The following is a 144,179-nucleotide window of genomic DNA, read 5'->3' as shown; positions in this document are numbered from 1 at the left end:
AAAATTAAAATTCATCAAAAAATATGAATTCATTACATAAATATAAATAAGGATCGATATTTGCTGTAAGTGCTGACATGAACAATAGTTAAAATGTGTACTATGCAATATGATATATATTGATATTGTACATAAAATATATAATAGAAATATCAAACATTTTATTTTATTTTTTAAATTTTAACAGAAAGACATGGTTTGAAGAATCCACAGAAAGTTGAGCAGCTGCAAATGAAAATTATCAACTCCTTACGAGACCATGTAACATATAATAGTGAAGCTCAAAAGAAACAACATTACTTCTCCCACATTCTTGCCAAGCTCCCTGAGTTGCGAACCTTAAGTGCACAGGGTCTACAAAGGATTTTCTACTTGAAGCTGGAAGATTTAATACCTGCACCACCCCTCATTGAGAACTTAATTGTTGCCAGTTTACCATTTTAGCTTCTTTTAAAGTTGCAGTAGAAGAGAGGGGTAAGCATGATGACTGAGTTCATTCCTCTATGTAATTTACAGGAAGTCAAGTGTACAAACTGTTTCTTCATCAAACAAATCATTATCTTTCCATTTTTCTCTTTCTTTATTGTTATCTGATTTAATAAATATAAGTTGATATTTTCTTTTGTGTGGGTTGGGGAGGGGAGGGAAAATATTTGCCAAATGTGCTCTTAATGCTTCCTTCAGCCATAGAGCTGCTCCCTAAACAGCATAAAGTCTTCTGTAGTGTGTAGAGAAAATATATAAAAAAAGAAGACTGTAGTAGTCGAAAATCATTGAAGAATGCATTGGAATATTATTTTCCATACTCCATTTGTGAAAGACTGCAGAAGACTTCTGAAGATATTTCTTTCAAAAAAAAAAAAAAAAAAAAGACAAGAACTGCTAAACATTTTGTTGTTTTTGATATTCAAATGACTTAAATGTGTCTTGTTCTTAACTAATAGTAAATGCCAAAACCTGTATAGAGTATATTACTCTTGGTGTTTTGATATCCAGTTTTCCAAATAATATCCAGATCTAGTCTTTTCTTCTCAGCAACTAGTGTGTCTTGTGTAATGTATAGATGTCTCTCTATATCTTTTTTTAATTGTATAATTGGCAAAAATTTATTGAATATGTGTGAGAAATATAGTAAGTTTATTTTAAATAAATAATTAATATGAGAATATATTGCATTCATGTAGAAGATTCATCAGTTCTAACACAGAAGTTCAACTGCCGTATGGTATTACTTAAATATATTTTTGTGTGTGTGCACGTGCACACGCACAGAGGGGAGAAGAGGGGGGGTGATATATATACATACACTGTTCATATTCTGTTTGAATATTCATTTGCATTAATTACATCAGCACTTTTTTCTCAGTAATGTACATTTCTGAAGAAAGTGTTTTTCTCTACATATTTAACTTTTTTTGTGTATATGTTTAGTCAGTTATGATGCCATTTTTCCTGTTTCAGTTTTATTGTACTTAATATTTAAGTAATATTTATACTGTACTATATATTTAGTTATTTTATTTCCTTGTAAATATTTTTGAGGCAAAACAATTTATTACTTCTAAGTAGTGGAAAATGTCGATGAATCTCAAGACTAAATCCTGTTCCACTTTTATCTATATTTATCTATAATCTTGCTGTTTGTTGAATAAATCCTGCCATTCTTCTTCTTCATAGATAACACTGGTAATTAAAAGTGCAAAATATAAAAAAATATATAGATTTGGTAAATGGAAATTTTCATTACTGATCATTTTCTAAAATAAAATTTGGTTTCTGATATTCAGATAACTTAAGTGTATTCCGATAATAAAGACCAGATCTGTATAGAGTGTATACCTGTTGATGTTAAACCAGAAAGGATACAAAACAGCAATCCAAATATGTGAATTCATTGATAAAAACTACAATCCTTTGTTGAATAAAAATATAAATAAATAAAAGCAAAGAAACTTCCATTAAATAATAAAGTAAACACTCAGCTTCAGTATCATGACTAATTTGTTAAAAAAATTCATTTTTTGATTAACTTCTAGTGATTATGATTTCCATTTCATATAATCTTAGTGTTTGTAAAAGTTTTTACATTTACAGTAACATGAAATTGTCATGAATAGGAAGTTTTGCAACTGAGATTTTTTTTTTTTCCAGTACTGCTAATCCTCTGTCATGTTCTGCTTTAGAATATTTTTCAGAGGACATAAAAATCCCTTGAGGGTGTATGTCAGTAATTTGATGGTGATTTTTCAATACTCCATGCCCACTCAAACTTTGATTCAATATAATTTCTGTTGCTAAATAACAAGATAAAACATGATGAAGAACAAAAAAATGCTTAAGAGATAGAGGAGAATTAAATATCGTACGTTTTAAGAGCAACAGTCTTCACTCTCCAACGAACAGGCTTAAATACCACTATAGGTATGGATATTTTTGTGAATGTCTTTAGGTGGCAGATGAATTTCATTAGTTGTTGGGCATGAAACCTCAGCCTGGTTATTGGACTGAAGTGGCTTGAAAAATTTGTTGGTATTTAGAACAGGGTTTTGAGATTATTTAACCATTAGCTCTTCATTAATGTACATTAATGTACAAGTTTTACAACCTTTTGGTGCAATTCACATTTAAAAAAAATTATGCCAGGGATGGCTTTGGACATCTTATCATCATCATGTTTCATGATATGTATTCCCAACAGGTGTTCTGGTTACTATGACAGCATTACATGATTAAGTTTACATTATTATTAATCTCCTAATTTAATCTAATTTTCAAAAAAAGACTTAGAAAAAGTTCCTCTAGTCATCGACTAGCATTAAACTCTTGACGCTCTTTCTTTGGGTGGTTTAGCGCTGAGGATTGTAAATACCACTTCCACAAATTTTTTTTAATCTCCTACCAACAATTCTCCTCCAAATTAATCTATTACTTCTGAGCACTCCAATAATGTCATATCTAACATTTCATGCTTTTAAGGCACTTCTGATCAGGTCAATCAACCTAGACCTTGGTCTTCCTCTGGGTCTCTTTCCTGCCATCTTTGCATCAAACACTTATTTTGCTAACCTTTCTTCACCCATTCTATTTAAGTGGTCATACTACCTTAGATCAGCTCTGCTAACACATTCTTGAATGCTAATAATGTTAAGTTCCTTTCTAATATATTCATTTTTAATATGATTCTGTCATTGATGCCATCAGTTTACTCCCTTAATTTTCCTCAGGACCCTCATATCTGTGGTCTCTAGTCTTTGATCAAGTGCTCTATTTCTAACCCAACTCTCAGATCCATAACTTAACACCATCTTGTATACTACTAGTTTGGTGTTTTGGCTTATTTCTCTTATTCCATATAAATTTATTCAGTTTGGCTACCCACCATATACCAGCTTTACTTATTCTCTTGTCTATTTCCAGATTTAACCTGCTATCTTCACTAAAAACTGTGTCCAAATAGCTGAAATATTTTCCTTTTTTTCTATAGGATCTCCATTCAGAATGAAGCTGAAGTTTTCTATGCTCCTTCCTATTTTCATAGTTTTGGTAATTTTATTGCTGATTTTCATGCCAAATTTGGTACAGCTCTTCTTCAGTTGAGTTAAAGAATCCTGGAAACCTGCACTAGATGTGTTTAGGAGTACATCATCATCTGCATAAAGCTAAGTTTCGCATCTCTAATTCTAATATCAGGCCAAATGCACTTACATTACCTTCACTCTTAATGGGATCCATATAGATCCAATTAAAATTGATTTTAATTCTGATTTCAGCTAATATTATTTTGCCTATTACAATTGCATGTGTCAGCTTCAAGGTTGAAAGTTTGATCACTTATTTTCTGTAATGTTGTTTCATGTTTGAAAGATTGCTGTTTCTTCAGAAATCATTTTCTTTACAAGTAGCATATATATAAACTTTTACATAAATTTTCTTTTTCTAGATATTATTTTGAACTACATCAGAGAAATATTATATTGGAAATGATCCTTAACTTATTTCTGGTCTATATAGTCTTTAGGTGGGAAAGATTTTCATTGCCTGGTGCAAGACGACCACATCCTGCTTATTGGAGACCTGAAGTGGTTTGAAAATTTTCCACATTTGGTCTCTAGATTTTTGGATTATCTAACCCTTAAACTATGTTATTAACATGCTTATAATCTTTTTGTGCTTGGGATTAACATAACTCTTTCTTTTTTTGCCAGTCATAGCAAATGTTTAAAATTATCTAAATCTGGGATTGTCAAGCTCAAGAGAACAGAGACTGAAATTTGATTTAAAAAAAAGAAATTATCCTTCAAGACATACAAATAACTAATCTGGAGATTGCTTTGCCAAAAACAATTTGGAAATAATGTAAGTAATTACATTAATGTAAGAAAGTAATGGAAGAACAGTGGCAGGATTTATTCAGTAAACATTTAAATTAGATTTTATTAAAAATACACAACAGTAATATGTTTCATTTTAGTTCATCTGTAAAGTGCAATATTTGTTGGCTCAGTCAAGCCATTGTTAATCATTGCTCAGCTCATTGCGTCTCCAATGAAATTGTTTAGAGAAATTTCTAGAGAAAAACACCAAGTGCTTTTTTTTTTCCCCTTCCCAGAAAATGCATTCAATAGATTTATGGCAATAAATAGCTTGTAAGCATATATATATATATATATATATATATATATATATATGATTATAAATATTATAAACTTGTTATCTGTTGTATTTAGTATATGCAGCTTTGCTGAATTTTCAGAAAAGTGAAAATTATTGGTATAAAATTTCCATTTGGAAATATTGCAATTCTAAATGGTAAATAAGAGTAAATTCTAGTTTGTTGCATGATATCATCAGAATATTTACGAAATTGTGTTATGGGGGAAAAAAAAATAATAAAAAAGTATGTTCTGTTCACGGCATAAGATGCTGTGGTTTTATGTAGATATTGCAAATGTATATAATTTCTTTACACTCAGAAGGTGCTACATTTGTTGGTATGTCCCACTTTACTAGTTGAGGACAATAAATTGGTTGTGTTTGGTTGTACTTTTAATGCTGTAGTAATTTGTATATGTGTGATTGCTATGAATGTCTTATGTTTTTACTCTAGTTTTCAATATAACTTAACTGTTCTGTTCTCTAAGAAAATATTTTGTGCAAACTGTTATGGTCACAGTATCAAAGATAATGAGAAATATCAGATATTTGTGTGTGAAATAAATTTTCATAAGTGGTGAAGTGGATAAAGAATTTTGATTTAACTTTGCTCCTGTTCTGAAATGTTGCATTTTTTGTTTCTTTAATAAAGCATTTCAGAGGCACTGTTAATGTACAATGTTCACTTTCCAAACTGTGTAGCAATTCAGTTGTGCGAACTTCATATTCAAAATCAAGTTTCTGCTATTGTTTACTTCCTGTAATTTTAAAGTGGTTTATCCATAATACTACCATAATTTGATGTACTATTAAATTCAACCACTTTAATAATGGGGAAAGGAAAGACCAGATTAATCTCTTGCATTATATGTTTAAAATAATTTATGAAGGATAAATTTCTCATTAAATTAGCTACTAGTCAGACAAGATCTGTACAGTTCAATCTTATATGTATTTTGTAACACCACATGTAATGCAGGAATTCCCAAATTTTCTTTGGTAAATCCTAGAAAACTTTAAGATAATGCTCAAGAAAATGAATGAATGAAGAAAAGTTTTTAATGTACCATGTTATTAAAAGTAGACCGCAAGAAAAAAAAAAGCAAATTATAGGGTCGGGGATATAATTTATATAAAAGCAGTTGTTTTCAAATTACTGGAATTTAAATTTTAGTATCACTTTCGAGATTGAAGTAAAAAAATTGTTCTGTTTATATGAAGCATGTGCAACTTTATTTCACCTTTTTTGTATATTTTCCTGTGAATAATTCCTCAGTAACTAAGTTCTTGATGTAAGGTTGCAATTCTTTAAGGGAAGTTCAGGTTTAATTGCAAGATCATTGCAAACTCTTGTTTTATGCATAATTAAATTAAATATGTCTGTAGCCATTTGTTTTTAATGCAACTTTCTTTCCAGTGGCATTATAAAAATTCTTTTAAAATTGCACAATGAGAATTAAATATGGTTTTGTATGATATTTCATAATCTGTAAATATTTGATTATTTTTCTCATTCAAGCAGCTACAGATAATGTTTTTACATGTTCATTTGCTAGTCTGATTAAATAGTTTACTTAGATAATTTTTTTTTGGGGGGTGGGGAGGATATGCACAGGTCTAGTGTAATGATAAAGTTTTTGATAATTAAAATGAATTATTATAAGAATAAACCATTATAATCACTTATCGTTGTCCAGCTTTAAACCTTATAGATAATATAGACTAGTCATATCCCTAGCCATATTTAATTTTGTGTTTATAGCAGTACAGAATAGGTAATATTCATGTTCCTTCAAATACTATAATTACATTAAAAATGAAATTTGTTGCTTCGAGTTGTGAATCCACACCACAAATCCAGAACTGCTGCATTTATTCATATGTTTGGGAAAAAGAAGAAGAAATAACCAAATGTAAAATTTGTTTCATCATGTAAACTGAAGTATCCTATTTGAGTTCTGATTTGTAGAATTATTTAGTCTAAGAAAAGTGGCTACTTGAATTCTGTTATAGTATATTGGTTAAATTATAGTTGAAGGAAGTATACTAGTCAAATGGTGTAACTTATTTCAAATATAATGGAAACATTATACAGAGGTCTATTTTTTTCTTAAAGAAAATTCATATTATATATTAAAAAAAAAGTTCTTATGTATAAAGTCGGCTTAGACTTGTTAGGGTATTACTGAGACTGAGGCAATCTAGTCCATGTATTATTTTAATGAAATTTTCATATCATTAGCAATAATTTAATATCAGTAGCCATATTTAAATTGTCTCATTTAAATATAACATTCATTCAAAAAAAAATTAATAGTTGGTTACATATGCTCAAGAACTATATTGTATATTAATAATGTTAAGAAGTTTGTTTGGTGTTAGTTTCCTATCATTGCCTGTGGAATTGCAGATATTTAATTAGCAGTTTACATTTTCACTGTTGAGAAATAAAAGGTTTTAATAACAAATGACCAAAACTGCTAAGTTGCATATTATTTTTCATTACTCACATTGTGCAAGTCCTATTGTGGAAGTACTAGAAAACCTCAATCCATGTCATTGTTTGTGAAAGTGTTTTCTTTCTGCATCCCATTTTCAATTTTTGTTTTATCACTGATAGGACTTTCTAGTATATGCATAGTATCTGGATTGGAATTCTTCCAAGAATGTTTGGAACATGTTTAGGGCTTTTTAACTGAAGGCTGGTTAGCTGGTTTCCTATGAGATAGCAAGGGATTTTTTTCTGGAAACATTGATTTTTACTTCTAAAAACATACACCAGCTAGAGAACATGTGCAGTTGATAGTGTAAACTTGTTTATGGCAAATTTCAAATTCATTAAACTCAACAGTACTGCACCTCATTAAAATTAGCTTGATTTTTAATAGCGAAGATAAATGCATGTAAACAGAGCCCACATCTCAAACATTCCTATCAGTAATCTTAAAAATTTCATTGGTTTACTTTTTGAATATAAGTCATGATTAAGAAATCAGTTGTCCTGTTTCTAAATCAGACAGTATACATCAACTAGCCAGTTATTAGACTCCATATCCACTTTAGATCAAAAGTTTTCCATGGTTCATTATATCATTGAGAAATATTATAAATCAGTCCTAATATCACAGCTAGTTTGCTAAAAATTGGAATAGTTTTTTCAGTATTCCAAAGATGCGAGTCATTACAGGCAATTGGTATTAGAACTTTTCAAAAACAACAGAATTACTTAAAGTGTACTACGAGCATTTGGATGATGGAATAAGAATGTTGTGGCCACAGGGCTTCTTCAGCCTACTTTCCACACTAGGAAAGGTAGCTGAATTAGTTTCTGACATCAAGTTAGAAACTAGTGTAGACTGTAAAAAGATGTAATCAGATCAGTGATGATTTTGGGCACAGATAGTTATTAAAATTGAGTAATCCATACAGAATTAATGATTTGGGACTTGTGTTACGGTTTTTCTTGATCAGACTATAAAACAAGCAGGTGTCAGTTCTGTTTGAGTAATTATGCTTAAGAGATCTCTGACCTGATAGCGATCATTATCTCTAAGGACTTTGTCCTCCACTATACCAAAATTGAGTTTGTATTTCAAACACAACCAAGGGCCTTTGGTGTTTTCCTTGGCTTACCCAGTCATCAAATCTTAATTCATGAACATTTATGGTACAAACTAGAAAGATATTGGCATCAATCTCAACACTTCTCTACCAACATTGCTTCGATGTTTGGGATTTTTATTGATAATTATTAAATGGTAAAGTAAACAAATTTTAGCATTGAATCATGCCACATAGTATCAGAGCTACAATTTGGGCTAAATGTTAGCAAACATATTAATTAGCTCACCCTCCTTCATTGATGCTAATTACAGTATGAATATTATTAATGTTAGCATACTGAAGAAACTCTCAAGGTATTGTGGCCTCTGGGATTTTTTCACCCTGATACTTAAGTCTATGTAAAATAACATTACCAGTTATAAAAAAATTACTAATATTGGTAGCATTACTTTCCAGAAGGAAAGAAGAAAGGAAATAACTTTCTAGCATAATATGTTGTGGATGGAGGTTTGGGCATTCCAAGAATAACACTGAATTGTGTGAAATAGTATTTGGAATTTACACAGGTTTAAATTTTAGAATAATTTTTAGTTTTAATAAAAAATTAACTGCATTTAATCTCTTTCATTTATATTAATATATAATAGTTTGTATTACATGTTAGTTTTTATGTAAAACATAAAATTTATTATATAAAAGAACTATTAATTTGAAGTTGGATATGGTATGTGCGAAGATAGCCAAATGTAAATAAATACCAACAGAGATCTTGGGTGTAGTTATATGTCCGAAATGATTAATTATAACCTGTAAGTTAGAGTTCTTTATTTCAGCTAAGGAAGCATTATATCACTTTAAGACAATGTGGTCTGACACTAAGGCAGCTTTTGTTCTTCATATTTTATGGTAGTTGACTGAAAACAGCCAAATTCAATATATCAAGTGTCATGCTGTAGAAGAGAAAGCACACTTTTGTTATTCTTAGCTCAGTTTTAAAAACATGCAAAATATCAGCATCAAGTTGCCACTGTACACATCAATGAGGTAAATCTATGCAGATATCACAGTTGTAATAACACTATATATCTCATCTTGTTTTCAGCCAGTTACCGTTTTTAATACTCATATATACATGTTATGTTTATTCATATGCATATGTTATGGATGTGTTCATACTTTTATTAGAAAATTTAGTAATGTTTTACAATACTCTCTCTCTCTGTTTATTTTTAATATATATTTGCATATTTTATTGCAATTTTTCAAGTCATATCATCCACCTCTGTATGTATTGTATCTATGGATGTTAACATTGTCAGTGCAAACAGTCAAATGTACCTGGACCAATGTATGTACAGTATTCGTTTGTAAATATACCATCTGTTACATAAAATGCTGTTCAGTTTGGCTTTCTTTTGTATTCATCACATGCATTTGCTGCTTTCAGTTTACACACACACGTATGGACAGTAGAATAGTTTTTTAATTCTTAGCATACATTAAGCAAATTGAACATATGCCACAACTGCTACCCATCTTTTTTTTATGACATACCTTGACAACATCCTGGAATTTATTTTGCTGTTTTATCTCCATTGATTTTTATTTTATTAGCTTTATCTCCATCAAGAAACATGCTTCAAGTTTTTATGACTCAATTATCATCGCACATCTGGTCATAGATTCACTCAGATATAATATTTAAATAAATTTTATTATTATTATTATTCATGACACCTCCAAGGAGTCCGAAGACTGGTCATAGGAGGACACTGTACAACTCTCCGTCTCTACCACTACACCGAACCCCCTACTACCAATCATCTAGACCAGGGGTGTCCAACCTTTTAGCTTCCCTGGGCCACATTGGAAGAAGACAAGTTATTTTGGGCCACACATAAAATACACTAACACTGACGATAGCTGATGAGCAAAAAAACGTAGAATATATAGTTAACATATTTAAGTAATTTAAACTTCATTAATTCATGAATTTTTTATTATAAAAGTAAAAGACAACACAGCAACATGAAATTAGTGAGATGTTTGACATTGTTTTTAAGACACTAATGCTTCAATGGAAGTAGTTGCAATTCTCAGTGAGTTCTCATAGTGCTCATCAGATATTTTGGTCCTAGTTTTATTCTTCGTGTGCTTCATCCTTGAAAATACCTGCTCACAAATGTAGGTGTTTCCAAATAGCGATGACATGAATAAGGCATGATTGTGAAGCGAGGGTTATTTTTCTCTGGGAATATATATCTTATAAAAATCCAGTAAAGACACATGATCAAATTTTTCTTTAAGTTGAATGTCAGATTGTAGCTCTATGCATTCCATTTGAAAATTGGCAGGTAATATGTTTATGTCGACTGAAAACGGATACGCAAATATACCAAAAGATTGATGATTTTTCTGGAAATCTTGAAACCTGTTCTCAAATTCCTGTATCAAATCGAAAAGCAAGGTTGCATATTTTTCGTTGTTCACAGGACCGTGTTTAGCCAACATGTCGAAATGCATAAAATTGTTTGCCTTAATTTGAGATTTCCATAGTTTCAATTTCATTTCGAATGCTGTTATAGCTTGAAACATTGTATTGATCAGTTGGTTTTCACCTTGAAGATGCATGTTTAACTACTTTAAATGAACAGTCAAGTCTACTAAAAATGCCAAATCTGTGAGCCAGTTTTCATCGTCAAGTTCTGGCACAAATTTTGTTTTTGATTCCATAAACGACTTGGTTTCATTTCACAAATCATAAAATCTTTTCAACATTTTACCTCGACTTAACCATCTTAGTTCCGAAAAGTAAATGATGTCCCCATAGTCAGCATCCATAAATTTAAGGAATTCATGGAATTGGCGATGATTCAATCCCTTGGCCCTTATGAAATTTACAGCCTTGATGACAATCTGCATGACGTTATCCATCTTTAAAGCTTTTGTGCATAAATTTTCTTGGTGTACTATGCAGTGATATTTCATCATATGTAAATTTTGGGAGGCAATTGCATCGTCTTCTATTAATTTTACAAGTCCATCTCTTTTACCAATCATCGCTGGGCACATCAGTAGCTATATCAGATATGTTCACAATGGACAAAGAAAATCGCTTTAATGTATTTTTCACTGCTTCGTATAAATCTCTTGATTTAGTTGTGTCGTTTAATGGCACTGAAGAAGCCATTTCTTCAGTGATATTATATTCGTCATCAATACCTCTAATAAAAATTGCCAATTGAGCTATATTAGTAGCATCAGTACTATCGCCAAAGCATAAAATTTAAGATTAGCAGCTCTACTCTCCAAACCTTTTTCGATAGATTTTCCTATTTCATCAATTCGCCTGGCTATAGTCTGGTGAGACAAACTGATTTTAGAAAAATCCCCTTTTTTATCAGGGCAAATTATATCTGCCACGCTTTCCATACATTGCTTAATAAACTCACCATCGGCATATGGTTTTGATTTTTTTTCCTATCAGGTTTGCAGCCACATAACTAGCTTTTACAATAGAATCCGTTTCAGTTGCTATTTTTTTAAAAAAAAGCTTCGTTGAGATGATAGACTTTTTTCAGTTCCGCTATTTTGTCTTTATGACACATTCCTTGATACGCACTAAATTTCGCAGCATGTGTTTGCGTGTAATGCCTTTTCAAATTGTACTCTTTGAAAACTGGCACAAATTCCCTACAAAATAAGCAGATTGCCTTAGTATTTACCTCGACAAAAAAGTAGTCATCTGTCCACTTTTCGTTGAACGATCTTCCTCCTCCTATAATTTTTCTTTTTTTTTTTTTTTTTTTTGGTTCGGTTTTATTTGGAGACGCTGTGGAAGCCATGCTGGAATTTAAAAAAAAAAAAGATTGAAGATTAGAAAGCAAGGTTTAATAATCACCAAATCGCCAAATTTTTACTACTAAAATAATTACTCGCCAACTCTCCATAAACACATGTAACGTCTGCACCTTTCTTCAGTGTCAACTCGACTATTTACAATTATACATTGAAAGCCGTACCAATGTACCCATGGTGCACATAGAGAGACATCTATTGTGTGGTAAAATAGGAAGCAAGAGTGCTAGCGTGAGTAGTTACTTCTCGACATAATAAATGGTGCTAGCGCACCATTTATTATGTCGAGAAGTAACTACTCGCATGGGCTGCAATTTTGAATAAATACACTTATTTGAGAATGATTTTATGAATCTCTCATTGCTAAAGAACGTGTTGAATTCAAAAATGCATCGCTTATAAATTAATAGCATGTTAAAATTGTATTTGTAGTATTATTAATGGTATTTAAAGTCGCAATCTCATAAAGTTTGTAAGTTTACGATTTTTTTGTTGGGCCGCATGCGGCTCGTGGGTTGGACAAGCCGGATCTAGACCAAAGATTCCTCTCGTTTGATCCCTCGATGGGCGCAATCATTTTTCCAATTGCACTACAGACGTACTTAATCGAATTCAGTTTCGCCATTAAAATATATATATATATACCAGTATTCATAAAAATATCCATTTCTTCTCATTTAATGAGTAAATTCCTTTCTTTTCCCAAAAATTCTGCTTTGTATACACAAATAGGAGTTAAAATTTTTATTATTCTTAATAATACTGGATCAAATAATTATAAAAGGAAGTCGTCACTTAATTCTTATTTAAATTGACCAATAAAATCAGAATCTGCCTATCTAGAGCAAATTATTATAAATGTTCATAATGATTATATGGACAAAGGGACTAAGGATGCAAAGATAATGCAAAGGCAGATTATTTCAGCTCTAAAGAAGAATCAATCAATCACTCACTTGGTGATGACATTCAATAGTATCTTCAATTGCAGAAAATTATATAGTGTAATTATGGATTGCTGTACATTATGATCTAATAGCAGAAAATTCATGACAAATTATCAGTATTCTGTTTGTGGAGAAAAGGAAAAGAATATGGATATGCAGCCAGTGCACTGTTTTGTCAAATTTTTTTAGACATCTGTGGCTGTTAACAGAGCACATGCATATTCATAAAATTATCTGCAACTTCAAAGTCACTCAAAACTAGGCTCACTACTTTTCGGTAGCATATATTTGATTCCATATTGGAGCAGTGGCCAGTTCTGCAGTTGAATGGGATTCTTTGTGGGCCAAGGTATGGCATAACCTGCTTTCTGGTATGTATGTCGGTATATAATGATTTTGAAAAAAGTCGTCTTGAACACAACTCCACGTCAGTCTTCATTGAAAGAGACCAAATAAAGGTCCCCACGTTGTGGATGGGAATTGAACAGTCTTTCCGACCAAAGGGCTTTGTCTATACTGACTGAGCTACAGAGGCTCTAGGATTTTTTGATAACTTGTTATAAGTGATTGCTATTGTGACTGTATGTACTTGTTTTTGCTGCACTTAATAACATTATGTAATTTGTTACAGTGGAGCTGTAACATATAGACAATATAGACAAATTTTAATATTTGTGGTGATGAGTGTGGATTTCCAGATATTAGGAACTGATGAGCTTTATGCTTTCTTTTCATTATGTCTGAGTACTGATGCAAGAACCAAGATAATGAAAATGTTTTACTTAAGACAGCTTAAGATTGTTTTAAGATTTTAGTTTAGGACTTTAGTTTTACTACTGTTGACTGCCAACCCAATCAATGCTGCATTTTTACATGAATTATATTGGTGGGTTTGAGCAGTTTCAATGTTCATCAATTAGCAGATCATCTATAAAGCAGAATTTATTATTATTATTATGTGACACCTCCAAGGAATCCAAAGACTCATTGAGGGAGGGCATCTACTCTACAATACTCCATCTCCACCACTTATTCTACCAACTACACTGAACCGCCACTACCATCATCATATACACTAGTGCCATTTACTGCCCACCACCACCACTAGTATTTTTGTCTATATATAAATTGCATGTGTTCTCAAGGCCTATTTGTCATTTGTCTGCATGTGGGATGAAAAACCAAGTTTCCAGGAGCCTGTTGAATCTTCTTTGTAATGGTTTGTATGCCAATTCCAAAAAAAAAAATAAAATAAAATAAAATCCCAGAGATTGTGAGAATTACAGAACCATTGCTTTAATTTTGTCTGCAAGTAAAGTTTTTTTGATCACTAAAGTGATCAAAAAAAAAAAGGCTGGAACCATGTGTGAATAGAGATTTTCAGTAAGAACAGGATTTAGGAGATTCTCGTAGAAAGGCTTAGATGTTGGTTAAACATGCTTATTAAATAATTTGTGTTCTCAAGGCCTATTTGTCATTTGTCTGCATGTGGGATGAAAAACCAAGTTTCCAGGAGCCTGTTGAATCTTCTTTGTAATGGTTTGTATGCCAATTCCAAAAAAAAATAAATAAATAAAATCCCAGAGATTGTGAGAATTACAGAACCATTGCTTTAATTTTGTCTGCAAGTAAAGTTTTTTTGATCACTAAAGTGATCAAAAAAAAAAGGCTGGAACCATGTGTGAATAGAGATTTTCAGTAAGAACAGACAGGATTTAGGAGATTCTCATAGAAAGGCTTAGATGTTGGTTAAACATACTTATTAAATAATTTAAGGAATTTACAACGTATACACAGGATATAAATTAAATTAAACTTTAATCTTTATTTCCAATATTTCGGCAACGTCACATTGCCATCTTCACAGGAACTTAAAATAAAGACACATCCACGCAGGCACTACACACAGCAAATGAGGACGAAGCTATTGTTTCTCCTAAAAGTCCTGATGGTGCCCCCTAGTGGGCTATGTAGGTATTCTTGGCCGTTGGGCTGAAGATCTGATGTAAGTCTCCCAAATTTGGAGCAGTCTCATGCAACCAAATTTGTTGAGGTTTGGACTGTTTCTTGGGGCTGAGGCTGATTCCATGAATAGCCTTTCAAATTTGAATTTACTACGGTGTATTACCATGGCTTTCTTCCACTGTATACAGTGGAATGTGGATTCAAATTTGAAAGGCTATTCATGGAATCAGCCTCAGCCCTAAGAAACAGTCCAAACCTCAACAAATTTGGTTGCATGAGATTGCCCCAAATTTGGGAGACTTACATCTGAAGACCTTCAGCCCAACAGCCAAGAATACCTACATAGCCTGCTAGGGGATACCATCAGGACTTTTAAGAGAAACAATAGCTTCCTGCTTCATCCTCATTTACTGTGTGTAATGCTTGCGTGCACGTGCCTTTATTTTATGTTCCTGTGACGATGGCAATGTGATGCCGAAATATAGGAAATATAGATTAAAGTTCAATTTAATTTATATCCTGTGTACGTTGTAAATTCCTTAAGTTATTTAATAAGCAGATTTAGAAGAGTAGAGGAACTAGAGACCAGACAGCAAACATTAGATGGATTACTTAAAGAACAAAACAATTTCAAAAGTAGGTTGTCATCTGTTTTGATTATAAGAAGGCTTTTGATTGTGTGGATCACAATACACTGGAATGCTGAGAGCAATGGAATATTTTTAATTCTCTTGAATAGAGAATTGTATAACAACCAAGAAGCTTCAGCAAAAACAGTCAACAGAGTGTGTTTGGCTAAATGGGATGCAGCAGTGTTATGTATTGTCACATTATCTTTTTAATATTTATAAATTATGAGAATGACTGAGACAAAGACCCAGCAAGAATTAAGATTGGTGGCAAAAAAATAAATTATGATATGCAGATGATAGAACCCTCATAGCAGAAACTAAGGAAGATCTGGAGCAGCAGATTCTGTTGTTTAAGAGGGAAAGCAAAAAAGCGAGCTTACTTTAAACATCAATAAAACAAAAATGATGGCTTCTGGCAGTTTGGATGAATATGATTGAGGGAGGTAAAATAGAGGTGGTTGAAAGTTATGATTTGCTGGGGTCCAGAATAAGAAATGATGGTCAATATGAAGATGAAATTAAAAGGATAGCCATGGGAGGAAGAAAGCAATGTTAAACCTGACAAATATTATGAAAGATGTTAGGAAGACTGCAAAAGTTAGAATTGGTAAAACAATAGTATTTCCAGCAACGATGTATGGACATGAAAGCTGGATCATTAAGAGGAAAAAAGCAAACTGATTCGCTTGAATTATGGATATGGCAGAGACTCTTGTGGTCTATGGGATTCTTAATGACTAATAAGGTTTTAGAGAATATAAAAGAATAAAGACAATATACAACTCCTTGGATGCAATGATCACTAAACAGAAGTCAATGAACTTTGGGCATGTTATGTGAACAGAAAGCATTGGAAAAGACAGTTATGATGGGGAAGATTGAAGACATAAGAAGGAAAGAGGTAGACTATAAAGGAGTTAGAGGGACAACATAAAGGACCTTATCAATTTGAACTTACAACTGCTGAAAGAAATGATAAGCGATAAAACTTTTGTTCACAAAATCATTAAGAGTCAGAAATGACCGGACAACACGAGTGGTTTGTATGCTAGAATCATGTCTTTCCAATGATATTTGTGATTCTTGTTTTAGGTCGAAAAGCACTGACATGAAGTTTTATTTGTGCACTTACTGTTCTATAGTCAGTTATACATTGTTGTAACTGATCTCACATTTCCATTGATTAAAATATGATCTATTTGGTTGTTGCCAAGTCCATTTTCTTTCAGATTGGTGTGGAAATATGCTCTGTAAATTGACTATTGGTTATGAATTGTATATGTCAGTTTAGATTATGCCCATTTTCGTTTGTAGTCCTGTGGTATGTATCGTTTTGTAACTCCTGAAACATCTAATCCAGTGGTTCCCAAACTGTGCTGCGGTGCCCTGATGCACCACGAAATATTCCAATATTTTCACTGAAATAACTACACACTGCAACTGTTAGGTAAGCCTACGTTCTGCTTTGTGCCATAGAATACACTAAGGGCACCGTGAATCGAAAAAGTTTGGGAACCACTGATCAAAATCTATTTTTGCATTAAAATCTCCTATGATTGTGTGTTGGGATGGTGCAGAGGTAATCTGAGAGTAGAGAAAGAGAAGTATTCTTGGAGTTTGAACTCCAAGCCTGTTTTCTCATTTTTATTAACATATATTAAACAGCAATGTTTGTTCCCAAAACAGAGCCTTGGAGCACACCACTGATAACATTCCTCTTCCTAATATTGCTTCCCCATACACAACTTGCTGATACCTACTAGATAGTGATCACCAACCCAGCACACTAATTTAATATCCAGTCCAATTTAATTATTGCATGATAATCTCTCAAACACCTTTGCAAAACATATGTATACCACCATATTCATTTCCCTTGTCCAATGCTTTATCACTAGCATAAGTAAACGGCTTGCTAAAACCAGGGGCGGCTCATGCATAGGCACTGCCGAACTGCAGCACCCCCAATTTTTCTCGATACATAAATATATTTATTTATTTATATTTGCTTGTAATATTTAAGTTTATCGTCAACAGTCCTATACAATTCTCTTATTTTGTATAAAAAATAATAAATATCCATCTTGTAACACTTAGGAGGGCGAAGGATGCTAGCAGCACTGTGTTTACCACAGTGCCATATTGCTACGTGCTCAAGCATATGCACGACATAGTGAGATGCGAGCTATTAGCGTTCGCGCAGTTCCACTGTTGTTTATATGTAGTTTGTGCCATTAGTAGAGTTTTCGTCATGCTTATCATGTTTACCCCATCTCTTTAAATATTTGGACATTACAATTAAAGACACGACATTTGTTATAGTTTTTATTTTAGAACATTATTGGGGTTATGATAATGGATTTTATTTTTAAGTAATTTTGAATTAAATTATACTAAACTGTATAATTTTATCGATAATAAATAATATTTTTTCATGAAACAAAACAAGAAGAATATATTTTATTTTTAAGTAATTTTGAATTATACCAAACTGTATAATTTTATTGATAATAAACAATATTTTTTCATGTTTAATTTTTTTTTTAATTTTTACCATAATTTTGATATTTTATCCAAACACGTATACACTGTACTTACAGTGTATATGTATATTTCGAAAGTTGCAGCACCCCCACGATTTCAAGCCACGAGCTGCCACTGGCTAAATCATAATCTTCCTTTATCAAACCCATGCTGTTTGTCAACCAAATTCTGAATCTTTGTCTTCCCTAACCTCTTCAATACTTTAATTGCAACTTCAGACACATAGATTGGCCTATAAGTCAAAGCATGTCTTATCACTTCCCTTATGAAGTGGAACAATTTTGTCCTCTTTCCACTTCTTAGAACTTGACTCAACATAAATATTAAAACTATTGTTACTCTCTGGCACATTCCCTGAAACAAGCAGTGATATATCCAAGCTCTAGAGCCTTGTTAATATTGGGTTTACTTGATTCTCAACATACCTCTTGCTCACTCACCAAGTCTCTCCACCCTTCCCCAGCACATTCAATTTCTGCATGTCACATTCACATGGATGAAATCCCTTTATAAAATGCCCATTTAATATCTCATCATCCTCTATAATACTTATCATTCTGCTATTTTCACCATCCTTCCATAATTATTTTCTTTTATTTGCCATGCACATCCATGATAGCTGCAAGCTCTCCTGAGGTTTATATCATTGCCAGCATTTATAATTCCACATATATCCCTTTCTCACAGAAGCCATCACATGTATATAATCGCTAAATATATTTGAGAATTTCCACCAGAATTGCTCACATATTATTTATTATTATTGTACAGGTGCTTCAAAGGAGTCTGAAAACTCATCATGGGAGACTCAAACTATCCACACAATCTCTCATACCTTGAACCCATTAACAGACAGCATTCACAACTCACTGGCAACCTATTCACAACTCTCCAATCAAAAAATTTAGTCTTCACACCCCTACTACTATACCTTTATTCAACTTCCAGGGATGATCCCTTGTTCTGGTCCCCTCTAGCCAAGTGTTGAAACATTTCCCCTGCATCAATCCTATAAAATCCTTTAAGCAACTTAAATCTTTCTACGATTACCCCTCTTTTTCTCCTATCATCCAACTCTTCTGCAATCCACACACTCTCAATCTATCCTCATTGGGGAACATTCCACAGACCACTCATCGTTTTGGTCAATTGCCACTGAATCTTCTCTACTGTTTCCTCATCCCCAAGTAACCCAGGAGACCAGATCTGAGCAGAGTAATCCAGGCATGGACATATCAAGGTTGTAAATGTTTACAGTGGTTACACTGCATAATTCAGAAGGCATGGTCAGGTCAGATGATCAGAGTAGAGCTATCACAGTTCCCATTAAAAAAGGGGAAAATAATGTGAGAATTACAAGAAGAGTTTACTTATTGAGTGTTCCAAGTAAGATTTATGTAAGCATATTTAACAGGCTAAGAAAAATTGTCAGGTGGGTTGTAATAATCAAATCTAATTCTGCAGCCTTCATCAAGCTTTCCAATAATTCTTTCCCGCATGAAATCATCTAGCGATATCTTTGAGACATTACAAGACATCCAAGTTTGCAATTTTATTCCTTCACAAAAATCCTTGAAACACAATTCGCTTACTGCAGACTTTATCCTTTTATCCTATTGAGTGCTACCACATGACCCCTTTGCATATGATTCGAAAATTTTGAACATGTACCCACTTTCTACTCGAAATCATCAGTTATACAAATTGCTACAAGCTGATTTGTCTGAATTTGCAGTTGTAATCTTCAGAAATAGCGTTCGTCCTTAGTTTTGGATACCAGCATATATAATTATGCACTAAGAGCCAGGTTTGGTACATTTCATGATTCCTAACACTGTTTTGACACAATTAGTTGAAGTTTGTATGTTAATCAATTTGATCAAGGATTTCCAGACATTGAGAATAAGTCCTTGGTTGAGAATTACATGAATAAATGAATGCTGGATTCTTTAATCTGATAAGCAAGAAAGTTTGTTAATGCATGGTAAGCCAGCACTGAGTTTGCCTTTGGTATAAACCACATTACTAAGATGCCTCTTTCTTATTTTGAAGCTTCTGCAAGCCTGATTAATGGAGGAAAGACCAAAGGCATTCCATATACACTATCTACCAATAACTCTCTGGACACTTTAGCAATTGTAAATTGCTAAAGTGTCCAGCCGGCAATTGATACCAATAGGCAAATCCTAATATTGGATATATCCACCTTTGGCTTTGATCACCTCCTGCACCCTTTGAGGGAAGCTTTTCACCAATGTGTGGCAATCAGGTGGAATTTGACTCCATTCCTCCATCAAAGCAGCACTGAGTTCAGCGACAAATCGAGAACGTGCTGCTGTGGATCTCAATTGGTGCTCCAGTTCATCCCACAGGTGTTTGATGGGGTTGAGGTCAGGACTCGGTGCAGGCCAGGGCAGTCATTTAACACCCATCTCTTCATACAATTCATAACAGCTGCAGCTTTGTAGCATGGGGCATTGTCATATTGATAGTAACATGGGTCCGTTCCATAAAAATTGCAGTGTAGGTGTAACCTGATTATCCAGAATATCAAGGTACTGAGCTGGCTTCATGGAACCACAGACAATGACCAAAGGTCCTACTCTAAACCAGCTGAATGCACCCTACACCACTACTCCTCTACCACCAAACTTTACTGTGGGTACAACACACTGTGGTAACAAGCATTCACCAAGCTGCCTCCACACCCACACCTTGCCATCAGACTGGAAACAGGTGAACCTTGATTCATCACTCCAGAGTATCCTTTTCCACTTGTCAATTGCTCTTTGCACTAGGCCAGCCGAGCCACCTTGTTCATTATTGTGATGTTCAGCTTGTGTGCCGCTGCTCTTCTGTGGAAACCAAGAAAATGGAGTTCTTTACGTACAGTATTAGTACTCACCATGGTGTTACTGGCACTCTGGAACTCATCATGGATGGTCTGTGCTAATTGTAGCTGGTTTTTGTGTGCCACCCATTTTAAAACCCTCCTGTCCCTGTCGAACATTTCAGCAGCCACCCTGAGTGTTTTCCTGCACTAGTGATGCCAGAATGTCTCCATTTGTTGATCACATTGCCAACTGTTGAATTTTTGGATGCCCAATTGAGTGGCAATGGCACATATAAACATGCCACCAATATGACAGCCCACAATGATACCTCTCTCGAAATCACTGAGTTCATGTTGCCATACCACCTGTATTCAATTGCTATGATGAAATACTGCTTCCTACTATCTGTACACTTATGTTATGGAATGTTCCATAACTTCAAATAACAAGGGTGTCCAGACAGTTATTGGTGGATAGTATATAAATATATAGATAGATGAATGAATTATATTCATTCAAGTGACAGTGGTTTAGAAGCAATATAGTGTGGAGTACAGGTTGATAGAATGCGATATTACGAGTAACTCCAAGGAGTCCTTAGACTCATCGAGGGAGTCCCTAAACATGTCAAAAATTATCCAACATTTGTGTAGTATCTATCCTACTTTGCTTTGAACTCATTCACAGTCATGGCACCCACAACAGGCTGTGGGAACCTATTCCACTCATTCACTACTCTCCAAGCAACTAACCTAGTTCTAACACCCCTGATAACTATAATCTCAGTTTCCATGGATGTACCCTAGTTCTCCCACCACACCTCTTCTGAAAAATTTCCTCGGATGAATCTTGTAAAAACCCCTCAGTAACTTGTATGTCTTAATTATATCACCCCTTTTTCCAACTATCAACCAGTTACTGTAACAACTTATCTTCAACCTGTTCTTATAACGTTCATTCCATAGACCTGCTACCATCTTGGTCACTCACCTCTGGATTCATTCCACCTCATCACCAAGAAATTCTGGTGCTTGGATCTGCATGCAGTAGTTAAGATGGGATATCAAAGCTTGATAAAGAACAATAACCTTCTTGTCTCTGCTTGTCAAAGTATTCCTCAGTAACCAAGTGATCTGATGAGCTACTTTGGTTATGTGCCCCCTAAACTTTAACACCCTGTCCACTAACACTCCCAAGTCTCTGGTTTGTCAATTTCCTGGAGTACAGCTCTGCCAATATGGTATGTAGCTTTTAATCTTTACACCCCAAAATGCATAACTTTACACTATGCAACATAAAATAAAACTGATATCCATTCTCCTTTGCCCAGTCTGCCAGTCTATCCAAATTATCCTGCAAAATCATGACATCTGTATTAACTATTGCTCTACTTAACTTTGCATCACCAACAAATAACTGAACAGTTCCTCTCAGATCCTTTCCTGTATCATTAATGAACAAATTAAACAGTAGCAATCCAAGAACAGAACCCTGCGGCACATCATTAGTCACAGGCCTTCTTTTGGACTCTACTCTGGAATAAACTACTCTCTGATATCTCTCCATCAACCATTCTCCTATCCATCTCATCAACCCTATATCTATCCACACGTGCTGCCATTTACTGATTAGAATTCCATGTAATATCCTATCCTGTCAAAAGCCTTTGGAAAATCCAGCAGTATCCACTGTAAACCCAAATATTATCTTTATCCAACTTAGTTGTCATTGTATCATAATGTGAGCAAGTTACTGAGGCATGACCTACACTTCACTAAACCATGCTGCCCCCATACAGTATCCCATTTCCATCTATCCATTCCCGTACTTCGCTGTTGACCAATTTTTTCAATACTTTAACTCCTGAGATATACTGATCAGTCGAAAATTTAGTACTTCAGTCTTGGAGCCTCCTTTATGCAATGGAACAATTTTCCCCTCTTTCTAACCCCTCTGAACTAATCTAGAGCTGAGACTGATTAAACGATATGGTCAAGTGCAGTGACAATTCCCTCGCCGCTTCACGTAAAACTCAAGCTGGTATGCATTCAATCCCATAGCTGTATTCACATTAAGGTTCTATGATATGCTGTGTACTTGTATTTCATTTACCTCAGTTCCTATATAAGTCTTTGGCTCTCTCATTCCTGCAATATCATGTATAAGTTTCTGACATTTGGTAGGCAGCGATGGGATGCAAAGTATACACTTGGTGAGGAAATTTTGCAAGGGATTGATTACACAGATGTGGAAGTGGTGGACAAGTATCTTAAGTTCAATAGTCACAATGCACAAATTGTAAATTATTGCATCAGATTATGACAATGATGTGGAGGAACTTAATGTGTGGAAATAAAGACATTATGATTCCATTGTATAAAGCACATATGGACAACCCCTGACCCTAATCTATTTCAGCGAAGTTTGTCTGATTCATGGTGTGTTCTACTAACTCACATTAAGCTGATGTCATATGACTTGCGCAAAACACATTATGTTTTCTCCAACCAAGGTCTCTTTCTCACTTTGACTAGCGGTGTGTGTGAACATGTTACGTGTCAGTTCAGTACTTGCGTTGATGTTGTGCTTTGTTCAGTGCCTGCATTGATGTTATGTTCTGTTCAGTGCCTGCGATGTAGAAGACAGTTTTGTTTGAGTTCTGAATATCGCTTATAAATTTGGGACAATGTCAGGGGTTATTGCAAAAAAAAGAAAAGTAGATGCAGAGAATCGTCAATTTCAAGACAACTGGATGGAGGATTATTATTTTATTCTGAATAAGGGTTTGCCTGTATGTTTGCTGTGCAATGAATCCATATCCGTCAACAAAGAATACAACTTGAAGAGACACTTTACTTCGAGACATGTGGATCACCCAAAAATTGATGGACAACCACGAAAAGATGAAATATAGAAGTTAAAGGACTTGGATACCCAGCAGCAAATGTTCAACAAGCAAAGAATGCAGTACCACAGCATTGTCAATGCCAGCTTTTTGGTAAGCGAAAAAATCGCTAAGCATTCTAAGTCATTTGGTGAAGGAGAATTTATCAAAGAATGTCTGCTGGTTGTTGCAAGTATAATATGTCCTGAAAAGAAAAAAGACTTCGAGAATATTCGTTTGTCGAGACGTATTGTTGTTCGACAGATAGAAATTATGGCTGATGATATCAAAAAAAGTTTAAAAGAGAAGATTTCTAGATTGGAAGCATTTTCAACTGCTTTGGATGACAGCACCGATGCCTCCGATACAGCACAACTAGCAATATTTATTCGAGGAGTTGATGCGGATTTCAACATCACATTCTTCTGTGATAAGAATTATTGGTGCTTTGCCCATTAAAAGGAACAACTACCGGTGAAGATATACTTGAAACAGTCAACATAGTCTTTGAGAGATTTGGGCTTAAATGGAGTTCACTATCTGGCATATGCACTGATGGAGCCCCTGCAATGATTGGTGCACAGAAGGGATTTATTGGAATAGTTCATGAAAGAGCAATAGAACTACAGATCCATCCGGAAAATTTAACAAATTTTCACTGCATTATCCACCAACAAAATTTGTGTGCAAAATCGATTAAATTCACAAATGTTATGGAAGTTGTAGTAGCCAGTATTAACTTTATTAAGTCACGTGCACTTAATCACTGCCAATTTAAGGAGTATTTGGCAGACCTATTTTCGGATTATGAAGATGTGTCTTATTATTGTGAAGTCAGATGGTTGAGTAATGATAAAATGTTAAAACAATTTTATGATCTGAGACAAGACATTGCAGATTTTATGGACATAAAAGGAAAGAAACACAATTAACCAAGTAAAAGATGAGTGGGTGTGTAATTTAGCATTCCTTGTAGATGTCACCAGATACCTAAACGAACTGAATCTTAAATTGCAAAAACAAGGACAATTGGTTCATGAACTGCATGGACATGGCAAAGCTTTTTGTAATAAACTAAGATTGTGGGAAAGTCAGATAAGAGCTAAAAATTGTTATCATTTTCCTACTTTAGCAACTCATAAAAATATTCCTTATAATTGTTATAGAGATGAACTGAAGGCATTAATAGAGTAATTTCATACAAGGTTTGCCGACTTCAAAAACAAAGACTCCACATTCGCTATATTTGCTCATCCGATGGATGCTGATGTAAATAATGTGCCAGAAAACTTACAGATGGAACTTATTGAGCTTCAGGCAGATTTAGTGCTAAAATCACAATTTAACAACATTGCTTTGATGGATTTTTATAAATTTTATTTGGTGGAAGAAAAATATACAAATTTACACACCTTTTCAAGAAAAATCATTTGTCTTTTTGTGTGAACAGTTTTTTTTAGAGGATGAAATACAATAAATCAAAAATTCGGACACAAATAACAGACGAAAACCTCGAAAATTCTATCCGATTATCTTTAAGTAATATTAATATCAATATTTATAGTCTCGTAGTTGAAGTACAAGGCCAATCTTCACATTAAATTATGTCATTCATTATATTATAAAATTTATGTAGAGCTTTATACCAAAGCATTATAAATGAAATATGAAGTAGCAACTTGTTTTAATTCATTTAATATTAATTTATTTTATTTAATAATTTGGTCTGGCCCTTGACTCGGAGACAGAATGATAATTTGGCCCCCGAACTAGGAAAGGTTGCCCATGCCTGGTATAAATAAAGCCTTGGTCAGGCTCGATTTGTGCACAGAGTTGGTCCTGTGGTTTCATTGCCGTAATCCGACTTGTCCACCACTTCCTTATCTGTCTAATCAAGCTCTTGCAAAATTTCCTCAGAAAGGGTCCAGAAAAGACTCAGGTGGTAATTGGTCTTTGGAATAATATGAAGACAGACTGAGGGAATGCAATTTGCAAAGCCTTGCAAATAGTAGGAGGAAAGGAGATATGGTTGAAACATTTAAGTGTTAGTAAAGGGCTGTTAACAGGTTAATGTGGAAGAAATTTTTCTTAGAATAGATGTAGAACAAGGGGGCCCATCCCTGGAAACTCTATAAAGAGGATGTGAGCAAGGGCCAGAGGAGCAGGTTCTTTGTATAGTGGTTGGCAAGTAGAATTCATTACCAGACTGTGGTGAATGCAGATATATTGAATGAGTTTAAAACATGGTTTGATGGTGTGTGTGTTCATGATGAGTCTTAACTCCATGGAGGTCTGATGTTAATAGTAATAACTACAGATCTCTATCATATCCACTAAGCTCTGAAATTTTGCATGTTATTTATAGGAAGATGTTGAGGAAATGTAGAGTCCTGATATTGCCATAGTCATGTCTTTGGACTGAGTTTCCACATCATAAATGAAATTAGGGATCCATATCTGTGCACAGCAGTCCAGTGGTTTGACCAATGCCTTGCACAGATTTACATCAATTGCTACATTTCAGTGTTATCACAGCAACGACACTCCACGTAGTCTTTGACAGTTGAGAAATATCCTCTAACCAGAAGGCCTGTGTCAACCACCATTTCCAGATTCTAAATCTCATTTTCTGAAACAGTACAAAAGTGTAAGGATGTGTACCCTATTTGTGAAAATGTTCCATCAATACACGAGACCAAAATGCAACATCTTGCAATTAACACTGACCAATCCACTCATTCCTTCAAGCTAAATATCTATTTCAATTTTTTTTAAAAGGACTTAGATCACTCATAACTTATAGGAGGTTGCATAGTCTTGGTAAGAATATACTTCTAAAGGTCACTCTGATGTTATGAACTTTTAAGGTTTGCAATTTTAATAGATTACCAATATAAGGGATTGGAGTCTAATGTCAAGATTTAGTCATGGGACATTCAAAAATACTATTTTTGAATGCCTTGAACATCAGTTAAGCAGGAAATGACCAAGTAGAAACTGTAGTTCGTTTTTCTATCTATCTGAAGAGAGAAAGGGCATCACATTTAGATTGCATATTTTTTGTCATGGATGGTGAAGAGATGAGGAACAAACGCTGTCCAGCATGAGTGAGCTTTTGGTAAACATCTTATGAGAATCTCTTCTATTTGTGATGGAAGGTGAAGAGATGTCTAGCATATATATAACACACAGATAAAGATGTTAAGTTATTTGCCTTCACTCTCCAGTTCCAAAGTGAATAGAATTTTTGGGTGGTATCAAGCAAGTAAATTAAATCTGAGATGTTGTGTATCCAGAAAATGTCAACATATCTCCACCAGATAGGCCTCAATAAACGTTTTCATGCTTCTATATAGATATAGATAATGTGAATTTTCATGCTTCATGCTTCTATATAGATAATGTGAAATTCTCTATCTCCTACCTCTGCAGATACTTATGAAGAATTCTGATGATTATGATTCTTATGAAGTTTCTTCTGTTAGTTAACCAAATGCCTGCCAAGTATGTTGGCATTATCTGGAAATATGACATTTCTGATTAAAATTTAATTTTGCTCACACATTCCACCCAAATATTTTAAGTGACCTTGGAAATGAAAAAAAAAAGGCAAGTTACCATTTTTTTGTCCTGATTTCAAAAACACCTGACAGCAGATCCTCATTAGACATTTATACTAGACATTATCTTCTTTCCTCATCTAGTCACCATCCATCACAAAAATAGGAACCATTTACACTTTAAAAAATATGCACTCTCAATTTTTAAGATGGAGATAGAGAACTTCTACTTTCTACTCTGCCATTCTGTACTTAATGGGTATTGAAGGAGAACCATTCAACAATGCTATTTTCTAATACTCAGTCATAACCAAATCTTGACATTCATTATCAACTCCAATTCAATCCCTGATATCAGAAATCTATCTATTAAACTCACTGGCCTTCTTAAAATTCAGTAAGTGGCTTTGAAGCATATTCTTACTGCAAAACCTTCTTTATTGTCCAAAAGATAGTACCCCCCCCCCTTCTACAAACAAGGATATGCATATATAATTCCTTGTTCTTCTAATCTTCCCTGTACAGGTCAAACTTGCAGGCAGAAGTTTCAAAAACAAGATTTAACAGAGGGGGGGGGGGGGGTCAAGTCTGGCTTACCCCTAACACACACGACATACAATGGGTCAAAACCAATACCACATGATACATTTGGCAATACTATAAGCTGTTTTTTTTTTTTTTTTTTTTTAATAATTTCTTTGATCTTTATATTTTTCACCCAGAAGAAGCCATTTGTTCTTTGCAGAGAAACTTAGTTTCTCTGCAAGAAACAAATTATTTGACACCTCCAGGGAGTCCAAAGACTCATCGAGAGAGGGCACCTGCTCTACAACTGTCTCAACTATTCAATCCACCAACTGACTGCAACTACACCATCTACCACCACTGGTATTTCCACAGACAATACAAACATCCATGCCCATGGTGGGTTTCGAGCCCACAGCCTTTTGGCTTGAGAGCCGATACGCTGACCACTCGGCCAGCCAGGCTGGCAAATAACCAACATGTATTGGTTAATATATGTTGGTTATACCAATAAAAAATTTTGTACTTGTGATCTTCCATACCTATGTAAGGAAGATCACAATGCTCAGTCATAACCAAATCATGACATTCATTATAAACTCCAGGGCTGTCACAAGATTAGATTGCATCCTGAGGCAAATAATTAAATATCGTCACTGGATTAAAAGACAAAAATATAAGAAAATCTCCAATTGCTATTTTGTTTTTATTACAAGAGAAACATTATTAATGCAAAACAATTACATAATATTAAGTGTTTGCTATACAGGGATATCTCACAATAAAACTGTTTATAAGCTCTTCTAAATTTAAATTATGTCCGGCTCTATCGATATAGTTGCTAGATCAAACAACCTTTCTTGGGTCATTGCTATTCGTAAATAATTTTTAATCAGTTTAAGCTTGGAAAAAACTTCTTTCCACACTAACAGGAATTGCTAGCGTAGCGAAGGCACCTACCGCAATATGGCTGAACGAGCACCCTTATTAATCGGTGCTGTGAGGCAGGCTGCCTCTATGCTACACCCTGTCGACAGTACAGATAAACTCCATTTCCATCAATGCCACGAGTTGATTATGACTAAGCATTACTAGAAGTCAAAGTTTACTTTATCAAACAATGCTACTGAATTCAAGGTATACACCCAATCATTCCTAAAGCAAATTTCCCAATCTAAGGAATGATTTTCCACAAGGATGTGTGGTAACTTAACTGCTTTTTTCTCTCTCCTTTCTTTCCCCTATCTGCATATGACATTCTCACCCATTTCACACAGAAATTTATGTATGGGAGAGGATCTTTAACTACTTTCAAGTTGCAGAGAATGTGCTAATAGAGGACTCAGTAAAATCTAACCACTCTACACAATACTGCTTACAACCCAATGCTAATAAAAATAATAAAATTCTATTTAAATAGCAGCCAATCAGACTATTCCTGGAAGCTTTGAGAAACAAAAATACAGAACATCAAAGTATCTTGAAGTGAATAGACAGATCTCGACTTTCATAGAACACTTGACAAAGATTGCTGCCAACTCGCTTTTAATATTATGCAGAAACTAGCATGCTTCATGAGGTGCAAATGCCAGCTTTGGCATTTGTGTATTTTGCTATAGTAATGTTGCAGTAGGCTTAACATTGCTCACGATACAATGGTGGATGTTTACTTCACCAAAGCCACAAGGTCAGGAGCAACTGAGGCTATACAATGTTGCTTATGAAGACAGAGAGAGCATACAGAGTGCAGTTTGGTAGATAGAAGACAAAGGGGGGGGGGTAAATCAACACATTTAAGCCATTGAAGTGTTATCTAGCAGGATCATTTGTCCAATTATATTATTCTATACTAATCACTTTCTGGACTTGAGTATACTTCATGCAACTACTTAACCTGTTTTTTTTTTCATCTGCAGTTCCTCTTTGATTTCATTACTCATCCACTTCACACCAAATTGTGTTATCTTTTCACTTGAGGAAATGCAATCTTCCATTGCTTGGGAAAGTAAAGAAATATTAACAACACTGCTGATCTCTCCCTTGCATGGAACTGCCCTTAGGTAATTTCTAGGATTATAGTCACTGCTTTATAAATTCCTTTCTCCTTGATACTTCTGCATGTCTATTTAGATCCAAGTCAAGACTGCATGATCACTTGCTAAGTGGGGAGGGGGGGGGGGATGACTGACATCTCAGTCAGATTGTTCAATGCAAGGATCTGGATCAAAATATTTATGATGTTCCTTCTACTGCATATTGCTTGAAACATTTGTCCAAAAAAATACCATTCCCTTATTACTGTATGCTGTTTTCTCTGCCAAATTTACACTGCTATAGTTGAAATCTCCCATCATGATCACTCATCTAAACATTTCCTGACTATCCTTAAATATGTTGTCCTCTCCACCTCAAACTTTCAAAACTATTAGTGCCACTTCCTTCCAAATTTAACTCAGGACTCAACTCATCACTAAACACTCCCACCCACCTCCCATTTGCCCTTCTTGTTCTGCCAGAATATATTAGTGCCACTTCCTTCCAAATTTAACTCAGGACTCAACTCATCACTAAACACTCCCACCCACCTCCCATTTGCCCTTCTTGTTCTGCCAGAATATATTAGTGCCACTTCCTTCCAAATTTAACTCAGGACTCAACTCATCACTAAACACTCCCACCCACCTCCCATTTGCCCTTCTTGTTCTGCCAGAATATATTATATTATATATCCTTCTATTCTTGTCAGGCCTTAACCGTGTTTCACTGACTGCAATAATCTTTGCACAGGCTGAGGCTATCAATGCCACCAATTCACTTTATGCCCAATATTCCTGGTATTTATATAAATTGCCACCATTTCTATATTATTCCTTCTAGACTGACTGCAATCTGTTTAGAAAGTTTAAGGGTTATTTAGTGCTATAACTTTTATATTACAGAGTCCCAAAAGTGGAAATAAAGCAGAATGGTACTATTAAATTATTAAATGAGTGGTAGGACAAAACAGAACTTACAAATTTAGGCTTATCTGATAGGTCTAAGATCTATTAAGTTGATCAGTAGAAGTATAAGATCTTTTAGCAATTTACTGACATGTCACAATAAGACAACAAATAGATGAAGAGAAAGGATAAAGAATGCACAGTCATGTATGACATAGACTTGGATATATATTTATTTATTGCAATGTGCTAACTTGAGGAAAATTTAAGAGACATGCTGTCTAATAATTACATTTATGTGAGGAACAGTGTCCCAAAAGTAGGTTAAGGTATGTTTAAGGGTTCATTTTAAGGCTTATTTTCCACTTTAACTCTCTAGCCAGCACTGGAAGAAATAACCATCTTATACCTTGTATCAATGTTATTTGTATGGTCCACTTTGCATTCACAATTTACATGAGAGGGTGGTTATAGGATAATGTGAATGGAATGATAGAGACATTCAAAGTGGTTCTAATAGTGCAGAGGTTTTTTCTGTGGAGGGGGGGGGGTAAGAGGAACTGTTTCTATGAGACAAATATGTCAAACTTTGGCTCTGGCCAGTCTGCATTACATTTGGGAAAAAGCCTCTCAGATTTTATCCTAAACAGCTCTCCTTCTTTAGCTAAAATGATTATATTATATTCCAAAGAATGGCATCCAAGGTCTGACTAAAGGTCATCAACTACTGACTATATGACAATTGCAGATGCTGCTGTAGTCCTCCAGGAGGATTACAGCATGCTGCTAATATGAACAGATAAGGATTACCAATTCTGTGCTAACAGTTTCAATTAGGAAAGCTAGAACAGAATACTGAAGGCTAAGGATATGAAGTTTTAGGGACACTGCAATTGCAGTGACAATAGCAAGCTTTAGTACTAATAATATGGATGACTGGCAAATAGAAATGACTTCTATGCAAAGAATTGATCAGAACTCTGAAATGATTATGATAGCATTAAAAGAATGACATCCATGAAACTAATTAGATAAGGAAAGTTAATAGAAGCATAAGTTTTTTTTTTTTTTTTAATAGATTAACATGGCAATTTATAGTGAAAGAAGAGAAGTTTTTTGCTCCAACAGTGGAGCAAAGAATATATATGATGTATTAATGATATGCAGGCAAAAATAAGATGCATTACCTAGAACATAGCACATGCAAAGACCATGATTGAAGGATTTTTGCACAGTGGCAAGTGATCGGAATGCATTGCCTGAGCAGTGAGTGAGGAATAAATGCATTCAAGGCATCATGGTGTGATAAGTTGTATAACAGTGGAACAACCCACAAAGTCTTGACCCCCATGGAGATCTGATAATTGGAGGCTTGATACTACAGTTCAGGATTTTAATATTCTTCCTTATATTTGAAGCAACAAAACAATTTTAGCCTGATAGCCAAATTATCAGTGACATTGTTTTACACAAAAATGTTTCTGAGGGAGGGGAGGGAATTTAATGGTTTAAGTTTTGCTCCAGTAAGCTGAGAAAACCTTTCTGCAGTCATGACCTAAAGTATCTTCTAATGAAGTCAATACAATTGTCACTTGATCCTTGGTTAATGTTTCTAGTTTATTAACTCACTTAACAGATTTAGATATCAAAACATTATTACATCACACCTCCAGGGAGTCCAAAGACTCATCGAGGGAGGGCATCTACTCTACAACTCTTCGTCTCACTACTCCACCAATCTTCATCATCTAACACCAACGGCATCTACTGCCAACTACCACCACTAGTACCTCCACAGACAATGACAACATCCATGTCCTTGGTGGGATTCGAACCCACAGCCTTTTGGCTGGAGAGCAGATACGCTAACCACTCAGCCAACCAGAATGTAAAAAAAAAAATTAAGAAAATTTGGGCGAAAATGATTAAAACAAATCATGTTGGTATGAAAGAGTAAACGAAAGACAAGCGAGTGGCATTATATGGACTCCATTAATAAATGCAAGTAAATGGCGAGAGGATGCACAAGGTAAGGTTTTCAGGCGGTAAGATGAGTAGAGTGATTAAGGCATTGGATATGAGGAGACAACGAGCAAAGGTGTTGGTTTTTAATAGGTATGAATGACTTGACAAAGAATACGTCAGAATGGATATCAGGAGGCTGCTTAGGATAAAAAGAAGTGTGACAGAAAGGGTAGTAAATGTGTTGCTTAGATATGACTGTGGTGAGATGAGGCAGAGAGCAAGAATTATGATATGTTAGCTGAAATCTGCGAGGAGAAAGGAGTACAGTTTATTAATGTGTGGAATGAGTTTGAAGGACGAAGTGAACTATATAAGAGAGATAGACTGCATTTGAGTGGTTATGGTGCGAGTCACTTGGAGAGACTGCTGCTGGAAGGTAGAGAATTGAATGAATCAGATCAAGTGGGAAGTGATGTGGACGAGCAGGAGAGTAACATAGGAGAGATTGAAGAGGTGTTTATGAATGACGAAGTGACTGGCATGAGTATGGAAAATGAGTGCACAAGAGGAACAGGGAAGCTTAGGGGTACACAGCGTGAGAAAGGTGGATGCTCCAAGAGGATGCGAGAGCATGTGTAGACAGGAATGGAATAACCTGGGATCAAGAGGAAATGGTTGGAATTGAAGGGAGTTCTAAAATGAATATAAGCAGAAAAGGAAATGGCTCCAGTTGAGCATGGAGAGATCACATAAAATCAGTGGAACTAACTGTATACAAACACTAGAAGTATAAGAAACAAGGCAGATGAAATGGTTGCATTAATTGAGTCTGTTCACCCAAAAATGTTGGAATAAGTGAGACATGGTTAGTTGAGGACAACATCCTGACAGGAATAGAAATGGAAGAGTATTGTGTATTTTATGAGGATAGAAAAGGAAGAGGGGTGCTATTGATGATGGAAAAAGTATGTCCATATATAAAGGTATCGAGGCTAGCTGGTGAAAGGACGTACTGTCGGAGAGCTCCTGAAAGATTTGCGATTTTTGTTGATTTATTAATATTTTGTTAGATTTGTGTGATTTTAGTATATTATGGTAATTTTATTAGTGTACTAAAGTGTTTTATAACATAATCCATGTCAAGAAGTCGCCTCTAGAGGGATTCGTAGTGTGTAGTGTTCGTGAAAGCTCCTGATAAGATAAGCATTATTTTCAGTTATCGTTGATAAATTTACTTTAATATTGCGTAGTTTTGTTTGACTTGCTTTGTTAGTGCGTCTGTTTGTGTGTTTTTGGTGTTTATAATTTGATAAAATACGTTACTAGTATGGCTCCAGTACGAAGGAAAATAGCGGCCAGTAATGATGGTTCGGCATCTTCTTTCAAGAACGGTAATGTAAAGGAGATGATTCAGTGTACTATCTGCGAAATGTACGTTTTGCAGAGTGCAGTCAGAGTGTGGTTATATGATGTGGATAGATGATAATAAAGGAGTGAATGTGTGTAGAAAATGTAGGGAGAATGAGGAATTTAAGTGTATTTCGGATCGTGAGTGTGATATTTTTGTCAAACTTCAGAATGAAGAAAATAGGGATATGACAAGAAATGGCGAGGTTGTACCAGAGAATTGTGAGAGTGGGAATGATAGTATTTATGGTTTTACAGAGAATAAAAAAGATGAGATAGATGCAATTAGTGAGATCGCGTTGTTGAATGGTGCGATACAAAGGGCAAAACAGCAGCTAGAGCGTATGAGCAAAAGTCAACTGAATGAACCAGCCAATAATAAAAAGTATGACAGGAAAAATAGGCGTATGAGTGTGAACATGAACAAAATGAAGGATAGAGTGCTGTATGGAGACTCTTTAGTACGAGGTGTGTTAGTAGAGGATTTGACAAAATCGTACCAACCTGGCGCGACCATAAAGGATGTAACTGAGTCTATTAGAGAGCAAAAGGAAATGATGAAAGAAATGATTGTTGTGGCAGGTACGAATGATTTGAAAGGAGATAAAATGGAAATGATAGAAGACCTGAATGAATTGTTTGAGGTAGCAACAGAAAAGAGTGAGAGAGTTAGAATGATTAGTCTTTCGCCACAGTATGACAGTGAAATGTTTAAAAGGAGGACCATAATTGCGAATGACTTTATGCGTGGGTTATGTATGACGAGTGGTGTGGAATTTGTGGATGTGTGGAGTGAGTTCGATGGGCAAAAGTATCTATATAAGATGGATGGCTTGCATTTGAATGGTTACGGTGTAAGGAGACTTGAGAAAGTGTTGCTGAATGTAGTGGATGTGCAAATTCAGGGAAACTAGATTTATTAAGGGGGGGGGTAGATATACAGTCCTTAGGGAGGCAGTTGAATGTATGAATGAATATAATATGCCCGAGCAAATAAGGACAACAAATCGGAGTGGGATAGTTAATATAAGGCATCAAGGTAGGGTTGGAGCTAATGGGGATCTTAAATTCATGTACAATAATGCTAGGAGTATTAAGAACAAGAAGGAAGAGTTTTTGGCCATGGTTGGCACTTCCAGACCACAGGTTATTGGTATTAGTGAATCATGGCTGACTGTAGATGATATAGCTAGTGGGATTGAATGTGATGGGTATAGTGTGTTCAGGAATGACCAGGAGAATAAAATGGGGAGAGGAGTATTGTTGATGATAGCTGATGAGCTACAGCCAAGGAGAATAGAAGTTGAATTGCAGGACAGAGAAAAGAGAACATTTGAGGCCATTTGGTGTGAGATTGTGGCTAGCAGAACTAAATATACAATTGGGTGCTGCTATAGACCAGGTGATGGAAAAGATGGTGATGACAGTATGCACAAGCAAATAGAAGAAATGAGTGGAAGGAGGGTAATTATTATGGGAGATTTCAACTATGGTCGCATTGATTGGAGTGAGGAGAGGACACACGGGAGGAAGGAATTGGATTTTATGCGGTTATTAAAGGATAACTATCTGCGACAGCATGTAATGGAAAATACTAGGGGTCAGAGAGTGCTTGACCTAGTAATTACATCTGAGGATTTGGCTGTAACAAATGACCACATTGCCACCAATTGGCGAGAGTGATCATAGGGTCTTGACTTGGGAGGTGGCCAAAGGTGTGGAATTTTTGATTAAGACAGGGTACATGTGGAATTATCAGGCTGGAAAGTATGACAAGCTTAGGAGTTTGATTGGTTCAGTGCCATGGCATGTACAACTGCAAGGACTAGAAGTTGATAGTGCATGGGAGGCGGTTAAGTGTTTGCATGAAGCAATGGCTGACTGTATACCTAGAGTCTGAATAATAAATCAAGTAGGAGTTAAATGGATGCATAACACCATTAAGCTTGAGCTGCAAAAACAGAAACAACTATGGAGGGAATTTAAAGAGAAAGGTGACCTACAGGCACACAAACGGTATAAAGCGCAGGCCAGAAGGGTAACGAGTGTGGTAAGAAAAGCAAAAAAGGATTACGAAAGAACATTGGCCATGCAGGCTAAAGAGAATCCTAAACAGTTTTTTAGATATGTAGCAAGTAAAAGGAAAAATGTACATGGCGGAATGATTTTAAAAAATGCCGATGGTAGGGAGGTAACTGAATCATTTAATATAGTCGAGTTACTGAGTGAGCACTTTGCAAGTATATATCATCCAGGTAGTGACATTGCAGAAACGAATAAACCAGTAGATTATACGGGAATTGTGGTGAATGAAGTGGAGGTGAGTAGTCTATTGCATAACCTCAATGTCAATACATCCGTTGGATTGGATGGTATACCAACTTGTGTCGTATGAGAAACAGCTAAAGAATTGTCAGTACCCTTGACCATTTTGTTTAATTTGAGTCCCGAGTCTGGGTTAGTCCCGAGGGGGTGGAAAGAGGGGAAAATAGTTCCACTGCATAAAGGTGGTTCCAAGACTGCTGTTGTAAATTACCGACCGATTAGCATATCAGGAATCATTGTCAAGGTCTTAGAGAAATTAGTCAAGAAAAGAATACAGGATTGGATAGATGAAAATGGGATATTGTATGGGGAGCAACACTGTTTTGTGAAGGGTAGATCATGCCTCAGTAACTTGCTCACGTTCTATAACACAGTGACGGCTGAACTGGATAGAGGTAATGGGTTTACAGTGATACTACTGGACCTTGCCAAGGCCTTTGACAGGATACCACATGGAACCCTAATCAGTAAACTGGAGCAGATGAGGATAGATATAGGGTTGGTGAGATGGATAGGAGGGTGGTTGAAGGAGAGATACCAGAGAGTGGTTTATACAGGAGTGGAGTCTAAAAGACTGCTTGTGACTAGTGGTGTGCTGCAGGGCTCTGTTCTTAGACCACTGCTTTTCAATTTGTTCAATGATATAGGAAAGGATTTGATTTTGACATCCTGTGCACTCACAATTGCTCTACCCAACTTTGCATCATCAGCAAACAAGTGTTCACTTGTTTGCTGATGATGCAAAGTTGGGTAGAGCAATTGTGACTGCACAGGATGTCAAAATGTTACAGGATGATTTGGAGGACTGGGATAGGAAAAATGGATGTCAATTTAATGTGCCAAAGTGTAAGGTGGGGTGAAAAGTATGGAGTGAAAAGTATACCAGCAGTATATCGCATTGGTGGAACCGTACTCCAGGAGATTGATGAGGCCAGGGATTTGGGAGTGTTGGTGGATAGGGAATTGAAGTTTAGGGGGCACATCGCAAAAGTGACTAAATCAGCTCATCAAATCACTTGGCTTCTGAAAAATACTTTAACATGCAGAGACAAACAAGTTGTTGTTCCTCTGTATCAAGCCTTGATAAGACCTCATCTGGACTACTGTGCCCAGTTATGGGCACCAGGGTTTCTTTGTGATGGGGAGGAAGTGGAGAGGATCCAGAGACGAGTGACCAAGATGACAGAAGGTCTGTGGAATGAACCTTATGAGAATAGGTTGAAGATTTGTGGGTTGCAGAGATTGGATGATAGGCAAAGGAGGGGTGATATGATTGAGACATTCAAATTACTGAAGAGTTTCTACAAGATTGATCCAGAAGATATTTTTGAAAATATGACTGGTGGGGGGAGGAGTAGGGGCCATGCATGGAAGCTGGGAAAGAGCGTGGTTGACAAGGGTGTTAGAGCTAGGTTTTTTACTTGGAGAGTGGTAAATGAGTGGAATAAGCTTCCAGAGTCTGTTGTGGGTGCTACGACCGTGAATGAGTTCAAGGCAAAGTATGATAGATACTGTGTCAATGTCGAATAGCTGTTCTTGACATGATGTTAGAGCCTCCCTCGATGAGTTTGTCGACTCCTTGGATTTACCCGGAACAATAATAATAATAAAAGTAGAGTTGCAAGAGGGAAAGAGTGCCAGTGGCTTAGAGGCAGTATGGTGTGATAGAGGTGAAGAGAATGAAATACTTGGATGTTGTTATAGACCAGGTAAAATGGATGGTAGTGATAATGAAATGTATGATCAAATTAGCCAAGCAAATAAGAAAAGAGTGATCATTATGGGCAATTTTAATTATGGCAATATAGACAGGAATGATGAGATAGCAACTAGAAGTAAAGAAAATTAGTGTTTTTGAGGGATAACTACCTCAGACAGTATGTAATAGACTGCATGCGAGGATTGAGCATCTTGGATTTGGTCATCTTATCAGAGGATGTAATTATAAGGTATCAAATCACCCACCAATTGGCAAGAGTGACCACGAGGTGATTACCTGGGTGGTTGCCAGCAGTGTGAGAATCTGTGAGAAAGGGGTATATGTGGAACTACAAGGGGGGGGGGGGGTAGTGATTATGAAAAGCTCAGGAGACAGCTTGCAGGTGTAGCATGAAATGAGGAGTTAACTGGAAAACAGATCAATGCAGCTTGGGGGGATTTTCAAAAACTATCTGGTAGATGCAATGTCTAGATGTATTCCAAGGGTGAGAAGGTTAAATAAGGTAGGTATGAAATGGATGCATAAAGAGATTAAGCATGCAATAGAGGAAAAGGACATTATGGAGGCAGAATAAGAGAAGTTGAAATAACCAATTCCATGAGGATTATAAAGACAAGGCAAGATGGGCGACTTGGTTGGTGAGGGTAGCTAAAGTGAGATATGACCAGTAGTTAACTAATGAAGCCAAAAAAAAAAAAAAAAGAATCCTAAGGAGTTCTTTCAATACGTAGCCAGCAAAAGAAACAATGATGACATTAACTGGAGAAAATGGTATAAAGACAGCTGTTGCAGAAAGTGTGATGGAGATACTTAATGAGCAGTTCTTTCAATCTTTTGAATGCAACTTCATGGAGAGATTGCGAGCAGTTGATGATAGGGAAGAGATACTGACTAAGTGAGCAAGAGGTGTATGGAGATTAGATGCCGGCCTTGACATTTTTTTTAATATGAGTCTTGCACTGGGTCAAGTTCCTAAGGAGTGGAAGGAGGGCAAGATTGTGCCACTTTATAAAGGAGGTGATAGAACTCAAGCATCAAACTATAGGCCTGTCTGTGTGTCAGGTGTTGTGGTTCAGTTGTTGGAGAAGCTTGTGAGAACTACGATCCAGAATTTGGTTGACAATAATGGTATTATCTTTGATGGATAGCATAGATTTGCTAAAGAAAGGTCATGTTTTAGTAATCTACTTACTATAAGGTGACTGCTTCCTTGGACAGAGGGGGATACACAGTAATATACTTAGATTTCACAAAGGCTTTTGATAGATTACCACATACTAAGTTGATAGTCAAACTAGAGTGGATGAGGTTTATTAGATTAGTGCATTGGATTGGAGACTGGCTATCTGATAGGTATCAACAAGTTATGTATGGGTGAGCGATATCCAAAAAAAGGAAAGTCAGTAGTGTGCCTCAGGGGTCTGTTTTAGGGCCATTACTGTTTAACATGTATATTAATGAAGATTTGGATGGAGATATTCAGTTGTTTGCAGATGATGCAAAGTTGGGACGAACCATGAAGAGTAGAGAAGATGTTGTGGCCTTACAAGATTTGAATAAATTGAGTGATTGGGAATGAGAATGTAAGTTCAGTGCTGCAAAATGTAAGGTTTTAAAATTTGGAAAACAAAGATAGGATGCAGAATTTATGCTTTGTGAGGATATATTGTCAGAGATGGAGGAAATAAGAGATCGGGGGGGGGGGAGGTGATAGTGGATAGGATCTGAAATTTAGGGGACACAGCTAAAATTGTGAAGACAACACAAGGCTTCTAGGAATGATGCAGAGGACAGGCTTGTAGAAAGATTTTTGTTCCATTATACAGGGTGTTCGGGATAAATTTGACATATTTATAATTAATTATATTTTTCCGTAAGTTACATGTATTAACACACACTTCTCTTCATTTAAAAGTTTGGACCCTTCTTCATTCATATACAAGATGTCAGAAAGGATGGATAGCTGGAACCCACCTGAATCATGGAAGAGAATAACTTGTATCATGATGATTTGTGCCCGCCATCAAAATAAGGATATTACGACTGCTGCCCAATGCTCCCTGAATACAGTAAAAACAATCGGGCATGAACTAGAGACTTGCAATGGTGACTACGAGGATGTAGCAAGAAGAAAGATCCCTAGCAGACGATCTGATTGCGTTCGTACAGCAGAATTCCTCGCAAATCTGCAGGAACAGGTGTTGAAGAACCCTGGCATTGGAATTCGGGCTTTGTTCGTGGAGTTGCTAACTGTAATCAAGCCCTGGATAACAAGGGTAGCCAATGGTAGGCCGTATGTATGGCAGCAGGATTCGGCCCCTTGCCACACCTCTGGGAAAAGTCAAAAATGGTTGTCTGAAAATTTCTACGACTTCACCAGTCCAAATGTTTGGCCTCCAAACTCCCCAGACCTTAACCCCATGGATTATTTTGTATGGGGCACAGTTGAAAAAGACACCAATCGCACTTCCAGTAATACAAAAGCCCAGTTAATGGATAAAATTAAAACAGTTTTTGCGGCCCTTCCCAGGGAGACTGTAGCATCAGCTTGTTCGAGGTTCCGAAGCAGAATTGAAGCTGTGATCGATGCTAATGGTGGTTATTTTGAGTAAATCTTGTTGATAGTATTGTAATTAACTCTGTCTGTAATGTTTTTTTGTCAATTCATTAAATTTAATAGATACAAAGAAGATTTTCTTTTTCCTTACGAAACTGTCAAATTTATCCCGAACACCCTGTATATGGCTTTGATAGGCCATACATGGAGTACGCACAGATTTGGTCACCTGATTTTCAGAAGGACAAAAAGATGTTGGAAAGCATCCAGAGGTGATTGATAAAGTAGTTTCTGCTCTCTGGAATGTCAAGTATGAGGAAAGATTGAGAAGATGCAATTTGCCGAATCTGGTGGACAGGAGAGATATGATAGAGACCTACAAGGTAGTAAGGGGTTGTTAAAGGATCAATGCTAGAGAATTTCTACAGAAAATAGTGGGAGATCAGGGGAGAACCAGAGGTCATCCCTGGAAACTGTATAAAGAGGATGTGAGAAACAGGTTTTTTCATGCAGAGTTGTGAATGCCTTGCCTGAGAGTGTGGTGTCTGCAGAGAATTTGAGTGTGTTTAAAGCATGGTATGATGAGCTGTGTGTATGTTAAAAGGACCTCCCAGATGAGTGACTTCATGGGATCTTGGATAATAACAATAATAGTGTCCATTATTCTATTAAATGTTCATTTTAAAGAAATCCACAATTTTTTTAAAACTTTAATGTAATACCAAAGAAAAGATTACATTTCAAGATCTAGAAAAAATGACAAATATCCATACAAGTTTATTTGTAGCATAAATTAAGGAGTCACACAATTACATCCTATACCCCCCCCCCACCATGGAATGCAGAAATGCTTTCTATATAACTGCCAAGCTTTTATACAAAAGCCAAGTACAAACTTTAGTTAAAACGTGGTCTAATCTAAAATTTAGGTTTCTTTATTATTCATAGCCATTTCATGCTGCCAGATATTCTAACGATCTCTTTAATAGAAATATTAAAGATATGAATGACTTTAGCTATGATATGATGCACATATCACAGTACAATAGTAAAAAAATTGAATGTTTTAATTTATTAATAAAGCATCTCTCTGAAGTTTATTCAACATCAGCTGATTTAGACAGTTAAATATATTGAGGAAACTAATCCTCCCATCTCACAAATAAAGATCAAATCCTTACTGAAGGTTCTGCAGAAATAAGTAATAGCAAGAAATTAATAGTCTGTTCACAAGTTAAATATTTAATGAAGACAAGTAGACATATTTATCAATAAGCAAAATCTTCTCTTTAGCACTGATAACAGCACAAAAGTTCTTCACCACATTACTTGTTTTTAAGTGACTTGTTGTATGTAGGCTACAATGGATTTTTGGAATTTCTACATAATTATCACTCCAGCCAAAATTACTCCAGCACAGCAATCACCATATGAGTCACGTTTGGAGATGATGAAAAATTCCAAAAATGTCCTGCTTAAACACGGATTCATAAGATGAATATGAAAGTAGAGTCTATGCATGGTTATACAACTTCTGTTAAAAAAATAAATCCAGACTATTAAAAGCACTTTACTACTACAAGTAAAAACCACAATGGTTCATGTTGTGGAATATTTTGATTATACAAGTCTTTATGGCAGGATATCCAGTGCAAGTTCAAATAACCAAAGTGTGTGTGTGTGCACGTGTGTATGTATATATACACACACACACACACAGATAAAAATGCATCTCATTCTTACTGAAGTGTGAAGCACAATGCCCAATATCTGCACATTATCTTACAATTTATAAATGAAGACTTGTCAATTAAGAGGTATCCAGAAGTCATTTTATATTGATCTATGTGAAATGGTTCATTTTCAGCATTTAGATCTTTCAAACCAATTAAAACAAAATTTAGATTCAATTACATTTGAAAATCCAAAAGACTCAAGTTTCTTTATGCATATGTACAGTATTACGAACAAAGGCCATTGCAGAAGCCTATACATAAAGCACAGATTTATGAATGTGAAGTATATTTATACAGTGTGCATATTTATGAAATAAGATGCAACTTACTATAAATCTATTATTACAAATAATTATACATTAATGTCTACATTTATTTTGTTAACAACACAATAAAACTGTTCAGATACAACAACTAAAGTTTTGAAACTTAAGGATATAAATTTGTTTTCATTTTTAAAAAGAGTTCAAATCTTTAACAAAGCAAGCTATGAACAATTAACACTAACAAGTGAACCATTTTGTACACAGCAGGAAGTCTGCTATTAAGTTTTTCATGCAAATCCTTCTCTTTTTATAGCTTGAGCTAAACAGCAGGCAAATATGATTCCCATGAGCTGTAAGAAAAAGAAAACTTCAGTCAGATTAAGTCTCATTTAGTATTCTAGGCATACAAAGAATAATTCATCACCTGACTTTTTTTTTTTTTTTTTTTTTTAAGTTACAGACCACATTATATCCTTATGGGCTCACTTTAGTGAGTATGGGCATGGCAAACCCGAGGTACCTGATGCTGGACCATACCTTACTTCATGTTATATACGTCTGTTGTATTATCTGTAGACTGGTCCTCTCCCCTCTTTCTTTCTTCTCGCTCCTTACCCCCCAATGCTATTAGAGTATTCGAGGGCTAGGGATGGATCTTTCCTATCTTGCAGCCACCGAAGGAGGAAAGCTAGCCCCAATAGGTGCCGGTCCCAAGCCCGGATAAATGGCGAGGGTTGACGCCAAGAAGGGCGTCCAGTCAAAACTTCACTGCCAGCTCTAGCTATGATCAAATGAGTTGAAAAAGAAAGTGATGAACAGCCACATTGCCCTACAGCTGCGAGAAGTGGACGAGAGCTACTGCAACAAAGGTGGGTGCGGTTAGAGAAGTGAGCCCAGCAAGTGAAGAGAATGTTGTGAGTGGCAACTTTGAATTTTGGAAGCATGACTGGAAGGGGAAGAGAGGTGGCAAACATGATGAAGAGAAAGTTACACATTTTATGCATACAGGAGACTAGGTGGAAGGAGGAAAAGGCAAAAAGTAACTAGGAGACTGGTATAAATTGTTCTACTCTGGAGTGAATAAAGAGGGAAGAAATGGTATTGGAATTGTGGTGTGTGGCAGAATGAAGGGCGAAGTACTGGAAGTGGGTAGAAGGAACGACAGGATCATGCAAATGAAACTGGGTCTTGGAGAAGAGCAACTGATCATTTTATATGTATATGCCCCACAAGTTGGCTGTACAGCAGAAGAGAAAGATGAATTCTGGAACTTGCTAGAGGAAGAAATGAGAGAACTGAAAGAAAATGAGATGGTGATTATCAGAGGAGACTTGAATGGACACATAGGGAGACAGAATAGGGACTGTGAAGGGGTGCATGGTGGCCATGATGAACCAGGAAGGAGAGAGAGAGGATTTTGGACTTTGCAGTAGCATTTGATCTGGCAATTGTGAACTCCTTTTTCTGTAAGACGGAAGAGCATTTGATAACATTTAGAAGTGGCAACAATAGCTCACAGATTAACTACATTTTGACTAGAAGAAAACATCTTAAGGCAGTAACAAATTGTAAGATAATCCTAACAGATCAAGTGGCACAGCAACACCTGCTGCTGTGCACAGACTTTAAAATAAAGTCGAAGAAGATAAGAACCTTTGGAAGCCATGGGAAGAAGAAAATTAAGTGGTTTTGCTTAAAAGAAGAGTGTGAGGAACCATTTTAGGGAGAAGATGTTAGAGGATTTCTGAGACTAGAAAGTGTACAAGATTGGTGGAGACATAATTCAAAAGCAATTCTAAGCTGTGCAATTGAGGTGCTTGGTGAAACATCCAGAAAGATTAAAGAGCAGAAGGAGGATTGGTGGTGGAATAATAATGTACAAGAAGCAGTGACGGCTAAGAGGAAGGCAAAGCAGAAGTGGGATGAGTCAAGAGTGGAAGAGGACACAGAGAAAAAAGCAAGAAGCCAAGAGAGTTGTTGCACAGGCAAAGGCCATGGCATATCAAGACCTTTATGATCAATTAGAAACAAAGGAAGGACAGAGAAAGATTTATCGATTGGTCAAATGTAGAAATAAGGCATCAAAGGACATCAATACATGTGAGGGATCAAAGACTCTGGAGGAAGGGTATTAAGGAAGGATGTAGATATAAGAAACAGATGGAGAATATACTTTGAAAGGCTTTTGAATGAAGAAAATGCAAGGACTCACAGAGAAGATGGGGAGCCTTATGAGAGGTTGGTGCAGGATATTAGTAAAATGGAAGTGAAGAAAGCCATAAAGAGGATGAAGAACAAAAATTGGTAGGCCCTAACAGGATTCCAGTGGAGGCATGGAAGATGCTGGGGGGGGGGGAATTGACCTGCTGTGGAACCTGTTAATTTTTTCAACAGGAAATTATGCCCGAGGAATGGAGGGAAAGTACTCTTATCCCCATCTACAAGATGTAAAAGGGATGCACAAGACTAACAATTACAGAAGAATAAAGTTGATGTCCCACACAATGAAAATCCTAGAAAGGATTCTTGATGGATGATGACTGAGGAAGGAGGTGGAGATTGCAAAGGAGCAATTTGGCTTCATGCCTGGTTGATCGACGACAAATGATATCTTTGGGTTACGACAGATGATGGAAAAGTTTCAAGAGAAGCAACGGGAGCTACATCTGGTATTTATTGATCTGGAGAAAGTATATGATAGAGTGCCAAGGCAAGAAGTCTGGAGGTGTCTGAGGGAGAAGAAAGTACCAGAGAAATATGTCAGGTTGGTGCAGGAAATGTACAGAAATGTGAAGACAAGATTTCAAACCTGCCTAGGAGAGACAAAGTTTTCCAGTGACAGGTGGCTTGCATCAAGGGTCAGCATTAAGTCTGTTCCTGTTTAATATTGTGATGGAGGTGGTGACAGAGGACGTGCCTTGGACTATGTTGTATGCAGATGACATTGTATTGTGTGCAGAATCAAGAGAAGTAGCAGCTAAACTGGAAAGTTGGAGGAAAGTACTGGAAGAGAGAGAGAGAGAGAGAGAGAGGTATGAGACTGAGCAGAAGTAAGACAGAGTATGTGTGTTGCACCAGGCATGGCAGCTAGGAGACAGATCTGGAGCTGGAAGGAAATGTCATCAGGAAGGTCAGTGACTTTAGATACTTAGGTTCAACAATGAAAGAGGATGGTGAGGCTGAGAAGGAAGTGGGATGCAGGATACAAGCAGGATGGAGGAACTAGAGAGAGAGAGATGGCTGGAGTGCTATGCGACAAGAGGGTGCTGATCAATCTAAAAGGCAAAATCTACAGGATAGTAGTGAGACTAGCTATGGAAACTGTGGCCCCGAGGAAAAATAACATCGGCAGGATGGAGGTAGCAGAGATGAGTATGCTTAGGTGGATGTGCAGTGTGACCAGAAAGGATCATCTGAGAAATGATTATGTAAAGGGAATGGTGAAAGTTATGAACTTAGGAGCAAAGATACAGGAGGCAAGGTTGAGATGGTTTGGTCATGTGATGAGGAGGGAGGAAGCACAGCCAGCCAAAGAAGAGATGGTGGAGGAGGACTTGAGGATGAAGAGCTTGGATGTGGCTACAGCCCAAGACAGGAGGTTGTGGAGGAGACTCACCACAAACAGCAACCCTACTTAAGTGGGAATAGCTGCAGAAGTTACAGACCACATTATGAGATCATGCTTTAATGCATTGCATATGCACTCGCTCATTGAGTTCACATCATATTAGAATCTTGCTCTTTACTTTTATTACATAATACTTTTAAGACTCATTGCAGGAGGGCACTATACTCCATACAAGCCATCTAAACACAATCTATTGCCCACAAGTAGTTTGCTCTATAAATTGTGCATGTTCTCTTGAATTTGGATGTGTTCAGGATGTAAACCACTGCTATGTATCAGACTGGCTAACACCTTCAACTGAAAAGTCCATAAAAATTCCTCAATGATGAGAAATCTCCAAGGTCTTTTCCAATGAAAGGATGCAATGTCCTTCAAAATACATCATCTTCCAATTGTGTTGCAGATGTCACTTATTCACAAGAGCCTGTGATATATTCCCTATATTTATTGAATAGGGAATATATCACTTAGTTTTGATTGTCCCCTCTTCAATGGTTTGTCTTTTTCTTAACATATACAGAAATAACCTTGCTGGGCATGCTCAATGCACCAGCACTAGTGGGCCAAACCTCTAGTTGAGGGTATAGCAATAAAGCAACTTGTGCAGGCAGCCACTAGATAATACACATGAACAAACATAATAGTAATGCATCAGGGAACTTCCCAACCAGCTGAAGTAATCCAGCTGCTTGCTCTGCTAGGTCATATATGGAGTTGTATGGCAGAACACAAGGAACAGTCACAGGCTATGCTGGGACACTAGGCAGTCCTTGTACAGTCAAGTATGTCCACAGGTCCTTCACCCCTGCTCTAAGTTTTCCAACATTGATCATGAAATGATTATATTATAAATAAGTATTGCAGTTAAAATTTTTCTCACAAAAAAACCTCAGAAAATAAAAACACATCTGCTTATCCCCCCCCTCTCAAAAAAAAACAGTTCACCTCAACTATCCTAACTGCATCTTTCATCCTTTCTGTAAAAAGATGAAAGGTGTTTTTGTCAGTTGATACTCAATAATATGAAATGTACTACTTAATAGGGACCCAACCAGACCACATGGACTGTTGTGTACAAATGTCCAAAGACAAGAAATTAAGGCAATAACAGAAAGATGGGAAGAGGACAAGAAAGTGTAAATTGAAATGTTTGGTGGATGATAACCTTAAGGTAGTGAGAGGAATTAATTATGGATGAAATTATATAATGACAGAAGAACAGGAAAACATTGCTGAAATGTTATACAAGAGTGACAAAGGTTTTTAACACTGAGTTGTTGATGAATAGCAAATACACTGCTAAGTATGGTCTGAATGAACAGAAGTATAACATGAGTTATATTACTGAGATCACCTATTGGATTCATTCTATAGAAGTCAGCTCTTTGCCTAATAATTCAAGAAAACTACCAAACACACCTAACCAAATGCTATGTCTTCCTAGACAGGGAAACATGGCATAGGAAGAGTGGATGTGATGCCAAATAAACTGAAAATGGACTTAAATGGTGGGTGGAAGTTGAGACTGAGCAGATATGTAGAAATTATTATTATGGAACACCTCCAGGGAGTCTAAGGACTCATCGTGGGAGGGCACACTACTTTGCTAAATATATTTCATCCTCTCCACTGCTAATTGATTATCCAACTATGATACTACTACCATTATCACCAACAACATTTTTTTGTCTAAATTGTGTGTGTTCTGAAGGCTGATTTGTCTGCACATGGGATGAAAAACCCGAGTTTCTCGGAGGAAAAAAACCTTGCTACCACCATACGAGATTGGCTAACAAAATATGATAGCAATAGAATTATATCCACATAAGAGGGAAATAGTGGCAATGTAGCATGAAGAGAAGGTTGACAGGAAGACATTAACTTGATGTCAGTAAGATAAGATTTGATGACATATCACCACACTTTTTAAGGGAATGTTCCAGGGAAATAGCACAGGTTCTAAAGGGAGTGAAAAGAATGCAAAATTGTTCTAGTGCATAAAGGTGGCCATAGCTAGAAATTATAGGCCAATCTGTATATCTGGGGTTGTCAAGGTACTAGAGATATTGGTGAGAAGTTGGATACAGAGATGGGTTGATAACAGCAGGATTCTTTGCAATTATCAGCATGGGTTTGTAAAGGGAGATCATGTTTTACTAACTTATGTACTATAAGAAGGTGATAAATGTCTTGGACAAAGATGCATATACAGTGGTATACTTAGATTTTTCTGAAGCTTTTGAAAGACTAGCACATGACAAGCTGTTAAATAAACTGAAATGAATGGGATTGGATAGCAAACCAAGTTGGATCAAGTGACTGGCTGTCACATAGGTATCAAAAAGTTGTATATGGGAGTTCTGTATCCTGAAAGAGGAAGGTCACCAGTGGTATGCCATATGGATTCAGTTTTTGGAACCATTGTTGTTCAATTTGTATATTAATAATACTGGGATGGGTTTAAATGGTGGTATGCAACTGTTTGCAGATGATGCAAAATTGGGGAGAGAGCAGTGCAGAGTGAAGCAGATGTCATGGCCTTACATGAGGGCTTGAATAGATTATATGAATGGGCAGGTAAGTGGAACTCTCAGTTTGACATTGAGAAGTGCAAGGTTTTGAAATCAAGGACCTGAAATTCAGGGGCCACAATGCAACAGTTTTGAAGCATCACATCAGATAATGGCAATGATGCAGAGAACCCTGATATGCAGAAATAAAGAGGTTATGATGCCATTGTATAAAGCCTTGATCAGGCCTCACATGGATTATGTATAGATTTGGTCACCAGGTTTTCATGGTGAAAAAGATATGTTAGAAAGAGTCCAGAGAAGATCTACAAAAGTGGTCAGTGGTGTTTTGAATGTGAAGAATGAGGACATAGAGATTGTAAATTGCAAAGCCTAGTCTAGTGAATAAGAGGAGAAGGATATTATCATTATTATATTATTACATGGCACCTCCAGGGAGTCCAAAGACTCATCAAGCGAGGGCACCTACTCTACAACTGTCTCCACCACTCAATCCACCAACTACAATGAACCGCAACTTATCCATGCCCACGGCGGGATTCGAACCCGCAGCTTCTTGGTTGGAGATCGGATGTGCTATCCACTTGGCCAACCAGGCCAGCATATGATTGAAACATAAGCTAGTAGTGAGGAGAAGGTTCTTTCCATGAAGAGTGGAATGAATTGCCGAGTATATTGTGAATGTAGACAGATTGAATCAGTTTAAGGCACAACTGAATGAGCTTTGTGTGCAATAGTGTGTACCTCCCACAATGAGTGACTCTATGGATGTCAGATGATAAGTGTTATTCATTAATAAATTCAGTCAGTCTTGCAATTCATTCAAGGAAAATGTACCTGCTAGACTCCATGTGTAGAGGCTTAAGTGCTGTGAGGACATCATGTTGGAGGCTTAACGGATTGTATACAGCACTCAAAGGATTAAAATAGAATTTAATACTTCCTATATTTCGTCTCAGTCACCGAGACATCTTCAGGGATTACACAAAAAAAAACTAATGTAACATACGCACAAATACCACACAATACTAAGCCCAACCACATGGGTGACACTAAAGTCCTATCTAGGTGGAGCACCCTTTAAGGGCATATGTAGGTGGCCTGGAATGTAAGGTGGAATCTCTGATGAAATCTTAGGAAGCTTAATGCAACCATATTTATTAAGATTTGGTTGATTTCTGAGAGCTGCTGCTGATTCCAAAAAGACTCCAAAAAACCACCATGCTCCACCATAGCAAATTCAAAAAAGAGGGACTCTTTTTGGAATCAGCAGCAGCTCTCAGAAATCAACCAAATCTTAATACATTTGCATCAAGCTTCCTAAGATTTGGGAAACACTTATCAGAGATCCCACCTTATATTCCAGGCCACCTACAACCACCCTCAGAGGGTGCTCCACCTAGATAGGACTTTAGTGTCACCCACCTGGTTGGGCTCAGTATTGTGTGGCATTTGTGTTTATGTTACATTTTAATCCTTTGAGTGCTGTATACAATCTATTAAGCCTCCAACATGATGGTACTAGCTAGACCTATAGCAATTTATCCTATCTGCCTACGTGTGTGACAAGTTGTTCTTTTTGGATATATGAAAAGTTCTTTCCCCAAAACAATCCTATGAAAACGTTGGTTATCTACTTAATGCTTTATATTTCTCCATAACTAAAATCAAAAGATTTTCACAAGTACCATTCTGTAGCTTGATAATTATTATTACGGGCAACTCCGGGGAGTCCTTAGACTCATCGAGGGAGGCCCTAAACATCATGTCCACACAACTATACGACATTCTCACAGTATCTATCATACCTTGCCATGAACTCACTCACCGTCATAGCACCCACAACAGACTCTGGCAGCTTATTCCACTCATTTACCACTCTAAAAGTAAATAACCCAGCTCTAACACCCCTGCTAACCACACTCTTGCCCAGCTTCCATAGGTGTCCCCTAGTTCCTATAGTAACCTATATCCTTAATCCTATAGAAACCCTTTAGCAATTTGAATGTCTCAATCATATCTCCCTTTTCTGCCTATCAACTAATTTCTGCAACCCACAAATCTTCAACCTGTTCTCATGTGGTTCATTCCATAAACTTGCTATCATCTTAGTCACTCTATGAAGATGCCTCTGGATCCTCTCCACCTCCTCCCCATCAAGAAGGAACCTAGGTGACCAAATCTGGGCACAGTAGTCGAGATTAGGTCTTATCAAGGCTCGGTACAGAGGTAACTTGCTTGTCTCTGCTCGTCAAGGTATTTTTCAACAACCAAGTGAGTCGATGAGCTGATTTAGCTACTTTTGCAATGTGCCCCCTAAACTTCATCTCCCTATACACCAACACTCCCAAGTCCCTGGCCTCTATCTCCTGGAGTACAGTGTTCCACCAATGTGGTGTACTGCTGCTAATCTTTTCACTCCAATATGCATAACCTTACATTTTGGCACATTAAATTGACATCCATTCTCTTTAGCCCAGAACTCCAATCTATCCAAGTCGTCCTGCAAGATTCTGACATCTTCTGCATTCACTATCGCCCTACCCAACTTTGCATCATTAGTGAACAAATGAACCATTCCTCTTAGATCCTTCCCTATATCGTTAATGAACAAATTAAACAGCAGTGGTCCAAGAACAGAACCCTGCGGCACACCACTAGTCATAGGCAGTCTTTTGGACTCTACTCCTGAATAACTACTCTTTTGATATCTCTCCATCAACTACCCACCTATCCATCTCACCAACCCCATATCCATTCCCATATGTTGTAGTTTATGGATTAGAATTCCATGTGGTATCCTGTCAAATGCCTTTGCCAGGTCCAGCAGTATCACTGTAAACCCCATTACCCTTATCTAGTTCAGCCGTCACCTTGTTATAAAACTTGAGCAAATTACTGAGGCATGATCTACCCTTCACAAAGCCATGCTGTCCCCTGTACAGTATCTCATTTTCAATCCATTCCTGTATTTTTCCCTTGACTACTTTCTCCAAGACCTTGACAACGATTCCTGATATGCTGATCAGTCAGTAATTTGCAACCATAGTCTTGGATCCTCCTTCATGCAGTGGAATTATTTTTTCCCAATTCTTTAGCCACTTCATGCAAGACCCATGCCAGCATACCATCCAATCCCACAGATATATTCACATTGAGGTTCTGTAATAGACTACTCACCTCCACTTCATTCATCACCATTCCCATATAAACTAATGGTTCCTTCATTTTTTCAATGTCACCACCTGGATGATATACTTTTGCAAAGTGCTCCCTCAGTAACTCCACTATATTGACTGATTCAGTGACCTTATCATTGTCATTCCTTAAAATCATTTTGCCGTGTACAATTTTTTCTTGCTTGCAGCATATTGAAAGAACTGTTTGGGATTCTCTTTAGCTTGCATAGCTAGTTTCCTTTCATAATCCGCTTTTGCTTTTTTTTTTTTTTTTTTTTTTTTACCACACTCGTTATCCTTCTGGCCTGTGCTTTATACCGTTCATGTGCTTGCAGGTCACCTTTCTCTTTAAATTCCCTCCACAGTTGTTTCTTTTTTTGCAGCTCAAGCTTAATGGTGTTAAGCATCCATTTAACCCCTACTTGTTTTACTATTCGGACCCTAGGTATACAATCAGCCATAACCTCCTGTAAATGCTCTTTGAACACTTCCCATGCTCTATCAACATCCAGCCCTTACAGTTTTACATGTCATGGCACTGAACTAAGCAATCTCCTAAGCTTGTCATACTTGCCAGTACGGTAATTCCACATATACCCTGTCTTAATCTTAAATTCCACACCTTTAGCCACCTCCCAGGTGATCCTTATGATCACTCTCACCAATAGGTGAGAACATGGTCATATTCATTAAAGTCAAAATTTCAGATGCTATTACCAGGTCAAGCACTGTCAAACCCCTAGTATTATAATTACAGTTATTATAGCCTGTTTTTGTTTAGGAGTGTCCCTTGTTTAAATACATTGGCTATCAATACTCAAGAGGGATATACAGGGTGTTCGGGATAAATTTGACATATTTATAATTAATTATATTTTTCCGTAAGTTACATGTATTAACACACACTTCTCTTCATTTAAAAGTTTGGACCCTTCTTCATTCATATACAAGATGTCAGAAAAGATGGATAGCTGGAACCCACCTGAATCATGGAAGAGAATAACTTGTATCATGATGATTCGTGCCCGCCATCAAAATAAGGATATTACGACTGCCGCCCAATGCTCCCTGAATACAGTAAAAACAATCAGGCATGAACTAGAGACTTGCAATGGTGACTACGAGGATGTAGCAAGAAGAAAGATCCCTAGCAGACGATCTGATTGCGTTCGTACAGCAGAATTCCTCGCAAATCTGCAGGAACAGGTGTTGAAGAACCCTGGCATTGGAATTCGGGCTTTGTTCGTGGAGTTGCTAACTGTAGTCAAGCCCTGGATAACAAGGGTAGCCAATGGTAGGCCGTATGTATGGCAGCAGGATTCGGCCCCTTGCCACACCTCTGGGAAAAGTCAAAAATGGTTGTCTGAAAATTTCTACGACTTCACCAGTCCAAATGTTTGGCCTCCAAACTCCCCAGACCTTAACCCCATGGATTATTTTGTGTGGGGCGCAGTTGAAAAAGACACCAATCGCACTTCCAGTAATACAAAAGCCCAGTTAATGGATAAAATTAAAACAGTTTTTGCAGCCCTTCCCAGGGAGACTGTAGCATCAGCTTGTTCGAGGTTCCGAAGCAGAATTGAAGCTGTGATCGATGCTAATGGTGGTTATTTTGAGTAAATCTTGTTGATAGTATTGTAATTAACTCTGCCTGTAATGTTTTTTTGTCAATTCATTAAATTTAATAGATACAAAGAAGATTTTCTTTTTCCTTACGAAACTGTCAAATTTATCCCGAACACCCTGTATTTAGGGCATTATTGGCGAGTATAGAAGGTAACTAAGGTAGAATAAAAGAGGTGGAAAAATTTGGTACATACTTTTTTGATTCTACGATGTCTTCCACTTCCATGATCTCGCTGAAGGTTGTTTACAAGAGGGGAGGGGAGAAGAGGGAGGGAGCATGTGTTTAGACAACCCGGGTTAATATTAATAATATATATATACACACACACACACACACACACTATTTTGAATTAGGGTGCATTTTTGTGGGAGGGAGGGGGAGGAAGGGTGAAACTATTGTGGCAACTGGGGCAGGGTCAATGGGGTGTGGAACCGTTTCGGTCGTGTGACCATCCTCGGAACTTTGTCAGAAATGAGCGTAGGGCTATGTCAGGGAAAGTTGCAACTGCTCTGACAAAAACAGGCTATAATAGCCTGTAATTATAATAATAGTGTTTAAGAGGAGTAACATGGAATTTTTCCCAGAGACTATACTTAAACCCCTAGTATTTTCAATTACATGCCGTCTCAAATAGTTATCCCTTAATAATTGAATAAAATCTGTTTCCTTCCTCACATGTGTCCTCTTCTCCTTCTAATCAATGTTACCATAGTTGAAATCCTCCATAATAATTACCCTCCTTCCACTCATTTCTTCTATTTGTTTATACATACTATCTCCACCATCTATTCCATCACCTGGTCTATAGCAGCACCCAACTGTATATTTTATTCTGCCAGTCTCAATCTCACACCAAATAGCCTCAAATGAGCTCTTTTCACTATCCTGCGATACAACTTCAATTCTCCTTGGCTGCAGTTCATCAGCTATCATCAATAACACTCCTCCTCCCTATTTTATTCTCTGTCCCTCCTAAACACACTATAATCTACACATTCTATCCCACTAAATATATCATCTTCCGTCAGCCATGTTTCACTAATGCCAATAACCTGTGGCCAAGAAGAGCCAATCAAGGCCAAAAATTCTTCCTTCTTTTTCCTAATACTCCTGGCATTAGTATACATGAAATGCAGTGATCCCTTTGTCTCACCCCTATCTTGATGCATTATTCTAAATATCCCATTCCCATTTTTTGTCTTTAGCACTGGCTCGGGTATATTATATATATTCTTACACTCAACTGTCTCATTGATGTCTGCATATCCACTCCCTACCCTCCTTGGTAGTTCTAGTTTCCCTGGTTCTGCACATCCATTTTCACTTCATTCAGCAACACTTTTTCCAGTCTCCGCACACCAAATCCATTCAAATGCAGGTCATCCATCTTGTATAAATCCTTTCGCCCATCAAACTCATTCCACACGTCCACGAATTCCACACTGCCTGCATAACCTGCGCATAATGTCATTTGCGATTATGGCCCTCCTAAACTCCTCTCTGTCATACTGCGTAATTAATTAAACTATTGGTAGCATAAATGTATTTTGAAGTACAGTTTACTCTTGAACACAGATTTGAACTGTGCAAGTCCACTTGTACGGTTTTCTGTGTAGTTACTTGCCTCCACACTGAAATTTCAAGGTAACCAAATCTAAATTAGGTCAAACACCCTCCCTCCTAGCTTTATATGCAGTCAGGCTGTAAGAAACAGCAGGCAATTCTTGCTTGCTCTTTCTTACAGCAGAAAAAGAAGTTTACGATTGGTACAAAAGTAGACAAGTCATTTTCATTACTAAATGGAAAAAAAATTAAGTGATAAATCAATAAAGTTAAATACCTCAATAAATGCAATCCCAATGCCAACTCCACCGACAATGCCAATATTTGATTCCACAACACTCCTCAATTTTTTATAACAGCCCTAGTAAGAAGAAAATAAATATTAATTTGTTTATTAACATGTTTTTTGTTCAACTTGTATGGTCTAAAATAGCAATATTAGAAGGCATCTTATATAAAAGATATCAGAAAAGTCTTCACATTGAGCAAAATATGCAATTTCAGTTTTAAGAGAATTAGGATCCTTGATAACTTAATATTAAAATCAAGGTAACCAAATCAAGTTAATTACACTATTGGTAGCATAAATGTATTTTAATGTACAGTTTACTCTTGAACGCAGGTTTGAACTGTGCAGGTCCACTTGTATGGTTTTCTATGAATAAATATATTGGAAAATTTGAGATTTGCAACAATTTCAAAAAATCCGCAGGTTAACACCTTAGAAATATCGAAAAAAAAAATTAAGAAAAAGTTAGCCATGTCATGAATGTATGTATTCATGACATGGCTAAAATATATGCAGATACTAGTTTATTTTATCATTCACTACCATAAAGTATATAGAAATCTATTATAAAAACTTACATATAGAAACACTTACAGACCATACATGGCCATTTGCAGTCAAAAGAAATGTAAAAAAACATAAGGATGCAGTGTTAAATCATAACTGCATAAAATAAAAAATTTTTATAACCATTCATTAGTGTATAGAACCATATTGCTGCTTCTTAGTTATCAATGCATGAATCGTTATGCCTGTAAATAAATATGAATAATTTCTTTTACACATTTTTTTTTTTTTTTTTTTTTTTTTGTCTAGCGTTAGTAATACATAACATCTACAGTGTTTTGTATCATAAGACAATATTGATGTAGGTACTGACAGAAATACGATTCATCTTGTAAACAGATTATGTAAACTTGTTACGATTTTCTTTAATAACATTCTTTTCTCTAGCTTACTTTATTGTAAGAATATAGCATATATATGTACATACCATACAAAATGTGTTAATCAACTATGTTATCAGTAACACTTCCAGTCAGTAGGCTATTAGTAGTTAAGTTGGGGAGTCAAAAGTTATACGTGGATTTCTGAAGAACATGGGGGGGGGGGGTGTCTGACCACTACATTAAAGTGTCGGCTGTATTTTCTTCAGCATCAGGAAAAGTAAGAGTATTCCTTATTGGCTCACAGTACTAGTTCCCCAGATTTTTAACTTTAACTTACTGAACACCTTCTCCAGACTTAACTCCAAATCTACTCAAATGCATTCCCAATCATACTGGTCCTATCCATCAAATTCAGTTTACATATATCTGCAGATTTACTATTTGTCCTGTGTAACCTATGCAACCCTCCTCTGCTCAACAATCATACCATTATACTCATTCTTTCTGTTCAATAACTCATTGGATATCATAATTTTCAACTTTCAAATCATTCATGCCACCAAAATAATCAACTCCCTTCACTTCGCTGCATCCCAACAGCCTCACTAATATCATTAATCTTCACCCTTAGGAAACACTAGCTAGCCTTGCTCTTGTTAAGCACACCTTTTATAGAATCACCACACAAAATTTGTGTTCTTGCTTTGTCATATGTTATTTCCTTACAGTCTCAGTTTATGAGAATGTAAGGAAATAACATAACCATTATATTATATCAATTATTCAAGCTCACTATCCTAAGCCTGCACATGTGCTATTCTCTTATATCTTCATTCTCTTGCCTGTTTTGTCAGCATTTTCTAACATGCTTTTATTTCCACATATCGAAGCACTCATACACTTGAGATATTTACTCAGTCTCCTTCCTTTTATCTTACCTTTCATCAAGAATATGAATTTCATACACTGCATCAAACAATCTCATTAAAATCTAACAGACCTTTCGGCTGCCATTATTTTATGCATTGCTGTGATATCAGCAACAAAGTTTACAACTTTTCTAAACAGATTACCACTCACAAAACAAGCTAATCTTTTTCCTTTGTTTTCCACTCCATATCATAACCTTTTCCATGCTACCTTTTAAACCAAAAAATTTGATATTCCCAATTTTTTCATTAGATGTACATGATTCACCAACATTCAATGAACAGCTTATGAACTAGAATAAGGCTTGCAATGTTCTAATTTAAGTCCTCTTCCCAGTCTTTGCAATTCATTGAAGACTAATAGGATTGATTAACCATGATATTCATTTACAAAAATATTTGTGCCACCAGCTATCAAATGCTAAATAGTTATGAAGGTATGCTGAAAAGTTCTTACCATGAAGGCATTGAGGTAAAACCATGCAACTTGTAACGTTATTCTACATATCCCCCATAAGTGTTATACACTTCATTTGCAGTCTTCTGAGAAAAGTCTTTCCCTTGTTGCACAAACCAGTCCTCAGCTGCAGATATGACTTCATCTGTGATAAGCATTTCATTAAATTTGGGAATAGAAAATAGTCAGATGGGTTCTGGTCTGGTGAATAAGGTGGGTGAGGCAGACAATTGAAAACTGAAGTTGTGTATTGTCTGTTGGGGTTTCACGAACAGTGTCAGCAGGTGTGTTGTCCTGCAAAAGCAACATAACTCTGCCCAGTTTTCCTGCAGTGTTTTTCCTTAAGTACCTCCAATTCTTTGAGAGCTGTTGAATAAACTGCTGCTATAACAGTTTCACTTTTTTGAGGTACTTCGTAAGGATTATACTACCCATATCCCAAAAGACAATGGCAAGAATCTTCCCTGTTGACTTTTGGGTTTAGAACTTCTCTCGTCATGGAGAAGTTTGTATCTCCACTCCATTGATTGTTGCTTGGTCTTGGGTCATAGTGATGAAGCCATGTTTCATCAACAGTCACAATATGAACCAAAAAATTTGCACCCGATTTCTCGAAATGATCCAAAATCCCTTGAGATAGCAGTACGTATTCTCTCTCGGTCAGCATTCAAATATTTGGGTACCCATTTTGATGAGAGCTGATGCATGTCCAGATGTTACATAATGACCACAATGCATTCCCTGGATATCACCAGTCTTTGCAATGCTTTTCACTGGTATTTGTCTATCATCAAGGATCAAAGAATGCAATACATCAATGTTTTCAGGTGTGATTGCTGTGGAAGGTCTTCCTGGCGTGAGAGTATCAGTTGTCTCAGGATGCTTAGTTTTATACTTGGCCACCCATATGGCAACTGTTGAATATGTCAGGGCACAGTCCCCAAAAGAGTCTCACAAAGTATAGAGATTCTCAGTTGTACACTTTACTTGCAGCACAAAAAACTTCATGATGGCCTACACGTCTGTTCTTGAATTTCTTCAAAACCTCCGACATTTCTTTTTCTTTCAGGGTATATAAGACATTACAAATTGATGAAACATGGGGTTAAGAGATTTTAAGATGTTCCTTTTTGTGGTTATATCATTTTAATATAATAATTTTTGTTCTAGGTATTTATCAGAACTTTTCAGCCTCACCCCTCAAAAGTTAAATTATTAACTCTGAAATGAGTTACTATTTAACTTAATAAAGTTAATAGTTAAGACTCATTTGAGAACACAGATTGCGAGTACTTCATTTTTGGTTAGAAATAATACTATTTTAATAAACTAAACTTTCAAATCAAAACATCTACAAACTCGAGATGTATATTTACTTTTCATACCTGAATGACACTCCATATTCATAGCAAATACCATCATTTCAAAGTTATAGCCAAAATACAGTAACATCAAAAAGGAATAAAATTTTATTTCTCCTTTGGTTCATCAGTTTGCAATGATGGTTGACTATCAAACCAATCCATGGAATCTCTTAACTAGTTACTGAAATCAATTTCCCTGATATGTAACCTCACAGGTACTGTGAGGTTACATATCAGGGAAATTCTGTAATCTCATAGGATACTGTGACAGTACTATATGATTAAGTTTACATTAATCACTATCAATTGTTCTCCCAATTAATCTCACTTGTTGGCATACCACCATTCTCATTTTATATTTCTCATCTTAGCTCTGTTTACACATTCTTGAATGCAAACAAAGTTGAGTTCCTTCCCAACATCTTCATTTTAAATTCTGCCATTCATGCCATCTGTTTAAATTTTTCTTATAACTTGTGGTCTAGTCTGTTTACTTTATTTCTAACCCAATTCTCAGATTCATAGGTTAAAATTAGTTTTGAACAGTATGCAGAGAATTCATTGCAAATAATTGATCAAAAAAGCAACTGGTTGAAAGTCAGTTCCTCAAACAATTCAATTGGCAATTTATCAAAAAACCACAATTCATCAAATGGACACTTCACTGAATAATGAATTAGGGCATGAGGAGCCTATCAAAAATAACTCTAGTTTTTACTGGATTAACTGATGCTTACCTACAGATTTAAGTATAAGAAACAGTGAAATCACTTGTCTATACACAAATGTAAGGAGCATTTGAAACAAAGTAGCTTTGAATTGGTGAATACATTGTAGCCTAAAATTGTTGATAAAACCTGGCTCTCAGAACTATTATTATTACTACATGACACCTCCAGGGAGTCTAAGGACTCATTGTGAGAGGGCACACTACTCTACTTCACTAGATACATCTCATCCTCTCCACTACTACTTAATTCTCCAACTATGACACTACTACCATCAACGCCATCTATCACCCATCATCACCACCAACAATAGTATATTTTTTTGTCTAAATTGCATGTGTTCTGAAGGCAGATTTGTCTGTACGCAAGATGAAAAACCAGAGTTTCCAGGAGAAAAAACCCTGCTACCACTGTATGAGATCGGCTAACTTACCTTCAACTGAAAAAACCCATATAAGGATTCCCCTCGTCATGACAAGAATCGAACCCAGGTCTTTTCCAATCAAAGAGTGCAATGTTCCGTTGTTCTTTCAATTGCACTACGGTGGCTTAAAATAACTTCCTACGTTGCGATCGTTCCATTAAACTGTATGTAGTAATTACAATTAGTGTACAGGGAACAGTATCTTCAGTCATGACAGAAGAGGTAGGAGGGGAAGGAATAGTGATGATATCAGATGACTTGAATCCAGTTAGAACAAAAACTCATGAAAGCAACAATGGTAAATGTGTCATGTATCAGGCAACAAGTTTGAGACTATCTGGTGTAAAAACGGAAGTTAAGGAAGGAATATGGTGAGGTCTTGCTATAGATCAGGCAGTTCATTTGCTGGAGATTAAGAAATGCATTGCTGAATCACCCTGATAGGTACTAAACAAGTAATTTTTATAGGTGACAAATTACCTGAATACTGATCAGGTATCAGGAGAATTAGAACAAAGAAAAATTCACAGAGTTGTTGATGACAACTTTCTCAAGCAACATGTGAAAGAAGGAACTTGAAGTCAAAGAGTGTTAGATTTGATCATAGCATCAGAAGGTTATTTGTCTCAGTGACATGATTCCTGAGTAAAAAAGAATCATGGTTAGGCTCTTGACACATAACAAACAAAGTTTGTGCCTGAAAGTATCTTCAGGACTGGGGTAAGGTGGTGAAACACCAGGGCGACTCCTTGCAAAGGTGGAGCAAGATACCAACACTCCTATCTCAGTATCTCCCATAATCTTCCCTTACATTACCCAATGGGTAGTGGCCCTTCCCTTAATGCATAACATTAGACATATCCGCAAGGATATGTGTTTTGCATTATGGGAGATACTGAGATAGGAGTGTTGGTAGCTTGCTCCACTTTTGCAAGGAGTCTCCCTGGTGTTGCACCACCTTACCCCAGTCCTGAAGATACTTTCAGGCACAAACTTTGTTTGTTCACACTTGGATAAAGGATTAAACTAAATTTATTATATTCTAACCAAGTGAAAAATAAACTTTCAAAATCAAGTAACTGAGAATGAAGAGATGAAGCTATTGTTCTCCTAAAAGTCCTGATGGTGCCCTCTAGCGAGCTAAGTAGGTGTTCTTGGCCATTGGGCTGAAGGACTGCTGATGTAAGCCTCCCAAATTTGGGGCAGTCGCATACAACCAAATTCGTTGAGGTTTGGAGAGTTTCTGAGGACCGACGCCGATTCCATAAATAGTCTTTCGAATTTGTATTTGCTACGGTGTATTACTGTAGCTTTCTTCCACCGTATTCTGTGGCGTGTATCCAGAGCATGGTCTGCAAGACCAGAATGGCTGTACTTGTGAAAACGGATGTAGTCCTTGTGTTCAGAAATTCTGATATTCTCTGTCCTGCCTGTTTGGCCAAAGTACGACGGTTTACAACTGCAAGGGACCTGGTATACACTAGGTAGGTCTAGGGGAAGTGGTTGGTCTTTAGTGGAGTGGATAAGGGATGCCAATTTTCTGTAAGGTCTGTAACAGGAGGTCAGGTCATGTTTTTTTTTTTTTTTAAGATTTTGGTAATCTTTTCTGAGGTTCCTTGGAATGGCGATGGATTTAGAGTAATCCTTGTTGTGGAGAGGGGTCTGTGGTTTGTAGGTTCTAATGTTTTTTGGATTTTTTTTTTTTGGGAGGGGGTAGCCATTGGCTGAGAAAGTGTTGAGAATGTGATTTAGTTCAGTGTTTAGGGCCAAGTCATTTGAACAGATTAGTTTAGCCCTGTGGTATAGTGTTTTCACCACTCCATATTGTTGTGGGGGGGGGGGGGAATTGTTGGTGAATGTATCTGCCTGTATGGGTGGGTTTTCTGGAGGTGAACTTGATTCTGGAGTGTTGGTTGTTTGTGTGTGTTAAGAAGGAGAGGAGTGTTTCAGAGCCATGTGGCTAAATAGTGAACACATCATCAACGTAGCGAAGCCATATGTTTGGTTTGGTTCCCCACCTTGGCCATAAAGAAATTGGCCAAGGGTGGGGAGAGTGGTGAACCCATGGTTGTCCCCTCTATTTATTTGTAGATTTTCCCTGCCAGACGAAATAGCCCAAGTTCATTGTGAACTGAAATAAGGCTGAGATATCGGGAGAAAATTTAGCTTGGATTAGCTCTAAAGTTTCCTTGAGTGGGACATTGTGAATAAAGAAGAGACGTCAAAGCTGACCATTATGTCAGTACGTTGGAGTGCAAGGTTTTCTATGCTGGCTTCGAAGTGGTCCGAGTTTTTTTTTTTTTTTTTTTTGTGTGCGTGTGCGTGCGCGATGGTGTGTTACCAGTATAGTGTGTGAGCTCTTTGGCCAAATGTTTAGCTAATTTGTATGTGGGGGAATCAATGCCATCCACTATGGGACGTAATGGCACATTTTCTTTATGTATTTTTGGGAGTCCATATATATGGGGAGGGTATAGAGTTAAATGGCTTTAATCTGTTGGTAACTTCTACAGGCTAAGAAGTGACTTTCTTAAGGAGCCTGTGAAGTTTTCTAATTTGAGAATTGGTGGGATTGTATTCAATAGGAAGGTAAGCAGCCCAATCTAATAGAAAAGCATTGCACACAAAAAAATTCAGCCCACTTCAAAGCCAGCATAGAAAACCTTACACTCCAACGTACTGACATAATGGTCAGCTTTGACGTCTCCTCTTTATTCACAAATGTCCTACTCAAGGAAACTTTAGAGCTAATCCAAGCTAAATTTTCTCCTGATATCTCAGCCTTATTTCAGTTCACAAGGAACTCTGGCTATTTCATTTGGCAGAGAAAATTCTACAAACAAATAGAGGGGACAGCCATGGGTTCACCACTCTCCCCACCCTTGGCACCAATTTCTTTATGGAAACCTTTGAAGAAAAAGCCTTAGCCTCTGCCCCACAAAAACCAACCATATGGCTTCGCTACATTGATGATGTGTTTGCTATTTGGCCACATGGCTCTGAAACACTCCTCTCCTTCTTAACACAAATAAACACCAGAATCAAGTTCACCCTGGAAAAAGAGGAAAACAACAGCCTCCCTTTCCTAGACACACTAGTTCCCCCCCCCCCCACACACACACACACAACAACATGGAGTGGTGAAAACACTATACAACAGGGCTAAACTAATCTGTCCAAATGACTTGGCCCTAAACGCTAAACTAAATCACCTCCTCAACACTTTCTCAGCCAATGGCTACCTCCCCCCCCAAAAAAAAAAATCTAAAAAATATTAGAACCCACAAACCACAGACCCTTCCCCTCTCCACAACAAGGATTACTCTAAATCCATCACCATTCCAAGGAACCTCAGAAAAGATTACCAAAATCTTAAAAAAAAAACATGACCTGACCTCCTGTTACAGACCTTACAGAAAATTGGCATCCCTTATCCACTCCACTAAAGACCAACCACTTCCCCTAGACCTACCTAGTGTATACCAGATCCCTCGCAGTTGTAAACTGTCTTTGGCCAAACAGGCAGGACAGTGAATATCAGAATTTCTGAACAAGGACTACATCCGTTTTTACAAGTACAGCCATTCTGGTCTTGCAGACCATGCTCTGGATACACACCACAGAATACGGTGGAAGAAAGCTACAGTAATACACCGTAGCAAATACAAATTCGAAAGACTATTTATGGAATCTGTGTCGGTCCTCAGAAACTCTCCAAACCTCAACGAATTTGTTTGTATGCAACTTCCCCAAATTTGGGAGGCTTACATCAGCAGACCTTCAGCCCAACGGCCAAGAACACCTACTTAGCTCGCTAGAGGGCACCATCAGGACTTTTAGGAGAACAATAGCTTCATCTCTTCATTCTCAGTTACTGTGTTGTAGTGCCTACATGCACGTGCCTTTTTTTGCAAGTTCCTTTAGAAGATGGCAACGTGACGTTGCCGAAATATCAGAAATATTTATTAAAGTATAATTTACTTTTTATTCTTAACTATGTTGTTCAATTCCTTAAGTGTTTTAATAATGCATAACCAACGTATAAGCCTGTCTATGAGAATCTATTATCATAATTCTTTTTAAAAGATCTTTCTTTTTAAATGATAAGGATCCCCACACAATGCAACAAAAATCAAGCTTAATCCTACTGCAAGTTTCATCTGCTTTCATTAAAAATCTGACCACTGTAGACCTAGGATATGATGTCCAACATGCTACAGAATATGACAGCAACAATTAGCATTGTTTCAATGCACATACAATGATTTAACATTTTATTTTTATTCTAGTTGCTTATTTGTATGCATCACGTGAAGTTTTGATAACATCTAATATGCGTAATTGTTTCTAGTCTGTTTTGTGTATAACTTTTGCTAGTATTCCTGATGACTCAAAACTTGTAGGGTTATATTTGTTTCATTAAACTTATTTATCATCTAAAAACACATGGTCTCAATACCAGAAACTTTCTAAAGTAGGCACCTTTATCTTACACCTGATTTTATGTCAAACTATCTTTCTGTAATGCCTTCAATTCTAACTGATATATTACAAAACTTAAATATAAATCATATATTGCTCAGTATGATATTCCACCTAGCCCAAAACTTGCATAAAGATCCTTGCAGAAATAATTAACCATATTTCAAATATGAGGAAGTAATACTAAAACAAATAGCTCCAAATACTGTGTTTGGAGAGAAAGCTTACTTCTAGTAGAACTAATAGCTGCAAATGATCAATTAACCTATAATTTGTTTAAAAGCAGCTAAATAGGTGTAAAAAAAGACAAATCAAATGACTGAGTTACTGGATTCTTTAAAAAGGTGGTGGAATAACAGTCATTGTGTAGCAACTACTCAATGGGGTATGATCTATCATATCCCCTTGAGTAGTTTGTTGTCTATGTCAATGACTGTCTTTTACTGCCAGGCTCAGTTCTACTAAATATATTAGGGCAGCATCCAACATCTCAAATCAATGATTATTTCTCAGTCAAATTAATTAAATGTATGCTTACCTCTGTATATCCTATCAATGAAGATGCTGGGAGACAGGGAGATGCATTGTTGATACAGCAGGATGGGGGTATTGAAGGAAGCCAATCAACAGGTCCAGTAACCCCACAACATTTTAGCTGTAAAATACAAATTTGAAAGCTTTGTAAAATTTAATATGCAAATAAGGAAGAAGAGTAGAGTATTATACTTCAAATTACATACGAGAGGCACGTTCAATCAGAAAGTCACTAGAAATAAAAGTGGAAAGAGGAGATCATAACTCATCTAAAGTGTAATAAATAGATCCATAAAACAGCAGTTTCATGCCAGACATAACAATTATAAAGTAATAAAAATTATTTATTATCAGAATTGTTTAAAATATTAAATCTCAGATAAAAAAAAAAAAGTAGTTTAGAAGACATATTGCTAAGGTTGCCAACATAGTTCATAAGATTACTTGTCTGTTGAACACACACACACACACACACACACACACACACACACACACACAAATAAAGATAAAGTTGCTATTAAATTTTATAAAGCCTTGATACATCCACATCTGGATTACTGTGCCAACAGTCAGATCTTCTGGGTTTCTTGGAGGTGAAGAAGCTGGAAAAGATTGAGGCAAAGAAGTTGACTGATAGGAGAGAACATTTAAGTTTCTATCATATTCCCTTCATTCAGAAAGAAAAAAAATTAGCACTCTGTTAGAGGGATCAGAACAAGGTCATCCCTGAAAGTTGAATAAAAGGTGTAGTTAGTAAGGGTGTGAGGACTAGATTTTTTTGGTTGGAGAGTTGCAAATGAGTGGAATGGGTTGCCAGAGTCAGTTACAAGTGCTTTGTCTGTTGATGGGTTCAAGGAGAGGTATGATAGATCGTGTGGATAGTTTATGTCTTCTGCGAAAAGTCTTCATACACTGAGGTGCCCATATATTATTATTATGGGCAACTCCAGGGAGTCAGACTCATCGAGGAAGGCGCTAACATCATGTCAAGAACAACTATTCAACATTCACACGGTATCATACCTCACCTTGAATTCATTCACAGTCATGGCACCCACAACAGACTCTGGCAGCTTATTCCACTCATTCACCACTCTCCAAGTAAAAAACCTAGCTCTAACACCCTTGTTAACCACATTCTTGCCTAGCTTCCATGTATGGCCCTTAGTCCTCCCACCACCAGTCCTATTCTCAAAAATATCTTCTGAATTAATCTTATAGAAACCCTTCAGTAATTTGAATGTCTCAATCATATCATCCCTTTTCTGCCTATCAACCAATTTCTGCAACCCACAAATCTTCAATCTGTTCTCATAAGGTTCATTCCATAGACCTGCTATCATCTTGGTCGCTCGTCTCTGGATCCTCTCCACCCCATCAAGAAGAAACTCTGGCGCCCATATCTGGGCAATAGTCTAGATGGGGTCTTATCAAGACTCAATACAGATGAACAATAACTTGTTTGTCTCTTCTTGTTAAAGTATTTTTCAGCAACCAAGTGATTTGATGAGCTGATTTAGCCACTTTTGCAATGTGCCTCCTAAACTTTGACTCAAAAACTCAGTCATGGCACCCACAACAGACTCTGGCAGCTTATTCCACTCATTCACCACTCTCCAAGTAAAAAACCTAGCTCTATATAATAATAAAATTAGATAATCTGTTATAGTTTAGGGAATGAGTGAAATAAAAAGGAAGAAAGCACAGAATACATGAAAGTGACAACCTGATAGATGAAAGATTAATGGAATAAGAAATTTTCTGAGTGTGGTTATGAGGAATGTATTGGGCAAATGCCAGAATAAGAAGTATATCAAAGGGTTGAATGACAAGGGGGAGGGATGAGTAATGTCAGCAAGACTTGAAAGTAAGGATGAATGTTACAAATACTACTATGGAAAACAGGGGTAGTTGAGAATGAGGACGCTAATGATGCTAAAGTGAAGTTCTACGTAGGAAGGAGTTAAATGAGCAAGAGGTAGAGCAAAGAGTTCTTATATGGATACTCCAAAAGAGGAGTGCTTGAATCGTGATGGAATTTTGTTTCCCTGGAGCAAACATTAAAGATGTTGGCAAGGCTGTTGATATGCAGAGAGGGAAAGCAAAAAAAAATTATATTGGCAGGTACAAATAATTTGGTTGGTAAATAATCATGGTATGCAAGATACGAATGAGTTGCTGATAGAATGAGAAGCTAAAATACAGAGAAGTTTAAGGAGGGCTATGATTGCAAATGAGCCAGTGCAGACTTTGTAGGAGGAATTAGTTTGGATAGGTCTTATACAAGACTGATGGTTTACATATGAATGGATTTGGACATACAGGAAGTGTTCAATGAGAGTTCAGAAGTGAAGAGTCTAAAGAAACTAGAGTAATTTTGGGAGGGGGGGGTAGGGTGAGTGAAGAATGATCAAATTCTATCAGCTATTGCTCCTCAGGTTACGAAGTTAAGTTTGATAGATAAGGTGAGGAAAGTTGGCTTGACAGCCCAAGAGGGATTCTATATTATGTATACTAATGGCAGAAGCATCCATAACAAGAAGAGTTTGGCATATTTATGTTACATCAATTTAGCAAAGGGTTATTTATAGGTATCAGAACTTGCTTAATAATAATGAACGATGAGTCATAGGAATAGAATACAATGGGTAGTTTTCAGGAAGGAGAGGAAACAATAAGGAGGTTGCTAGTGATAAAATAGAAAAACAAAAAGTAGTTCAGGAAGAACTAGAATACAGAAGGCAGTCATTTGAGACTAATAACTGACAAAGGCCAATAGAATAAAATACTTGATTGCTGCTACAGATTAGGTGTGCAAGCAAATGGCCAGCAGGTATCTGTCACTCACTGATACAGGCTCTGCAGGCTCTTCCCATATACAATACGTAATGTAATATTAGGTTGACCAGCCACCCTTTCGTGTATAGGCCCAACATAAAAAAAAAATAAATCTGTTTGGAGGGGAGTGATGGATCTAACACTTGATCCGGTCTCCCTTCCATTACATAACATCACATGGAGAGAAGAAAAAAATAATGTATAATGGACAATGCCTTTGATAGCATGTAATGGAAGGGAGATTGGATCAAGTGTTAGATCCATCACTCCCTCCAAACAGCTTTTATTTTATTTATTTATTTTTTTTTTTTATGTTGGGCCTATACATGAAAGGGTGGCTGGTCAACCTAATATTACATTAGTATTGTATATGGGAAGAGCCTGCAGAAGGAGGAACTTGTTCGCATTAGATTTGAAAGCCAGTGCATTTTATTCTTTGGGAAATGCATGGGAGGGGAGGCTCTTCCAGAAAGTAGTAGCAAGAAGGAAGGAAGAGAAAGAAAAATTTGTTCTATGCGTATGAAGTTGGACAATGAGAAGATGTTGGGCAGGAACTGCATGTATTTTGATGCATTTGGGAGAGGGGAAGTTACTGATGTCAATTCTGAACATTTACCATTGAGATATATATATATATATATATATATATATATATATGAGAGAGAGAGAGAGAGAGAGAAAAATGAATGCAGTAGATAATAAATGCCTGTACAAGAGTGATTGGAGCAAGTTTAAGAGATAGGTAATTTATCAGTCTGACTGATCTTTGTATTGCATTGAGAATTATTTTTTTTAGGAAACTCTTGGGGTATCACCTAAGATGTGAGAGCAGTACAGTACTCAATGATGGGCAAATTTGCAAAAATCAGAGGTAAAGTGATGCCTTGAGAAAAAGAGGAATCCCAATTTTTTGGATGATGAGGTAATGGTTGGAATGTGTTTGACAGGAAACTCTTGGTGTCAAGGTAATCCCAAAGGAGAGAAATGTTCTTGCTTAAAATTTCATCACAGAGCAACAATGATTGTTGCTCTGTGATGGTTTGTTTGGTGCAAGGTTTGTCAAGTGAGGAGGAGTGTATGTACTGTTGTTGGCAGAACTATATTGGATTGATGGTCAACTGGAGCAGATCATTGATATATAGAAGAAAGGTGAGTGAGGAAAGAACCTTGAAAGACCCTAAGCATTAGCTATATAGAAGACAGCAAACTATCATTACGTGAACTGCAAATACAATGAGAAAACTAGAAACCTACTTGTAGAAGTCATGGGATAGACCAAATGATGGCAGCTTAATACCCTGTCAAAAGCTGGAGATATCAAAAATGTAACCACTTAGGATTTGACAAACCTTTCCATGGTATTATCCATGTATGGGTTGCATAGGTCAGCTGATCCCCTGTTGAATGGCATTGGCAGAATACATACTCATGGTCTTATTAGTTGAGCACTCTCAAGTTAGCACAGGAGTTGGGATGATGGTTCCCTCCATTACTTTGGAGAGACATGAAGTGAAAACTGGGTGATAGTTTGATGGTGAAGATTTGTCATCCCCTTTTTTTGAGAATAGGTTGTACATGGGCTAATTTCCATATGTAGGGTAGATGCCAGTGGATAACAGAAGAATGCTGTCAGGGGACTTTTTGGCATCTAATTTACACAGAATTTGTCTGATCATTTTCTGGTGAAAGGTAAATGGAGGCATTGAGTATTGGTGTCTGGAGTGGTTGGGGAACATTTATCAAAATCTATGCAAGTATTTAAGGAAAATGTGTGATATCAGGAGATTGGCTTTTTCTGTGGGTGATGCAATAGACATCTGTATTAGTGGTTGGAGTAGTGTTAGGCAAAAAATGTGGCTAACTGCAAGAAAACCAGAATGTGTAGCTGCCATTTGGACACAATGCAAGTTCTGCTTTTAGCTCCTTGGAAATCTATTTTTGATGCACTGATAATTTTTCTAGCAGAGATCCTGTCAAAAAGGAATAGTTTTTGATGATAGTAGTTTTAGTATGATTGGTTCTGTATTTGTAGTTCTATATTTGACAGGCTCTTTTTATTTGTAGATCTTTTTTTGAGAACCAAGGCTTACTTGGTTCTCAAAAAGATGATGAGATGGGAATTTAGCAAAGAATAGGGAATATATGCTTCCATTCTGGAGAGGATTACTTCAGTGATGTGTTCAGTGCATGTGCTTGGGTCAGAAGGCACAAAGCGATAATCCAACCAAGGGAATATGTCAGAAATCTGAGGTCATCCCACTGAGCATTCTTATAATTCCAGATGACTCTTGGTTGAGAATGGCTGTAGATTTTGTTCAGTGGGTGAAAGAGATAAGCAGGTTGTAGTCAAAATTATCTAAGGGAAAGAACACTCATGATATATTTGGAGGGAACAGTAGTAAGAAGGAGGAGGAGGTTCAGAGTGTTTGGAAAGTGGTTGAAGTTATCTGGTGGACATGCGAACAATTTGCATAAGGTCATTTGTGATGAAAAATGTCTCAGCATTTGTACCCACCTGGTCTGTGCAGTTGGAGAAGGTATTGTGGACATTAAAAATTGCTGAGGAAAGGTAACCTTACTGCTAGAAAAGTTGAACTGAAGAACATCAACTTTCAATGAGAGGAAGCCAAAGAGTTCAGAGTGGTATTGGTGACATTGGGATAGCAATATAGGAAGAACATGTTTAATACAGTGGTACAGAGAATTTCAGCCAAAGATCATAATCAGGAGATTCCAAGTTGAATGATCTTTGGCATGGTATCTCAGAACAAATATGCACATATGCCACCTTTCAGCTGAAAGGAGTCTATGAGTGTTTTGGGAGAAGTTGAATATGGAGAGTTTGTCAAGAAAAAAAGGAGTTTGGGTTTGTCAAAAAAAAGCAGGTGGGGATTTAAAAGTTGCAGTGGATACTTAAAGTTGGAGCCGAGACCAAGTATATTTGTAAAAGGAATCTGGAAGTCTGTGGAGTTTGTTGACCAAGTCGACTAACCTACATACTCCTTTGCAGTACTTTGATTTTCACATTTGTTATTAATGGCAATTATTTCCACACCAGTATTCCTCTTTCAAACCTGTTCCGCATTTTGTTGCCACTTTGTCAATTTTCTTCAATTGTTCACAGCTGCCATTAGTTCTGCTCGTTACTGACAAGCTCTGATGCAGTCTTGACCTGGGAGATTGCCAGACAGGGAATTTTCAGTTAAGGGGTTATACAAAACTGTAGAGCAGATGAGGCAAGCTAAGAAGCCAACTTGGAACATGAAGAGGTGTGTGAAGGCAGTATCGGCGTATGAGGGTTAGAAAAATGTCAGATGTAAGTTAGACGAGTAGCATTAAGCAGGAACTGAAGAAAAGTTGGAAGATATAACAAGGGCAATGATCAACATGCTCAAGAGAAAAGTCCTGCCATCTCAGTATGAGGATGGCTAACTTAAGTTGAAAATCATAAAAAGTTTCTTCACATCCTAGACATGATTCAAATTCAGGTCCTTCCAACCACAAGGCATTAATACTACTGAGCTAGGAGGCTCCTTAGAGAAGCCACAGATGAGTGACCAAGGTTGCGATAGGTCAGAAATCCTAGAAAAAGAGATCAAAAACCTGTGAATTATGAAGGCTACTAAAAAGAAAATGTTTATCATATCTCCTAAGTTGTCTGCATGGTTAGCCAAGCTATGTGCTTTGCAACCTTTGCCCATGTCTGGGGAAGGAGTGTCCTAGGTTTGATTCCCGGCGATGACGTGAAGAGCTCAAGGATCTTCCTCTGCCGTAGCCAAGTTAGCCAGTCTTGGGCATGGACAGCAGGATTTTTTCCAGTTCATCTGGGGTTTTTCATCCCACAAGCAGGCAAACTGGCCCCATGAACACACAGGCTACAGTCATAAGATATAGTATGGCAAGGATGGCAACAGGAAACCACCTTGCTCATAATCATTTCCCTAGTATGGTAGCATATAGCTATCCCCCACCAGTCGTGTAGCTGAGGGTATAGAATAAAATCTCCTATGTTACTGAAGATGTTTTATAAAGATTAACCCTGAAGAGTAATACATGGTAAGAAGGGAGAGAAAGGAGTCAGCAACTCACCTAGAAATTGTGGGAGTGGTTAGAAAGAGTGCAAGGACTAGAATTTTTGGCTAGAGTAGTGAATGAGTTGCCAGAGTCATTTGCAAGTGCTTTGTCAGTGAATGAGTTCAAGGAGAAACAGGTATTGTGTGAATGTTTAGTGCAGGCCCCTCAACAAATGACTCAATATAAGGTGACAAGAAATAAGATTCTATGTTAAATATCTGTGAAAATAGAGTAGTTTCAAAAGTTAAATGCAAGATCACATTTTTTTTTTTTTTAAACTGGAACTTTCTCTTTACAGAACCCTTTCAAAGCTATTTTATTAAATGGTTGATATGAGCAATAAAAAGAAAAAACTGAACATTCATTACCCTTTTGACAAAATTGTCTGCAAGATTATCAAACCCTCAACAAGCCACAGTACTACTAATGTACAATAGGCTTACAACTTTTTGTAGTGAGATTTACATATGCATTGACAGCTTGTTCAAGAACTAGGACTATGGGGGAAAAAAAAGGTCAGCTATGTCTAATAAACCATATCATGCCAGTGGTAGAGTTCTTGGGTAGATCGTTAAATCTATAACAATTATATTTCCATTGAGTATACTCAATGAAAGTGTCATGCACCTAGTTCACTCTGCACTCACTTAGCTAATGCATTATAGTCTGCCACAAATTCCAAAAAATTTCTCCCCTGCTCACACAACCTCTTTATGCAGATTCCAGGGAAAGCCTTTTGTTCAACCTTGTCTACCTCATTCTATGAAAAATCTTCACATTCTGTTAAAAATCCAAAATTCCCAGGACCATACTGAGATAATGCAGATATTACATACTCATTTTAAAACATAGGTAAATTTAATTCCTTATATACCTCCTAACTCACTATTCTATTCCCCCCTCCCACACACACACTCAAACTGAGCAATTTATTAATGAAATACTAAAGAGAAATACCAACTAATGTTAAGTTGATTAAATTCTCTATAGTGGTTACCACCACAGTTATTCCTGCCAATCAAGTGACTATATTGGCATGCTTTTTTACTCATGACTGATTACCATTTATCTTATAGCATCTACATTCATCCATTTCATGAATACCTTATTTAGCTTCCTGAACATGTAGAATAAATTCAAACATTGCTGGTCAAATAGATGACTAGCATGAAAGCAACAGTGACACATTCCAAGATTGTTCCATTGTGTAGCTCTAAGCCCTCTCTTGAGCTTTCCATAATTACCAGCCCTCCAGTTTTGCATATCCTTTCATTGTAGAAAGGATAACCTCATATGGATAACCACTTGGAATTATGGCCAAAACGCTAAAACTGAAACCAGTGCTGTGTCACTGGTTTCAGTTAGTCACGTGTTCTGGCTATCTTGCAGGATGAAACCCATGAAACGGGTTTTCTGGGAGGAAAACCTTGCTACTTCTGTATGAGACTAGATACTTCACATTCTGTTGAAAAACCCTTAACAGATTATGTTCCATGTGGTATTTGAACCAAAATCTTTCCAGGTGAAATTCTTTGCATGGAGGGTGGTTGAACTGTGGAATGCACTGCCTGATAGTGGTGAGAGCAAGAACAGTCAATGAGTTTCGACTCCATGGAGCCTGAATAATAATAATGATGAGCTACAGACTTATATCCACCTGATGAAATCAAATCCAAGACTATTCAAGTACCCTCCATTATATATTGCTTATGGGCTATTGTCTAGCTCATTTTCTTTGGAATAAAAAAGATCCATGGATAATATATTACAATAATTAATCACCCATAATGATTACTTATTTGCCTATACATTTCCTTATCACCATCCTCCAACTGCCAGGCCTATCACATCCTGTACCTCCATACTGCCTCTGAAGCATTATTAATATTTCTTCTTGACATCTCTACCTTTTGCAGCTAACTCCTGCCATTATTAATAGCACTGCTCTGTTGTTTTCCTTCTACATATTCCATCAGAAAGCCATTTTCATCTGACCATTTTTCCCTTATTCCAATTTTTGGGCATTACATCAATACAATTTCATCCTTTATTTCTGGTATTAACATTCATCAATAGCAATGTGTCAATACTAGTTATAACCCATGTCACCTCTCATCTGCAAGATCTCACCTGCCTCTGACCATTCTTCTATTAATTATACCATGCAATGCTTTCCCCAGATTCAAATACTCTTTGCATCCTAGGCCACCCCAACTACTTTCATAAAAATATTCATTACATTTTAGTTTCTCCTATCCTATACTTTTTACTTCAGATCTCTTGTTCACTTTTGTCAATAGCCTTCTCTCCAACAACCTCTTGACTCAAATCCATTCAAATGCAGTCTGCTCACAGTTCTATCCTTCTCTCATCCCATAAATGTTATTTATTTTCCATCTCAGCTCAGTGGACACCTGAACAGCCCACCTTTCCTACCACATATGGCCTTTCAAAACTCATTTTTCTTCACAAACAAGTCATTCCTGTAACTACCACAAACTCTTATATAAAAGATAAGAATGTGCCTTTCTTGGAAGAGACCTCTAGTTCAATTCTCATCACAAATCTTTGTGGACTTTCAATTGCAAGAATTAGCTGGTGATGGAAGAAGTTTATTTTCCACTTGGTTAGACTATGATAAATATAGTTTAATCCTTTACCCACGTGTAGGCAAACAAAGTTTGCAATTGAAGTATCATCAGGACTGAGGAAACTCGTAGTAAAGGTGAACCAAGCTTCCATCACTCCTTGTCTCAGTATCTCCCATAATGCAAAGCACATCTCCTTGCAGAGGTGTATAAAACTATGCATTAAGGGAAGGGCCACTACCCAGACTGGTTTCAATCTTTATTGAGGTCTCATCAGTGTAAGGCAGACCCAGTAGTGGTGATACTAAGGCAGAAGCAATGGAGAGGTCATATTTACTTATACGAGTTGCCAAAAGGTGTGCCACCTTATTAATTTACTCTGGATTTAGGGAAAGATGTTGGAAGTTTATTTTGCATTTGGTTAGACTATAATAAATTTAGTTTAATCCTTTACCCAAGTGAAGGCAAACAAAGTTTGCACCTGAAGTAGTTCAGGACTGAGGCAACTTGTAGTAAAGGTGGACTAAGCTCTCATCACTCCTTGTCTCAATATCTCCCATTAATAATGAGGAGGTACACTTTTTGGCAACTCGTATAAGTAAATATGACCTCTCCATTGCTTCTGCCTTAGTATCACCACTTCTAGGTCTGCCTCCCACTGATGAGACCTCAATAAAGGTCGAAACCTGTCTGGGTAGTGGCTCTTCCCTTAATGCAAAGCTTTATACATGTCTGCAAGGAGATGTGCTTTGCATTATGGGAGATACTGAGACAAGGAGTGATGAGAGCTTGGTTAACCTTTACTACAAGTTGCCTCAGTCCTGACGATACTTCAATTGCAAACTTTGTTTGCCTACACTTGGTAAAGGATTAAACTAAATTTATTATTAATTAGCTGGTGAAAGTAGCAGGATTTTTCTTCTAGAAACTATACAGGCAATCTGAAGCGATGCAGATACAGTGAGAAGGCACAAAGGAGAGTTAAAAATCATATCAGGACCAGAATGTAAATTATGAAAAGAGATCAAGAATTTGAAGACTGCAGACACTAACCAAAAAAAAAGATTGGCCTGCAAATTTCTCAAAGGATCACAGTAGATGAAATTTACTTTTAGAAGGTAAGGAGAGGACAAGAGGGCATCCATGGAAGTTGAGAATGAATGCAGTCAAGGGGCAGAAGCTAGATGTCCCTCATGGGGACATCTAGCTTCAGTATATGATTAGAGTAGCTTGCCTTAGGAGGTGATAAGGGCAGATAGTGAGAATAAATTCAAGAGAAATTATAACAGGCAATGTGAGTAATGTGGCTCTCAATGTGTCCTTGACTCCTGAAGAGTCCCTTGTAATGATAAGAATCAGCCACAAAGTATGTACTCAAAAATACTATTGGAGGATGGTAGGTTGCATGGAATGTCCTCTTGCAATAAGAAGCCACATAATTCCTCTTATCCAAAGTCTCAATCACACCGTTCATCCTCCCTTCTGGAAAACAAACCTTTATCTATCCCACTCATTATTTACACCTCTAATAATGAGATCATTAGACAGTATATAAAGAGCAACAGGTTAACAGGAGAAAAAAAAAAAAAAAATCTTACATTCTGTTGCATCTCATCCCAAGCAAGTTTATAGTCACTGCTGTCATACTTCTTCAGAGCATCTCTCATTTCTTTTTCCAAATATTCTTCTACCTAGAGGAGGAAAAAAATTCAGTGAAACAAAAATTAAATGAATTAGTCTTAATATACTCTTTTTCAGGTTATCTTGGAAGTAGTAAAATAAGCTACATTTCTAGCTCTCTCTTTTTTTTTAGCATTCATACTATAGGCTTACGCTGCATAAAATAATTCCTTAAATTTTTTACATTATCACACTGTGTGGCACTTGGCATATAATTATTTTACTACTCACTTGCAGACACTAGAATTATATGTTTTATATACCATTAAACTGTTAGCGAACTTATTTTTGAAAAATAAAATTATCTATGACATGGTCTCCAAGGACTGCTGTCATAGTAACAGCGAACTAATATCCTGCTAATTTTGGAAGCAGTATAGCCTGTAGTATATTTCTTTACTTCAAGATAGCCTGAAATAGTTTAAAATAAGTATTCTTACAATAAATAACCATATATTTGCAGTTCTCCACAAAGTCCAGGAATACACAAGCTATTTATAAAAATCAGCTTTATCTTGGCATCTGTGTAGTCTTACATTTTACAAATCAGTAAGTTTAGAATTAATGCATTTAGGCAATATTTAATGAAGGAATAAGAGGAATTTCTTGTAACATGCTTTTAACTGGGTTCATGATCAGACCACCTCCTCCACCATGCTTCTAACAGCCAACTTCCTAGAATGTAATTCAATAAGAACACTGCTTTTCTTGGATGCCTCAACTCCATTTAATATACTGTTTTTCAAATAATGAATCCCAATGTATACTCTATATTCTGAGCAAAGCACTTAGTTTTGTTCTGACTATGCATTACCCACCTCAGGGGAGTGCAGAAACAAAATTTGAGGAAACAGAACACTCAAAAGCATAGCTTTTGATAGTGTGATCCCATGATCACATGATCCCAGAAACTTAAAAGTGTGGACAAAGAAAAAAATTTCAAATCTAAGAGCGAAAGGAATAATGAAGACGACAGAAGATGCAGTTGAAGAAACAGTACCAGAAGAAGAGAAGATCAAAAAGAAGTGGATTAGACAAGAAACACTGAAGTTAGTACAGGAGGAAAGAATGTTGAAGATAAGGGATACATCAGAACAAGTAAAGGAGCAATATAGAAGAAAGTGTAATTAGGTGAAAAAAAAAAAAGCAGTCAGAATGGATAAGATGAAATGGTTAGAAGCCCCTAATGCAATAATATAGAACAGCATTATGGAGAGCATAAAACTAGAAGGGTGTAAAAAATGATTAAAACCATTAATAGAAGATGGCAACCAAAACAGACAAAGATGAAAAAAGGCAAAGTATTGATGAATAAAGATAAATTGTACAGCAGTGGACAAGATACTGTAGTGAGTTATATGAAGAAAAACTAGATTCAGATGGTGTTGGGAAACTGACTGAAGAATTCAAGCAGATATCACTACCAGGTAATGAGAATGATATGGACATTTTAAGAGGAGAGGCAGAAAAAGCAATAAGATGGCTAAAACACAAGGGCCCTTGTAATGATAACATCACTGGAGAAATTATTAAATATGGTAGTGAAAATATGGTTACAGAAATGCACCAACTATGTAATATGGTATGGAAAGAAGGAAAAATGCCAGAGGAGCAGGTGAAATCTATATTAGTGATATTATAGAAGAAAGGAAATAAGCTAGAATGTAAAAATTATAGAACAATTGCCTTGACAAGTCATCTTGGTAAGGTGATAAAGATGATATTGACAGAAAGATGGAGGACACAATTGGAAACATACCTTGCAGATGAACAAGCAGGATTTAGGAAAAATAGAACTACAATTCAGATTTTGACAATGCAGTTAATAGCAAAGAAAGCTAGGAGAAAAAATAAAAACATATGCTTGCTTTGTTGATTTTCAGAAAGCATTTGATAGTATTGACCAAAAAGTGACATTAGCAGTGCTAGAATCCTATGGAATTGGCAAAAAACTAATAGCTATATTAAAAGACGTTTATCAGAATGCAGTTGCAGCAGTTAGAATAGTTAATGATTTGGGGAAATGGTTTAGAAGAAGCAGAGATACTAAACAGGGTGGGACCCTGTATCACCAAGCATTTTCATTGCACATTTAGAAAGAGCGATGGATAAAATGCAAAAGGAATATCAGTACATGGGATGAGAATTAACAATCTGAGATTTGGACTTGTTATGAACATGGAAAAAACAAAGACAATAGCATTTGGTGAGAAGAACATGAAACAAAAGATACAAGTGGATAGAATTGATATAGAAAATGTAGAACAATTCAGATATCTGGTAAGTAAAATGACTTCAGATTTAGACTAAAAATAAATAAAAATCAGGATCACAAAGGGAAGAACAAATCTGAAGAATGAAGAGCTCTATCGGAAGATACAACCAAAGGAGAATCTAATGCAGAAGATTATACAACGGAAGCTGCAATTATTTGGACACATCTGCAGAATGAGCGAGGACCAGAAGATAAAGACATTCACATTTGGTATTATGGATGGTGTAAACAGAAGAGGTAGATAATACAGAGAATGGATAGACTGCATAAAGGACTGGTGAGGAATAGGTGTACAGAAACTGCAACACTGTGCACTGGACAAAGAAAGGTGGAAGAAGATAGTGAAGGAGGCATTGGACGCCAACAGGCAGTGAGCCCATGGTTCGTGATGATGACTTCCACATGCTTTCTGAACATTTGCACAATCTTGAACTGTCATGTCAGTTATGACAGCATGTTTCCTTCTCATGTTTAAATACTTTATATTTAAATAAGCCTCATAGTCAATCAGAAAATCTCTTTTCCTGTATATCCATACTCTGTTTTATTTGGCCTCTAAATAAATATCTGCCACATCTTCCCACACATACATACTACATTGAGAGCTTCATGATCTTTTTGAAAAACCCATGCTGTTTACTTCTTTGTCATCCATGCTGACCTATGCAATGATTTGCCTTTCATCACCATTGCTGACAAAAAGCAATGAATTTATGATAACATTGGCTAAGAAATTTATCCAAACACTGCATTCTGCACATAGATCTCACAGCAACACTCACTCAATCTACCAATTAGGCAATATCGGCACATATTTAAATATAAAATTTACTTATCGTGCTGCAGTCCACATAACAACCAATATTTAACTTGTTCCACTTAGTGGTACAAATTAAAATACTGAAGACTCGAGTACATGAAAGGAAGGGAGAAAACAAGGGGTCATCAGTGGACATGTGGTTAGTAAGGTCTTTATTATTTGTGACACCTCCAAAGACTTCGCAGGAGGACACCTATTGTACAACTCTCCATCTCCACCACTACACCGAACCTCTACTACCAATCATCTACATCAGCGCCATTTATTGCCCACCATAACCACCACAGCTAGTATTTTTTTTGTCTGTAAATTGGTGTGTTCTGAAGGGCCGATTTGTCTGTATGCAGGATGAAAAACCAGAGTTTCAGGGAGAAAAAACCCTGCTACCTCCATTTGAGATCGGCTAACTCAGCTTCGATTGAAAAAGTCCATATAAAGATTCCTCCTATCATGACGAGATTTGAACTTGGGCCTTTTCCAATTGAAGGTCACAACGTACCATCATTCTTCCAATTGCACTACAGAGGTGCTACAAAGCATTTCGACTAGAATCTTTTTTGGAGGTGGTGAATTGGTGGAATGAGGTGTCAGGTGGTTGTGGGTGCTTCAATGAATGAGTGTTGAGAGAAGTATGATAGGTATAGTGTGAATGATGGCTAGTGTGCCAAAGGATTGATCTCCCACGATGAGTACGACTCCATGGAGATACTAATATAATAATGTTGGCTCAGTTACATATAGAAATGCAGCAATTTCACATGAATAAAATTACTTAGATTATGCTATGTGCATAAAAATACCTACCTCACCCCTGTAGACATATGCAAGAATACCTGCTACTAATTCAGCAATAAAAATTATGCCAAGAAGCACAGCAAACTAGGGGGAAAAAAAAAAGAAGCATTATGCAGTTTAGAATATGACCTAATTCAGAGATACTATATTTTAAATAAAAAAGATAATTTACTGACATTTTTGCCTTCACACCAACATGTTCAGGAGCATGTACATCTATACAAGAATAGAAGATAAGCTACAGCTCACTAAAGAATCAGTTGACTAGTTTAGTTATAAAATTAATCAACTAATTATTTTAGTGAAGATAAATGCAAAATTTATCTACATTAAAAAATTAATCAAGTTTTTAAAATAAAGTATTGATCACTCATGTTTAATGGCATAAGGAAATAAAAAAGTGGCAATTAATGGTCATAGAGTACATTTCTGCAAGGAGTCATTATGAGCATTATACAATAACCTAAATTTCATTAACAGAAGCGTATGCATACAACATTAAAGCATACCATAAACACATTCACAACAACTAGAACATAATAAGGTGTAAAATATTCTCAATCTAGCTAACCATAAGTTATCATTCATTATTATCTGATGAATAAAACAAGGAGAAAGATGAATTAATGGTCTAAAAATATTCTAGTGTCCCTAATCAGTTGCAATTATACTGAAGGCAGATAAGATTAAATCAAAGTCTAAGATCTTTTGAAACTAAAGAGATTAGTCCATTAAGAAATTATAATGCATACTTATTAGAAAGCTAACAAGTATGCATTATAAAGCAAGAAAATTAAAAATCATTTTCCCAAATTCCACACCATCCTATTTATACATATTAGGATGATTAAGTATTATATTATCTACTGAATCTCCCTGACATATTCACAACTGACTCAGAATGCAATAGCATTTTTTGTCTGTGGATTTTTTTTAATCTAATCCAGAGCCACTTTTCTGGTCCTATATTATAATAAACATAAACAAATCTGAGTGAAAACATGAGTTCCTCTAACCATTATTCACACAGTAGCTACATTTTCCCCTTACTCATCGACTATTCTCCAAGGAAGGACCAGGTACTCATGCTTTGCTAACTACTTAGATTCTGTAGGTAACCTTCTGTTCCATATTGAACTGACAAACTCCTTTAGAAAATTATTTCTATTACATTCCCCATTTTTCAATTATCAACTAAACTTTGTAGCCAAACTTTCAGCATCACAGAAGAATTCAGACTTCCACATTCCAAAAAACCCAGGAAACTAAACTGACAGTCATAGGTGCAACTATATCAAAGCTTAAAAAAGCTTTAAAGAACTTATTTAGTTCAGTGTTCAAATGATCATTTGAACCATTTTATCCACATTAAGATTTTACAAGATTGTACATGAGCTGATATTTAACGTTAGAAATTTTTCCACTTGGTTCTACTATAAATTAAAGATGCCAAGAAATTACATTTTTGGTTTAAATCCTTTATCCAAGTGTAGCAAACGAAGTTTATGCCTGAAGTAACTTCAGGACTGAGCAACTGGAAATATGATTTCTGCATTACTCCAACCGTGGCATCACTTCTTGGTCTGGCTCCCCCCTGATAGGACCTCAATAAATGTTTAAACTGGTCTGGGTAATGGCCCTTCCCATAATGCAGAGCATTATACATGTCCATATGGATATGTGCTTTGCATTATGGAATACTAAAGGCAAGTGATGCAAAGTCATTAGCTTCTACATATGAGTTGCCCAAGTCCTGAAGTTACTTTGGACACAAACTTTGTTTGCTTACACTTGGATAAAGGATTAAACCAAGAATACAATTCCTTGGCATCTTTAATTCAAAGCAGATCCCACAGAGACCAATACTTGGACTTGTATTGTTTAACCTTTATATTAATGACATTTTTAATGAATTGAAAGGGGAATTCTGTTGTTTGCAAGCAAAGTTGGAAAAGGTTATTAGTAATAACAGAGTTGTGGTAGCCCTCCAAGAGGATTTGAATAAATAGGCAAATAAATGGGGTTCTCAGTTTAATGCAGATAAATTGAAAGTCTTGAAGTTTGGGATACATCGATGGGAGGCTGCATACTATACTGGAGGAAGAAGTGGGAAAGGCAAGGGATCTGGGAGTGATAGAAACCTGAAATTTAGGGAACATACTGCAAAAGTGGTGAAGATAACTCAGAATTGCTGCAATACTGAGGACAGTAACCTGCAGAGAAGAGTTGTCATTTCATTGTATAAATCTTTGATCAGACTATACCCAGACTACTGTGCTCAAATTTGGTCCAAGTTTTGAAAGGGATAAATTAACCATGAGAAGAGTGCAGGTGGATAACAAAGATGTCAGGACTGTACAATGTTTTCTAGAGTCGGCTTCCCACAATGAGTCTTGTGACTCCATCGGGCCTATATCTTAATAATTAGAAGCATTTGATGGGGCAATTGTATACTTCAACCTAGAAGATGAATTACGGAGTTCCCAATGTTATATAGCTCCCTTTGATAGTGGATTTTTTTTTTTTTTTTTTTTTTTTTTTTTTATCAGCCTGAAGTGGGTGAAAGGAGTATGGTCACTAGATCAGTTTCTAAATACTGTAATAATGTCGATTTAGCTGCAGTTTAAAACTAACAGTATTTAAATTTTTTAATAAGTAAATATTTCTTCTTGAGTATCTTAGGATATCATCGGTACAGTTATTACAAACAATACTAGGAATAACATACAGAGCACATGCTTATAATGGAATCCCACTATGCATGCAGTAGAATGTTATAGAATTAAATTAGAATATATCTGATATAATTAGAAATAAATTAAATTAAATTATTAAAATAACATACATAAATTTATTTTATACAATTGAGGATGACAATTTCCCAGACTTCAGGGATAGTATGAATGTCATTATGGTTTAGACTGGGTCTGTGATGCAAGGCTTCAGCACTTTCTTTATATAAACGCCCATGTTTATGTAAGGATCTATGTAGAAGTTTGGTGTTTTTCCATTAGATCCTATGGTTTGGGTTTTTCAACTCATGTTGTGCAAGGCCAGATTTGTGTGGTTTGATAAGATGGATATGTTCTTGATGTTCAGAGATGCGTTTATTAATAGATCTTCCTGTCTGTCCGTAGTAAGACATCTTATAAGAACAAGGAACTTCATAAATGCCTGGTAGCATCAAAGGTGAGAGTTTGCCTTTAGAAGGCAGTAAATTGTAGATTTGGTTGATTGATTTGTAGGTAGCAACAAGTTTGTATTTCTTCATAATTTTTGACAGATTCGGAAATGCCTTTGAGATATGGTATGGGAGTCCTACGGGCTTGTTCTTGTCTATAATGATGCATAGGGGAGTGGCTGATGATTTTTTGAGTTGTTTTTGGATTGTATCCATTTAGTATGGTTGTATTTTTGTGATTTCCAATTCTTTTTAAAGATTCTTTGGAGGAACAAAATCTGTATGCACAACATAGAGTTGTAAACCCAAACAATAAGATCCAATGGGAAAAAACAAACTTCTACATAGATCCTTATATAAACATGAACATTTATATAAAGAAAGTACTGAAGCATTGCATCACAGACCCAATTTAAACTGCAATGTCATTCTTACTATCCCTAAAGTCTGGGAAATTGTCATCCTCAACTATATAAAATAAATTTATTTTAATTTATTTCTGATTATATCAGATATATTTTAATTCTATAACACGATACTGCACACATAGTGGGATTCCATTGTAAAAATGCACTCTAACTATATGTTATTCCTAGTATTGTTTGTAATAAGTGTACTGATGATGTCCTAAGATACTTAGGACAAAATATTTACTTATTAAAAAATTTAATTACTGTGGTTTACATGTGAATGTTTAGTTATGACTACTCCACAGGTTTCACTATATAATAACTGCAAATTAATGTGGTACTGGTTTGAAACTTTGGATGATACTATCAAAAACTAGACTAGTTAATGCCGAAGAACTGCACTGTACTTAGATGTGTTCTACGAGTTGAAAATTAAACTTTACAAACCAAAATTAATTTTAAAAATCCAAATTTTCTGCAGATTCCAGAATAGGAATAATTCTAGAATTGTTTTTGCTCCTTAGACAACTTCAGTAACCAAAACTGGAATAACAGATCAAGAAACAAAACAGTAAAGCCCAAATATAGCAAAAATGATCACAGGAATAGCTTTTTTTTAAACCACAAACCCCATGGATTCTAGACTAAATGAAATGGGTATGCCCATCGCATATGAAACTCAAACTATCCTTTAAATGCATTCAACATGTCCATATTCATTCTACTCACTAACTACTCAAATGCAAAGCACTTCCTCACTTCCTTGGTTTACAGGAATCTGTTCTTTTTCTACTAGTCCCCCACTATGAAAAAAAATTTTTCCATAACCTAGTATCACCTGATCAACTTATGTCTTAAACCATATCTTCCTTCCTCCTCCTAGTCAAAGATTCGAAAACTGTATTCTCTCAATCTGTCTTCATACCCCGCATTCCATAAACCAGATATCACCTTAATCTTCTTTAGAACCCTTTCTAATATGTTTTCGTCCACATGAATATGACGTGACCAAGAATACACACAATCCACGAGGCTTGATCATTGTCTTATACAATGGAACCATCATTTTTCTTTCATGTCAAGGTCCTCTGAATTATTGCCATACCAATGCAATGACTTTACAATTTGGCGTAGAGAAATATTTTATTTCCCCACACCAAATCTAAACATTGCATTCTATTCTTCCTACCAAAATTTTAGAACCTTCAACTTTACAAAACTAAACTGACAGTTCTAATACCATCTATTCAAATCCTCCTGTAATATATCTACTTGACTCTTTATTCTTTTCCAATTTGGAATCTGCAAACAGCTTCATGTTTTCAGTTAAATCCATCACAGTATCATTAATATAAGTTAAAACAGCACTAAAACAGACCTGACTTATTGAGTTGGATGGGTGATTATCGAAGTATTTAATCCCATCCATTCCTATTTTGTACATCAATTCTATTAAAAGAATTTGCAAAATCAAAGCATATATACTGCTTAGAAAGAAGTCTAAACAGTCATTGTCCCCACCTTAAGATGTAGGATCTTTTGATTTGATAACTGTAGCAATTCTATGGGGCATATACTTTCCACAAGCATGTGATGTGTCTCTGGAATCTCAAATATGAGGATATGCAATTTACAGAGTCTAGTGCAGGGGTGGCCAACCTTTTATAGTTCATGCGCCAATTTTTTCATTTTTTAGTTAAGATGTGCCATACAAACCTATACCACTTTTCAGCCCTTTTAAAAAATGGTAATATGGATAACATATTACCATATTTTATGCATAAAATGATTTATTATATATATGGTAATATACACTTTTAGCAGTTTTAAATAAAAGGATTTCATATAAAGACAAGATAAACATGAATTATTTTATTGAGACTTTTGAAATTGCTAAGCTTGTAATGTTTGGAGTTAAATCAGTTACAGAAAGCATCAAGCAGTTTTTCGAATTTGAATCAGCCGGTCACGACCTTAATCATTTTCATTGATGAAAATGCTTGTTCAAATCTGTATTTAGTTCCAAAACAACAGATATAACTCTGAGAAAATTTTCTCAGTTCTGGAAAATGTTCACAGGGCAACAATCACCAGAAATTGATTATATCAGAAGCATCTGGGAGTGGTGGAAGTTCATTAAATTTCATTTTCAATAAAGAATTGGTTTTGAGATCAATAAGGTCCATTTGTATGTTACTAGGCATCATCATCAAGATTTTTTGTTCAGTAAGTGAAAAGGGATTTATAAATGCAAGTATGCAGTCTTCTTTGAGTTTTAATTTCATTTTGAATGCATCGATGTCATTTACTAAGCTAGGAAACTATTTGTTCTTGCCTTGCAGTTTCAAATTTAGATCATTGAAGGGGACTGGTAACATCAACTAAAAATACTAAATCAAATAGCCATTTCTCATCAACAGAGCTTTTTCCTCATGCAGCTCATCCTTCTCTTCCAGAAAATTATGAACACTTTCTTTCAGCTTCCAAAATCTACTGAGAACTTGTCCTTTAGAAAGCCAGCACACCTCACAATGAAGGATGAGATCACCATATTCCATATCTAGCAGTTCACAATATTCTCTGAATTCTCTTCTGTTTAACCCTCTTGCTCTAATTTTATTCACACACTTTACAACTGATATCATAACATGCTTCAAATTTAGAGTGTTTCCACACAGAGATTCTTCATGTATAATACAGTGATACTTTAGTAGAGAATGACCTAAAAACCTTTCAAGTAAAGTTACAGTCCCAGAAACCTCTACCTACCATTGATGGTGCTCCATCAGTGCAAACACTGATGAGCTTACTAGAATCTAGTTGTTGATTTTTTTAGACATGACTTTACTTTGTCAAATATGTCTGACCCTTTGGTTTTTCCATGAAGTGACTCAAGACCGATAAGTTCTTCAAAAGATGTTAAAATTACCATCAATTCATCTTATAAAAATGCTTAATTGGGCTACATCACGTATGTCAGCAGATTCGTCCAAGGAAAAGAAAGAACAAGCATGAACATGGTGTTTCAATTGCTCAGTAACATCATGGGAAAGTTCTTCAATGCATCTTGTAATTGTTTGATTGGACAGAGCAATTTGGTTTACTTTTCTTTCAACATTCTTATCACCAAGACATTTTGCAAATTTTTCGAGACAGGGCTTGACAACTTCCTCTCCATTAGAGAAAGGCTTGTTTTTTAGACAACACAAAGGCAATTTCATAAGACGCCTCCAGCATTGCCACACTTTCACAACTTCGTTTCACAAATATATTGTCTCTTTTTTATTTCTTCCTTTTTCTTAACCACACATTCTTTCCACAACTCAGACCCAGGAACTAACTTCAGTTTATCTTCTAATTCATCTCTATGTTTTCTATAGTGTCTGTTAAGATCATGTCTTCTATTATCTGAGAGAGTGCTTTCACAAACAAAGCACAACGGTTTTCCAGAAGGAACCGCAATAAATAAGAACTCATTTACCCACAGTTCATTAAACTGGTGCTTGCTATCATCTTTTGCTTATTTTCTTTTGCAAAGTAATGGGTAACTGACTGTAAAAAAAAAAAAAATTATTTCAAAAAGTAAAGCTTATTATTAAATAATTTATTTAAATTATTTTATCGTTTTAAACATTATGAATATTCAAAAACAGTTCTACAAGTTTAAGATAAGATTCCTGTTTTCATGAAGGCCTAATACAGTTCTATAAGTTTAAAAATCATATATATATATATATTTTTTTTTTTCATAGAGTTTTCATCTCTCTCTCTCTCGTAATATATTATGTCCAATGAAATACGAGATTGCTTCCAGCCATAGAACAGTCGATCAGCTGGCAATCACACACACAACCCAAACATCCTCATTATGAAAGCTTTGCTGATGATCAGTTACATTTTAGGAATAAACCTACGATACGCAAATAAAAAGGAAAAGATATTGTATAAAAAAAACATAAAAACACACCGAATAACTGCAGGTTTCAGTAATCAGCAAATTAGGGGAGCAGGCAAGAACTTGACATATGCGTTCAAAATGAAAAAATTTATTTTAAAATTTACAGAACTATATTAAGCTTTCATGAAAACAGAAATCTTATCTTAAACTTAAAGAACTGTTAATAAAAACATAAGTTCAAAAACACAATTGTTCACTCACATCGAACATTATGACACGAGAGTCAGCTGTAAACTGATCGAGTAACCGGTGATGCATGTCAGCATTTGCCGGTGCCTGTTGCTTCAAGATCAAACAAGTATAATAAGTACGCACTAGAATTCAGTGGTAGGTTAATTCTGTGTTTTTACACACACACACACAAAATTTTTTAAAATTTTTCTCTGGGGTTCAGTGCACCACTTCTAATAATGAAATGCGGCACTTTTGGCGCATTGCACCATAGGTTGGCCACCCCTGGTCTAGCGGATAGGAGGAAGAGGCATGATATGATAGAGACCTGCAAGTTAGTAAGGGATTATTATAGAATCAATATTGAACAGGTTTTACAGAAAATGGTGGGAGATCAGGGGAGACAACCAGAGATCATCCCTGGAAGCTGAATAAGGAGGGTGTGAGGAACAATGTTTTTTTGCATGCAGATTTGTGAATGATTGGAATGCCTTGCCTGAGAAGATGCCATGCCCTAAACACACTCAAATTTCTGCAGAAATTTGAGTGTGTTTAGGGCATGGTATGATGAGCTGGGTGTATGACAAAAGGACCTCCTAGATGAGCAACTCCATGGGGTCTTGGGATAATAATAATGACAATAAAACAGTATAGTAGCAAAAAATGAGAATATTCTTCTCGTTCACATGTAATGAGGTCCTGAACTTCGTGGGGTAGATGTCCATTGACCTCACTCGATGCTCAATTTTATTCCACAGATGTTCAATAGTGTTGACATCAGGGCTCTGTCGAAACCAGTCAAGTGTGGCGACATTCACATCCACAAACCACACAGTTACAGCAACAGCCTTATGACATGATGCATTGTCTTGCTGAAAGATGGTTGGCTCTGTAGAAATGCCACAAAGAAGCACTGCATTGTGCAGAATGTTCAGATACTTCTAGTTTAATATTCCTGACACCACAAACAAGTCTGGGGTCAAACCAGGGAAAACAAAAACTATCACACCATAACACAACTTTAAGCTTCTACATCCTATAGTACATACCACTGAAGACGCTGCACGTTAGTTCATGGGCAATGTGGGGCTTTCAGTCATCCTACTAGAGAAACCCATGTTGTGAGCTTTGTTTTTCTGAATATTTTTGTGCAGATTCACGTTCGTTGATGCACATACTGTACGTTCAACGTGTCAGCCGACAAATAGCAGTTTTACACATGTTTTTACACATAGCACCCTAAAGTTATATTTGGTGAGTGTAGTGGATTGGCCACTGTGGGTAGCACTTAGTTGACTCCCTGTACTTCCATCTCATTATGATATCACTGACTACTGACCTGGGCTGGTCCAATTTGCCAAACTGATAGGCATGCAATATGCATCCCATCACAACACCGCTTTCAAACTACCAGTTCTCATTTCACCTGAACATAGTTGCACTATAGGAGCACCATATTCCTCCAATCTATACCAGCTACAAAACAAAACTCATTACATGGCATGATGCACCTTGCCCATGGGATACCTGTTGACTTCTCTCCAAGCAGTGTATAGCATCATTATGCATCTCTCTCTCTCTCTCTCTCTCTCTCTTTGTCCAATATACTTTTATCACCATGCAGTGCATAAGTAAATTGGTAAAACTTAACTTAGATCTATGCTAATAATCAATACTGCTGTTATCAACTTATATCTGTATTCTAGCTCTCACAACCTCACCCACACTAACCACAACTACACCAGCCTATAATTTGTAGAATAAAACCTTACCACCTTTTTTCCCTCACCACAAAGGAGTGGAACAATTTTTCTACTCCTTTGGAGTTGTGTAAGAGACTTGTTAAACAGATATTAAACAAGAATGTGCAAAAAAAGAGGTCTGGAATGGATGGAAAAAGACAGCTGTATGCAAGAGATGGGTTGCATCTGAACATGGAAGGTCATAATCGATTGAAGATGTTACTGTTTTCTGAACAAGTTGAAATAATTGGGCAGGGAAACTAAAATTGAAAAGGTTGAGTGTAAGAGGGAGAAAATTAAGCAGTGATTATATATTTGTTGATCCTTATTCACGGAATAAAGTGGATAAAAATTGGCATGGGAGTACTGAAATTAGTGACATGTATATCATTTCTAAAGCTGGTAAAATGAACTAAAAAGGGAATCTGCAATTTTTGTATACCAATGCAAGAAGCATTCGAAATAAGAGGGAAGAATTTTTGGCATTAGTCAGTGCAATCTCACAAAAAGTTGTAGGCATTAGTGAAACTTGGCTGTCAGCAGAAGATGTGGTCACTGGAATTGAATGTGATGGGTACAGTATTTTCAGGGAGGATAGAAAAGATAGAACATGGGGAAGAGTACTGTTGATGATAGCTGATTAGCTGCAGCCAAAGAAAGTGGTATATCAAGATGATAGACATGTGAATGATAGTTCATTTGAGGTGGCCTGGTGTGAAATAATGACCAACACAACCAAATACACAGTTGGTTGCTGCTACTGGCCAGGGGGCGACATTGAATTCATGCATCAGCAAATTAGTGCAGGATTAGCAGTTATTATGGGGGCTTTTAATTATGGTAATATCAATTGGAAGGAGGAAATATCATGTGGCAAAAAGGAAATGGAATTCATACATCTTCTACGAGATAATTACTTGAAACAGTACATAACTGAAGGGACAAGTGGTGTAAGAGTGCTGGACCTGATCATTGGTTCAGAGGATATATGCATAAGTAAGGTGTCCTCGTTACCTCCAATTGGTGAGAGCGATCATGTGATATTGACTTGGGAGGTTGCAAAATTTGTGGATCTCTCTCTTAAGAAGGGGTACATACAGAACTACAGGTTAGGCAATTATAGCAATTGCTTCGGAGCTTGCAGCTGTCCCATGGCAGAACATATTGCAGGGGAAAGATGCTAGCAGTACATGGGATAAAATCAGCAGGTATCTAAAGGAAGGCAATATCAAATTGTGTCCCCATGGTCAGAAAGACAAACAAGGTAGGCATTAGATGGACAAGTAGTAGTATCAAGCTTGATCTGCAAAAAAAAAAAAAAAGAAAACATGTTATGGAGAATTTACAAGGAGAAAGGCGATCAGTACACCCATGAGCAGTACAAGGCTCAAGCTAGAAAGATTACCAGCATAGTAAGAAAAGTTAAATCAGATTATGAGAAGACCTTAGCCAAGGAGATCAAAGGTAATCCAAAAGAGTTCTTCCGCTATGTGGCAAGTAAAAGGAAGAATGACTTCGGAAGGATAACTTTAGTGGATGCTGATGGTATTGAGATGACAAATTCAGATGTAACAGTAGTTACTGAGTGATCACATTTCAAAAGTATCACCCAAGTGAGGATATCTCTGTACCAATAACCAATGTGAGAATTGAAGTTAAGAAATCGGAGGTACTTAGTATATTGCAAAATTTAAATGCAAACACTGCTGTAGGTTTAGATGGAGTATATCAGCTCAAGTGTTGCGTGAATGTGCAAAGGAATTGTCAATGCCTCTTACTTGGTTATTTAACTTAAGTTTGAACTCTGGTATGGTCCCTAGGGAGTGGAAGGAAGGCAAAGTAGTTCTTTTGCATGAAGGTGGCTCTAAAACTGCAGTAGTTAATTACAGGCTAATCACCATCTCGGGAGTGGTGGTATAAGTATTGGAAAAGTTGGTTAAAGACAAAATTCAAGAATGGGTGGGTCAGGATATGATACTCTATAAGGGCCAACATTATGGTTTTGTTAAAGGTCAATCCTGTCTTAGCAATTTATTAACTTTATAATAGAATGACCTGAGTTGGACAAAGGAAATGGCTACACAGTGGTACTTCTGGATTTTGCTAAGGCTTTTGACAGGATACCCCCATGGAATACTGTTGCACAAATTGGAGCAGATGAGGATGGATACTAAACTGGTGATATGGAAAGGAGAATGGCTCAAGGAGAGATAGAGATACCAGACGGTGGTATATAGAGGAGCAGAGTCCAGGATGAGGCAGGTGACCAGTGGTGTGCCTCAGGGCTCTGTGCTTGGGCCATTGTTTAATTTGTACATAAATAATATAGGAAATGGCTTAAAGATATTCAGTTGTTTGCTGATGATGCAAAGTTGGGTATTGCAATAAAAAAATCAAGCTGATGTTGAGAGTTTGCAGGATGATTTAAATAAGCTGGCAAAATGTAATGGATGTCAGTTCAATGTGGAAAAGTGCAAAGTTATGCTTTTTGGGATTAAAAGATTACCAGCTGTGTACTACATTGATGGAACAGTACTCCAAGAGATTGATGAAGCTAGGTACTTAGGGATGTTGGTGGATAGGGAGATGAAGTTCAGGGGACACATTGCTAAGGTGTCCAGGATTGCACATAGGATTACTTAGTTATTGAGGAACACACTAACATCCAGAGATAAAGAGATTATTATTCCCTTTATAAAGCGTTGATACTTCCACATTTGGATTACTGTGCTCAAGTCTTGTCACCTAGATTCCTTGGAGATGAGGAGGGAGGTTATGGAGAGGGTTCAGAGGAGAGTGACTACTAAGTTGAGTGGTGTAAAAAATGTTCCCTACATTGATAGATTGAGAGCTTGTGGATTGCAGAGGTCTGTTGATGGGTGGAGAAGAGGGGGATATGATAGAAACATTTAAATTACTAAAAAGGTTTTTTATAAGATTGATGCAGGGGGAAAATGTTTCAGCTGTGTGATAGTGATGGAAGAGCAAGAGATCATCCCTAGAAATTAAGGGAAAGTGTGGTTAACAAGGGTGTGAGAACAAGGTTTCAGCTGTGAGTTCTTTGTCTGTAAATAAATTCAAAAAGAGATGATAGATATTGTTTTGATAGTTTGGGTTTCCCATGATGAGTCTACTGACTCCATGGAGATACCTGTAATAATAATAATTATGTCAAGCTACTATTAACCCCCTGGAATGTTTCCTAACAACAGCAATATCAAAGTCCTATTGCCTTAATGACATCAAGTTTAATTCCCTATATACCTCTTGCTTACCAGTAATCCATTCTCTCACATTCCTTTATACTCTAGCTGAGAAGCTAGTCACTGCTGAGAATAACATTTCCTCATTAATTGTTCACTGAACACAGTGACTGTCCTCTGCAGTAGTTACCAATCTATAGTAAGATGATAATGGTATATGAGAATTTTACTCATTCTACTTGCCCCACAAGAAATTTTTGGCTCGATTTGCTAATTTATTATATTGCACTTCTTATCAACTGAGATCTTCCTGCCTCTGCAGTGTCCTTTGAGATTTCATGCTTAACACCTTCATCCATTTGGCACCAATACCTTCTTCAGCCTTTTGTTTTTCACAATATATTCAAGTATTCCCTTACATAGATTGCAGTTAGTGCCTAAGCAGTATTTGTAGCTGCATCCTAAACATTTAATCTTTGCTCCAGGAAAAGATTTTTCCTCAAGCACTCCTCCTGCAGAATTTCCGTAATTCTGCCTTTTCTATATTGCTCTTTCATACTCTTCCTTGTACCTCACCTTTCTCTTGTTTGTGGCATAATACTGCTGTTTCCACCACCCACACGCACACCTCCAACTATTCACTTTCAGATTGTCTTGTGAAGGATGCCATGTACACATTACTATCTTGTCATTCATACTTTGTTCATCTTTGAAAGTAGTAGTGGAGGCAAGCAACGACAAAACTTTTCAGATTTCTCCTTATCCTCACCTTTCATTATTATTCAACTCTCCATGGTCACAATTTTCTTTCCACATCTATTTTCAAAAATATCCTACAACACACTCATCCCCCACTATGAAAAAAAAGAAAGTCAAATGGCTGAAGTTTAAGCTCTTAAAAAAAAAAAAAAAAAAAAAAAAAAAAAAAAAAAAAAGCAGTATATAAGTTACATTAAGTATTAATAAAAATCACTTACTGTAGTAATCATGCAGTAACTTTCTTTAGCAGCACCACAACATCCCAAAAAGGCTATCAAAAAGATGACACATCCTACTATAATAAGAATTACTGGTGGAGAAGAATATGCATTTCCAATAATAACTCCAAAGTTTGCAGCGTTATGATAAACATAACTGCCTACTGCAATAATGGCAATTCCAGAAAGCTGTGGGAAAGAAAGATGTTAACATTAAAAAAGAAAATTCAATTAAAAAATTCTAACATTCTAAAAATGAGAATGAAATGTAAAAAAGCAAAGAGAATATATTGGTATTCAAACAAAAATTATACTAGGCATTTAAAATAACTTTTTATGTAGATTCTACTGAAAAAATGACAACCTTATAATTCCCAGAGATTATTGTGAGTAACATGGACAATAATTTGTTGGCTTGGTTGCCAAGTGGTTAGCATATTTGTTGTCCAACCAAGCCATGGGTTGAAATCATGGCTTGGTTGGAATCAAGCATGGATGTCTGTAATTATCTTTGAGGTGGGAAATTAATTTCATTTAGTGGTGTGAGATTACTGCCCTGCTAATTAAAGATTTAAAGTGGCTTCATTAGCAGGGCAGTGATTCATGAAAAGTTCCATGTTTTAGTCTATAGAGGAGATTTTCTGGACTGTAAAAAAAAATTTTTTCCCCCTCATCATGGATTTTAGTGCCAGGTGGCCTGTTCCAGTCTCATCCCATCTCTTTCTTGGTCTTCTGATTCTTCTTTTTCCACTTATTTTATATTTGTATAAAATTTTCAGTAGTCTGCTAGTGTCTAATGTTCTATCCATTTTTGTTTATACTGTCTTAGGTAGTAATTAATTGGTTTTATGTTCAGGGATTGTGAAATTTTTCATTTGTTTTATGGTCCCACTTGGTATATCCAGCTGTTTTTCTGAAAATTTCATTTCTGCTGTTTGAATTTGTTTTTCATATTTCCTTTTTATGGTCCATGCTTTTATATAGTAGAGTTGGTTTTGACAGGACATTATATAACCTGATTTTAGTGTTTTTGCACTAGGAATGGCTTAAATATATTATTTATTATGCCATTTACTTTGACAAAGTTTGATATTTTAGTGTATATTTTTCTTCTTCAGCAGCCAGCCGGTCTCGGTGGCCGAGTGGTTAGCATATCCGTTCTCCAGCCAAAAGGCTGCTGGTTCAAATCCTGTCATGGATGTTTGCGATTGTCTGTGGAAATACTAGTGGTAGTCCGCAGTAGATGGCGCTGGTATAGATGAAGGTAGTTGTCCTCCCTCAATGAGTCTTTGGACTCCCTGAAAGCGTTACATAATAATATGAAGAACCACATCCCAAGTATTTGAAAGTATTTACTTTTGATATTTTATTATCACTATTTTACTTCTTATTGGGTTTTCTCCTTTGAATGCCATTAATTTTTTTTTTTCTTTAGATATTGTCATATTGTTTTGAGATATCATTTAATGATCTTTGTAAATCATCACTTGATGTAGCTAACACTATTTGATCATCTGCAAATAGTAGTTATCTATCTTCATTTGTGGGGTTTATAACAATCTGGAAACAGTGTTTCCAGATTTTTATAATTTTATACATATATACAGGGTGTTCGGGATAAATTTGACAGTTTCGTAAGGAAAAAGAAAATCTTCTTTGTATCTATTAAATTTAATGAATTGACAAAAAAACATTACAGGCAGAGTTAATTACAATACTATCAACAAGATTTACTCAAAATAACCACCATTAGCATCGATCACAGCTTCAATTCTGCTTCGGAACCTCGAACAAGCTGATGCTACAGTCTCCCTGGGAAGGGCCGCAAAAACTGTTTTAATTTTATCCATTAACTGGGCTTTTGTATTACTGGAAGTGCGATTGGTGTCTTTTTCAACTGCGCCCTATACAAAATAATCCATGGGGTTAAGGTCTGGGGAGTTTGGAGGCCAAACATTTGGACTGGTGAAGTCGTAGAAATTTTCAGACAACCATTTTTGACTTTTCCCAGAGGTGTGGCAAGGGGCCGAATCCTGCTGCCATACATACGGCCTACCATTGGCTACCCTTGTTATCCAGGGCTTGACTACAGTTAGCAACTCCACGAACAAAGCCCGAATTCCAATGCCAGGGTTCTTCAACACCTGTTCCTGCAGATTTGCGAGGAATTCTGCTGTACGAACGCAATCAGATCGTCTGCTAGGGATCTTTCTTCTTGCTACATCCTCGTAGTCACCATTGCAAGTCTCTAGTTCATGCCTGATTGTTTTTACTGTATTCATGGAGCATTGGGCAGCAGTCGTAATATCCTTATTTTGATGGCGGGCACGAATCATCATGATACAAGTTATTCTCTTCCATGATTCAGGTGGGTTCCAGCTATCCATCCTTTCTGACATCTTGTATATGAATGAAGAAGGGTCCAAACTTTTAAATGAAGAGAAGTGTGTGTTAATACATGTAACTTACGGAAAAATATAATTAATTATAAATATGTCAAATTTATCCCGAACACCCTGTATATATTGAAAAGCAGAGGTGAGAGGGTACATTCTTGTCATACTCCTCGATATATCTTTCCATGTGAGATGTGTTCTAGAACACATCTCACAGAAAACTGCTATTTTATTTCCTGTATATATTTCTTGAATGGATTGTAAAAGTTGGTTAGGTATGTTTAAATCTTAATATTTTAAACAATTTTTGTCTACTAATTTTGTCAAAGGCTTTTTCATAATCAATAAAGGCCACATGTTTCTTTTTGAAATTCTCTTTTCTATTAATAATTTTAGAGTAAAAATTGGATGTATGCAGGATCGACCTTTACGGAAACAGTTTTGTTCTTCTAGTAGGTTGTCCTCTACAATACTGTTTAGCTTCTCTTTTCATGGGTATCCACAGAAAATTTTCCAGGGGTACAAAGCTTGAAGACATAATTACATCAATAAGTTTTTATATAATTATTTAATTTTTCGTTTTTTTCCCACAAGTAGATCCCCGAGGTGGGTAAGTGCCCCATTTGCCCCCCCTCTGCTGATGCCCATGTCTCTTCATATTCCTGCATATATTTTATATCCTGTATTTAATAGACTAATTCCCCTATATAGTTATTGCAATAATCTTTATTTCCCTTTTTTATAGATTGGGATAACCAGTGCTTTTTTTTTTTTTTTTTTGAAGAGTTTCCCCAAACCATATTAAAAAATTTCAGATGTCTTTCATTAAATTTTTCACCTGCATTTTTGTATAGTTCTATATTTATAGTCTTCTCCTGGTGTTTTCCTATTTTTCATCTTTATTGTATTTTTCAGTTCTAACTTTGTGTTATTTTCTGTTAGGTCATTCTTTGTTTTATAAAATTTTATTTCATTGTTCTCATGTGTCCAGAGATTTTGTAAATAAGTCACCCATTTTTCTAAATTTATTGTTTGTATTTATCTTTTATTTCTTTATTCATGTATGTCATTACTTTATAGGTTTTGGGTTGTGGCTTAAATATATCCTTTTCTAGTTCTGTTACTAAATTGTTCCATCTTTCTCTATGTTTTTTCTTTACTTCTTGTTTTGCAAATTGTACTGTTTCTTTTATACTCTATTTCTGCTTCTATTATTTTGGAATTTAGACATTTCTGGTAACTGTCCTTTTATTTTTATATTTCCTATTTCTTTGTTCCATTCTCATAGTCCTCTTTTTAAAATCCATTCGCACTTTATTCCTAAGCTTTCTGTTGCTGCTTTTGTGAGAATCTGTTTGAGATTTTTCCATTCCTCTTCTATGTCACTTTATGCATGTGTGGTTTCTGTTTTTAAGTTTGTGCATTTTTGATATTGTTGTCTAACCTGGGGATCCTAAGAAATTTTGTAACTAGATTGATAAGAATTTTCAATTTTATATATTTTTAGCCACTTTGATTTAAACCAAATTTTTGCTGATGCCACATAGTGATCAGAGTTTAATTCGAAGCCTCGATTTACATCGAAAATTAACTTCGCTAATTTAAACTTTGTGATAATGTAGTCTATTACTGATATGCATCCTCTGGTTGACCAAGTATATTTAAATATTTCCTTGGGTTTAAACACTGAATTCATTATTCTCATATTATAAATGAGAAAATCACGCCGTCTGCAACCATTTTATTATTATTCAGGCCTCTATGGAGTCAAGACTTAGTGGGAGGTCCTTCCTAAGAAACACAAAAGTCTATCATACCACTCCTTAAACTCATTAACCATTCTCACCACTCCATCAGGCAATGCATTCCACGGTTCAACCACCCTCCATACAAAGAAACCACTCCTCACCCTCTTGCTCAGTTTCCTTTCGTAATTTTCAGGGATGGCCTCTTGTCATCACTCCTTCCCACTGTTCACCCAAGCAAAAGAACTCTCCAGTATCAACCTGTAACCACCTCTCAACAGTTTAAAAGTCTCAATCATATTGTTGTGTAGGAAAAAGTGCCAACTCACTTTTAATGAATCATCCTAATTCTGACCCAACATAAGGTAACGTTAAAAGCCATGGATATGGACATGCTTATGCCTCCAGAAGAAAATGTGCATCTTGGTAATTCAGATGCATGTCTAACCATTTTTAGTAGATATTAAGTAAATTTTGAGAAACCCATGATTTAAATAGATAGTGTTTGTGGATTATTTAACAAAAGAAAAATTTGTATAAATGCTGAAAGATGTATACATGATGATATATGTATTGAGCCATGTCAAAAACAGTTCAGAGCTGCAGTGATCAATCGGCTGCCGCTATGTGCATGATGTCACCAAGAGAGGGCGCTCACATTAATTATATAGGTTTTGGCGCAGAATTCAATTGCTCTCTTATTTTCTGTTCCCAGTTCCTGATCCAAGTGCTGGATAGTTGTGAAGCTTGCCGCCGTGCCCAGCAACAGTCTCCCGTTGCTGTATGTGCCGCGTCGACCATAGCCACAACTGAGGAATGCGGCCAGAGTTCCAGAAAAAGGCCGTTGGTTAGCCATGCCAATGTATAAATCAGGGAAGAGGTGAATCTTTTTCGAAAAGAATAGAAGTGTGTTGCAGATGCCATAAGAAATATACGGCGAGGAAACCCGGAAGTCTAATTAAGGAAGTCCCAATAACTACCAGAAAAGCAAGAACGGTAAGATGCAAGTTTTTGTATTAAATTGAATAATAACTAAAGAAGGTATAAGAAACAGAACGTTAAGGATATACGGCGAGGAAACCCGGAAGTCTAATTAAGGAAGTCCCAATAACTACCAGAAAAGCAAGAACGGTAAGATGCAAGTTTTTGTATTAAATTGAATAATAACTAAAGAAGGTATAAGAAACAGAACGTTAAGGATATACGGCGAGGAAACCCGGAAGTCTAATTAAGGAAGTCCCAATAACTACCAGAAAAGCAAGAACGGTAAGATGCAAGTTTTTGTATTAAATTGAATAATAACTAAAGAAGGTATAAGAAACAGAACGTTAAGGATATACGGCGAGGAAACCCGGAAGTCTAATTAAGGAAGTCCCAATAACTACCAGAAAAGCAAGAACGGTAAGATGCAAGTTTTTGTATTAAATTGAATAATAACTAAAGAAGGTATAAGAAACAGAACGTTAAGGAGCTCCATATAGTCAACTTCCACTTTGTATCTAAAGAACTGTAATCTTTTGGATATTCTGTCTATGTCTAAAGAGCAAGTGACACCCTGAGCTTAAGCTGAGCTGGGAACCAAGGCTTCGGACTGTTTATGTTAGAACAAACATTGTTATCATTGTATAAAATTGAATTTAAATATTAACTGAATTTTGAGGGAGGATAAAGCCTGAACATAAGAGAGAATATTATCTCATGTGAATTTTGCAAGATGGAGTACGTCTGATATGCTTCACACTAGGATTGTAGAATGTATCTATGTATATGCGTTATTCCTATATTTATGAATTGAGCAACTCAGTAGAAATTAACCGAGCCTAAACGTAGTTATACAAAGAAGAGTATGAGATTGATAGTATAAAAAATTTTGGAGTAAACCTTTTGGATACATTAACTTAAAAGGGGGGGGGGAGTTCAGGCTCTTTAGAATTTCTAACTAAAGTGTATATGTGTTTGTCTAAATAAATGTATTTCTTTAATTCAAACCTCATGAGTGTCATTGTTCTGAGAATTAAGTTACCACTTGTTAAATTTCAGACCATGCATAAGTAATAGCGGAATCCATTACTAACTAAGAAAGGGGGGACCACGACTGCGAACCACTTGATCCCTATATTGTTTTTTCAGTAGCTTAAAATTGTATCTCAGAATTCAGTTGCCGGCTGGCGCAGTCGACTTAAAGAATATAAATTTGTCGGCAACGGAAGAGCTGAGAATAAGTAAGATTAGTGAATAATATAACAAATATTAATAGGGTGCTTTATTAAAAATATTTCACCCTCAACCACGAACACACACCAATAAAAGTTTCGTATCTCACAGAAATAACACGCGCCAGCATACAATTTTTCTGTAGCAACACTGCTCGTTGAGCAGTGTCGAATTCACTTGTTACATACAGTGACAAGTGCAAATGAATATCGGCGAGTCTAGCTGCAAATGGCCGAACGCAATAATTCCAATTCAACACACAGTTAGGTCGCATCACTTCTCCTTCTATCCACCAAACTCTGCAGTCCACATTCCCTCAGCCGATCCTCATAACCAAAATTGTATAGTCCTGAAACCGTCTTTGTCATCCATCTTTGTACTCTTTCCACAGTTAATTTATCCCCTTCAAATCCTGGGGACCAAATCTGAGAACAACCATTCTCCACAATGGAATGATAACCCTTTTATTACATGTATCTTCAAATTTACCTATGTTTTGTATTTTTTTGTTTCCTATTCTGGCATTTAAATCTCCTAGCAATAAATAGTTTTGTTTGTTTTATCTATAGCATTCTGTAGTTCTTTATAAAATATATTACTGTCTTCTTTTCCCTCTTCTGGTGCATATGCACCAATTATTGTTATGTGGCCTCTTATGTCTCGAGTCTAATTTCTATTAGACTTTCATTCAAATAGTTATAATATAAAATGTTGTTCTTTAGAGATTTATGTACCATAATCATTATGCTTGCTTTTGCTCTTGGTTGAGCCTCTGCTACTAATGGCTCGAAAAAAAGTTAAGTTTGAGTGCAGTTAGTAGTTGGAAGGGAGCAATCATTCAATGCTGTTGGTATACTCCCTCGAATGAGTCTTTGGACTCCCTGGAGGTGTCACATAGTAATTTTTTTTTAATCCCACTGTAGATTTGTATATAGTTGTTTCTTTTGTACCTTTGTTTTTTTTTTCTTTGTTTCTTTCTGTTACTATACATATGTTTGTTAGCTTGGATTAGCCGTTTATCAAATTCCTCTTCTTTGTATGCGATGCTTCTCGCATTCCATGTTGCAATCTTCATTATTATTATTCAAGGCCTCCACGGAGTCTTAGGAAGAACCTCCCACGAAACACAAAGTCTATCAAGACTCATCGAGGGGAGATCCCCCCCCCCAAGAAACAAAGTCTATCATACCACTCCTTGACTGTTCTCGCCCTCATCACTCTATCAGGCAATGCATTCCACGGCTCAACCAACCTCCATGCAAAGAAACCACTCCTGACCCTCTTGCTCACAGTTTCCTTTCGTAACTTCCAGGGATGGCCTCTTGTCATCACTCCTTCCTGCTGTTCAACCAAGCGAAAGCACTCGACAGTGTCAACCCAGTAATAACCACCTCTCAACAGTTTAAAAGTCTCAATCATATCACCTCTCCTATCCACCAAACTCTGCAGTCCACATTCCCTCAGCTGATCCTCATAACTATCATTGTACAGTCCTGAAACCATCTTTGTTATCTGCCTTTGTATCCTTTCCACAGTTAATTTATCCCTTCAAATCCTGGGGGACCAGATCTGAGAACAATAGTCCAAGTGTGGTCTGATCAGGGTCTTATACAATGGAAGGATAACCCTTTTATCTCTGCAGGTCAGCGTCCTTCTCATTATTGCAGCAATCCTCTGTGTTACCTTCGCCACCTTTGCAATATGTCCCCTAAATTTCAGGTTTCTATCAATCATCAACCCAGACCTCTTGTCTCCCCTGCTTCCTCCAGTATAACTCCTCCCATAGAGGATGCAGTGTCCCATCGATGTTTCCCAAACCTCAAGACCTTACATTTTGCTGCATTAAACTGACCCCCCCCATTATGTATTCCTTTTTCCAATTTTGTTTGCCTTTTCCTGAATTGTGGTTCTCTCTGATAATCCTTCCAGCTTTTCTTTGGCTAAGTCCAGTGGTAGGGCTGCTACCTAATGCCTCTGGAAAGGCAGATCTAATAGCATTTAAATACATTCAATAATAATAAAAAATATAAAAATAGGAAATTGAAATAAATAAAACAGCACAAAAATAAATTTTAGAAATATATAAAATTGATAAAATAAAAATCTTCACTCCACCCATGGTACAAATGTACTATAGATTTGAACATAACCTTCCATGGATGGGAACAACATTAAAAAAAAATCTGGTAAATATTCTCTCAATAACAAGATTGACTTTGTTGAAAACAGTCAATCAGGCAATGCATTCCACAATTTACCCACCCTCCATGCAAAGAAATCACTCTTTACCCATTTGCTCACAACTTCTTTTCATAGCGCTTCCATAGCGCAATTGGAAAAATGATAGTACATTGCGCCCTTCGATTAGAAAAGACCTAAATTTGATTATTGTAGTGATGGTAGGAATCTTTATACAAACTTTCTCAGTCGAAGGCGAGTTAGCCGATCTTATACGGAGGTAGCAGGGGCTTTCCTCCCAGAAACTCTGGTTTTTTTTATCCCACATACAGACAAATCAGCCCTTCAGAACACATGCAATTTACAAACAAAAAATACTAGTTGTGGCGGTGGGTAGCAGATGTGATTGATGTAGATAATTGGTAGTAGGAGGAGGTTCGGTGTAGTGCTGGAGACAGTTGTACAGTAGGTGTCCTCCCATGACGAGTCTGACTCCTTGGAGGTGTCATGAATAATAATAATAATAATAATAACCTCCAGGGATAACCTCATCTTCACTTATTCCCTATGTTCCACCAAATGAAGGAATGCTCTAGTGTCAACCCTGTAACTACCTCAAGAGTTACAAAGTCTCAATCATTACCTCTCCTATCTACCAAACTTTGCAGACCACATTCTCTCAAAACTTCGGGACCAAATTTGAGAATAACAGTGCAAGTGTGGTCTAATCAAAGTTCTACACAATGGAATGACAACTCTCTCTCTCTCTCTCTCTGCAGGTCAGCACTCTTTTCAGTATTGCAGCAATCTTCTAGGTTACTTTCAAGACCTTTACAATATCTTCCCTGAATTTCAGGTTTCTATCAATCATCAACCCTAGATCCCTTGCCTCCCCCCCTTCTTCCTCCAGTTCAGTTCTTGAAAATAAATGTGTAATCTCCCATCAATGTATCCCAAACTTCAAGAGTACGTTTAGCTGCATTAAACCGAGACCTCCATTCATTTGCCCATCTGTCCAGTTTATTCAAGCCCTTTTGAAGGGCTATCACATATGCACTATTCTAACACTCCGTAGCTTCACATCTACAACCAACTGAATATTCCCCTGCAATCCATTGATTGCAAAAAGTTAAAACAATACAGGTCCCAGTACTGAGCCCTGCAGGATCTCACTTGTAATCCTCTGCCTCCTTGATACTGCTCCCCATACACAAACTGATACCTATCAGGTAGCCAATCCCAAATCCATTTCACTAACCTGATATCTTAACCCATATGCTGAAACTTCAATATCAGCTTATGTGGTACTTTATCAAATGCCTTTGTAAATAAAAAAATGGCAGAATATGCCTTTCCCTCAGCTGCTCTTGTCACTATTTTAAAAAAGCAATCATTTTACTAAAAAAAAAAAAGAGCACCTCTTAAATCCATGCCGACTCTCACAGATAAAATTACCCTTATCTGCCCAATGTTATAAATGATTGTGCACTAATTTCTCCAAGATCTTAACAACCACTGATAAACACGAAATGGTTTATAATTTGACAATTTGCTACCACCCTCAGTTGATTAGCATCTTGCTCTCAAAAGCAAGGCAAAATCCCACCCAGTCCCACTGCTTTAAACATAGATACTCAGTACTTGAAATATTATCTTCTTGCACTTCTAAACCTCAAACCTGCCCTAACCCTGTAGTATTAAAACCTACTTCTCCAGGATGAAATATCACAATAACGTGTTCATTGAACACTTTATATAAATGCAGCAGGTGCTGCAACAAAGGTTGGTCGATTGGTAGAGCCTCTGCTACTAATGGTTCACGCAAAAAGTTAAGCTAGTTTGAGTGCAGTTAGTAGTTGAAGGGGTTAATTGGTCGATGCTGCTGGCACACTCTCCCTCAATGAGTCTTTAGACTCCCTGAAGGTGTCACATAATAATAAGAGTTGGAAATTCTAATTAAATTAATTAGCAGCACAAAGCACAGAAAAAAATGGTAACAAGCATGTTATGGAATGTAAAATCAATTATGAGAACTGAACAGGCTAAATAAAAAATCCCAGTAGCTCTTTTGTGTGGAAAACAAAAATGTTTATAGAAGGATCTTTAATAAAGAGACATGAAGGCAACCAAACCAGAAAGAAAGAAAAAAAATTCACCTTAAAAGCATGTTAAGGCACTAAGTGGTTCCAGTTCGTCACTAACTGGAGGTAGTACAAAAATTAGATACATAGAGCATCAATACTCAGGATATTAAGTTTGTGAACACTGCTATGGTTTGAATGGAATATATTTCATGCCAACAACATACTGGCAGTACATGACCAAGCTATTTAATTTCTCAGCAGTGGCAGAGTCCTTAGAGTTGACATAAGCCTGTTCCATTACATAAGGTAATGTTCAAGATAGGTAGCAAATCAGATTGATCAATATTTCAGTGATAGTTAAGGTATTGAAAAAGATGATTGGACAAAATTCATGAATGAGCAAATGGTGATGAAGCTGATAAGGTAGATAAGTAGCAGTGCATGAAGTAGAATAAAGGAGAAAGAAGGTGATTAACAGTATATTACATGGCTCCATACTTAAGGATGATGCTGTTTAATTTATACTTCAGTGATCTGGGAGTTAATATCCAGTTGCTTGCTGATGCTGAACTAAAGACAACAGTACAGAATGAAAGGATGTAGAAATACTGCTGAATGATTTAGAAATAGACAAAGGATGCCCTCAACAACAAGTCTTACTGTGTGAGGGATTCCTAAGTAGAAAGGCAAGACAAAACTATACTTATGCAGTGCCACTGCAATAGGCACAAGGTCAGACTGTTCTGTATATCTGCAGTTGTAATTGAGATAGTGGAGAGGTTGATTAAGAAGAGAATTCAGAATTGGATTAATATAACATTTCTTTATGATAACTAATGAGTTTGTCAAGAGTCTGAAGGTCTTAGCAATTTTTCATTTTCTCTAACAATTAGTCACCCTCAACATAAGATTTCATATAGAATGATATTTCTCAACTTTATAAAAAAAAACTTGGATTTTTGGTTAGATGGAATGGATAGATTGAGCAATACTAGCAAGTTGTGTATGATGTACATGTCTCAGAAAAAAAAGGAACATACCCAGGTCAAGTTTTGCATAAGGCTAGTTACCTTACGAAGTAAAAAAGTAACCCTCATGCTTCAACTGGAAAATTCATTGTTTCTTTCTGTTCATAACCAGGAAAATATAAGAATCGGACATTTCAAAAGTGGGCACATAGTAAATAAGAAATACCAAGGAATTAGAAAAACATAGCCATGATAACAAAAAACAAAATTAAAAGGGAACACAGATATGAATGGCTTTACTATGTTATATAGTGGAGTGAACCAACAGAGCTTCTAGTGAAGTGCCATTTTAATTGATAATAAATGGCAAAATAGAATAGGAAAATGCAATTTTGTAAATGATTGAATTATAACAGTTAAATAAAGAACAAATGGAAGCTACTTATATATTATTATTCTCCTAAGACCTCATGGAGTCAGCTACATAGACATATCTTGTCTTAAACACATTCAAATCCTCTGCAGACACCACTCGCAGCCAATGCATTCCAATCATTCACAAATCTTTAAAACCTGCTTCACTCCCTTGCTCACACTCTCCTTATACAGCTTTCAGGGATGACCTTTTGTTCTTCCCGATCTCCCGCCATTTTATGAAAAAAATCTCTTCAGCGTTAATCCTATAACAATCCCTTACTAACTTTTAAGTCTATCTTATCACCCCTCTTCCTCCTTTCCACTAGACTGGAAATTGCATTTTCAACCTTTCTTCATATTCATATTCAACATTCCAGAGATCAGGAACAATTACTGTAGTCAAATGCCTCTGGACCCTTTACAAGGTCTCTTCATCCTTTTGAAAAATTAGGTAGGTGTGCACATTAATCCATACAAGGCCTTATACAATGGAACAAAAATCTCACTTCAAGTCAGTGTCCTTCATATCACTGCCAGAATTTGTTGCGTTGTCCTCACAATGTGTCCTAAATTTTAGAACCTTATCCACCATCACCAAGATCTATTTTCTCTACCTCCAACAACATATCCCCACCAAGCTTAAATTCTGCATCTCAAATTTTTAAAACCTTATATTTCACAACATTGAACTGGCATCCCCATTCCTCTATCAATTCTGTCTATTCAAGTTCAAGGCAGAATATCTGCTCTATTTCTCATAGTTTGTCCTAACTTTGCATCATTTGCAAACAACTGAATATCCCCATCCTAAATATAATTAACATACAATAATAAATTTAGTTTAATCTTTAACCAAGTCAGTGGGTGGTGTAGCTAGAGTTTTTGCTGCCTGGGACAGTCCAAGTTTGCCACCCCTCTCAATACACACCAAAAATACTACAAAAAAGTCAACATGATGTATAGGGAAATAAATTAAAATGCTATGTTTAAGTCCCAGTGCATAAACCAGGTAAAGATCCACACCTGCCTGAAAGCTATCGACCCATCAGCCTAATCTCAAACTTAGGCAAAATTGCCGAAAAAAATCATTCTCTCTAAACTCCAAGCCTCAGTAAATGAGTTAAATATCATTCCTAAGGAATGATATGGCTTCAGACAACATCACATTACTACTCAACAAATTTATAGGATAATTGAGTATATTACCACCGAATACAATTGGCACAACTGGAGTAGTCTTCCTTGACATAGCGAAAGCTTTTGACAAAATATGGCACTTGGGATTACTACACAAACTCATTTCAGCAGGTATACCATCAAGTATCGTCCACCTAATTAAATCTTACTTCCAGGACAGACACATACAAGTCAAAATTAATGGTACAGTTTCAAGTCAGCGACGGATCTCTGCGGGAGTTCCTCAAGGTTCCCTACTGGCTCCAATCTTATTCTCAATATATATGGCAGACATCCCGCACAACCCAATGTCATCCATCTTAGCACTTTATGTGGATGACAGCAGTTCTTGCCAGATCTCTATGACCTCATCTTGTCACTAAAAAGTTGAGAGAAAACCTGCTACAACTAGAACATTGGCTCTCCAAATGGAGATTACAAGTGAATCCCCACAAGAGTGTAGCAATACTTTTCACCAGAAGAATGGCAACTCCCACGGGGGACCTTTATCTTTTCAACGCCAAAATCCCCTGGCAAACAGAAACAAAATATCTTGGAGTGAAAGATTAACGTTCATCCCACACACTGGACAAAAGATTAACGTTCATCCCACACACCAAAGCCTTATGTACGAAAGCATCTAAAACCATTGCACAACTTTACCCTCTAATAAATAGAAAAGACTGAATACCAGAATCAAAGTGCTCCTCTACCTGCTGACGATCTGCCCCATGATGACATATGCATCTCCAGCCTGGAGCCACACATCTAACACCAACATCCTCAGGCTGTAGAGAGTGCAAAATAGGTGTTTATGCATGATATTGGATGCACCGTGGTTTGTAAGGAACGTGCAACTGCATAGAGATGCAAACATCCCTTACATCTACTCCTTCCTATTAACTACAGCAGAAAAATTCTTCTCAAAGATCTCTACACACCCCAATGATCTAGTTAAACAAGCAGCAAACTACGAAGAGACTGACCTCTTCAAATACAAGAGGCCAAAAGCCATCCTAAATACTTGCAACAATGACTAATCTCCATACCCCATCCCCAGGGAGAGCTCTCAGCTCATAAATCTTTCCTTCAATTCATTCTCCCTATCAGGCAATGGGGAATAAAAGCATCTTGCTTCACCCTTCTGGCCAATGATGTTATGCTATGTTTATTTTTCGAGTAAAACTTTAATTTCAACATTCTAAAATGTTATATTTCTTGCTTTTCTATTAGCAAAATCGTCAATGACATTGGCGAAGTAATCAATTTTATTTAGAAAAATTCCTCTCCCAACTAGCAACACTTACAGAAATCGTGAGAAAATTTCTCTGTAGTATTACAATGGTTGGAACTGAGTTCGAGAGTGTATTTAGAATTAACTGTAAAAGTTCAAAGTGCCGCCCGGGGCAGACCGCCCCCCCCCATACAGATAGAAAATGAAAAACAAGTAGCATACAAATCATTCCTTCAAAAATATACATAAGGAAACAGAAGGAATATATAAAAACAAAAGAAATATAGCTAAAACTATAGTATAAAAAGCTCAAAAATTCTTGGGACAGATTAATAAAATAGACAGTAGATACAGCACAAATCAACATAATACAAGAGAAACAGAACATAATTTATAGTGTGAAACAAATTAACATAAATTAATTAAATCAGTACTGATATAGAACGAATTAGATTAGGAGAACTGAAAGAAGCAATATAAAAAAATAATATCAAAAAAATAGAAAAATCAACCGGATTAGATGCCACGAATACAGAACTTTGGAAATATGGTGGAGAATTATGTGGAAGTCATAAAATTAAGAACTGTTGGAGAAAATGTTAGGTTCCACCAGATAGAAAAAGCTAAGACTATCTATATTTAAAAAAAAAAAAAAAATCATTCATTCTCAAACCTAACAGGCTACCGTGGGCGCATATTTGCGATTGTTTAATTAGGCGGGAGATGAATTTCGTCACCTGATGCGAGATTACTGTCTGTACTTATTTGGGGCATGAAGTGAATTGAAAAGTTGTCTGCAAACACTGATTAGACCAGGGTTTCCCAAGAGAAATATGGAAATACAAAAAATAAATCTCTTAACTTCCATCCCTTTTTGGGGGGGAGAGGATGTAAAACAGGAGGGGGGCGATTATGTACTTTGCAAAATCGCTCCTTTAGTCGTATTTCAGATTTAACACAGGAAACAAGTCGCTAATTTCGCTAGCACTCATTTCTGCTTGGGTTGGGATGTACTATTTCGTTTTAGGAACCGTTTTAAACTATGGGAATTGAAGGCTTCAGAAAGCATTGCTACTCAATGGAGCCCCATTAAGGAAGTGGTAATGACCTTTAAATCCAATGTTATAAATGCTGTCATCCGATGCCGTTCTACTTGAACAGAACTTTAGGAATGCGCTTATTTAAACTTGTTGCTTGTGTTGATAAAAAGGTTTTATAACTTTAAACACAACAGGTAAAAACTCCGTGTTTTAATTCAATATTTTGCCTACAGTAATTACAGCTTTTCAAGAATAAAGCAAATGGCATTCAAATTTGCTTGGATTAGGAATGTTCTGTGAAACATAAGCAGCTCCTCAGACAGACGTAGCTAGGGAGGAGGCGGCCCCGTCCCGGGCGACACTTTGAACTTTTGCAGTTAATTCTAAAATACAGTCTCGAGAACTCATTTCCAAATATCGTAATACTACTGCGAATTTTCCTCACAATTGCTAGAAGTGTTGCTAGTCGTGAGAGGAGTTTCTCAATAAAATTGATTAAGAATTATCTACATTATTATGAAATAGCAAAATCGTCGATGACATTGGCGAAGTCTAACAGAAAAGCAAGAAAAAAATAACATTTTAGAATGTGAATGTTGAAATTAAAGTTTTACTTCGCAAATAAACAGTGCTTTAATTTATTTCTCTATACGTTTTGACTTTTTGTAGTATTTTTTGGTATGCATTGAGAGGGGCGGCAAAAGTTCCAGCTACACCACTGTCCCCAGAATATCTTCACTTTGCAAGCGGTGTTCTTTTAGAGTTAAGTTACTCCGTTTCTCTAAACAGATCTACAAATAATCGGAGAAGGGGGAATATTATATATAAACTAATGTGGAGATTAACCAATGTTTGCGAAAAACTGCATTCTTAGAAAGACTACTTCAAAAGTGAGTTGTTCAGGGAATTTGCTTTTGCTCTGTCGACTCTGGGATAAATCCTCCGTTTAAATCAAATTATCTGACTGCACTACCATGAGTAGTCAATATTTGACTAACAATTGAATAAACAGGGAATTTGCAGTTAACGATCTTGAAAATGTCTCATTTACTGTAGGCTAAATAGTTGAATTCGATGTCGAATTTTTCCCTCTTAAAGTTAGTCTTATAACAGGACTTTAGGAAACAATGAATTATCAAATTTAGTTCAAGAAAGATTTGTTAGCTAAGAACTGCTGCAAGTTGTCTCTGCAAATTGATTTTTCGCGTATGGAGATACCTGAAGGGAGGATTGTTTTTAATGAAAAAATATCCAGTAAAGTTATCAATAAAAATTAAAAAAAAAAAAAATCAAGTAGTACTTCTTGAAATTGTATACAAATTATCGCGAAGAATAGAAATAATACTCAACTAGCGCGTATTTGTGCATTTTGATACATGATAGATTTGTTTTGAGAATGGGCCCCACTTCAGAAACAAATCTTGATCTATTCAAATCCAAATAGGATGTCTAGTTTCTACAGTATCTTGTTGAAAATTTAATTCCGATAAGTATTCGACCATTCAGTTTTTGTCCCATTGCTTTCTTACTGTTCATTAAGAGAGAGAGAAAAAAAGAATTCCCAGGTAGTAGTGAAGTTGACTATTTACAAACAGTATTGTGGATTATGCTTAAATCACCTGCCTCTGATGGGCATGTTACGATGGAAAAAAGGGGAGGACGATTCGTCGTTTGGCTGAGAATCATCTTTAAAGCGTAGGGTTTTTAAAATTAAAAAAATAAATAAATAAATAAAAAAATTATATATATATATATATATATATATATATATATGAGAGAGATAAACCGAACAGAGAAGCACGTGCAGTTGATACTGGTACCACAGCTTCAGCTGCTTCGACGTATTCCAAAATTCAGTGCCCATGAATGGTCCAATTTTATCGCCTACTTCAGCTCTCCAGTAAGATGCAAGGCTGGGCGATAAAAATTCGACCATCCATGTTTCATTGTATGTGTGTGTGTGTGGGGGGGGGGGATTACAACGAGTGTGACGCATTCTGGATTTGAAAGAGCAAAAAAATTGTAGATATCAGTTTAACTTATCTCTGGAAAATAAGTCTAATATATAAACAAAATTGCACACCATTAAATACTTGCCTAACTAAACATTCAAGAAGGTGAATTTAAATAGTGGCTGCAAAAGGCGAAAATCACCCTGATTATCAAAGAGGAAATTAACTTATGCACCGCGTAGTTGTCATATGCATAAGCATGTTAAAATTCTTAGATAGGACTCAAATCGCACCCTGCTTTCCATGCGAGGTTTTAATATTACAGTAGCAATATCTGCGAAATAACAGGTGTAACAGTTCTCATAAAATGAGGTCAGAGCCATACCGATTTAAAAAACATTTGCTAAAGAATTTTAAACATCACAGGATATTTCATACAGCTCCAAAACTGGAGCTCTGGCTTTCTCTCGCGTTGAGATTGCGTTCATTTGAAATTAAAGTAGTTGTTTCGTTTAAGAACTGGGTTTTCATATACAGAAATAATCTTGTTTAACTTTTGGCGGAGGAGAAAAAAAAAAAAAAAAAAAATGAGCATTCAATGATTAACCTGGAAAGGAACCCAAATTGTAGTGTTATGGCCAAACCAATACGCGTAACACGGGATCCATGTAAAGCAGCGTTTCCCGAATTTTTAGTAACACCTTCTGAAAGGTTAAAAACACCGGGGTATCCCCCTCAGGCAACTTAGAAGTTATTTAAATTGAACAAGAATTAAAATTTTTATTAACATTTGGTGTTATAATACATTTTTTTTTTTTTCAAATTAATAAATACAAACACCAACACGATTAAACATGTGTAGATGCATGCATCGGTGGTGAAACCATTGGAGGACTTGCATTAAGATAAAAATGATTTCGAAATTTGGCGAAAATATTCCCACCTTTGGTTCGGAATCTTTCCATTAAAAGTTTACATTCAAATAGTTCGAATTACATAGTTGGAACGATCAAGTATTCGGGCAGAAGCGGTTCTGATGTGGTAAGAATTTTAAGTTGTTGACAATATGGGTACAAAAATATAAACAAAGTGCTACGTATTCCTTAAAGACCGTTCGCATACAATTTGTGGAACACTGATGTAGAGAACTAATTTGTACCAAATTAACACTCAAGCAAATCTTCCTCATTCTTACTTTTCTCTCCTGCATAAACTAGCACTGGTATATCCAACGCCAAGTTAGACAATTACACAAATTTATGAAACGACGATATACACTACGTGGCTGATAATGCCGAACTACTGTATTATTATTATTATACAAACACTTCCAGGAGTCAAGCCTCATCAAGGGAGGCTATAGTAAGATGCATTCTAACAGAGATAATTTTTTTTATCATACCTCATCTTAAATTGGTTCAATGTTTCCACACTCACCATCTCATTTGGCAACAAATTCCACTCACCAACCACTCTTCATGCAAAATACGTCATGCCGCATTCTCTTACACACCACATCTTTATACAACTTCCAAGAATGACCTCTTGTCTCCATTGCCTTCCTTCCTTCAATCCTATGAAAAACATCTTCGGTATCTATTTGATAAGCACTCCTCAGAAATTTACATGTCTCAATCATATCGTCCCTCTTCCGCCTATTTACTTGAGTCTGCAATTTACATTCTCTCAACGTGTCTTCATAGTCAGTATTCACAATCCCGATATTGCTTTTGTTCTTCGCCTCTGAACTTTTTCCACAGCTTGTTCTCACCTAGGAAAACGCAGGTGACCAAATCAATGAGTAGTAGTCCAGATGTGGTCTAATCAAAGCCTTGTACAGCGGAATGACCACATCCTTGTCAGTGTTCTTAGTATACTGGCTTTTTTTGTGTTTTCATTATTTTTGCAATATGTCCCATGAACTTCAATTCTTTATCAACCAATATCCTAAGATCACACGCTTCCTCCACCTGTAATATAACGTCTCCAATATGATACGCAGCTCTACTTTTGAGATCCAAAGTGCAAAACCTTACATTTACTGGTGTTAAATTGATATCCCCCTACTTGTTTTCTCACATAGTCACTTTATTCAAATCGCTCTGAAGCACCAGTACATCATGATATAGATAATTGAATTGTTTTGGAAATCTGACGTGTTATCTTAGACTGTGCCTGATTGAATTTTATACAAGGTTTTTCTCGGGAAACTCACATTGCACCGGCGCTAACACAGTTTGATTCCTACTCTTCCCCCTCTGCATGAAACATGCAAGAGGTCTGATGGCCGTGTAGGCCCCACCCGCTATGAGGACCAGTGGTAGATGTGTCATTTTAGGGAGGTAGGTTTTTACTCTGTGGCCAAGTGAGTTCTTGACACTCAACCCCATTTAGTAAGGTATTACAAGTATAATACATTGCTAGTAGACCAGCTCAGTCTACAGGATTTTTGCTGGCAGGCCCCTAGCCCAGCAGGATTATATTTGCAGGCCAACAGGCTTATTTCACTGTAAAAGACATTCTTTACTGCTCTCAAACAGCTCCAGCAGGCGGGAGATGCCACCTTGATATGGAAAATATCAAAGAGCAGATCGGATCCTTAATAAGGAACAGTCACTAGAGATACTGAAGTTCGTAATGGATAAGCTTGAATCCGACTGGCCGGATTTTATAAAGCAGTATATTCAAACTAATGATCAGGATGGAGAGGAGGAGGTAACACAAGGAGAGAATTCATTACTGCTCTGCCATCAAAATCCTCATGCCAAAACAACTCGCAGGGGGGGGGGGAGGATATTCAAACAAAACATGCAGTACTATAGAAAACCAGATGGATGTCCCGAGGAACACCGAAAAGGTTCCCCCTGTTATATTAAGGGACATGGGTAAATAGACCATTGTCTCATAGCCTGTAGAGAACATAACATGTCACACTGCTGGGCCAAAAACCTAGAAGGAATCAAAATCTACCCAGCCTCTGTAATTGACTATAGACAAATGACCAAACTAATGGACAACAAAAAGTCTTCCTTACTATACATTTGCATTACCAAGTGAAAAGAATTTGAAGGTGGTACTTCGTAGGGTCACCCCTGACCTTATGAGTCAGAGCCCTGACCCCAGTCAAAGTGAGCAGAATACTCAGGTCAGATAAGCGGCCTATGCCGCTGGTGTTGGTAGACAAGATGCAGAAACAGATATACGAACTGACTGCTATCTGTGGTCTCAGAATTTCTACTGAGCTGCTAAGGAAAAAGTCGTCAGCTGGACAGTGCCAAAGCTTTGGCCATGCCCCAAAACTTTGCAAGACGAACTTCAGGCGTCTAAAATGCGGCAAGGGCCACCAGACCATCACATGCATCAAACCAAGATCTACGCCAGCTAAATGCGCCAACTGCAGAGGACCTCACCCGGCCAACTACAAGGGGTGCATAATGCATTGCACACCCAAAGAACCGCGGGTTAGCGAAAGCTGCCCTTCCACCACCCCGCAGCGACACTAAGGCAGCCGTGCAGATCGCCCCTCGGTCCAAATTATTTCTAATTCGACAACTCAGAAAGGAAAACAAACTGCAGCAGTGACCAAAACTTATGCCGAGGCCATACGAACTAAGGCTATTCCATCACATGAACAAATAAGCTCTAATCTAACGTCAGTATTAACTGACTCACTAGCTACCAATGTTACAGGAATTCAGTATGACAAATTCTTCGCCATCTTCCACGAAAAGATTCCTGCAAGCTACCCATTCAATTCTGACAGCCCTCAATCATGAATAAAAGAAAATATAAGCCTAACTCCCTCATCACTGCGTGGGACGCAAATGGATTGAGCAACAAAATCCTGGAACTGCAAGAGTTCACTCAAAGATACAACCCTGATAAAGTCTTAGTAAATAAAACGCATCTCAGGCCAGCTAATAGCCCTAAATTACGGGGGCTACGTGTTGTACAAAACAGATAGACTCGCTGCCAGTAGAGGAGGCACAGCCGTATTCATTAAAAACTATCTAAGCCACAATGCCCTGACCAATCCGCAAACCAAGAACCTTGATAACAGGTATTGAAGTACACACTAACAATACCGACAGCATCAAAATCTACGCCACATAAAACCCACCTAGCATACCATTGTTCTGATTTGGATTCCACTCTCGGCTTTTCGGACTCCATTATTATGGCTGGAGGTTAACGCCAAACATACAACTTGGTTCAGCTCGACAAATCAACAATAAAGGTCGTACATCAAACAATTATTCAACACAAAACTCTACAGGGCCAACCGTCACAGTCGAGTCGGAAGCTCAGATGTACTTGACAGTCATCCTCAGAAACATTAGATACCAATATCAGCTGGAAACACTAAACGAGCTGTCTTTCGACCACAATCCCATCCTGCTTAAGCTCGGTATGCTAGAGCAACTCACTCCTCCACACTCCTTTATACCGTGGGATAAACTCTCACGAATTCTTCCAGAGCACATCGGCCCAGCCCCCGTTATTCACAATGAAGGGGCGATAGACATTGCTGTAAACAATCTAACCAGCCAAATCAAAAAGCAATAAAATCAGCTACCCAAACTACCGTCTTTCATCCGATCAGCCAGATCCCCGAGGAAATCATGGACCTAATAAGAGCAAAAAACAAAGCCCGAAAGAGATACAACACACGAGTCCCACAAGACAAAACAATACTGAACAGATTAAATTGGCAAGTCCGTGAACCTCTTCAAGAACACCGAAACCAAGACTGGGAAACCAAATTGACTAAACGCTGAGGACAACTCCATCTGGAAATTCTTGAGATCCCTCTGCACTAAAAGGCAACTTATTCCCCCAATATAGACCAAGAAGGGAACAGCACACACAGACAAAGAAAAAGATGAAGCTCTAATAGGCAATTTGGGAACACGACGTAACCCCTCGTATAAAAATTCAAACATCAACCTTATCTACAAAATTCACTGCCGGGTCAAACCAGCCTTAAGACAACAAAGGATAATTCAGAACCTATCACACCTACTTCTCCAGCAGAAATAACAAGTATTATAACCCACCTAAACAACAAAAAGGCTCCAGGGCCAGATGGCATCATCAACAGATTAATCAAATTACTACCCAGAAAAGCTATAATTCATTTAGTCAACATAATCAACGCTACTCTTAGATTTCAACACTATCTCACAATCTAGAGGACTGCCGACATCATCCCTATCAAAAAGACTGGAAAGAACCCAACTCCCAGAAAGTTAGACCTATCAGTCTTCTACCTTGTCTTGGTAAGGTCGCTGAAAAAGTTATTCTCACAACGCTTCAATCTGAAAAGACAAGTTAGGAATCCTTCCAAAAGAGCAATTTGCATTCCGTAAAAACCATAATACTGTACAACAAATGCATACTGGTTGAGCATATCACAAAAGGCTACAATTGGAACCTCCATACAGCTGCAGTCTTCATAGATGTTGCAAACGCTTTTGACAAGGTCAAAAGCGTTTGCAACATCAGGGCCTGCTTTATAAACTCAGAATTCAACCTAAGAATCAAGCTAATAAAAATGATTGATGCATACCTCAAAGACAGATATATGCAAGTCAAAATAAATGGAATTACATCAAGATGCAAAATTTTGGCTGGAGTGCCTCAGGGCTCTCTTACACCCCCCTCCCCTTTTATTTTTAATCTACATAGCTGACATCCCCCCAAAACCCTAGTACAACCATCACTGCATTATATGCAGATGATACCGCTCTGCTAGGGGGGGTTGGGGGCTGAGAGATATCAGATGATATCTCTCAGCCCCCAACTGGCAATCAGAAGACTCCAAAGCAGTATTCATATACTAGAAAAGTGGCTGATGGACTGGAGGATTCAAGTAAACCCTCCCCCCAAAAAGTTCAGCTATAATGTTTTCCAAAAAGAAGGTCTAGAGCAAGAAGGACATACACTTATTTGGAGTCAAGATTCCATGGCAGATTGAAATTAAATACCTCGGCGTGCTGCTTAAACAAAAAAACTTCAATTCAGCAATCACATTACTCTCGAAGACATCTAAAGCAATCGCGCAACTCTATCCCATGATCAACAGCAGAAGCAAGCCGGTTATACGTAACCAACTACTTATATGTATTCAAAAACTGCAAAGGATACAGAACAAATGCCTAATAACTTTTCTTAGCTTAGCATCATTCGCAAACAGCTGAATATCAGCTTGCAGACCACTCGTAATATCATTATCAAGCAAATTGAACAACAGTGGCAGGGCCGTCACCAGATTAGATCACGCCCTGAGGCAAACAATTAAATATCGCCCCCTGATGATTAAGACAAAAATATAAGAAAATCTCCAATTGCTATTTTCTTTTTATTACAAGAGAAACATTAATGCAAAACGATTACATAATAATATTAATTAAATGTTTGCTCTACGGGGATGTTTATAAGCTCTTCTAAATTTAAATTATAAGCTATATCCGCCTTTATCGATATAGTTCGTAGACCAACCAGGCTTTCTTGGGTCGTTGCTGTTAGCAAATGATTTTTAATTCGTTTAAGCGTGGAAAAACTTCTTTCCGCATTTGCTAAGCTAATGGGAATTGTTAGCGTAGCGACGGCGCCTACCGCAATATGGCTGAACGAGCGCGCTTATTAATCCGCGCTGTGAGGCGGACTGCCTCTATGCTATACCCTGTCGACGGTACTGGCAGTGGTCCTAGAACAGAACCACTATGGGACTCCACTGGGTTAGTTGCTTCGGCCATAATTAAACAAGGCTAGAGACCAGTATTTTGCACCGTTGCATGTGTTCTGGGCAGGTTTATCCGTTATTGGGGATGAAACCTTTCCACTTCCGTATGAGACGGATGCCTAACCTACAGATGAAGGGCATTATGAAGGTTAATTGTAATCCAAAGTGGGCTGACATGATTACCAACTGTGTAATATGCTGATGAGAATGCAAAAAATGACAAGGCTATGAGATGGTGTAATAGAAAAGAGTACGGGTTCAACTTTGATGTTGAAAAAAAATGCATAATGGATGCAGAGATTAAGTTTTCCCTAATTAATGGGCCTTGATAGAACTACATCTGAACGGTTCTGTTAAGATGGGCGCTTCATTTCCTGAAGGGAGGTTAAGAACTAGAATGACAAAGATTTGTGGGGCGAAAAAAAAATATATCATAGGTGGAAAGAGGGGATAATAGACAGGCGAGAAATTGCACACCTGATAAAGGATAAAGAAAAAAAAAGGTTACAAGTGGAAACATTTTTCATCCGGAGATAGCGGAGGATAGAGTAGGCTGTCCGAATGGAGTGCATTGTCAAATTAAATAGAAGAAAAAAAAAAAAAAAGGAGAGAGATGTGATGGATATTACAAATCACCATAATGGATAGCGTGCAACTCCACGGAAGGCCTAAATAAGGATTTTTAAAAATAAACCTTATTTTAATTGTAGGAAACATTCATAGTAGCACGTCACTGCCTTCTTATATGCACTTTCTCAGGTATAACGGTATCCTCGCCTCAGAAGTAAATAAGTATTAGGTGTGAGATATACAATTAACATTTGCCACTGCGCACACTTCCATACTTTCTTCCTCGCATCACAGTTCTCCCTTCGGGCGGAAATAATTTCATAAACAAGATCCGAAACAAAATGAAGGACAGAACTGCACTGATACTAGAAAATTTTCAGCTTGTATTGATAAATGTTTCAATAGTGCTTTCCCTCGGTTTAATTAGGGTATCTTCCCCCTCTAACTACTACTGTTAAAAATAAGCAACATTCTGAATAAGCTCTGAAGAATGTCAGCCGCTTCTAGTCGGTCTCGACGAACTACATCTACCAAGGTTACGAGGTTAAAAGTTCGGATTCTGCAAATAATAGCAAACTGCCTTGTTTACAGTCTTATTCAAGGCCTACAACTTTTAGTTTTCTTTTAGCTTGGAAAAGAGGAGGAGGAAGAAGGACTATCCAACTAATCATTTGTAGCCACCATATGTTAACAAAGCGAGCAGTTTATTCTTCGCTTACCAAATTGGCCAGCACTAATATCAAATAATCCAACAGTTTTCTAATCGCAAACCGAAGTTTGGCGTATCTCATTTTTCGGCCATAGTTAAAGAGCTATATTATTGAAATATAGCTTTCAGTAATATCCAAAGTTCATGGAAGAAGCATACCCTGACTCAATTCCCTTACTCATATCCCCCCCCCCTCAAAAAAAAAAACGGGTTTATTTAGTAAAGCAGTAAAGCAGTTTATTCTTCGCTTACCAAATTGGCCAGCACTAATATCAAATAATCCAACAGTTTTCTAATCGCAAACCGAAGTTTGGCGTATCTCATTTTTCGGCCATAGTTAAAGAGCTATATTATTGAAATATAGCTTTCAGTAATATCCAAAGTTCATGGAAGAAGCATACCCTGACTCAATTCCCTTACTCATATCCCCCCCCCTCAAAAAAAAAACCGGGATGCATTCTTTATTAGTAAAATGAAAATCAAAGTGGCTGAAGGCACGACTGTTCTGATCGCCGCGATCATGGTGTGATAAATTCGTCAACCTTCATAAAAATTTGGTTCGATTCAAATTTTGTATTTAAGCGAGATTGTCTTATAAATTTTCATTACGTTCTTACTTGCTGCTGTGAGCTGGCAAAGACTATGGCGGTCTCGTCGTAAAGATTTTATTCAGCGAACGAGTAGATTACTCTAGCAGACTAGTTAACTCACCTTTCACCTGAAAAAGCTCTAAAGGTTTGAGTCTTAAAACGGGATTCGAACTCTCGCTTTTCACTAATTTCGAAAAGTTATTTTATCTAATAAAGCAAAGCATACCGCGGATCAATAAACATAAACTGCAAAACTTCCGAACGTTCAATGCATGTTAGAAGACATCGGAAACTGACTTGATATTTTATTCTAGGGGGGAAAAATATCTTGTTTACATTGGTAAGAAATACAGGGGGAGCGGAAATTATTCTTTATAAAATTAAACATCGTCTATTCAATATACTCCTACCTGGTTTATTCACCTGTAAGGTGCGTGCAGTCTCGAGGATGATGACCTATGCGTGTGTCAGATAAATTGAACGATTACGGCTGAACTCTTATTCCAAATACTCAGCTTTATTTACACAATTTCCTAGCCTAATGTAGTCATGGTTTCGTGCTTTATTATACTAGAGCTACTGTAATTGCAAAAAACAAAGCTTTGCCATGATTGTGCAAGTTATGAAGTTAAATACCTCGAAATTCTCCACCCTCCACGGTAAGGAATTGTTCTCAAGTTAAAGCGTTTCGAGATTATCGTAAAAATGTGTATACTATCAAAAAAAAAAAGCGTTGTTCTACAATTATATTTCAAACCAAACCAAACTAATGTGGATATTTTAAAACTTAGAACTTAAATTCCTAACTTATGCAATAAAAAAATTGACGTTTCAATTTAAATTTTTAACAAGTAAAATACTCTGCATGGAAGCAGTGAATATTTAATGAAATTTGCATTTTGAGTAATACTGTTTACCGGTAATTATTGACATATCGAACGCATTTAAGACTAGTTAAAAACGTGTTTAGTGCCAGCAGTTTACTTTAACAAAGTACTGTTCACACTAATGAAAAACTTAAAACATTTATAACAAAACATGCATTTCACATTAAAATTCTGTCAACACATGTAACACCAAATGTAATATTTCGATTTATGTAATGAAAAAAAAAAATCAAAAACCTATATGCATTAGCTGCAAGAAACAAAAGATGCAGAAGACATCAACAGGGTGCATTCGTAGCCTTGAACTAAGATAAATGTTACCTTTTCAATATACTGGATTTATTAAATGACAATTCAAAAATGTTTTGCGATCCAGAAAGTACAGGGTGGCCATAAAATAACTTTCCCTCTTTGGAGGCATCTGTAGCTAAAACCAATAAACGGAATGAGACCAAATTTTATATTGACTTTTGAAGGCATAGGGAAATGATTTCCGTGAAAAAAGATTTAGTACCAAAAATCGCCAATAGAGGAAATTTTGGCGCTGGCGGAGCAAAAAACAAGCGAATAATTACATTAAAGGCAGATAAAATGGAATAACATTTCGACGGTGTAAGCGACAGCCGCGTCACTGATTCCAGCTAGATATGGCACGTTACAATGATAATAAGAATAATAACTTGCGAGAGAGACAGAAATTAATGTAGTGATTGAACTCACAGGTAATGTTATTTTATTCATCAGAATCAGGGGTCCCTGGATCATATACACGATTTTCAATGTGCTAACCTTTCTTGTGTACAACAAATTGCATCCGGTGTGCGACATGCTCTATAACTGAGCATAAGGAGTCGGATTGGATGTTCATAACAGCCCGTTTTATGTTCTCTTTCGAGGCATGCAAGTTGGGAACGCCACCAACATACACAACAGATTTCAAAAACCCCACAGCCAAAAGTCACATGGAGTGATGTCCGGGGATCGAGGAGGCCATACCATCGGAAAGAACCGACTGATAACCCTCTCATTACTGAAATACTGGTGTGAAAAGCCCTGTACTGAATGTTCAATATGTGGCCGTTCTCCATCCTGCATAAAAATTATGGAGTCCAAACATTGTCTTTGCTGCAATGCAGCAATGAGAAAATTTTCCAGCATTCGTCGATAAATCCCTCCAGTAATGGAGCAGGTTGCAAAACCTGTAAGTCATATGCTTGTTTTTGGCTCTGTCAGCGCCAAAATTTCACCTGCGGGCGATTTTTGGTACTAAATATTTTTTCGCGGAAATCATCTCCCCATGTCTTCAAAAGTCTCAATATAAAATTCGGTCTCATTCCGTTTATTGGTTTTAGCTACAAATGCCTCCAAAGAAGGAAAGTTATTTTATGGCCACCCTGTACACTAAATTTAATATTTCTTCATCTTTCCCTTGGGCTTGTATAGACAGATTTAAGTCTAGTCATCGACTAGAAGTTTATGCCTTTCTTCGATGGAATTCCGAGTTAGTCGATCTCTGGCACGTGCAAACAAGATTTTTTTCACTCCAGGAAACTCGAGAAAATCAACCATAGTACCCACACTACTTCAAAAACAATAATATAACACATTCTGTTAGGTACCACGAGATGGAAGAACTTGTTTGCTCTTTTCATCTGTTGCCGCTTATAATTAATGATAGTCTATCTGATTAGCTACCTGTGGAGATTGAACTGCCCACTCAGTCTAAAATGGTCTCGCTTACTAACTATAAAGAGAATAAAAGGTGTTAGCCAATTTGATATTTTCATCTTTCCCTTAACGTATTTGGCTCGTGGGTTTGTCATGAGCAAGTAATTGCATAACACAGTCTATGCATTCTCTTTTTCATCCTGCAAAAAGAAATACAAGTTTATGGGATAAACTCTTCTACCTCCACGTGAGATCGGATAACTCACTTTTTGTTGAAAAAGCCTTTTAGGTTCAAGTCCTAGACAGGATTCAAACCCAGCTTTTTCCCATTAAAACAGCAATCGTTACTGACTGAGCTACGAGAGCCATTTCATATCAGTTATGAAACTGAAGAAAAATTAGTTACAATATTTGGAGTATGAAAACATGTTCAGAGGAGGAAAGTCGCATTTTTGAAGATTGCATGGAACAGCGAGGTCTAAAAATCAGAAGAGTAAGCTAAACATTAAAAAACTTTTAAAAAAACATTTTCGAAACCATAAGAAAAATTATAATTACTTTGTTATAAGAATTTATAGAATGAAGATAATTTCATTTTACTGTTTATACTGAAGTTGCCAAGTTTTACCTTATAATGGAGAATAATCGCAAGTCGAGCATTATTAATTCTAAGAAGAATATACCGAATTCTGTATTTTATTTTTGGAACGGGTCTTTAAGAGAACGCTGAATATTAGTTTCTTGTATGCAATTAGATTGCCAGAAATAACGGGTCTTAGGAATCATGCGAAACTTTTGGAATTAAAAAGTTAGAATTAAACTCTTTATTCTGCATAGCTGCTGGGATATTTCAATCTTGAATATAGCACAATCGGTCAAAGATTATGCGATTTAGATACTCAGAACAGAATCCCCACTAGCATGTCTGAAAACCTAGTGTTTTATTTCTGCATCTATTTGGAGAATTTTTTTCAGTAAATTAAGAATTTATGACACGTTCCTGGAAGCTTGCTTCAAAACTTTCTTTAGCTGATTCACTAAAGTCAGCTATACACGCATTTTCCGGATAAAATCTGGAAAGTAGGACAAGTCCTAGAAATAAACGAAGTCAAGATTAACATTAATTTCCAATAAGTGTCGACAGAAATCTGGGGCGTCTGTTTTTAGCAGTGAAAAGGATAAACAGACTACAAGAAGCATTCTGTTCATGAGAATGAAAGCATTCATGCTTGTCAAATGCAGAAAATTCATACTTTCGATCGTACAGGAAAATAACTTCTAATGTACTGCATGAGAGGGCGTTGAGTGCACAGTTAGCGAAGAATTTTAGACGAGGTATAGCATGATTCATGGTTGGACCAAGGGTAGGCCTTCCTTCGTCCAATTTCTTTTCAGTTCAGAAAGTTGGTTAATGACTTCAGATACCAAGGGCTCCGTACTCTGTTCATAATCTATCAGTAAGATCAAATCCTCTCGAAAGACTTGCTGATTACACTACTCATTTGAAAAAACTTTGTACAGTCATTAGAAGCTTCAAGATAGTCTTCCTTAAATTGATCTCCTTGCTGTTCAGTGGAGGTGAAGGTAACATTACATTTGAAATCTAACCAAGACATATTCCCATTTTATTTCTAAAAATAGAAATAAAACGGGAATTTTAATTTTGATAATATACACAAATTTCTAAGCATCCGATTTCTCTCTAATTGGTATTACCTCTGGTCTTTCCTGGTACGAACATTCCAGCCTACAAATGCGATCCCGAACTAGACCAACCCATGAATAACGCTAAATTTCAGGGTGCACCTAAAGTGCGCCCTGAAATTTTAATGAGGAAAAATCTAGTTAAATGAATCTCCTCTTGCAGATGTTCTTTGTCTTTTCTGCGGTGATCTCCGTGTGCAATGTCATGGTGAACTGGCAACCATCTTTCCTTCACTTTTTTTAAGGCTAAGAACAGCAGTTGGTACATCTGCTCAACCACCAACTCTCCAGCTTCAAAACGTACCAATCCAACTTCCTCCTCTTATCGCATCTATCGCTTCTTTAAAAGAGCACCCTTCACCGTCTAAATGCACATATACATATCTCAAACAAACAAACTTTTAAGTGATCTTCGAAAGAAAGGTTCTGGCTAATGGCATCCTTATAATACTTAGTTTGAGACTACTAAAATCCCCACGCATTACTGCTAGTCAAATACCTGATCTCGGGTGTGCAGAATTTTAACTTTAGTTTTCGAGAAAAGAAATGGAAAGTTGTGCATAGCAGTGTTTAAATAAAATAACCAAAATGTTTAGAATGCACCCTAATCTGTAAGATTTTAATTAAGTGCTTTTCAGACGTCTTAAATCATGCCATGTTTAATGAAGTTCCGCTTGTCTCTGGAGAAATTTCAGGAAAGCCTAAAAATTTACCGAACAAAATCTATTAATCCAAGCCTCTGCAAAAAAAAAAAAAAAAGGAGTCTCGTTATGCCATATCTGTGGTTTAATTTTGTTTTTATTAATCTCAAAATGTTTTTGTAACACTGTCCTAAGTAGTAGTTTAGAAAATACGTGTATGCAATAAGTTGCAGTTTAAAATGCTGAGAAGATCATTTTTCAGGTCAAAGTTAGTGTAAACGACAAAACTGAAAACATTTATATTGGACGACTGCAGATTTGTTGGGGGGGAGGGGAACTTCCACTAAAATCGGAGGAAAATATTGCGCATTCTCAGTTGAAAAAAAAAACTTTTGAAATATTGGCGTTATATATTAATAGAATTTGAGAAATTCTACGAATTTCTGCTAGCAAAAAAGCAACTGCTTTCCAAGTTAGAATTGCGTTGTATACATTTTTTTTCTCCCTTCAGTTTAAGTGTGTATTGCATAATATTTTATGTAATACATGACTACTTTAAGCAGTTAAAAGTCCATGGTTCGGAGCGCATGCTTCCCCCTTAGGATGCAAGAATAAATTTCTAGGAACAAATTCACTAGTGACCTTCATTTATTGTAGCAAAACAGGCTGACTCACTTTTTTTTTTCTTTCTGAGGGGAAGAGAGTTCCCAAATCACGTATCCTTCGAATACGGAAGTTGGGTAATTATGTACGTCTGACATTGCTCAGTCACACACAAGGAGAAAAACTACTAATTGAACCAGTTGTGAGAGTACGTGTAAAATTCGTTACATGTTTATCGCTATTTGAGAAAGTGCCGTGTGCATAAGATGGAGTCGCTCAGTTCTTCCGGTTACGTAGCTCATATTTCGGTAGTCGAGAATTAAGCTATGGCTGACCAAAGTGTAATACTTAAAGTTTCTGCAAATGGTAACATGCAGAAAGTTTTAGAAAAATTCATTCGAATTTAGGAACGAAATCAATTAAACCTGAGTAATTGATGGATTAACAACGATATATCTTGAACATGCAAACCGATTTTAGACCTGTCAGCTGAGCAATTCTCAGTGCGAGCCAGTAGTCCAAAAGATAAAGCGTATTAAATTTTGTTTAATAAAAACTTATCAATGTAAATGAATAAGCCAAGGTATGATGGTGTTTATCTTTCTTTATAATGCTCTTAAAACTCACTATTGCCTCCCTTCACTCCAGGAGGTGTTTGTATAATACTAAATTCCAAAATTGACTTTACGTGGCAAGTAACGATTTTTTGAATCCCTTTGGCTATCACCACTGGTGATAGCCAAATGTCGTAAAATTTGCTGGATTTTGAAAGTCATACTTCAGTTTTAATCAATATGAAAAAAAAAAAAAAAAACATATGAAACTCCTAAACAGTTAATGATCAGATTATATGTGCAGGTGTATTTAGCAAGCATTATAAGTTTTGTTGCTGAAATTAGCAATCACTGATGTAGTAAAATTACAAGCAACTTATTTCCCTTCCCTAAATATACTGAATGCCAATTTAAGCAGAGATCCCTATACACCCTTGCTAACTACACCTACATACTTCCAGGAGAACTAGCAGTCAAGGGTTGTTTACTCTTTCAATCCTATAAACCACTTAAATGTCCCATATCCCACTTTTCAACTATTTCTGTGACCCAGAAATATTAAAATTGTCAAAGAATAATCCATTAGGACTGCCACCATCTTTCTCATTTGCCTCTGAATCAAAGAAATCTGAGCGACCAGATAGGTGCATAACACTGACACTCAGTTACCCTGCAAGATCTTTACAGCTATTTCCATATCCAGTTTTACATTAGCAGAAAAACAGAATTTTGTCTCAGATCATTTCCTATATAACAGAAAGTAACAATAGCAACGATCCCGAGTACAGAGCAATATGACACACGCCTTCTTATGAACTCTGCTCGTCCATAAACTGGCGTCTATCCATCAGTCACCCTCCTATCCACATCAGCTTCATATCCTAATTCATTTGCTCCAATATTAGGTAAACAGCTTCATGTAGTAGGCTGTCAAACGCTTCTTTGACAAATCTGGTATTATCGTCGTGTAAATCATCTCCCTTATCCGATTCAGCTATTACTTTACTATAAAAGCAAGTGAATTATTGAAATTTACTACCCTACAATCCATTAATTTCTCCAATACCTCTTCCATCCTTTCTGAGATGCTGATTGGTCTCCAGTTTTCTATCTTGGAAACGCCTTTACATAACGGAGCCATTCCGCTCCCCAGCATCTTTCCACTCAACTCAGGTATAAGTTTCGGTCACCACTATTGAGCATAAAACATTTACAGAAGTACTAAAATTTATATTTTAGTATTTTGGTGAAAGCACGCAGTATGAAAGCAACATTATGACCACATGTCGTTTAATGTTTTCATACGTAACATCATAATTAACGAAGAGGTTGTAGATTACAGATAAGATTCCTTTTAAGCATTCAAACTATCAAAACGGAAACCAAAATTGCCGTTTATTTCTCAATAGAAAGTACTTTATTAATAGAATTTTACTGTGTCTACCAAGGCCGTACATCAAAAACACTATTATTTTGACTCCGATTTAAAATTAACGTATTTAGCGGCATGAAATTAAGAGTTCGTATAACCAAATTGCTACTATGCTTCACTAGCTGGCGAGCCCCCTCACCCCGTAACCGGTTTCCTGACAAGTACGGCCTAAAGCGTGTCACTGGGCAAAAATTTCATCAGGCTAGTTGTATCAGCGGATAAGAATATATTGAGTCATCATAGTCTCACAAACAGCGTGGTTCCCGACAATCAAAAACTGACTCAAACCATAAAATATCACAGCTTTATCCTTATTTTATAATAGTCGTGGTTCTCTAAACGGTTCAAAATAATACCAAGATGTTTCATACAAGAGCTGCTTAAAAAAAACCATCGCAGCTCATGATTTAAACATGACCACTTCCAAGGATGGCACAGTTATGAAAGTCAGGAAATTAAATAAACACGGCAAATACATATGAAACTTAAAAAGTATGCTACGTCGGGTCACGAAAAGTTCACCGAACAGAAATAAATTGCAAGTTACTCTTCAGAGGGGAGAAAAAAAAAAAAAAAAAAAAAAAAAATTCAGTGAATATGGCACTGCGTTTTTAATTTTTTTTTAATTAAACTGGATATCTTGGAATAACCCCTAAATCACCCGAGTTAATTAATATGGAATAAGCAAAACTACTAGTTTTCCCACGTAAGTGGGACAATGTCCTATTCTGACATACATTCAAAACAGATCGATAATGTTCTTTGAGGTAATCCCAAGTTACTTAGCTGAAACTGACTATTGGAAAAACTCAGGTCGAAACAAAGTATGACCGTGGAGTTCTCTATTAAAACTAGCATAATAGCTTATGATTTTCCTAGCGGCATATATTATGGGGTTTCGTTTTTTAAAAGAAATTCTGGAGGTCGTGAATTGTCATGTGCTGCTGATTTAAAATGGTAGGACGCGATGTTTTTGATGTGCCAGAAACATTTTGCACAATTGTGCATCCAGCAATGTATCCCGATACTTCATAGGAAGAATTATAATAAAAATGGTCTAGATAAAACTACTAAGACAAAATTTAAGACATGTTAAGTAAGTACCAAATCATTAATTACGACCGAAGCAACTACAGCTGTTGAAATTGCGTTTGTTTTGTGGAATAAAAAACACCCGGAGTTTCCAAGAGAAAACCGTTACCTCGGTTCGAGATCGGCTAAACACCAAGCTGAAAGGAAATTGAATTTCAAATCGTTTCGTCAATAAAAACGGATGCATTGAGGAGTAACGAACTGCTTAAAGAACGAATGACAATTCGACTTATCCAGATTCAATTATAGGTTTAGCAGGCATAAATTTAGGCTGCTAAACGGGTTATATTTGGCGAGTACGCAGTACAGTGATTGTCTTTGGCTCAAGAAGGTTAACTGAATATTTTTCTATGGCTGAACCATCTTTATTGGCAATCTGATTCGATATCGATTATTTTAAATACAACGAGAATACTGAATGTTGAAAGTTACCTCTCTGCAGACGCAACTTGCATCGTTAATATTTCAGTAATACTGGTACCATAAAAGTACGCAGCCTGTTGTAATCGTCTTGTGATGTACAGTACGCTATCTAAAATTATAACTGCTTTACTGAAATATTGTATCGTAAATTTTTACATTGAGACTATATTGGTAACACCTTAAAGTCAGTTCTTGATTTAAAAATCAACCTCGTAATACACATCTTCAATAACAAAATTGAAGAACTGCTCTACAAGCAATTAAGGAAATGTTAAAATTGATAGTACTGTATAGAAAAGCCCGCAATTGCCTTTGGCGACCTATGTGGGACAACACCTCTCCACTTGGAGTCGGAAGTAGCTTATGATCTCTAAAGCAGGTTTCCAGGGTATGGAGAAAACCCTTTGGCGCCCACCCACGGTGCTAAGTACTAACCGTTTACAATTTTCTAGGCTGCAATCACAAAACAAAGTTGGCTTATGTAGTGTAGACAGTCGTCCCTGCCTACATTGTCATTTTATTAAGATGTTTATTCCTGCGAGTCATACCTCCAGCAGCGATTATAAAAGCAATTTGATGCCAACCTGTTTTTGTAAAAAAAGGATTTTGCACGTTCTTGCATTGCTGTCATTTAATTAGCGGAGAAGATACGATAATTCCTTCAAATGAAAAGGAAGATGTCTGAGAAGGTATAGGTGTTCTACATAGGGAAGGCTGTAAACTTTTACATTAGCATTGCAATGGATGGGCTAAGAGAAAATTCAGAAGTCTAACTAGAAACAAACAGAACATTTTAAAGCCACTTGAAAGCTACTGAGCAAGGTTTGGATTTCACACACGACGGCGAATATAGTCTAGTCTAAAGACTTTCACAAACATCCATCAGTGTAGTGAAATTCGGGTTCGACTAATTGGCTGAAGCTCTAATCATTTGGACTAGTATCTCAAGAAGGATGACGATCTTAGCGTAGCATTGAGCATACTCTTCCCTTCCCAGCAAGATTTTTTTTTAAGTACGTACCTTAAAAAGACTGACTAGAAGCTCATCTAGGAAAGGATTCAACTGAAAGCGCGTTAACCAATCTCTTAAGGAGATGAAACTGGTTTTTTTAGCCTGTAAGAGAGAGAGAGAGAGAGGCAAGCCGGTCGGAAAAACATTAATAGAAAATTGTAGTAGCCTCCGTTACTTCGGCCGTGGTTATAATCGAACTAAACCTCGAGCTATTTTCCCCTTAGAGCATTCCTTGCACTGGAAATTCTTCCCCCTACTGCATTGCAGGGTTTCGCAATTAGGAGCTTCAATGGGTGATAGATAAGAAAAGTGAAATTTGCTATCATTTCTTTGGCAAATGTCCCTCGTCGTTATCAGTTCACTGATATGCTTCAGTTAAGCAGCTGAAACATTCAACGGTTCTAAAATCTTATACTAAAAGTCTTAATCTTATTTTACACAGCTATTACATGAGACTTCGATTGAACATTCGAGTTAATTTAAGGGGTAAAAAAAAAAAAAAAAAGAAAATTGTATTCCATCGAATGAAGACTATCATAACAAAAACATTACCAGATATAATGTCTGGTAATTTTTTGTTATTTGTAAGACGTTTCTCCAAAATCTATCGCGTCACTGTGTCTGTTGCGTTTGAAGTTGGTGCAAAGTATAAAAGTATAAACAAGCATTCTGTGCTTTTGATTCGGTACGTAGCGGTAACGAGAATTTGTGTTGCTCAACCGCTGCGACCTTCGATGGACAAGTATATTTCTTTAGAAGGGTGAAATAAAGATTATCTAGCGAATGTTCGTACCTTCAATGCGAATATTTCTCGAAACGATAAGTTGTTCACCTACGCAAAAAAATTGCGCGCATGCGCACCTGATGTAATCACAAGTGGTGTCGAGATTGCGACAGTTCAATCAAAAGCCGTTTTACGGTGATAACTAATTCGTGTGCAAGAAAGCCAATAAGCGCATTTACTTTAGATTTGACAAATGATGATAACCAAGTTTAAAAACAAAAATAGTAATGTTCACAAAACATAAGCCTACAGAGACCGAGAACTTAGACTTGCCATTTTTCGAATACAGTACATGAATAGTACAAGCTAAGAATTTTATGCTCCCGTCTGATTAGACCAGATCTTTTCCTTCCGGTGTGTGTGTGTGGGGGGGGGGGGGGGAATTGCTAAAGGAAAAAGTTGCCGAGTTACCCATGTTAACTCGCACTGAACTTTCCACTAGAAAGAAATATTTAAATTACTAAAAAAAAGGCTTTCTAGAATTGATGCAGAGGAAATATTTCAGCAGTGGTGGTGAATGAATGAAATGGGTTACCTGACTCAGTTGCGACTCCGTCTGCCAATGAGTTAAAGAAGTGGTATGATAGATAGTGTGGAGAGTTTGGGTCTCCCGCGATGAGTGCCTCCCGTATAATAGTTACAATTTTGGAATCCTGTATAATAGGAAGTGCTATGACTGGACAAAGCAAAAGCTTACGTTTAATGTAAACCTTTTTATACCAATCATACAAATGATTTACATTCACAATATGAAAATGTTAACATTTAGTACAGGAAACTCGTACTAGAACGGAAGAGGCGTGTATGTAGCCAATTAAAAGAGTTGACTACAGCTGTAGTTGCGTAGTGAATGGTAGATAATCCAGTCCATCGACCAGTTTATCTAAGGCAACTGTAAAAGACTGCATTACACCTAAAAACTAGACCGATAGGATGCTACCTCAGTCAAGACAAAGATCCACGAACATGATAAAACCACGGGATTAATTGGTGAAGAAGAGGCTATGGAAATCTTGGTATTTCAACAAGAAACCATCAAACCGAGGATCGTTAGACTGCACGGGCTCGAATAACTAATACAATAGAGGGGCAGTGTTTCTACAGAAGGGCAAGCCACACTGGTGTTAAGAGCATTGCGACTCGTGTCGATTGTTGGAAGTCACGAGGATAGACAAATCGTATGACGATTTTGAGATCAGGCAGGCGAATGAGTCTGTAGGTTCGGAAACTCTTTATGTCCTATTGCGCCATACCTAAAGTTTGGTTATGATTATATCATGGTCTGCGGGTATTTCTTTATGGACTTAAGATTCTCTGCGTGGAAGAACAAACAACGCAAAGGGTGTGCAGCATTTCTGAATAACATGGTTATTACATAGTTTTGTGGAAGAGACCAAGTTTTTCTTTCTATATGAAAATTCTCCGTATTACAGGTGACATAACAGACTGGGTTTATGAATGGCATTCAGACAATTTTCACTGGCCTGCAGAGTGCCAATCTCATCCAACAAAATACAAACTTTGGACGAGATCAGTGCTTTCGGCGATAGTATATGCATTGTTTGTGTTAAAGAAAAAATGGTCCATAATATCCAACACGGTCGTGCACAGTATATGCCTAAAATAATGGCAAGAGTAATTAGAGGAGCAGAGAAGGATTTACATGTTGAATTAGGCCTAAATTAGGTTTCTCTAAAATGAGTGCAGGTCAGTGTTGAAGGTGCTCCTCTTTGGGATTAAAGATTTGTCATTACAGATAGAAACCGATATATCAGGTTTTTCTTAAGAGAAAAAAGTGAAAGAGTAACTTAACCGACTTGGATGCTTGTCTTTAGGCGAGATGAATTTCATCGCCCGGTGTGAGACCACTTCCCCACTTAATGGAGGAATGAAATGGCTTGAAAAAATTCGATGTTTAGTCTCTGGAGCAGGGTTTCCGGACTAAGTAAAAAATAAAATTCTTAATCCACCCACGGTACTAAATGTACAATAGGTTGAAATTACAGCAGAGGCAACAGACTAACCAGTGTGTTATTATTATACTATGTGACACCTCCAGAACGTCCAAGGACTCATCGCGGGAGGGCACACCACTATTTCGCTAGACACATCTCATCCTCTCCACCACCATTTAATTTTCCAACTACGACACTACTACCACCATCAACGCCATCTATGGTCCATCACCACCACCAACAATACTATTTTTTGTCTGCAAATTGCGTGTGTTCTGAAGGCCGATTTGTCTGTACGCGGGAAGAAAAACCAGATTCCGGGAGAAAACCCTGCTACCATCGTATGAGATCGGCTAACTCACCTTCAACTAAAAAAAGCCCATATAAGGATTCCCCTCGTCACGACGAGAATCGAACCCAAGTCTTTTCCAATCAATTATCTGTTACGATTTCACATATTTCAGAAGATATACCACGCGATGAACAGTCTTTAGTTGGGACGAATATAGTGTATGGTAACCGGAATGATCCTATAAGAGAGAGGTGAAACAGTTTAAAAAAAAAAAAATTATAATTTTGGAATGGTAGTCGAAACAGATATTGTCAACCACACATGTAAGATAAAAGAACCAAGCAGCATATTAGTGTCATACATAGAGTTTAGGAGGATTGGGAAAGGTACCTATTGACATTTCATAGAAAGCTGGATGCAGATGGGGAATACTTGAGGAAGGCCGTTACAAAGAACAAAACGGCAGATGGAAGAGAAGCAGTTCAGCGAGTTTGGAGCTGGAATGTAAAGAGTAGTGTCAGTGGAATTATTTCTAGAGAAATAAAATAAAAATAAACAGGCCATTTGAGATAGTGGTTGCAAATCTGTGAGAAAGGGAGAAGCTGAATCGTCCTTTAACCAATATAAAAAAAAATCGGGTGTGGCTGTGTGTGAGCACGGCCGGAGGGGTTTTACGTGAATACGTCACGCCAGCGGATTATATGTGCTGGGAAGTGTAAATCAATGAAAACAAGTTTAATAATCGATTATAATTTTATTTATCATAGGTCTATGGTAAGAGAAGATACAAACGGTAGACAAGATACATCCAAGTTTCTGGCGAAAGTCAAATCTACACAAGTGTTACTTAGCGTGGTCGCCGTGGTCTGAACGTAAGTGAGATTAATCTCGCGTTGCATAAAGTTTTGCCGTGATCGGTTTTGTGACATATCGACATTGAAGTCATTGGTGATGATGATGGGCGTATGCAGGTCTGGCTCGATACTGGGGACCATTTTCTTTATGCTTTTCGAGTAGTGCAGCAGGGATAGATAGATACAACATTCTATCGCTGACGATGAAGCGTTCGGATAAATTTAGATACACCACTGATCGTTACGTCGTCCAGGCATATATCTCCCACTGATGGTTCTTCGACTCTAAGCTTACTACTGACATCAATGGTAACAATACGTTGACAATCGGTGCTGTTGAGGTTCCTGTATATGGCGACTCCACCGGCGGTGCGTTTGGACGATGACGAAGCTGACGGTTGATTGCGTTAGCTTTCTATGGCCGTATTATTACATGACGACGAAGTTGACGGTTGATTGCGTCGCCTTTCTATGGCTGTATTCTTACATGCTTTAAGTTCGAAACCAGATACGTTCACAGGTGTGGCATCATCCATCCAGGTTTCACTGATGACCAAGTAGTCAGATCTGTTCACAATGGACTCAGTTTCTATATCTTCGGCGTGCTCCACCAAACTGTGCGTTGATCGCTGAGACAAGTAAGACTTCCCGCCGCGAGTTTTCGCCGTTGTCATAATCATCATCTACGTTTAATATCTGGACCTCCTCTGTGATCGCAGCAGTCGACCACAGAAACTGTCAACTCGCTTAACCAGCGTTGGCAAGTGGTGTTTCTTCATTCTCTCGTATTCGTCGCGTATCTCCCTGACAGTGGGTGGTGAATTTCCGTAACCGTGATAAAGTTTATAATCGTCTCTCTCGTTAGTCAAATACACCTGTCGACAGAAGTGATTGCTTAAATAATCTGCTCAGTGCAACGTACACCAGTTGATTTTGTTGAGACTTGTCGTACTGAAAGACGACTCGATCGAAAGCTCCTTGCGATTTGTGAATCGTTATGACACAAGCGGGTTCGCCGACCTCCAATGCTCTTCCATTGTCACCGATCTTCCAAAATCCACATCCATTTCTTTCAATCCATCTTCCGAAGCGGTGGCATAGTCGCTTACGTCATTTACATCCATGGGTTCGTGAGCCGCCACCGAAGTGCTGGCGCCTTCAGCCGCGCACTGCGCCGCTTCCAACTTCTCTCTCGATACTTATACGTTCTGACCCAGACATTGGGAGATTATTGGAAAGCTGACGAGCTGCTCTTTCCATCGTATACGTTCGGCATATTTCTGGCTGGCTTTCCGGCGAGTATAGGAGGACATTGTGAAATTTCTAAAATTTTCCAACTTCAATCCACATTTTCTTCACCAACACTGTACTGGAATTTTAGAATTATGGGTTAAATCGATAGATCTCGACGAGAGCTGCTGACTGACCCTAAAATGAGCGTCGTACCACGACACAGTGCAAAGTTATACTGAGTGGAAATTTCGAGGCGCGGCGGATGGTACACAAAATGGCGGAGCCCACTCCCACCCGCGAGGCGTTCTCTGAAGGTCACTGACGAATCTTTATTCCCTCAGCTATCGAATGATATAAGTTTGGTTTGGCTACCTTTAATACTTTAGAAATTAAGTCAAACCTTACGGAATGATTTCGTCACACTCTACTTTTCGTCCCGTGCCCCCTAGTATTGTTCTGAATTTAAAGACTTATTCACGTCAAACAGTTTGGGGAGCTATTTGATACATCGTTCTAAACATGTGAACAGTTTCCCTTACATCGAGCAGATCTGGGATTTATACAGTTAGTAGCTTGCTGGAGGAAAAGGCGCATTGTCAAAAGAAAAGGCTATTCTGTCGATACTGGAGAAAAATGTTATTCCAAGAAAGGATTTAATCCCATCCAGTTGTGTATTACTGAAGGAAAGGATTTTTTTTTTTTTTTTTTTTTTTTTTTTTTTTTGTGAAAGAGGTAAGGCTGCCTTTTGGTAATGAAGGCGACTAGGCCACTTTACACTGCGTGGTGACGGGAATGAGTAGGTAGGATGACGACTATAAACACTTCTTTCACAACGCGTTTTCCCCGTTTCCTATGCAGGGTCTGCGTGTTACTTAGATGCGAGTTCTTGTTAGTACCACTCCCAACCGACCTGTCGCCTGGTCTGCCGCTGGGGGGGGGGGGGGATATATTTTTGGCTGTAGAAGCGTATGTTCACGGGGCCGGTTTGCCTGCTTGCGGGATGAAAAACTGCCCGGGCCTAAGACCGGCTAACTTGGCTATGCCTGAGGAAGATCATCAAGTTCCTCACGTCTTCGACGGGAATCGAACCTGGGACATTCCTTCCCCAAGCATATGGTTGCGAAGCGCAAAGCCACTAGGCTAAGCGCGCGGACAACTATAAGCAACACTGTCGATAGGATTTTGTCAGTTTTTTTTTTTTTTTTTTTTTTTTTTTAAAGAGAAAGAGGATAGGCAATACAATGGACCCTAAGGCACTTTATTTCTGGAGAAGCTTGAAGAGAGGAAGTCACCCATTATGGCACTCAACAATCAAGCAAGAGGAAGTCTTGCTACTAGTTAGAGAGGATGTGACCAACGGATGTCAAATTTATTGAGCTGGTCTCGATGCCAGACAAATGTGCGGCGGACATGTGGCAAAATCCATACTGGATGATTAACTGGTGTGCGTCTAGGTTAAGTTAGACTTTTGAGAGCATTGAGACTCAGTGTCGGTAGTTGGACACCTTTTTGGAATGTGTTTGATATGGGGAAACTGGATATTGGGGAGAGTTATCCAGTCATGATTGTGTACAGGTTGAGATTGCAATTTGTTTCTCCTCTCAAACAGACTATGGACGGGGGGTCGAATCCAAGGACAAGAAAGGCGGGCCTTCATAGCGTTTCTGTTAGGTTAGATAAATTGCTGCAAACAGATCTATAGCGAATAACCTCTCCTTTAAGACTTATCTTGGTTGTTTAGAGTCGGGTTGATTAGCATTACAATAAACTAAGGCTATGATACCCATCGTTAATAGGTCTATAAACTGCGTGTGCCCTCCGGCTATCGGAAAGATACTTCAATTGTCCGTATGAGACCGGCAAACCCGTTTTCTCGTTTGTTGGAAAAAAAATATTCGTTTTTATGAGTCTCAACCTTGTAGGTTATCATCCCCTACAAGTGATATTTGTAGGTTATATGTCACATTGCTGGTGACATCATTTGGAAAATTAATGTTTGGAAAACTCCGTAGTCGTGTTGTTACAATTAATTTTTGGGCTTGATTTAAGTTAGAAATACAAGTTATGGGGCGCGCCCATAAGGGAGCAGAGGATTTCTAAATAACTGCCGAATGGCTGGCCAAGTTCATAGTGTAGCTCTCTCCAACAGGCTATGGTGGTTTCAATCCAACTGTGGCATGGATGTGAATCTTTAGATGCAAATTAATTTCATCCCCCCAACACCTTTGAGATAATATGAACTGGCTTGAAGGGGTTCCAAGTTTGATCTTTAAGAGCAAGGTTGATTGTCTTACCTACACCTATTTTATAGTGCGAGAGGTTTACAACTTGGAGTGATAACCTACAAGGTTGAGACTCATTAAGAAAACGTCATATACCTTGAAGTCCCGGACTACGTTCCCTTGTCGGAGATGGCGCACATTCCTGGAAACGTCTGATATTTAAATCTAACTTAAGTATTTAAGTTAGAAATCCTATTAGACAGAACAAGAATCAATCCAAATTCCATTCACCAGTTGGCGTAATTTTTTTTTTTTTTTTTTTTTTTTTTTAAGTACATCGGGTGTAGTTCTTAATATAAATTTAGTGCAAATCAGTGTTTTATAATAAATTAAACATCCAAGATGTTTAATATTTGATTACTGCCTGAACGTTAGATTATTTGCCGGTTAAACGAAATTACTGAACAGTCAACAGTTGTGCATAAATACTAAAAAGTTAAGATTGATTGGAAAGGAATTCGGTTCTAATTCCATATAGCACACGAGCCTTTATTAGAGCTTTTCAACTGAAGAGAAGCTAGCCACTCTCGGTATTTCTCTCTCGGCAGGAGTTGCATCCCTCAGGACAGATATTCGCTTCAGACATAACTTACGGGTTAGGTTGTGTTAACATTGCGAGTAGAAATTTTACCCTGATAATTTTCTTCCTCGAAACAATTTTAAGAAATGGTAAAATAACAAACGAAATTAATCACGTTATTCGCAAGCTCGTATGAATTTGTGCATTACTTGGTATTTAATACCGAGTCCTATGATGTATTCGTATTCATGCATCTAAGATGAATGAGATACAATTGATTATAAAAATGTTTAATGAAAAGAAAATGCAAGCACAATAAGGGCTCCAGGTGGGAGAACCGCTAACCGAAGTTTGAAAACCACATCATCCATATCAACTTGATCTGTTGAAATGGCGCATGGACGTGAAGAAACCTATGAAGCCTTTTCAAAAGAAGGAGCCTGTCTCAAACAGATGGCAGGTTTTCCTCCCGGAAATTTTCATCCCCACAATATTTAGTACGAGTATGCTTTATTCATGAAAAACAGCAGATTAGACAATAACATTCCTCAGGTATCAAATAACAGCAACAACTTCTCGAAGTGAATATATAATTCGAAGTTCATTTTCCGGTACCTCAAGAACTTCAGGAAGTTGTCTTATTAGCGAACTAATAACTAGCGATTTTTGAATGGGCAAAAAATAATTGCGCTTTTAAACAAGTCAGTGTTTAGAGCTTTGCCATAGAAACGAGAAACAATTCCTAAAATTGATCAATGTATTCACGAAATAACGAACAGAAACAGTGCGGCTGTACCAGTCAATCAAGGCCAAAGGAGCCTAGTATATTTTAAATAGGTTTATCTTAACGGCATTGGGTTAAATAAACCTAACTACTGATGCATATCGATTTATTATTAGGTCAGCAAGTCACGAATGGATATAAGTAAAAAATCCAAATGTCAGCAGAACGTTAATAAAATTCAAAGGTTGCAACATTATACTTTCTTAATTTGTCACATATATACGTCAACTTCCTGAAATATAGTAACTTCATAAGCAACTTGACCCTCCAGAAATACCGTTCGAATATTTTGTTCATGAAACCTTGCTGTCAGCATTATTTATGCAAAATCTCAAAATCACATGAATATTGTGGACTCCATAATAGCGTTGTATCCGCCACTAAGTTAGCATAGTTGGTGCTGCCAAACACTAGCGATTCCTAGCTCTGCAAGTCAAGTGGAGAAAGAAAAACTTAAAATCATGCTTTCTTTTCACCATCCACCCCAGCCTCTTGTACCCATACACCACATACACGAACTAGTACTATTCCTCGAAACTCAGAACTGCCAGGTGGATCCACACGTGTTTAATTATACTACATTTGTTCGTCAACTATCAGTTTTGAAATCTGTATTGATACGAATGTGTGTTAAATAGCTCCCATTTGTTTGATACGAGTACCATCACGATAGGTACAGACAGAAATCATTATTTTGCTTTATGGAAAGTAATGACAGTGAATCTTGCATTATTCATTAAAATGCGTCGATGAAAATAGTATTTGTTCAATACGTATCTACTATTTGAAATCAGTAAAACACACGAGACCAAAACTGCTTCGACATAACTTGGAATTGCTTGGAAAAATCCTGCTTGTGTATAATTTTATTCACACATGCTCTGCACTGACATAACGTAGCCAAAAATTTAACGTTTACTACGCACCTGTAGCGCTTAGCTTCCAGTTTTTGCAAGGCTCTTGTACCTATACTCAGTGAGTGAAAAAAATTAAGGCGTTGTCATTAGACTGTAACGGCGTAGTTTAGCGATGCATAGAGCTAGTAACTTCTTTCAAACCAACAAAAGTTTTACAGATCTTCTAGTCACGAAAAGGTACATTCATAAATTAGGTACATTCTGAATTACTTACCACAAACAGAAAATTAAAAGTATATAGCAAATACTTTATGCAACTTGTTCCACAACCTTGCACCATCTTGTAATATGATTATATACGAAAACGCCGTTAGAACAACTGGAGCAGAGAGAAAAATATATCCGCTGTGAAAAGTGTACAAACACGCAATAGCAACACTACACCGTTATCCCAACTACAACTTGAGGAGACTGCTCACGCATCTAACTTTTAAGCGAATAAAGCAGCCGCTCTCGAAACGTCACGAGAAACGTAAGGCTGTCATGACCATGACGCACAGGAAGTTCACTTCGTATTTTATTTGGGGAGTCGCCCAACCTTAGTTCTACAAAAGAACGAATAAACGGACGAACCATAAACTTAGATAAAGACTGAGATTTCAGACAGCAAGAGTACAAGTAACGATTAAAATTTTTGAAAAATATTAAGAATTATTATTATTATTATTATTATTATTATTATTATTATTATTATGACCTAAAATATCATAATATTTTCTCGATGAATCTAAGAGGTATTTGCAATAATTATAATAAATACGAATAATAAAATTAAGAATCAAATAAAATAATAATAACCTATTTATATATGTGATTTTTATGACTGGCTGCCAAGGGATTTAGAGAGTATCTTCTGTACCAGGATTTATTTATTTAATACTAGGGCGCGCCAGCATACACCGGATTTTTGTAAATATTTGGAATGTGTGTGCTTTTTGATAAAAGCTTTCTGGCTGTATGACATGTATAACAATTTTATGTGAATAGTTAAGCTGAAATAAACACAATAAACAAACTTATTATTTATTTCAGAAAGCACGAATTTTTGTGCTACTCTAAAAAGAAAAACTTTATTTGGTGCAAATATACACAGAATTCTGGAATGATCAGCGAAGCACAAGTAACATTAGAAGTATACTAATTAGAAGTACACTGTCATTACCCTAAAATTTTTTTTTGAAAAAAATAATAAACAATGTTGTAGTTTTAAAACTATTCTGATTTTGTTGACATCGTTCAGAGCGTGTGCGAGATCTTGCTTTCCCCTTGGGGAATTATAATCGAATAACAGGCTGAATTCTATTCTTCTTCTTTCAGCTCATGCACTGTACCACGTGTCTAGTGGATTGATTGTACTTTGGATTTTGCAGAATTTAGTACACTAGATAGAGCTGAGCCCTGGATCTTCCTTACTTGCCTGACGTTTCTACTATATACTCACAATATGCCATTCTATGGATTTTTCTGTGTCCGTAATATGGGGAGACTGCAATCCCACTAGAGGCGATAAACATCTGCGTTCTTCAGGCTGGCATGTTTTGGTTTCGCTGAACGAACCAAGTAGCAAGCTACTAATCTGTATATGAGCCACTGCTACTGCGTTTGAGCACGAAAGGTTAAATTGGACCAGTGATATAGCGGAAGGCGGAGAGACCTCAAGAAAGGGAGGGATCTCAAACTTTGGGGAACATGTAGTAAAAAGAACCACACAAATGTTAACTTTTTTTTTCCATTAATATTTTCATCTCTTTGCATTTCACGAAAGGAAACACATCTAGTTACAAATTATAGTTACGGAATAATCAGATGCTGTTTGACTTTATACTTTGTGCATCAAATAGCAGTTAAAATAAACGAAATAAGGTATTTTTATTCCCAAAAGGAGGACTCAGGTGCATTAGGTCTAATTAAATTTTGGAAATCAACCAAAACGATCCATACCGCAGACATTGCCGCCATCTCGTGATCCTAAACTCCAAATCGTATTACTGCTTAAAAATGATGAGTTATTTGTCTAAAAATAAGTACGTAAGCTGTCATAATTGTTAAAATTGAGATGGAAATAAAATTTACTTGAAAATTATTGTAATGAGGTCAAATTTTTGCCTTAGTATTAATATTCATATTAATTGGCTTGTTATTAGTACTGAAGATGCCTGAAAGCATCCTCAAGACAATCACAGTGGAACTCAATCAAAATGGAGTTAATAGAAGCATTTCTAAAAGCGCCATCGTAAGACAACTGGTCAATAAAATTCATAATTAATTATGAATGAATTTTTTATTAATAAATTAAAAAAATTATGTGTGTGTTGACACAATTTTTATGTGTGAAAGTTGTGTATATATTTACGTGTAAAAATAGTAATTTAGGATTTAATAGAAGATCGATATAATAATGTTTCCCGTAGTGGATAACTGAAGGCAATCAGATTTGTTTAAATTCGGAATGAAAAAAGAAAAAAAACGTCTCGCAGTTTTCTTTATATAAATTCTACAAGCGATATACTGTTATTAGCTTGGTTTTATAAAAAAAAAGTACCCTGTGTTCAGTAGAGAGGGCATATTCAGCTTGAGGAAGTTAATGATAGTGGGTAACAGTCGGCCGTGAAGACCATAACTGTACATCACTGGCGCCAGGTGAAAATTTTAAGTGTGGGTACAAAATAAAAAATATACAAAATAAAATTAAAAATTTTTTTCCCTAATCAATAACCAATTTATTAATAAATAAATTTGCATGTTAAAAAATTGCTTTATTAAAAATACTTCACCCTCACCACTTCATCATCATCATCATCATACGTATCAAAGATTTAGGCCTAGTATGGCCTGTTCCGGCCTTAGAAGTCATCGTTGAATCTTTTAAGAGGACGTCCTGGTTTTCTTTTTCCTAATGGCTTGTACTTTAAGACTTGTTTTGGTAATCTTTCTGTTTTCATTCTTTGAACGTGTTCCATCAATTTATGTTTATATTTTTTAATTTTTTCTATTACTGGTTCTTGGTTTAATTCTTTCATAATATCTTCGTTTCTTTTGTGATCAAATGGGGTATACTTTGCAGTTTTTCTCTCAGGGGACCCTGTAACCCCTAGAGAGCGCGTCCCCTAGGTGGCGGATAGGGGAGCCCACCATGTGTGTGTGTGTGTGTGTGTGTGTACATGCGCGTGCGTGTGTGTGTGTATATATATATATATATATATATATATATATATATATATATATATATATATATATATATATATATATATATATATATATTGAATAAGGACTCGTGGACCAACAGGGCCATAAGGGGCAATCATCTTGATTGTAAGGGAAGCGGCACTCCCATGGACTCCTAGCTGGATCTATCCTCTCCTTCTACTTTGAGGAAGATCCACTTACTTTAATCTTTCCTATATGGCCCTATCAGCCAACTCTTCTTACTTTATGACGCTTACCTTATGCTATTAGAGTACTCGAGGGCCATGGGGTCTTTTCATTTCTGGCCTTACAACTATGCCCTCTCTATAAACCTTACTATATTTCTTCTATAATCTACTCTTTCCCCTTCAATATATCCTATTCCTCACCACTTAAAAATACCAATAATAAAAGTTTCATATCTCACAGAAATAACGCGCATCGATACACTGTCTAAACGAGCAGTGTCAAGAGTAAACGATTATCGGCGAGTTTAGCTGCAATTGGCGCGATCATTCTCACACTGCGTTAGATCGCAGTGTATTTGTTTCTTGTAACCATAATTGAAAAAATATAATTCTTTTCATATTTTCAACATTGACACTCGTCATAATTCAGCCCTGTATCTATAAAAAAAAATAAATAATTATATGTTATTTAAACAGAATAAAATAAGATTTGCAAAAAATAGTTCACCCTCACCATGAACACACACCAATAAAGAATAACACGAGCAAGCATACACTGCCTAAAGAGCAGTGTCAGATTCAGTAGTTACGTGCAATGAGAAGGCGCAAACGAATATCGGCGAAACTGGCTGCGATTGATTGAACGTGGTATAACGTGATAATTCTGACACTGCTTTAGATCGCAGTGCATTTGTTTCGTAATCTAAAGCGTTAAACGAACAATTCCAATTATTAACTATTCAATCATGTCGAAACATAAGCTGTAACTTTTAACATGTTGTATTGCATTTATATAATGTTGTAAGCATTGTTATTCTTTATAAACACAAACAAAATTTAAGTTTTTCATTTTTTCCTTGGGGGTATTGCAGTGTGGCAGTGATTATGTACGGGCCGCCACTGCTGTACATACATGTCAGAGTACGACA

General features: G+C 36.8%; 1 protein-coding gene across 1 annotated transcript; it reads right to left on the bottom strand.

Annotated features, from left to right (window-relative positions):
• Positions 1-41,574: 41,574 nt before the first annotated feature.
• Positions 41,575-140,287, bottom strand: LOC150093143 (CD63 antigen-like). Its single transcript, XM_090413426.1, has 7 exons — positions 140,091-140,287; positions 94,222-94,410; positions 80,589-80,663; positions 76,608-76,700; positions 65,514-65,630; positions 55,690-55,773; positions 41,575-43,234 (listed from the first exon to the last, which is right to left on the bottom strand). The coding sequence occupies exons 1-7, from the start codon at positions 140,154-140,156 to the stop codon at positions 43,172-43,174; spliced, it is 687 nt and encodes a 228-aa protein (XP_090269552.1). The 5' UTR covers positions 140,157-140,287; the 3' UTR covers positions 41,575-43,171.
• Positions 140,288-144,179: the final 3,892 nt, after the last annotated feature.

This window comes from Typopeltis vanoorti, chromosome 24, assembly GCF_054136105.1.
Source record: "Typopeltis vanoorti isolate ZY-2024b chromosome 24, IOZ_Tvanoo_1.0, whole genome shotgun sequence".
In the NCBI taxonomy this organism is placed as follows: domain Eukaryota; kingdom Metazoa; phylum Arthropoda; class Arachnida; order Uropygi; family Thelyphonidae; genus Typopeltis; species Typopeltis vanoorti.
The sequence above is the reverse complement of the archived record's forward strand: the minus strand, read 5'-3'. Positions and strand labels throughout refer to the sequence as shown.

What these genes read in the sequence shown, in the direction of transcription:
- LOC150093143 (XM_090413426.1), bottom strand. Translation starts at nt 140,156, where the DNA reads ATGGTGCAAGGTTGTGGAACAAGTTGCATAAAGTATTTGCTATATACT. An exon ending in GGGATGAGATGCAACAGAAT is followed by an intron (nt 65,631 to 76,607) that starts GTAAGATTTTTT and finishes TGTATTTTACAG; the next exon opens with CTAAAATGTTGTGGGGTTAC. An exon ending in CATTGATAGGATATACAGAG is followed by an intron (nt 55,774 to 65,513) that starts GTAAGCATACAT and finishes TCTTCTTACTAG; the next exon opens with GGCTGTTATAAAAAATTGAG.